Raw genomic sequence first — 144179 nt, 5'->3', positions numbered from 1 at the left:
ACATGCAGGTTGAAATATTCATTTCTAGTCATCTCTCCTCCTTCCTTAAGGCTTATTATTATTATTTTGGACTTTATGTGGTGGTTGGCAACCAACTTTAGGTGTATTGCCGCAACCGACGAGTGTGGACCTAAGTTCATCTTTCAATCACCCACGTGGGTATATGCTCCTAAAAAACCAATGAGGAGTTGGCACGTGGGTATACGTTCCTAAAAACCATATAGGAGATGGGAGAGGCCAAACTTGCAGCACGTTGAGCGTCACAAAGAGAACCAATTTCTAGTTTAGTGCCTGGCCACACAGATGCTCGAGAGCAGTGTGGGTGCAATGATTGAATAACATGTGTACATTTATTTTGCAATGCGCAAGCGACGTGTCCTGTCTTGGCAGCATGTAACATGGTAGGCTGGTTACTACTGAAGTACATTACCACTCATATACCAGTAGGTGTCACTGTTCAGTTAGAAATTGTTGGACTGGAGCTTCACATTGTATTTAAATTTGTCGCATGCTTTGTAAACAAAAGGTATAGACTAACAGAGAAATGCTTACTTAATATAACAATTACAACACAATGAATAAATACACAATGAGTAACGATAACTTGGCTATATACACAGGGTACCAGTACTGAGTCGATGTGCAGGGGTATGTGGTAATTGAGGTAGATATATAGTGTATGTGGACACCCTTTTCAAATTAGTGGATTCAACTATTTCAGCCACACCTGTTGCAGGCAGTAGAAGGGCCTTACTGAAGAGCTCAGTGACTTTCAACGTGGCACCGTCATAGGATACCACCTTTCCAACAAGTCAGTTAGTCAAATGTCTACCCTGCTAGAGCTGCCCCAGTCAACTTTAAGAACTGTTATTGTGAAGCAGAAATGTATCGGATCAACAATGTCTCAGCCGCAAAGTGGTATGCTCCACAAGCTCACAGAACAGGGCCGGCGAGCGCTGAAGCACGTAAAGATCATCTGTCCTCGGTTGTAACACTCACTACCAAGTTCCAAACTGCCTCTGTTCGTTGGGAGCTTCATGAAATGGGTTTCCATGTCCGAGCAGCCGCACACAAGCCTAAAATCACCATACGCACCAAGCGTCGGCTCGAGTGGTGTAAAGCTCGCTGCCATTGGACTCTTGAGCAGTGGAAACGCATTCTTTTTTTGTATTCTTTTTTATTGAACCTTTATTTAACCAGACAAGTCAGTTAAGACTTGCACAGAGCCCTGACCTCAACCCCACCGAACACCTTTAGAATGAATTGGAATGCCGACTGCAAGCCAGGCCTAATCGCCCCCAAAATCAGTGCCCGACGATGTAAGTCCCCTCCAGCAATGTTCCAACATCTATTGGAAAAAGTCTTCCCAGAATAGTAGAGTCTGTTAAAACAGCAAAGAGGGGACCAACTCCATATTAATGCCCATGATTTTGGAATGATGTGTTCGACAAGCAGGTGTCCACATACTTTTGGTAATGTAGTGTATGTACATATAGGTAGGGGTAAATGGACTTGGCAACAGGATAAATAATAAACAGTAAGGGAGTGAACTTTATTTATAATAAGGGTTACATGGAGAAAATCAGACTGCTCTAAAATGAAAATGAATGGCACTGCATTCATCAAAATATATTTGACCTAAACCCTTCCTAAATGCTTGACAAAAAACAAATAAAACAACTAACCCTCCCCTAAACCCAAAATAATAATTAAAACAAAGTTTATAGCAGAGAACATGACTACTGTTTAAACTCACTTCTTCAACAGACCAGAGCCTTAGATTTGCAGTTTTAGAAACTGGTCTTTGATCTGTTAGCATTACATGGCAATGCAGGGATTTTGACAGAGCACAAGGCTGCGGGCCAGAAGGTTGTGGGTTCATGGACAAGATTAGGGGGGATCTCCTTTATTGTAAAACCATTATATGAGTCTATCATTTTATAAAAATGTCATAAAATTCTACATTATTTTGCATATTAGCAGAGTATTTTATAATACTACACAAATTACCAAAATTCCAGGCTAAGGAAGGACAGAGATAGGCCAATGTGTTCATCTTATCATATTTCTCCAATGCCAAATCAGTGTGTCTTGTTTGCAAATAATTACATCTGAGGTGTCATTAGGAATCCTTACATGGTACTTTCAAAATTTAGGCCTACCTTTCCACCCCAGACAGTCGGCCTAACGACTCAGAAAAATGTAAGCTTTAACTGCTGGCTACTCTTCTGTTAACCCAACGAGAGAAGGTCACATGTGTTTCCCTAAAAGCTGTCTGGTTTTAAACATGTGATATTGTACAGAAAGTTAATAGCTTAAATCAAGTGATAGTGACAGAATTAGATTACTTCCTAAGCAAAGTCATTTTTTTGTCTACAAAACAATGATATTCCCATAGATATCGGAGTCACATCTTTCTCTGGTATTTTACAGCTTGTTTCTAGCCTAAAGCATCGCGGACCAAAGCACTGTTATAGATCACTTTATATAGTCAGATCCGTTTTATTTTCTTCAAAATCTTGAGCTAAGAAGGAACAGGCCTGTGCTTTTTGCCATTATCTTTAATACAAAGTAGGCCTTCACTATTTAAAGAGTGCATGGTGGGTGGACGAATGGACAGACAAGTCTATGGATAGCAGTCTACACTATTAGAATTAGTGGTGACTCAAGAAACCCTGGAGATCCTCAAATAACCTGTGGAGTTCCTCAAGGAACCATTGCTAGTCACTGGTTCATATTTGCACCTTCGGTTAGTTGAGGGGTTCATGGAGGAACCTTAAATGGTTCAATGAAGCAGCAGGTTCCTGGAAGAACCCTGGAGTAGAGGTGCACTTTGTAGGGGCTTGACTTTAAGCTCAATCTTTTTTGGGCCACCCGTTAGAGTAAATGTCATTCCTGTTCATCTGTTCTGTTGTATTGTCATCACATGTTAAACTTGAACACTGACAGTTTTGTAGCTACAATGAGGCTAATAGAGGTGTCTTAGCTCCTCAAGAGCCTATGCATATCCCACATTTGGAATAGTTACAGCTTTATATATTCAGCAATGTTAATGTTATTAATATTATTAGAATGATGCAATCTGCATAAATATTCAAGGAAACAAACAAAATTGCAACGTACAAACAGGAATTACATTTACGCTGACATGTGGCCAAAAAAACGTTTGAAGTTTTGTGAGGATCTGCCTTACAACAGGCCTACAAGCCCTCAGTCGAGCCTTTCTCAGCCTATTGTGGACAGTCTGAGCACTGATGGAGGGATTGTGCGTTCCTGGTGTTACTCGGGCAGTTTTTGTTGCCATCCTGTACCTGTCCCGTAGGTGTGATGTTCGGATGTACCGATCCTGTGCAGGTGTTACACGTGGTCTGCCACTGCAAGGACGATCAGCTGCCCGTCCTGTCTCCCTGTAGCGCTGTCTTAGGCGTCTCACAGTATGGACATTGTAATTTATTGCCCTGGCCACATCTGCAGTCCTCATGCCTCCTTGCAGCATGCCTAAGGCACGTTCATGCAGATGAGCAGGGACCCTGGGCATCTTTCTTTTGGTGTTTTTCAGGGTCAGTACAAAGGCCTCTTTAGTGTCCTAAGTTTTCATAACTGTGACCTTAATTGCCTACCGTCTGTAAGCTGTAGGCAGTGGGGATTTGGGTGCAGAGTTCAACATAGGTTCTGCTTGTCGAAAGCTGCAATAGCCCCGTGTGACACTTCCTCAATCAAGACATTTGACACCTCTTGTTCTGTCTTCATGAAAGGAAAGAGTTTACTTATTATTTTACTCACCACTCAGCTTCTAAAACTGCAGAAACAGAATGGGTTCAACTGAGCCAAGTCTGGAGTTCAGACTGAGAAGGCACATGATTAGAGACATGTATTCTTAGATACATTGATTCAGCCATAGCCTATATATAGATTCAGTATTTCTTTTAACAACAATATTTGAATGCTCTAATCCAACATATTTCATGTGGTAGGAGATACACTCTCTCCAGCTGCATAGAGAATGTGAAAAATTGGTCGATGTGCCCTTGAGCAAGGCACTTAACCATACTTTTCTCCAGGGGCGCCGTACTACTATGACTGACCCTATAAATCAACACATTTCACTGGCCCTAGGTGCATTGAAAAAATGTATAAGTTCAAGTCCACCTGAGCGAGTCTGACCACAAGTCAGAGACCACTATGACACATCAAATGTGTTTGATTGATCCTTTTCGTGTTATCAGGCAATGCAGCTTCATGGAAGAGACTGTCTACATGCAAATGCAGATGAACTGAAAATGCACAGTAAGTCCATAATAATTTAGCATAACGCGTATTCCATCATAAATCAAAAACAGATCATGGCCATTGTAGGCTATATTGGCTCTACAATAACAGCGCACATTTCTTGTCTGACGTGTGGGCTACAATGTTGCACATTTGTGCTGCAACAGATGGCCACATGCAAAAACCTTATGGGTTCAACAAGGATTCTTCTAAGATCCTCATAGTTCTTCGAAGAACCTTAGAGTTCTTGGAACTGAAAAATGTCCCCAAAAGGTTATTCCAAGAGCTGCTTAAGAGGTTGGGTTTATCAGGAGAACCTCCTTCGTTCTTGGGGGTTCTTGCAGGAACCTAACTGCCCAACTGAGAAATGTGATTTGAATTTGAGAAAACAGCAGGTGCAGGCACTTCATGGAATTTTTTTATGATCTCCTCAATTTAAGGTAAGGTTCTCCCTTGTATAATCTAAATTGATATTGTTTTATAATCTTTTCATATTTGTGCAAATTACAAATTAATTCTTACATGTATTTTTTTTTACCCCTTTTTCTTGTGGTATCCAATTGTTAGTAGTTACTGTCTTGTCTCATCACTGCAACTCCCGTACGGACTCGGGTAGGAATGCATCCTCCGAAACACAACCCAACCAAGCCGCACTGCTTTTTAACACAACGCGCATTCAACCCGGAAGCCAGCCGCACCAATGTGTCGGAGGAAACACTGTACACCTAGCGACCTGGTCAGCGTGCACTGCGCCCAGCCCGCCACAGGAGTCACTAGTGCGCGATGAGACAAGGATATCCCTGCCGGCCAAGCCCTCTCTAACCCGGACGACGCTGGGCCAATTGTGCTTCGCCCCATGGGCCTCCCGGTCGCAGTCGGCTCGAACCCAGAGTCTCTGGTGGAACAGCTAGCACTGCTTTAGACCACTGCGCCACCCGGTACCGTCTGCAGGTATTCTGACGCCAATGTCCAGTCTCTTGACAACAAGGTAGACGAAATCCGAGCAAGGGTTGCCTTCCACAGAGACATCAGAGACTGTAACGTTCTTTGTTTAACGGAAACATGGCTCACTCGACACAAGCTTTCTGAGTCGGTACAGCCACCTGGTTTCTTCACGCATCGCGCCTTCAGAAACAAGCATCTCTCTGGTAAGAAGAAGGGCGGGGCTGTATATGCCTTATGATTAACGAGACGTGGTGTGATCATAACAACATACAGGAACTCAAGTCATTTTGTTCACCTGACTTAGAGTTCCTCACAATCAAATGTCGACCGCATTATCTACCAAGAGAATTATCTTCGATCATAATCACAGTCGTGTATATTCCCCCCCAAGCAGACACATCGACGGCCCTGAAAGAACTTCATTTGTCTCTATGTAAACTGGAAACCACATCCTGAGGCTGCATTTATTGTAGCTGGGGATTTTAACAAGGCTAATCTGAACACAAGGCTCCCCAAATTCTATCAGCATATCGATTGCGCTACCCGTGCTGGCAAAACCCTGGATCATTGTTATTCTAACTTCATTGATGTATATAAGGCCCTCCCGCCCTCCTTTCGGGAAAAGCTGACCACAACTCCATTTTGTTGCTCCTAGCCTATAGACAGAAACTAAAACACGAAGCACCTGCGCTCAGGTCTGTTCAACGCTGGTCTGACCAATCGGATTCCACGCTTCAAGATTGCTTCGATCACGTGGACTGGGATATGTTCCGCATAGCGTTGAACAATAACATTGATGAATATGCTGATTCGGTGAGCGAGTTTATTAGCAAGTGCATCAGTGATGTTGCACCCACAGCGTCTATTAAAACATTCCCCAACCAGAAACTGTGGATTGATGGCAGCATTCGCGCAAACTGAAAGTGCGAACCACTGCTTTTAATCAGGGCAAGGTGACCGGAAACATGACCGAATACATACAGTGTGGCTATTCCCTCCGCAAGGCAATCAAACAAGCTAAGCGTCAGTATAGAGACAAAGTAGAGTCGCAATTCAACGGCTCAGAAACAAGAGGTATGTGGCAGGGTCTACAGTCAATCACGGACTACAAAAAAACAGACAGCCCCGTCGCGGACCACGATGTCTTGCTCCCAGACAGACTAAACATCTCCTTTGCTCGCTTTGAGGACAATACAGTGCCACTGACACGGCCCGCTACCAAAACCTGCGGGCTCTGCTTAACTGCAGCCAACGTGAGTAAACCATTTAAACGTGTTAGCCCTCGCAAGGCTGCAGGCCCAGACGGCATCCCCAACCGCGTCCTCAGAGCACGCGCAGACCAGCTGGCTGGTGTGTTTATGGAGATATTCAATCAATCCTTATCCCAGTCTGCTGTTACCACATGCTTCAAGAGGGGCACCATTGTTTCTGTTCGCAAGAAAGCTAAGGTAACTGAGCTAAATGACTACCGCCCGTAGCACTCACTTCCGTCATCATGAAGTGCCACCCTGGGTCTCGACCCCGCCCTGTGCAACTGGGTCCTGGACGTCCTGACGGGCCGCCCCCAGATGGTGAGGGTAGGTAACAACATCTCCAGCCCGCTGATCCTCAACACTGGGGCCCCACAAGGGTGCGTTCTCATCCCTCTCCTGTACTCCCTGTTCACCCACAACTGTGTGGCCATGCACGCCTCCAACTCAATCATCAAGTTTGCAGACGACACTACAGTGGTAGGCTTAATTACCAACAACGACGAGACGGCCTACAGAGAGGAGGTGAGGGCCCTCGGAGTGTGGTGTCAGGAAAATAACCTCACATTCAATGTCAACAAAACAAAGGAGATGATTGTGGACTTCAGGAAACAGCAGCCTCTTATCCACATTGACGGGACAGTAGTGGAGAAGGTTGGGAGTTTTAAGTTCCTCGGCGTACACATCACAGACAAACTGAAATGGTCCACCCAAAGCGCAGCAGCGCCTCTTTAAACTCAGGAGGCTGAAGAAATTTGGCTTGTCACCTAAAACTTTTACAGATGCACAATCGAGAGCATCCTGTCGGGCTGTATCACCGCCTGGTATGGCAACTGCACAGCCCAGAATCGTATGTATTAATTAATTAATAATGTTTACATATCTTGCATTACTCATCTCATCTTGCCTACGCTGCTCTGCCATTCTTATTCCATTCCTTTACTTAGATTTGTATGTATTAGGTAGTTGTTGTGGAATTGTTAGATTACATGTTAGATATTGCTGTACTGTCAGAACTAGAAGCACAAGCATTTCGCTACACTCGCAATAACATCTGCTAACCATGTGTATGTGGCCAATACAATTTGATTTGATTCCCAGAAGGCATGGACTATTGAGCCATTGTTAGTTTTAAAATTAAGACATGACTCTGCCGTTTGTGCTGTAGAATCTGTGAATTTTGTCTCTTGTGTAATACAATTTTATACATCAGTTTATACTGGATTCAGCGTACATTTTCATTAACTGTAATTTTGTAAGTTCCAACATTACTTTCATCTTGTGCCAAAATCAGTTCTTAAGTCTTGGTTGCAATAGTTTATATTTTTCTAAAAGAATTTCAGTTGGATAGGCTCTCTACAAGGTTTTATATATCTTACCTATCATTTGAATGTATTTTTCTGACTCAAGTAGGATTCCCTCAAGATTGCTCTGATGTCCAAAAGATTTCAAATCGAAAATTCTTGCTAAGAAACTTTTACATTGCATGTATTGGAAAATATCTACATTGGTCAGTCCAACATTTATATTTCATTCTGTCATGAAATATAAATGACTATTACCATGTAATTTACATTTTCTATATCTTTAGTTTTCCATGTGGACCAATATATCAGTGAATTCTGAAAAGCTATCCAAGGATCGTTCCATTTTTAGGGAGTGAAATTGGTTCTTGTAGAATCTGTTTCATTGTTTTTACCTTCATTTAACTAGGCAAGTCAGTTAAGAACACATTTTTATTTTCAATGACGGCCTAGTGGGTTAACTGCCTGTTCAGGGGCAGAACGACAGATTTGTACCTTGTCAGCTTGGGGATTTGAACTTGCAACCTTCCGGTTACTAGTCCAATGCTCTAACCACTAGGCTACCCTGCCTCCCCTTGTCTTCCGTATTGTTATAGTGTTGTTAACTTTGAAATTGTTAATGTTCTTAACTTTATCATTTGAAAATAGCACGTTAAAAGATTCTGGTTATGAGGATACAGATCTTCAATATGAACCCATTGTTCCTCTTTAGCTACAGTGCATTCAGAAAGTATTTAGACCCCTTTACTTTTTCCACATTCTGTTACGTTACAGCCTTATTCTAAAATTGATGAAATTGTTTTTTCATAATCAATCTACACACAATAACCCATAATGACAAAGCAAAAACAGGTTTTTAGAAGAAAAAAAACAAGCCATGAGGTCGAAGGAATTGTCCGTAGAGCTCAGAGAGAGGATTGTGTCGAGGCGGAGATCTGGGGAAGGGTACCAAAACATGTCTTCTACATTGAAGATCCCCAAGAACACAGTGGCCTCCATCATTCTTAAATGGAAGAAGTTTGTAACCACCAAAACTCTTCCAAGAGCTGGCCGCCCGGCCAAACTCTGACAGAGTACCAGAGTTCCTTTGTGGAGATGGGAGAACCTTCCAGAAGTACAATCATCACTGCAGCACTCCACCAATCAGGTCTTTATGGTAGAGTGGCCAGATGGAATCCACTCCTCAGTAAAAGGCACATGACAGCCCGCTTGGAGTTTACCAAAAGGCACCTAAAGGCTTCTCAGACCATGAGAAACAAGATTTTCTGGTCTGATGAAACCAAGACTGAACTTTTTGTCTTGAATGCCAAGAGTCACGTCTGGAGGAAACCTGGCAACATCCCTACGGTGAAGAATTGTGGTGTCAGCATCATGCTCTGTGATGCTTTTCAGCAGCAGGGACTTGGAGACTAGTCAGGAAAGGGAAAGATGAATGGAGCAAAGTACAGAAAGATTCTTAATGAAAACCTGCTCCAGAGTGAAGGTTCAGCTTCCAACAGGACAACGACCCGAAGCACACAGCCAAGACAACACAGGAGTGGCTTCCGGACAAGTCTCTGAATGTCCTTGAGTGGCCCAGCCAGAGCCCGGACTTGAACCCGATCTAACTTCTCTGGAAAGACCTGAAAATAGCTGTGCATCGACACTCCCCATCCAACCTGACAGTGCTTGAGAGGATCTGCAGAGAAGAGTGGGAGAAACTCTCCAAATACAGATGTGCCAAGCTTGTAGTATCATACCCAAGAAGACTCAAGGCTGTAATCGCTGCCAAAGGTGCTTCAACAAAGTACTGAGTAAAGGGTCTGAATACTTATGTAAATGTGAATGGACTCCATTCAAGTTGTATAAACATTAGTCAAGGGTTCCGAATACTTTCCTAATGCATTGTACATACGTTTTCACACCTCTGAGTCAATACTTTGTAGAAGCACCTGTGGCAGCAATTACAGCTGTGAGTATTTATGGATAAGTCTCTAAGGGCTTTCCTGGATTTTGCAAAATTGTTTATAAATGTTTCAAGCTCTGTCAAATTGGTTGTTGATCATTGCTAGACAACCCCTTTCATGTCTTGCCTTAGATTTTCAAGTAGATTTAAGTCAAAACTGTAACTCTGCCACTCAGCAAAATTCACTGTCTTCTTGGTAAACAACTACAGTGTAGATTTGGCCATGTGTTTTAGGTTATTTGCCAAATGGAGGGCGAAGGACCTTGTGTTCTGTTTCCTTGTGTTCTTGAAAGTAGCCCTGTCTTTCATTTTTGTTAATTGATTTCACCTGTTAGTTACTCACCTGGTCTCATCAGCTCCTTATTTAGTTCAGTTCATCCTGTTTGTGCCTTTGTGAGGTATTGTTTGTTTTGACTCTCTAAGCCTTTTCCTAGCTTGTTTGTCAGAACCAGTTTTAGCCTTCAGTCCTAGTTTTGATTCACCTGCCTGTTTGCCTACCTATGTATGACCATTGCCTGCCTGTGATGACGATTCCTGCCTTCTGAGAAGGCAAATTAAACACCTGCCGCGCTCTGCACGTGAATCTACACATTTTTCTCCCTGCATATACATTACAGTTATCTAGAGTTGTTTTTCCTCTAGTTGCACCTGTGACATGCTGGTAGGAATGAGCTAAAAACGTGTTTAAATTTTCCTGCATTAAAGTCCCAAACAACTGGATGAGCATTTTCTTATTTTCTTTTGGCCTTATACAACTCGTTGAGTGCAGTCTTAGTTGCCAGCATTGGTTTGTGGTGGTAAATAGACAGCTATGAAGAATATAGATGACAACTCTCTAGGTAAATAGTGTGGTCTACATCTAATCATGAGGTAATCTAACTCAGGTGAGCAAAACCTTGAGACGTCCTTATATTAGAGATTGTGCACTAGCTGTTGTTGACATAGATACACACACCACTAACACCCCCACCCCCTAATCTAACCAGTGGCTGCTATTCTGTCTTGCCGATGAACAGAAAACCCAGCTAACTGTATATTATCCATGTCATTGATCAGCCAAGACTCATTGAAACATAGGATTTTGCAGTTATTAATGCCCCGTTGATAGGATCATCTCAAACAGAGCTCCAGTTTATTCACCAATGACTACATGTTCGCCAGTAAAATGTAGGGTAAAGGCGAATTATCCACTTGACAACGCAGTCTCGCCAGGCACTCGGCTCATAGACCTCTGTAATGGCATCTCTTCTTCATATGAATGGAGGCTCTGACAATTGTCGGATGTGGCAGGGCTTGCAAACTAACACGGATTATAAAGGGAAACCCAGCCACAAGCTGCCCAGCGACGCAAGCCAACCAAATTACCTAAATGCCTTCTATGTAAGCAACACTGAACCATGCATGAGAGCACAAGCTGTTCCAGAAGACTGTGTGATCATGCTCTCCATAGCTGATGTGAGTAAGACTAAACAGGTTAACATTCAGATTACCAGGACTTGTACTCAGAGCATTTTCTGACCGACTGGCAAGTGTCTTCACTGATATTTTCAACTTCTCCCTGACTCAGTCTGTAATACCTACATGTTTCAAGCAGACCACCATAGTCCTGGTGCCCAAGAATGCCAAGGTAACATGTCTAAATGCTTTGAAAGGCCGGTGTGGTAAACCATGGGGTGTTGGGTTGAGCGTGCAGAGATTAACACAGAGACAGAGGTTTTAGACCACAAACACAACTTTACTAGGCCATAAAATAAACTTAACAAAGAAAATCACGTAGGTTTGGCTCGGTCTTTCTTCTCAGCTTTGGCTATGTGTCGGTCTCTCCTGGTTCTCGCGGTGTCACAGTGCTCCTTTTATGTGGCCTCCACGGCTGGTTGGCACTTTCCCCTAATTACCTCCACTTGGAGCCATCCATGTCAGGGTGCCCAGCTCATGTACTCCTAGCAGAGGGAGCCAACGTCGCATCATGTACCTCCCCTATATTACCACCCCCCGGGGTAGACCTCCTGGGATACCACACTGTTCATGGATCACATCAACACCATCAACCCAGAAACTCTGCACCTACTCCAATTCACATACCGCCCCAACAGATCCACCGATGACGCAATCTCTATTGCCCTCCACACTGCCCTTTCCCACCTGGACAAAAGGAACACCTTAGAGTTAACTCTCGTTCCATTGCTTTTCTACAGACAATGGAATTCTCCGGTTGGAACATTATTGAAGATTTATGTTAAAAACATCCTAAAGATTGATTCTCTACTTAGTTTGGCATGTTTCTACGACCTGTAATATAACTTTTTGAACTTTTCGTCCGACGTTCGGCTGGATCTGAACGCGCGTTTGGATTTGTTTACCAAACGCCCTAACAAAAGAGGCTATTTGGACATAAATTATGGACATTATCGAACAAATCAAACATTTATGGTGGAACTGGGATTCCTGGGAGTGCATTCTGATGAAGATCATCAAAGATAAGTAAATATTTATAATGCTATTTCTGACTAATGTTGACTACCCAATATGGCAGATATCTTTTGGGCTGCTTTGTTGTCTGAACGCTGTACTCAGATTATTGCATGGTTTGCTTTTTCTGTAAAGCTTTTTTGAAATCTGACACAGCGGTTGCATTAACCTGTTGCGACGAGCAAACCCGTATCCGGGAGCGTAATTATAGCCTCAAGCTCATTACCATAACGCAACGTTAACTATTCATGAAAATCGCAAATGAAATGAAATAAATATATTAGCTCACAAGCTTAGCCTTTTGTTAACAACACTGTCATCTCAGATTTTCAAAAAATGCTTTTCAACCAGCGCTACACAAGCATTTGTGTAAGAGTATTGATAGCTAGCATAGCATTAAGCCTAGCATTCAGCAGGCAACATTTTCACAAAAACAAGAAAAGCATTCAAATAAAATAATTTACCTTTGAAGAACTTCGGATGTTTTCAATGAGGAGACTCTCAGTTAGATAGCAAATGTTCAGTTTTTCCAAAAATATTATTTGTTTAGGAGAAATCGCTCCGTTTTGTTCATCACGTTTGGCTGAGAAAAAAAACTGAAAATTCAGTCATTACAACGCCAAACTTTTTTCCAAATTAACTCCATAATATCGACAGAAACATAGCAAACGTTGTTTAGAATCAATCCTCAAGGTGTTTTCACATATCTATTCGATGATAAATCACTCGAGGCAGTTTGGTTTCTCCTCTGAACCAAATTGAAAAATGCACGCACCTGGAGATTACGCAATAGTTTCGACGGAGGACACCGAGCGGACACCTGGTAAATGTAGTCTCTTATGGTCAATTTTCCAATGATATGCCTACAAATACGTCACAATGTTGCAGACACCTTGGGGAAACGACAGAAAGTGTAGGCTCATTCCTTGCGCATTCACAGCCTTATAAGGAGACATTGGAACACAGCGCATTCAAAATCTGGCTCATTTCTCAATTATATGCATAGTCGAGCATCTTTTCGTGACAAAATATCTTGTTTAAAATGGGAACGTTTTTCATCCAAAAACGAAATACTGCCCCCAGAGGTTCAAGAGGTTAAGGAGAAGTATATCTCTAATTCCATGTGTAACACTTGAGTTTTTATCAACATTTATGATGAGTATTTCTGTAACTTGATGTGGCTCTCTGCAAAATCAATGCATGTTTCAGAACTACTGAACATAAAAGCGACAATGTAAAATTAGATTTTTTTATATAAATATGCACTTTAGCGAACAAAACATACATGTATTGTATAACATGAAGTCCTATGAGTGTCATCTGATGAAGATCATCAAAGGTTAGTGAATCATTTTATCTCTATTTGTGCTTTTTGCGACTCTTTGGCTGGAAAAATGGCTGTTTTGTTCGATAATGTCCATCATCTATGTCCAGATAACTCATTTTTGTAACTAGCAGCAGACAAAAAGTTCCGTTACAGTCCATAGAAACATGTCAAACGATAAATAGAATCATTCTTTATGATGTTTTTAACATAAATCTTCAATAATGTTCCAACCGGAGAATTCCTTTGTCTGTAGAAAAGCAATGGAACAGAGCTCACTCTCACGTGAACGCGCGAGACTGAGCTTGTGGCTGCTGGCAGACTTCTGACTCATTCCCCTCTAATTCGGCCCCACTTCACAGCAGATGCATAAAACAAGGTTCTAAAGACTGTTGACATCTAGTGGAAGCCTTAGGAAGTGCAACATGACCCCATAGACACTGTGTATTTGATAGTGCAAGAGTTGAAAAACGACAAACCTCAGATTTCCCACTTCCTGGTTGGATTTTCTCTCGGGTTTTTGCCTGCCATATGAGTTCTGTTATACTCACAGACACCATTCAAACAGTTTTAGAAACTTCAGAGTGTTTTCTATCCAAATCGACTAATTATATGCATATTCTAGCTTTTATGGCTAAGTAGCAGGCAGTTTAATTTGGGCACGCTTTTCATCCAAAATTCCCAATGCTTCCCCCTACCCTAGAGAAGTTAAGGCACAGTCAACTTAGTGTATGTAAACTTCTGATCCACTGGAATTGTGATACAGTGAGTTATAAGTGAAATAATCTGTCTGTAAACAATTGTTGGAAAAATTACTTGTGTAATGCACAAAGTAAATGTCCTAACCGACTTGCAAAACTATAGTTTGTTAACAGTAAATTTGTGGAGTGGCTGAAAAACTAGTTTTAATGATTCAAACCTAAGTGTATGTAAACTTCCGACTTCAACTGTAGATGAGAATGCTTTTCACTGACTACAGCTCAGTGTTCAACACCATACTGCCCTCCAAGCTCATCACTAAGCTAAGGACCCTGGGACTGAACACCTCCCCCTGAAACTGATCCCTGGACTTCCTGACGGGCCGCCCCCAGGTGGTGAGGGTAGGCAACAACACATCTGCAATGCTGACCCTCAGGGGTGCGTGCTTGTTCCCCTCCTGTACTCCCTGTTCACCCATGACTGCGTGGCTGCACACGACTCCAACACCATCATTAAGTTGGCAGATGACCACCAACGACTATGAAACAGCGTGTGGTGCCAGGACAATAACCTCTCCCTCAATGTGAAAAAGACAAAGGATCTGATTGTGGACTACAGGAAAAGGAGGGCCGAGCACGCCCTCCATTCACATCAACAGGGCTGCAGTGGAGCAAGTTCCTTGGTGTCCACATCACTAAGGAAGGACCTGTTATGGTCCAAACACACCAACACAGTCATGAAGAGGGCACAACAATGCCTACTCCCCCTCAGGAGGCTGAAAAGATTTGGCATGGGACCTCAGATCATCAAAAAGTTATACAGCTGCACAATCGAGGGCATCCTAACTGGTTGCATCACCGCTTGGTATGGCAACGTCTTGGCATCCAGGTGGCATCAGAGGAAGGCCATAAAACTGGTCAAAGACTCCAGCCACCCAAGTCCTAGACTGTTCTCTCTATGACCACGCGGTAAGCTGTACCGGAGCGCCTAGTCTGGGACCAAAAGGCTCCAACCTCTTAGCGCACAAATCCCGTTATCGGGATCAAACTCGACAACATCCGATGAAGCTGAAGCGTGCCAAATTCAAACTACAAAATCATAACATTAACTCTTCATCCTACCCCCTCCTTTTTCGAACATTCTGTTAAAAATCGCGCAACATTTCAGCGTCCTGCTACTCATGCCAGGAATATAGTATATGCATATGATTAGTATGTGTGGATAGAAAACACTCTGAAGTTTCTAAAACTGGTTAAATCACGGCTGTGACTATAACAGAGCGTGTGTTTCATCGAAAAGCGCAAGAAAAACTGGTCACTGAAAGCTGAAAAAAGTATCCATGCGCCACTTTCATGTATTGTTTAAAGGACACCAAATTTAATATGGACACGGATGCAATTCCTACAGCTTCCACACGATGTCGCCAAAAACGTCATTTTCATTGACAAAAATCCTTAGAGACGTGACCAATAGATCCCTCATTCCATCCAGCCTACAACAATCGATTTTGGAAGATTGAAAAATGGACATTGTTTTCTTGAGTAGCTGCTATTGAATACAGATCGCCCAGTGATCAATTTGATCGCTTATTAACGTTTACAAATACCTAAAGTTGGGTTACAAAAGTAGGTTGAAGTGTTTTGTCAAAGAATATAGGCAACTTATATAATTTTAAAAAATGACGTTGCTTGTTGGAAGAGAGCTTTTTTCCTGAAGCAGACAGGCTTTACAAATGGATATTTTGGGCATACATGGACGGATTTAATCGGGAAAAAGACCAATTTGTGATGTTTATGGGACATATAGGAGTGCCAACAAAGAATATCATCAAAGGTAATGAATGTTTTATATTTTATTTCTGCGTTTTTGTGTAGCGCCGGCTACGCTAATTCTTTTGTTTATGTCCCCTTCAGGTATATTGGGGTGTTGCATGCTATCAGATAATAGCTTCTCATGCTTTTGCCGAAAAGCATTTTAAAAATCTGACTTGTTGGCTAGATTCACAACGAGTGTAGCTTTAATTCAATACCCTGCATGTGTATTTTAATGAACGTTTGAGTTTTAACGAGTACATTTAGCATTTAGCGTAGCGCATTTGCATTTCCAGGTGCCTAGTTGAGACGTCTGCTTCTCAAGTAGGATCAAGAGGTTTTTAAACATTCATGAGCATACAAGTGTCCTACATCATTTAAAAGCTTAACTTCTTGTTAATCCAGCCACTTTGTCAGATTTCAAAAACGCTTTACGGCAAAAGCATACCATGCGATTATCTGACGACAGTGCCCCACACACAAAAGTATTAAAAACATTTTCCAAACCAGCACAGGTGTCACAAAAGTCAGAAATAGCGATAAAATAAATCACTTACCTTTGAAGATGTTTGCAATCCCAAGGGTCCCAGCTACACATAAAATGGTTGTTTTGTTCGATAAAGTCCTTCTTTATAGCCTAAAGAAGTCAGTTTAGTTGCCGTGTTTGATTCAGTAATCCACCCGTTCCACTAGTTCAACATGCATACAAAGGAATCCCAAAAGTTACCAATAAACCTCGTCCAAACAAGTCAAACAACGTTTCTAATCAATCCTCAGGTACCCTAATATGTAAATAAACTATAAAATTTAAGACGGAGAATAGTGTGTTCATTACCGGAGATAAATAATGATGTGCACGCCCTCATCCACGCGCGCCACAAGACTACAGTCCAAATGACAGCCACTTTGAAAAACTACAAAAAAATAAAATAAAATTTCAAAAAACAAGCCTGAAACCCTTTCGAAAGACTGTTGACATCTAGTGGAAGCCATAGGAACTGCAATCTGGGAGGTATTCCTTTGAATCTCCCATAAACAAGGATCTCAATGGGTGGTCACCTAAAAAACAAACATTCTGGATGGATATCCCTCGGGTTTATGCCTGCCATATCAGTTCTGTTATACTCACAGACATTATTGTAACAGTTTTAGAAACTTCAGAGTGTGTTCTACCAAGTAGCATATCCTAGCTTCTGGGCCTGAGTAACAGGCAGTTTACTTTGAGCACATCAGTCATCCGAATTTCCGAACACAGCCCCCAGCCCTTAAGAAGTTAACTGCTTCTACCTCCAAGCCATAAGACTGCTGAACAGTTAATCAAATGGCTTCCTGGACTATTTGCATTGACCCCCCTATTATATTTTATCTTATTTCTTGCACAGGCTCAATGTACACTCATCACACACTCACACATACTACACGGACACTCTAACACACACACACGCAGGCACGCACAAAAACACATACATGCCTATTGACACCACACTCACAGAGATTCACATTCCTTCACACTCTTTGCTCTCTGTTTATTATCTATGCATAGTCACTTTACCCCTATCTACATGTACTGTACATATTACCTCAATTACCTTGACTAACCTGTAATCCTGCAAATTGACTCGGTACCTGTACCCCTTATATATAGCCTTGTTATTGTTATTTTATCGCGATACAATTTTTCCTTTCAGTTTATTTAGCAAAGTTCTTACCTACTTTTTTAAACTCCATTTTAGCAAATGTTTACTTTAAAAAAAATGTATTGTTGGTTAAAGGCTTGTATTAAGCATTTCACAGTAAGGTCTACACCTGTATTCGGTGTATGTGAAAAATACAATTTGATTATCCTGCTGAAAGGTGAATTCACCTCCCCGTGTCTGGTGGAAAGCAGACTCAAATCAGGTTTTCCTCTAGGATTTTGCCTGTGATTAGCTCCATTCCATTTATTTTTTATCCTAGAAAACTCCCCAGTACTTATCAATTACAAGCATACCTATAACATGATGCAGCCACCACTATGCTTGGAAATATGGAGAATGGTACTCAGTAATGTGTTGTGTTAGACTTGAATTGTATTCAGGACAAAAAGTGAATTGCTTTGCCAAATTTTGTTGCAGTTGCAATATTTGTGAAGAGGCGACTCCGGGGTGCTGGCCTTCTAGGCAGAGTTGCAAAGAAAAATACAAATGATCAGACTGGCCAATAAAAATAAAAGATAAAGATGGGAAAAAGAACACAGACACTGGGCAGAGGAACTCTGCCTAGAAGGCCAGCATCCCGGAGTCGCCTCTTCACTGTTAACTTCTTGGTGACAGGGGGCAGTATTTTCACATCCGGATGAAATGCATGCCCAAATTCAACTGCCTGCTGCTCAATCCCAGAAGATAAGATTAGCATATTATTAGTATTTGGATAGAAAACACTCTGAAGTTTCTAACACTGTTTGAATCATGTCTGTGAGTATAACAGAACTTATTTAGCAGGCGAAACCCAGAGGACAAACTTTTCAGATTTTTTTTTCTGAGGTCACTGTCATTTCAAGGGGTTTCATTGAGAATCCAGATTTCTAAGGAATCCAGATTTCCTATCGCTTCCACTGGATGTCAGCAGTCTTTAGAAATTGGTTGAGGTTTTTCCTTTGTGTAATGAAGAAGTACGGCCATCTTGAACGAGGGTCACTTGAAGTGTACTGTTAGTTAGAGGCGCGTGACCAGAAAGCTAGCTACAGTTTGTTTTCCTCCTGTATTGAACACAGATCATCCCGTCTTCAATTTGATCGATTATTTACGTAAAAAAATACCTAAAGTTGTATTACAAAATTAGTTTGAAATGTTTTGGCAAAGTATACAGGTAACTTTTGAGATATTTTGTAGTCACGTTGCACAAGTTGGAACCTGTGTTTTTCTGGATCAAATGCGCCAAATAAATGGACATTTTGGATATATATCGACGGAATTAATCGAACAAAAGGACCATTTGTGATATTTATGGGACATATTGGAGTGCCAACAAAAGAAGCTTGTCAAAGGTAAGGCATGAATTATACTTTTATTTCTGCGTTTTGTGTCGCGCCTGCAGGTTTGAAATATGCCTAACAGATAATTGTGTGTGGGGTACAGAGGTAGTAATTAAAAAATCATGTTCAACACAGAGTGAGTCCATGCAACTTATTATCTAACTTGTTAAGAATATTTTTACTGCTGAACATATTTAGGGTTGCCATAACAAAGGGGTTGAATACTTATTTATTCAAGACATTTCAGCTTTTCATTTTAATACATTTTCATAATTTATTTGGGAAAACATTATGGGGTATTGTGTGTTGGCGAGTGACGAAACATCTCAATTGAATACATTTTAAATTCAGGCTGTAACACAAGAAAATGTTTTTGAATACTTTCTGAAGGCATACAGGATGAAAAAGATTGGACTTTTATATGTGGAATTTTCAATGCAATCTCCACGTATCCATAGTTCTGATGATTATGTTTCAATTAGATTGATGTATCAACCTGTCAGTTTAACTCAAGGTATTTAAGTTGAAGTTTTACCCTATTTTCAATGTTTATAACGCTGGTGTAACGGTTGTCGTCGGGAGAAAGAGAGGACCAAGGTGCAGCGTGGTAAGTATTCATTGTAATTTAATAAAGAATGAATACTGAAACAAAAACAATACACGACAAACGGTGCAAAACACAGAACAGAAAATAAACACCCACAACTCAAAAGTGAAACCAGGCAACCTAAGTATGATTCTCAATCAGGGACAACGATTGACAGCTGCCTCTGATTGAGAACCATACCAGGCCGAACACAGAACATCCCAAATTATAGAAAAAATAACATAGACAACCCACCCAACTCACGCCCTGACCATACTAAAACAAAGACAAAACAAATAAACTAAGGTCAGAACGTGACAGATGGTTAAAATGAGATAAACAGTACTGGTTGATGACCTTTTTTAAATTGAATGTCACAATACGTTGACAAAATAATGTTGAAAAAACGTTGATTCAACCAGCGTGCGCCCAGTGGGCACTGTTTATCCAGTCGTGACTCATGTGTGCCTATATCTCTGAATGAGTAGACATGGCCTATGACAACATTTCTCATTTAGGCTAATTTACAAAATCTACATTCTTATATCATTATTTCCTTTGGTTGTGTAATTGTATTATACAAACGATATGAAATATGTTTTAAAATGCTTGTAGCCAATTAAACCCCATGGAATTCCCAAGCCAGTCCAAGTCCATACTATGCCTCTCTTTGAGTGAACGATTGAACTCTGGAGAGGAGCTCTCTCACAGTTTGTCCACCACCTCACATAAAATATAGTTCACTCTGAGCACTTCATGGGTAGTCATTGAAGTCTGTTATGCAGGTGCACGACACAAACGGATTGGCCATTGGGCAGTACAGCTTTTCGGGCGAATGTCAGGTGAGCTGTTACATCTTTAGCCCAGTGGAACAGGTTGCTAGACAGATGAGTGACATAGGGACATGTTGCGATGGACCAGTGGTTTATATTTGAGTAATAGTAAGTACATGTTCTACTGCAGCTCTTATAAAATGATGATGGAATAATACTATTGTATCCATGTTTGGTACCTACAGTTCCAGTTAAATGTTTGGACACACCTAGGTTTGACTATTTTCTACATTGTAGAATAACAGTGAAGACATCAAAACTATGAAATAACACATGTAATAATCAAAAAATTGTTAAACAAATCAAAATATATTTGATATTAATAGACTCTTCAAAGTAGCCACCCTTTGCCTTGATGACAGTTTTGCACACTCTTACATGTGTGTGTGTATATCATGTCAGGTTTGGTACCGTATTCACTGAGGATAACTCTGATGCTATCTATGTATATGGATGTATTATCTCTGTGGTTACATTTATCTCTATAGGTTGAACTCCAAATTACTAAATACAAAAATATGTTATGGTTCTCTCAGGAATTAAGTCGTATTTATACTGGTCTCATCCCCCACACAAGCATTTAAATGCTGTGACACCCTGTTTAGATTGGGCCTTGTGGTCAGGTTACACTGTAAACTTGGTGTTGCTTGATTGGTCAAAGGTGGTATGTTTTGCGTTAAAAGGTTACACCTTCAGATGTTCTCTCTCTTATCCTGCTTCATTCTATAGCTAAAGGACTCCTGATATCGCCAGGAGTAAGAAGTATACTTCTTTTGTCTTAATCTGTTGTCGTCTAGTACTGTCTTTCTGCTAGCTAGGGAAATCTACTTTAGGTGCTGCCTGCCTTCCAAGTAGCCTACTTGGTGGGTGAACTGCTGACTGCTCATAATTTGCAGATAGTTGACACATTAATTAACCAGGATCAAGGAGGAGAGCAACTTGTGACTTGTGTTGGTAATCAGTGGCTGTATTAGAGGGGGAGTGGTTTCACCTCTCCTAGGCAATCAGCAATTAGTACAGGGAGGTGTGCTCTCCACCTCTGTTTGGCAATTAGAAATTCGTGTTAGTTCTTCAGTCTCCACTCGTTTCTTAGTCTCAGCTGTAAGCGAAGGTCTTGTTCGTTGGCGGTTTTGTTGCAAAACGAAGACTGTCGCCGAAACAGACGGTTCTGCGCAGTTGTTCGAGGAAGGGTCCACACCACTCTCTCACTTGAGTAACTTACCTAGTAATTTACAGATTCTCATTTTGCAGGTTTGTCAACTATGTCTGTGTTTTCTATACCTGTCCGCACCTCTCCCTGTACCCTTTACAGATGCTCCCCACCCCCTTCGCTGCAACCCTTCCAATTTAGTGTACCCTGCAGGCACAACCCATGTGGAATTCCAGGTCTCTGGCAGCGTTTGAATCTGCCGACCTGTGGTCAAGAACGGCGTGTTCATTTCAGCCTATGCTGTCCTTCAATCCCTTGACTTTTTCGACTTGACGGAGACATGAATCACCCCAGAGAACACCGCTACTCCAGCGGCTCTTTCTTCATCTGACTGTTTTCTCTCATAGTCTGAAAGCATCTGTTTGTTGTAATCACACCCTTTCCCAATCCCCTTCAAATCACAAGGCAGTCAATATGCTTGACCTCATCTTTATCTCATCTCCAAGTCTCTGACCACTACTTTGCTTCCCTTTCCTCCAACCCTAACCACTCAGCCCCTACCCAGATGGTCATGTGCCGTCGCAATATTCTCTCCTCTTCTATCCTATCATCTCTCCCTTCTTCTAAATCCCTCTCTCTCCTGATTCTTCCTCTTCAACCCTACTCTCCTCCCTTTCCGCATCCTATTGGGGCAGCAGGTAGCGTAGTGCTTAGAGCGTTGGGCCAGTAACCGAATCCCCGAGCTGACAAAGTAAACATCTGTCATTCTGCCCCTGAACAAGGCTGTTAACCCACTGTTCCCCACTAGGCCGTAATTGTAAATAAGAATTTGTTCTTAACTTCATTACGGTAGGGGGCACTATTTTCACCTCCGGATGAAAAGTGTGCCCAAAAGTAAACTGCCTGCTACGCAGGCCCAGAAGCTAGGTTATGCATATAATTGTAAATTTGGATAGAAAACACTCTGAAGTTTCTAAAACTGTTACAATAATGTCTGAGTATAACAGAACTGATTTGGAAGGTGAAAGCCTGTCCATCCAGAAAGTGGGATTTTCTTATGTTTGTAGTTTTCTATTCAATGCCATTACAGTATCCATTGAGTTAGGACTCAAATTACACTTCCTATGGCTTGCACTAGATGTCAACAGTCTTTAGAAATTGTTTCAGGCTTGTATTCTGAAAAATGAGGGAGTAAGGGCACTCAATGAGTGGACACTGCAGTGTCCCAGAGCTTTTTCATGCGCACGACCGAGAGCGGCGCCTTTCTTGTTTACCTTTTATATTGACAACGTTATTGTCCGGTTGAAATATTATTGATTATTTAGACTGAAAACAACCTGAGGATTGATTATAAACATTGTTTGACATGTTTCTACGAACTTTACGGATACTATTTGGATTTTTCGTCTGCCTGTTTTGACTGCGTTTGAGCCTGTGGATTACTGAACAGAACGCGTGAACAAAACGGAGGTTTTTGGATGTAAAAAGGGGCTTTATCGAACAAAACAAACATTTATTGAGTAAATGGGAGTCTTGTGAGTGCAACAATATGAAGATCATCAAAGGTAAGTGATTCATTTTATTGCTATTTCTAACTTGTGTAACTCCTCTACTTGGCTGGTTACTGTTTGTAATGATTTGTCTGCTGGGCGTTGTTCTCAGATAATCGCATGGTATGCTTTCACCATAAAGCCTTTTTGAAATCTGACACCGTGGTTGGATTAACAAGAAGTTAATCCATGAAACCGATGTATAACACTTGTATGTTTTATTAATTTTTATGAGTATTTCTGTTTTTGAATTTGGCGCTCTGCAATTTCACTGGATGTTGGCCAGGTGGGACGCTAGCGTACCACGTACCCTAGTGAGGTTTTAACTGACTTGCCTAGTTAAATAAAATCCTATGACTTGCACTGAGCTGGCCGGGAGGAAAGGGGACAATCTTCCCCTCCTGCTGCAGACTCTTTCTCCTCTTATCATCCTCCTAGATTTGCTGCCTTTGACACCGTGAACCATCAGATCCTCCACTCCACCCTCCCAGGGCTGGACATCTCAGGCTAAGCACACTCTTGGATTGCATCCTACCTGGCAGGCCGCTCCTACCAGGTGACGTCTGTCTGTTCCATGTACTTGCACTACTGGTGTCCCCCAAGGCTCGGTTCAAGGCCCTCTTCTCACTATACTATCACTTGGGTTTGTCATATCCTCACATGTTCTCTCCTATCATTGCTATGCAGATGACCCTCAACTAGTTCTCCCCCCCCTTCTGACACCCAGGTGTTGACACGTATCACGGGGTGCCTGGCAGATATCTCAACTTGGATGTCGGCCCACCACCTCAAGCTAAACAAGTCGGAACTGCTCTTCCTCCTGGGGAAGGCCTGCCCACTCAAAGATCTTTCCATCACTGTTGACGACTCCAGTGTCGCCCTCCCAGAGTACAAAGAACCTTGCCATGACCCTGGACAACACCCTGTTCTCTGCAAACATCAAAGCATTGTCCCACTCCTGCAGGTTCATGCTCTACAACATCCGTAGAGTACGACCCTACCTCACAGGAAGTGGCACAGTTCCTAATCCGGGAACTTGTTCTCTCCTGTCTGGACTACTGCAACTCACAGTTGGCTGGGCTCCCTGCTTGTGCCTTCAAACCCCTACAACTTATCCAGAACGCAGCAGCAGCCTGGTTTTCAACCTTCCCAAGCTCTCTCGTCACCGACTCCTCCGCACACTCCACTGGCTTCCAGTTTAAGCTCGCATCCACTACATGACCATGGTGCTTACCTACTGAACAGCAAGAGGAACTGCCCCTTCCTACTTCAGGCTATGCTCAAACCCTACACCTCAACCCGAGCACTCTTATATCACTTTAGGTCTCTTGGCACTCCCACCTCTACCATTGTTCCTGTCCCAATAAAGCTAAGGAAACTGAGCTAAATTATCTATCGCCCCGAAGCACTCCTGTCATCATGAAGTGCTTTGAGAGACTAGTCAAGGATCATATCACCTCCACCCTACCTGATACCCTAGACCCACTTTGCCTACCACCCCAATAGGTCCACAGACGACGCAATCACAATCCCACTGCACACTGCCCTAACCCATCTGGACAAGAGGAATAGCTATGTAAGAATGCTGTTCATTGACTACAGCTCAGCATTTAACACCATAGATCCCCCCAAACTCGTCATTACCCCGCCCTGTGAAATTGGGTTCTGGACATTCTGATAGGCCGCCCCCAGGTGGTGAGGGTAGGAAACAACATCTCCAGCCCGCTGATCCTCAACACTGGGGCCCCACAAGGGTGCGTTCTCAGCCCTCTCCTGTACTCCCTGTTCACCCATGACTGAGTGGCCATGCACGCCTCCAACTCAATTATCATGTTTGCAGACGACACTACAGTGGTAGGCTTGATTACCAACAACGATGAGACTGTCTACAGGGAGGAGGTGAGGGCCCTAGGAGTGTGGTGTCGGGAAAATAACCTCTCCCTCAACGTCACCTAGACAAAGGAGATGAGTGGACTTCAGGAAACAGCAGAGGGAGCAATCCCCTATCCACATCGACGGGACATTGGTGGAGAAGGTGGAAAGCTACTCGGCGTACACATCACGGACAAACTGAAATGGTCCAACCACACAGACAGCGTGGTGAAGAAGGCGCAACAGCAACTCTTCAACCTTAGGAGGCTGAAGAAATTAGGCTTGTTACCAAAAACACTCACAAACTTTCACAGATGTACAATCGAGAGCATCCTGTCGGGCTGTATTACCGCCTGGTACGGCAACTGCTCCGCTCTCCAGAGGGTAGTGCGGTCTGCGTCCATGACACCTACAGCACCCAATGTTACAGGAAGGCCAAAAAGATCATCAAGGACAACAACCACCCGAGCCACTGCCTGTTCACCCCGCTATCATCCAGAAGGCGCGGTCAGTACAGGTGCATCAGAGCTGGGACCGAGAGACTGAAAAACAGCTTCTATCTCAAGGCCATCAGACTGTTAAACAGCCATCACTAACTTTGAGTGGCTGCTGCCAACATACTGACTAAAATCTCTAGCCACTTTAATAGTTAATAATTGGATGTAATACAGTGCCTTGCGAAAGTATTCGGCCCCCTTGAACTTTGCGACCTTTTGCCACATTTCAGGCTTCAAACATAAAGATATAAAACTGTATTTTTTTTGTGAAGAATCAACAACAAGTGGGACACAATCATGAAGTGGAACAACATTTATTGGATATTTCAAACTTTTTTAACATATCAAAAACTGAAAAATTGGGCGTGCAAAATTATTCAGCCCCCTTAAGTTAATACTTTGTAGCGCCACCTTTTGCTGCGATTACAGCTGTAAGTCGCTTGGGGTATGTCTCTATCAGTTTTGCACATCGAGAGACTGACATTTTTTCCCATTCCTCCTTGCAAAACAGCTCGAGCTCAGTGAGGTTGGATGGAGAGCATTTGTGAACAGCAGTTTTCAGTTCTTTCCACAGATTCTCGATTGGATTCAGGTCTGGACTTTGACTTGGCCATTCTAACACCTGGATATGTTTATTTTTGAACCATTCCATTGTAGATTTTGCTTTATGTTTTGGATCATTGTCTTGTTGGAAGACAAATCTCCGTCCCAGTCTCAGGTCTTTTGCAGACTCCATCAGGTTTTCTTCCAGAATGGTCCTGTATCCTCCATCCATCTTCCCATCAATTTTAACCATCTTCCCTGTCCCTGCTGAAGAAAAGCAGGCCCAAACCATGATGCTGCCACCACCATGTTTGACAGTGGGGATGGTGTGTTCAGGGTGATGAGCTGTGTTGCTTTTACGCCAAACATAACGTTTTGCATTGTTGCCAAAAAGTTCAATTTTGGTTTCATCTGACCAGAGCACCTTCTTCCACATGTTTGGTGTGTCTCCCAGGTGGCTTGTGGCAAACTTTAAACAACACTTTTTATGGATATCTTTAAGAAATGGCTTTCTTCTTGCCACTCTTCCATAAAGGCCAGATTTGTGCAATATACGACTGATTGTTGTCCTATGGACAGAGTCTCCCACCTCAGCTGTAGATCTCTGCAGTTCATCCAGAGTGATCATGGGCATCTTGGCTGCATCTCTGATCAGTCTTCTCCTTGTATGAGCTGAAAGTTTAGAGGGACGGCCAGGTCTTGGTAGATTTGCAGTGGTCTGATACTCCTTCCATTTCAATATTATCGCTTGCACAGTGCTCCTTGGGATGTTTAAAGCTTGGGAAATCTTTTTGTATCCAAATCCGGCTTTAAACTTCTTCACAACAGTATCTCGGACCTGCCTGGTGTGTTCCTTGTTCTTCATGATGCTCTCTGCGCTTTTGACGGACCTCTGAGACTATCACAGTGCAGGTGCATTTATACGGAGACTTGATTACACACAGGTGGATTGTATTTATCATCATTAGTCATTTAGGTCAACATTGGATCATTCAGAGATCCTCACTGAACTTCTGGAGAGAGTTTGCTGCACTGAAAGTAAAGGGGCTGAATAATTTTGCACGCCCAATTTTTCAGTTTTTGATTTGTTAAAAAAGTTTGAAATATCCAATAAATGTCGTTCCACTTCATGATTGTGTGGTTGATTTTTCACAAAAAAATACAGTTTTATATCTTTATGTTTGAAGCCTGAAATGTGGCAAAAGGTCGCAAAGTTCAAGGGGGCCGAATACTTTCGCAAGGCACTGTATTCTTATTCATCCCTTTACACTTTGTGTGTGTATGTATAAGGTAATTGTTGTGAAATTGTTAGATATTACCGCACTGTAGGAACTAGAAGAACAAGCATTTTGCTAACCATGTGTATGTGACCATTAACATTTGATTTGAAGCTCTTCTCTATCCTGGCACCCCAATGGTGGAATCAGCTTCCCCCTGAAGCTAGGACAGCAGCCCTTGCTCATCTTCTGAAAACATCTGAAACCCTACCTTTTCAAACAGTATTTTAAATAATCCTCCTCAACCCCCCCCCCCCCCCCCCAAAAAAAAAGTTTCATAATGACTATAAAAATAACAGTTAAACAACACTTGCACTAAATTTGAACCAGCAACCCTCCAGTTATTCGCCCACCTCTCTCTCAGGCTACTGCCACCAAAATAGAAAAGACAGGGCAGGTGGCAGGCCCACATAACCTCAACCAAACGTTTTCTGTAGTGGATCAGACCTTCACCGCTATCAGGAGGAAGTTTGGACCATTCCCCTTGTAGCGGTATTTATTTGAGAGGGGTAAAGATAAAGATTTTGTTCGGGCGCCAGGCAGGTATTAAACATGCTGAAAGGAAAAGAGTAGAATAGAGAGAGTACCACTACCAGACCCACACACATCAGCAGAAGAGACTGCCTAGAGTGTAGCCTGTTTACCAGATAGCCAGTGTAGAGAAAAGAGAATACACACATCACAGCACAGGGGTAACCCCACCAAGAATACTACCTCATACAATAATAATAATAAATGGCAGTGCAATTGAACAGCAAATTCATACAAGAAAGAACCCAGTCAACAACAGAGGATTTACAATAATATGTATTATCTTCCAGTGGAGGAGTGCAGAGGGTATGAATGTGGGGGGTGTTCATAGCCACAACAAAGGCCTTAAAAATGTCCACAATCTTCTCGGCCACATGTCATTAGTACACCCCACCTAAATACAGTTCAAATAACAATACACAACTTACAAGCAACCTCACTTTTAACTAAAATGTCCACCCAAGTACTTCTGGCAGGGCAATAATAGTCCCGCTCTAATGAACTTCAATGGGAAGTGCATTTGAAAAATAGAAAGTCTGGTTGCAGGGTAAAGCCTTCCCCAGGAGAACAAGAGAGATCTTCAGGCGTGCAGGTGTACTGTCTGACCATCCGATGGTTTGTTGGTTTGTATGTCAAAGCTTCGCAACAATGTTGCTACTAATCCATGCGATCCATAACCGGCGCGGTCCCAAACGATAACCACCACGACCTAGAACTGTCACACCGATGATTGAGTTAAATACTTCATAAACTACACATGCTGAAAATAAACCAAACTTCTGCAGCATAGCACACACAATCAAACTGTCACGCCAACCAAGAGCTCCTCCCCAAAGAGCTGAAAAAGCGGTCTTTATTTCCTCCTTACTTAGTGCCAATGCTCTCTTAAAGTGGCAGCGCACGGTGAAGGCTCCGTGCAGGATTTCGCCACACCCTTAGCAAAACTGTTTCAGTTCCACAATATTCCTGGGATGTTGAGGTTATGCAACAGCATCTCAATCGGGTTGAGGTCAGGACTGACTGGGCCACTCCAGAAGGCGTATTTTCTTTTGAAGCCATTCTGTTGATTTACTTCTGTCTTTTGGGTTGTTGTCCTGTTGCATCACCTAACTTCTGTTGAGCTTCAATTGGCGGACACAGCCTTACATTCTCCTGCAAAATGTCTTGATAAACTTGGGAATTCATTTTTCTGTTGACGATAGCAAGCTGTCCAAGCCCTGAGGCAGCAAAGCAACCCCAAACCATGATGCTCCCTCCACCTGTCAACCCTGCTCTTTCCCCCCCTGGCGCTTGAGGGCGCCAGGCTGCCCTGCATTACGCACTCCTGCCACCATCATTTACACACATCTGCCTTCCCTCGTCACGCATGTCAGCGATATTGGACTCACCTGGACTCACCAAATCACCTGTTTACCTCCCCTATATTTGTCTGTTCTCCGCTGCTGCATTGTTTGTCGTTTGTCTTTATGTTTCCCGGTTCTGACATTGTTCCTGTCCTGTTGCATGTCCTTTACTAATTAATGTCAACTCCCCATACCTAATTCTCTTCTCCAGCGTCATTCCTTACACCACCTTAGTTTATAGTTGGGATGAGGTTTTGTTGATGGTGTGCTGTGACTTCTGTTTCTCCACACATAGTGTTGTGTGTTCCTTCCAAACAACAGAACTAGAGTTTCATCTTGCCAGAAGCGCTGTGGAACATCCAGATGCTATTTTTGCGAACTTCAGATGTGCAGCAATGTTTTTTTTTGGACAGCAGTGGCTTCTTCCATGGTGTCCTCCCATTGAACACCATTCTTGTTTAGTGTTTTACGTATCGTAGACTCGTCAACAGAGATGTTAGCATCTTACAGAAATTTCTGGAAGTCTTTAGCTGACACTCTAGGACTCTTCTTAACCTCATTGAGCATTCTGCGCTGTGCTCTTGCAGTCATCTTTGCAGGACGGCCAGTCCTAGGGAGAGTAGCAACAGTGCTGAAATTTTCTCCATTTATAGACAATTTGTCTTACCTTGGACTGACTTTTAGCGATACTTTTGTAACCCTTTCCAGCTTTATGCAAGGCAAAAAAATCTTAGGACTGCTGAGATCTCTTTTGTTCGAGGCATAGTTCACATCAGGCAATGCTTCTTGTGAATAGCACTCAAAAGCTCCAACCAACATCTCCAATCTCGTCTCAATGATTATCCTCCAGGTTAGCTGACTCCTGAAACCAATTAGCTTTTGGAGAAGTCATTAGCCTTGGGGTTCACATACTTTTTCTAACATAATGATGTATTCAATATAGAGAAATACAATGTGTTATTAGAATAGTGTGTTTGTCTATGTAAAATGTATGCAGGAATACAGGTAATTCCAAAGGGTTCACATACTTGCCACTGTAGATGAATGACATCCACAAATTGACAGGTTTCATTAAAAGGAGGGTTTGAAAAGGATTCTGAGAATTTATTCCAAGGCCAATTATGTGCTTTACACTAGGCCATCTTCTCTGTTGACAGCTTAAAGAGCACAGGCTGTAACTTCTGTCTGCATGTCTGTCCAGGTCAAGGAACATTGTGTTCACACACAAGCACGCTTGCACACACTTAAGCCCCAGAGAATAGGGCAATTATCCTGCTGTCAAACAATGGAAGTGCTAATGAATTTACCTGCAAAAAAGCAGAGAACCATTCACACATTTTGGTTACAGGGTCTGTGAAAATGCAGGAATCATGACTAGGTGTTTTGTATGAAAGGGGTATTTAATTTCCCTGGATGCCCTCTTGAGTACAATGGATGCTGCACTAAAGTGTCGCAGAGGAAAAAGACCCTCCATTTCTAACAATGTTAAACAGGCAGTGTTTAATTTCTGTGACCCTTTTCCTTAGTATTTTCTCAGTAGCCACTATATTATTGACAAAGGACAGAAATAATTATGAGCATCTAATTAGGTAAATATGAGATATTAATATGAATGTCATGGTTAATAGTTCTGGAAAAGTACTATGAAATAAAACAAACAGCTTGTATTCCCATAATTACAACACCATCCTATTCAATAAATGAAAAATGTAGGCTACAGAGAAGTAGGCTACTTCTTAATCAGTAGCATACTATAACCATTCGAGAGGTAATTACCTAACTATACTCCCTCATCTTCTAGCTATTAAACCATAATAGCAATAGTGTGATATAGAAGGATAATGAATAAGATGCATTTTTGTACTTGTCAGCTGGCTCCACTCAGCGGTAGTGTTTTCCGTCATTAATCTTTTACCTGGAGGCAGCGCTGCAGAGTGGTCACTTGCTGGCACACACTTTGGCATTTGTTGTCATGAATCTTGTCCTGGACACAGAACCGAGCGATTTCCCCTTAGATAGGCCAGCTGCAAAGTCAAAATTGGCTATAATGTAACAATTAATGAAAACAAATTAGCTTTATTGTCTTAATTTAAGGTTACGGTTAGGCATTAGTGTTAGCAATGTGGTTAAGATTAGCTAAGGTTTCTAAAATCAGATGTGCCAGCTAGTGACCATTCTGCAAAGCTGCCTCCAGAAGAAGATTGATTTACAGGATAAATCTAAATGTGTGGAAAATCTTCTATCTGCCCATGGATCAACTATTACACACACACAGCCCTGGGGGTCCTCCAAACAGGATTTACTAAGAATAACATTAATCGTTCTAAGAATAAATTGATTCTGCACTAATTATTTATACTTAATCATCGGCGGTGGGCGTATTTGACTAATCATTTGGATGAAAACTGTCACACCCTGATCTGTTTCACCTGTCTTTGTGCTTTTCTCCACCCTCCTCCAGGTGTTGTCCATTATCCCCAGTGTACTTTAACCTGTGTTCTCTGTCTGTTGCCAGTTCGGTTTGTTTCGTCAAGCCTTCAAGCAGTTTCCCCGTGCTCCTGTTTTGTCTCTTTCTTGTTTTTTAGTTTTTGACCATTCTGCCTGCCTTGACCCTGAGCCTGCCTGTCGTTCAGTACCTTGTTATACCACCCTGGACTACTGATCTCTGCCTGCCCTTGACCTGTCGTTTGCCTGCCACCTTGTTTTTGTAATAAACTTTTGTTACTTTGAAACTGCATCTGGGTCTTCTCCTGAGCCTTGACAGTACGACCTGGCAATGACAGAACCAGCAGACTCGGACCAGCTCCGCAACGACGTATCCTCCCAAGGAGCCACGCCAAGTTGCCTCGTGGTCTTATGAAAGTGTTCCAGACCTTGGCTGAATGCTATGACCGAATTGCTGGAGCAATTCCGTGGGTTGTCTGTCAGACAGCCTACCACGACGGTAACCTCCCAGCCCCTCAGTAACCCAGCTGTTAGCAGTGCGGCCTCCCCGGCCACCCTGGTTTCCCAAGAGCCTGCTTCGCTGGAGAGTCGAGAACCTGTCGGAAGTTTCTCGAGCAGTATTTTCTCATCAATGAGCTGCAACCCTCTCCCTTCCCCTCGGACCGCTCGACGATAGCGTACCTCATCACGATGATGTCTGGGGGGGGGGGGGCTTTCGCCTGGGCTACGGCCGTGTGGGAACAACAGTCGGTTGTATGCTTCAGGCTGGAGGAGTTTGTGGAGGCGAAGCCCGGAAGCCCGGAAGTTACTACAGCTTCGGCAAGCTTTCTGCACGTTGGCAGCCGAGTGCCTGGAACCCGGAATCACTGTTTCGACACGTTCCAAGTATTGGAGGTTAAGGACGAACTAGCAGCCCAGGAACTCCGGACGGATCTCGCTCATTCATTGCCTTGACCACCCAGATCGATGGGCGGCTACGGGAACGTAGGAAGGAAAGGTTCGATTCCACTCGCCCTACCAAGGATTCCATTTCATCTCTGAGGAATCCCGGAAGCCCCCGACCTCTCCATTGCCAAGAGGACCCAAGGCTACCCGAAGTCTGCCGATTCACTTCAGCCGATGCAGCTAGGCAGAGCTAGGCTATCCCTAGCTAAACATCTACACCAGCTTCACATGAAGAGTTAGCTGTATTCCGGGACTACTGGTCATTTTGTGTCCTCCTGTCCACTAAAAGACCATGCTCACCAGTAGGGCCGAGTACTCTGGTAGGCCATACAGAGAACTTTTCCTCTCCTCTTACTCGCACCCCTTTTATATGCCATCCTGCTGTGGGGAAACCAGTCAATCTCTCCGAGTAGTCATCGACTCTGGTACCGATGAGAGCTTTATGGACGCTACCCTGCCGCCCGAACTGGGCATCCCCACTCAGCCCCTCTCCATTCCCATGGATGTTAGAGCGCTAGATGCGCGCTTTATAGGCTGGGTCACCCACAATACCACTCCCATCAACCTACGTGTGTCAAGAAACCACAGCTAGGCTATCCAATTCATGCTGATTAAGTCTCCTCAGTTTCCCGTGGTATTGGGATTCTCTTGGCTGCGTCGACATAATCCCCTTATTGGCTGGACTGCTGGTGCCCGTTCTGCCACGCACATTGCCTGAAGTCAGCGCAGCCTGCCCCGAGAATGTCGGAAGTTGCCCCGGACCTCTCCGCCATTCCCGTGGAGTACCAGGACCTCCGGGAGGATTTCAGTAAGGACCGGGCCACTTCACTTAATTTCTGGACCGGGCCACTTCACTGCGGGACCGACCTTCTCCCAAGTACCACACCGCTCTGGGGACCACTGTACTATCTGTCGGGTCCGGAGACCAAGGCTATGGAGACCTACATAGAGGACTCCCTAGCTGCAGGGCGTATCCGTACTTTCGCCGGCGCAGGGTTCTTCTTTGTGGAGAAAAACAAAACCATGTGCCCGTGTATCAACTACTGGGGCCTCAATGACATCCCTGTGAAAACCGCTACCTGTCATCACCTCAGCATTTGAGCCGCTCCAGGGGGCCACCGTTTTTCTCCAAGTTGGAGATGATGAACGCCTACCACCTGGTGTGGATACAGGACGGGGATGAGTAGAAGACTGCCTTCAACATGACCAGCGGTCACTTCAAATATCTGGTCATGCCTCGGCAAGCTCCGTTTGGTCTCCTTCAACCACTGCCTGTCCCTCACCGTCCCTGGTCTCACATATCCCTGGACTTTGTCACGGGTCTTCCCCTGTCTGATGGCAACACCGCCATCCTGACACTAGTGGACAGATTTTTTTTCTAAAGCCGCCCACTTTATTCTTCTCCCCAAGTTACCATCTGCCAAAGAGCTGGCCCAGCTCATGGTGCAGTATGTCTTCCGGATCCATGGACTCCCGGTCGACATGGTCTCCGACTGGGGTCTTCAGTTCTCGTTCTGGAAGGCGTTTGCACTCTTTGGGTCATCGGCCAGCTTGTCCTACGGGATCCACCCTCGGTCCAACGGTCAGTCGAAGAGAGCCAATCAAGACCTGGAGACGACTCTTTGCTGCCTTGTCTCTGCCAACCCCACCACCTGGAGCCATCTTCCCCATGATCTGTCTTTGCCGGTTTTTTTCGTCAGCATTTTATTTTATTTATTTCAAAAATAATGTTGCTCCTGCGTGTATATAGTTCCTGTTTTCCTGCTTTCCCGGTTTTTGACCATTCTGTCTGCCTTGACCCTGAGTCTGCCTGTCGTTCTATACCTTGTTATACCACCCTGGAATACTGACCTCTGCTTGCCCTTGACCTGTCATTTGCCTGCCTCCCTGTTTTTGTAATAAACTTTTGTTACTTCGAAACTGTCCCCATCCAGGTCTTCTCCTGGGCCTTGACAGAACTGTATGTACAACCCTGTAATTGAAAAGGCAATCATTTGACTTACCATGTCCACAGTACTATAGGCCCTCTCTCCCATTCACATTTGTGCTCTGCCAAAATTGGACAGTCTTATGAGAGTTGGCCCTACCATACATTTTCAAATGACTGTTTAAACCTTTTACTGCAGTGAGCTAAATCAGGGTAACACAGTGTTTCTTGGTAGTCTTAAACAAATCTACTTTGGAACAAAAGCATACACCACAAACACATGATTATGGGCTTTAAAAACCTGTACCATGTTGAGTTGGTCTTCCAATAATACACTTTATATTTAACACATCAACACAGAAGACTGAAATATAACAAAACCGTTTGACATAGAAACAACAGATTTTCTGCAATAAAAGTTTATTAATGATGAAAAATATGAATAACATTCCACTAATGAGGCCACTAGAGGGCATGTTGGTCATTCGATTGCAGGAAAGGGGAACAGGAAGGATAGCAGATTTAGCTTTGATTCTTCAAACTAAAAGTACTATTAACCTCTCTGATCTCCCCATCCCGGATCCGGTATCAGGAATACAGACTCAAGCTCATTACCATAACGCAACGTTAACTATTCATGAAAATCGCAAATGAAATGAAATAAATATGCCATCTCTCAAGCTTAGCCTTTTGTAAACAACACTGTCATCTCAGATTTTCAAAATATGCTTCTCAACCATAGGAAAACAATAATTTGTGTAAAAGTAGCTAGCTAGCGTAGCATTTAGCGTTAGCATTAGCGTTAGCATCCAGCACGCAACATTTCAACAAAAACATAAAAGCCTTCAAATAAAATAATTTCCCTTTGAAGAACTTCTGATGTTTTCAATGAGGATACTCTCAGTTAGATAGCAGATGCTCAGTTTTTCCAAAAAGATTCTTTGTGTATTAGAAATAGCTCCGTTTTATACATCACATTTGGCTACCAAAAAAACGAAAATTCAGTCCTCAAAACGCGAACTTTTTTCCAAATTAACTCCATAATATCGACTGAAAACATGGCAAATGTTGTTTAGAATCAATCCTCAAGGTGTTTTTCACATATCTCTTCATTGATATATCGTTCTTGGACGCATGGTTTCTCCCCTCAATCAAATGGAAAAGTACAAGCAGCTGGCAATTGCGCACCGAATTCCACGCAGGACACCAGGCGGACACTTGGAAAATGTAGTCTCTTATGGTCAATCTTCCAATGATATGCCTACAAATACGTCACAATGCTGCTAAGACCTTGGGGGAACGACAGAAAGTGTAGGCTCATTCCTTGCGCAATCACAGCCATATAAGGAGACAATGGAAAACAGAGCTTCAGAAATTCTGCTAATTTCCTGGTTGACGCATCATCTTGGTTTCACCTGTAGAATGAGTTCTGGGGCACTTACAGACAATATCTTTGCAGATTCTGAAACTTCAGAGTGTTTTCTTTCAAAAACTATGCATAGTCGAGCATCTTTTCGTGACAAAATATCGCGCTTAAAACGGGAACGTTTTTTATCCAAAAATGAAATAGCGCCCCTAGAGATCCAACAGGTTAAGTAAGACATGTTTGTATTTTAGGATTTTAAATTCTGATGGAAAAGCGTTCGTAAAAGTGACAAAGAGGAGCACTACACGAGCAGGAGTGAAGCCATTGGCCACATAAAGGATATTTTTTCAGAAGAATCTACCAAAATGGATACCATTGCTACAAAGGGAGGAAGATTGAAATTCAACAAGCACACCAAATCTAGGGTGGCAATAATAACCAAGGCCATCCCTGCACCCTTATATTCTGCCTGTTAAGATACGAGGACCGAGTGGATATTCTGCGGGGAACCAGAGCCCTCGAGAACCTACCGAGACATGGGAGATCCAATCTGGCATTCTACCCAGACTACAGCAACGAAACCAGACTGAAGAGGAAATCCTTCGAACAAGTCAAACGACAGCAAGAGGACTTCCCACGTTCCTGATATACCCAGCCATCTTGAAGATCGGGAAAAATGGAACAGTCCAAGAATTCCATACTGTGGAGGAAGCAAAGGCATGCCTTGCAGCTGAGGACAACTACAAGAGATGCCCAGTCATCGCCCCCCATTCCTCCAGAGTCTCCCCACTGCAGACGGAAGAAACAGACAACTACGGCCCCCTTCTTTCCTTGGATACCCCATCGCATGAAGGCCCATCTTAACTAACTAGTAAGATGGACACAAATAATGCTAAGCTAACTAGCAAACGTCACACATGGATATTTGTTATTCAGCGACATAATGTAGTTAATTTGGTACGAGGGGCATGGTGAATGTGTTAACTTGGCGGTTAGCATTCTGGCTATATGACTAATATGCAGCTGGCTGGCACGTGGCTAGCTAGCCGATTTGGCTGGCTGGTTAGGTTAGCTGGCTGGATAAGTATTTGGGTCAGGCTGCAAATGTTAGCTGGCTAAAATATTTAGCTGTCAGTAAAGCAGTCCTGTGATAGGGCAAACACTATGATGATTTACATACAGAGAGCTCAGCTTGCTATGAACGTGTTCTGTCAAAAGTAATGTTGCCACCTATTCATGTCATGTTGGATAAAAACAAGTGGGACTTGACGTGGGACGTGCGTCGCTGTTTGGGAGCCTCCTGATGTCAGTGAATTTGAGGTCCTACCAGCCAAAGAGAGCGGTTGAAGCTATAGACTTCCTCTCTTGCGGGTGGTTACTGTTTTTGTTTCTATTGTTAAAACCCACCTGTCAGAGTTTGTTCACAAATACGGTTGTAAATCACACTAAGATGTGTTTAGCCTCAATCTACTGTCTAAACCTACCTGATTCTAATTTCCTTAGTTCTATCTCAAAAAGACTATTAGATCATTCAGAATACCAACTTGTTGTGGGAGGAGATTTTAAATCAGGTAAGTAATTCTCAGATAGGTCTCATGTTTCATCGCACTCTCAAACTGATCAGGCCTCTGGTGATCTCATTTGCTGCAGAGCTTAATATTTTAGACGCCTGGAAGGAATTTGACCGTCAAAGACAATACTTTATTTTCTTCAAGACATAATACATTTTCACGGATAGACTACATATTTGTCTCTCCATATATAAACAGGTGTATTCACACAACCGAGCTGCTCCCCATAGTCATATCTGACCATGGAGCGGTCATTTATAGTATCTGGCTTGACAGCTTCAAACAGAAAGGTGCCAGAAGATGGCGCTTTAACACAACATTGCTACTGAATATGGATTTTTTGACACAACTTTCATCAAATTTGAAATAATTTTAGTTTAATACAAAGACAGCTACATTCCCTCAGTCACTGTGGGAGGTGGCAAACTGTTTTTTTGAGGGGAAACTGTGCCTCGTTTGCCTCACATCTTAATTCAACTTGCAGTAAAAAAAGTAGTAGACCTGGAAAAACAGATTGCTCTTGTTGAAAATGAGCAGAAACAAAAATGTACAGAGCAAAAGGGGAAGATTTTAACAGCATTAAAACATGAGTTTAACACTTTACTACAATATAAAGCAGAATTCATAATGCATCGCACAAGAGTAACATACCATTCTGAAGGGTAGACTTTTGGCTGCAAGGCTTAAGCAAAATGAGGCCTTTTCTTGTATCAATACAATTCAAACACCATCTGGTAAGATATCACATGACCTGTCAGACATTAAAGATATGTTTAGGCAGTTTTATTCTCAATTACATACGACAGAGGCGGACCCTGGTCATAGTAAGATGACACACTTCTTATCATCATTGGACCTTCCAACATGACAAGAGAGCAATCTGGATTCCTTGGCTCCCAACTTACTTTTGAAAAACTCAGGAGTACATTAATAACATCTATGAAAGAGGTAAATCACCAGGACTTGGTGGTTTCCCTCCTGAGCTGTTTCTTGAAATACGGGATATTGTCGTGCCACTAATTCTTGGTTCTATCAATCATGCATTAAAACATGGAGAATTCCATAGAGACCAAAACACCTCACTGATTACAGTTTTGTTAAAGGGCAAATCTCCCCTGGAATGTAAAAGTCATAGGCCCTTAAGCCTTATTACAACAGAGCTCAAGCTGTTTGCAAAGGTACTTACCATCAAACTGGAACTGCTTGTCCGAAATCTATTTAGCGATGATCAAACTGGGTTTATAAAGGGTCGTTTAGCCTCAGACAATTTTAGATTGTCTATTCCATATCATAAATGAGTCCGAAAACAACTCAGACAGTTTACAATCCAAGTTAACACCAACTAACTTAGTCTCCTCAACTTGTTCAACAGCCACACTATTCATTACCAGATTCAGCTGAGGTCTAGAACTTAGGGAATGATCTGTACCAAATACAATGCTCTTAGTTTTAGAGATGTTCAGGACCAGTTTATTACTGGCCACCCAATCCAAAACAGACTGCAACTCTTTTTTAAGGATTTCAGTGACTTCATTAGATGTGGTTGCTGATGCATATATGGTTTAATCATCAACATACATGGACACATATGCTTTGTTTAATGCCAGTGGCAAGTCATTGGTAAAAATAGAAAAGAGTAGAGGGCTTATAGAGTTGCCCTGTGGTACACCACACTTTACATGTTTGACATTAGAGAAGCTTCCATTAAAGAAAACCCTTTGAGTTCTATTAGATAGATAGCTCTGAATCCACAATATGGCAGAGGTTGGAAAGCCATAACACACAGGTTTTTTCAACAACAGGTTATGGTCAATAATATCAAAGCTGCACTAAAATCTAGCACTACCGCTCCCGCAATCTTCTCATTATCAATTTCTTTCAACCAATCAGTCATTTGTGTCAGTACAGCACATGTTGAGTGCCCTTCTCTAGAAGCATGCTGAAAGTCTGTTGTTTACAGGAAAGTAGCAATGTATTTGGTCAAACACAATTTTTTCCAACAGTTTGCTAAGAGCTGGCAGCAAGTTTATAGGTCTGCTGTTAGAACCAGTAAAGGCCGCTTTACCACTCTTGGGTAGCGGAATTACTTTGGCTTCCCTCCAGGCCCGAGGACAAAGACTTTCCTCTAGGCTCAGATTAAAAAATATGACAGGAGTGGCTACAGAGTCAGCCACCATCCTCAGTAGCTTTCCATCTAAGTTGTCAATGCCAGGAGGTTTGTCATTATTGATCGATAACAATAATTATTCCACCTCTCCTACACTAGCTTTAAAAAATTCTAACTTGTAATGCTTTTCTTTCATTATTAGTTTTGTAATGCATGAATACAATTGCTCACTGTTCATTGTTGGCATTTCCTGTCTAAGTTCGTCCAATTTGCCAATGAAATAATTGGCAACCTCAAATGGTTTTGCAATGAATAAGCCATCTGATTAGATGAAAGATGGAGTTGAATTCTTCTTTCTGCTCATAATGTCACTTAAAGTACTCAAGTTTTTTTGCCATCATTATTTATATCATTGATCTTGGCTTCATAATACAGTTTCTTCCTCTTTTTGTTGAGTTTAGTCACATAATTTCTCAATTTGCAGAAAGTCAGATGTGCAGCCAGACTTATTAGCCACTCCTTTTGCCCCATCTCTTTCAACCATAGAGTTTTTCAATTCCTGTCACGCCCTGACCATAGTTTGCTTTGTATGTTTATATGTTTTGTTAGGTCAGGGTGTGATCTGAGTGGGCATTCTATGTTGTATGTCTAGTTTGTCTGTTTCTGTGTTTGGCCTGATATGGTTCTCAATCAGAGGCAGGTGTTAGTCATTGTCTCTGATTGGGAACCATATTTAGGTAGCCTGTTTTGTCATTGTGGGTGGTGGGTGATTGTCTATGTCTAGTTGCTTGTATGCACAGTGGTTCATTAGCTTGACGGTTGTCACTGGCTCTGCGTGCTGTGTCTCCGGGGCGCTGGGAGGGTGCAGTGCGTCCTATGCCTGCGCTCCGCTCGTGCTGGGCAAATGTGGGAGTGGAGCCTAAGGGAGAGGTGCGCGTAGTAGGCACTAGATCTCCAGTGCTTACCCACAGCCCGGTTCAACCTGTGCCTGCACTCTGGAGGGTCCGGGCTAGAGTAGTTATCCAGCCTGGGGGAGTGGTGCCAAGGCTGCGCTCCAGTGCTCCCCCACAGCCCGGTCCTTCAGGTGCCTCCTAACACCAAGCATCCTGGAGGTCTCCCCAGCCTGGTGGGTCCTGTGGCAGCCCCACGTACCAGGTTGTCTCTCTGTCTCCTCCCTACAGGTGCTCCCGTCTGTCCAGCGCCGCCTGAGCAGCCCGTCTGTCCAGCGCCGCCTGAGCAGCCCGTCTGTCCAGCGCCGCCAGAGCCGCCCGTCTGTCCAGCGCCGCCAGAGCCGCCCGTCTGTCCAGAGCCGTCAGCCAGTCCGGAGCTGCCCCACAGTCCGGAGCTGCCCCTCAGTCCGAAGCTGCCCCTCAGTCCAGTGGGGCCCTTTAGGGTTGCCAGTACTAGGTTGGCAGCGAGGGTCGCCGTTCCTAGGAGGCCACAGAAGCGGACTAAGACTATGGTGGAGTGGGGTCCACGTCCAGCGCCAGAGCCGCCACCGCGGACAGATGCCCACCCAGACCCTCCCCTATAGGTTCAGGTTTTGTGGCCGGAGTCCACACCTTGGGGGGGAGGGGGGGTTACTGTTTTGTCATTGTGGGTGATTGTCTATGTCTAGTTGCATGTTAGCTCTGTTTCATTAGCAGTCACGTTCGTTTGTTTTGTTAGTTTGTTCAGTTTACTTCGTGTTTTTCGTCATCCATTTAAAATTATGCATTCACACCACGCTGCGCTTTGGTCCGCTTCTTACGACGATCGTGACAATTCCTCATCAATCCATGGAGCCTTAACAGTTCTAACAGTCAGTTTCTTAACAGGTGCATGTTTATCAATAATTGGAAGAAGCAATTTCATAAATTCATTAAGTGCAGCGTCTGGATGCTCCTCATTAATCACATCAGACCAACAAATATTTTTAACATCATCCACATAAGAGTCACAGCAAAATCCTTTGTATGATCTCTTATACACTATTTTAGGCCCAGCTGTTGGAACTTTGGCTTTCCTGAATATAGCCACTATATTGTGAACACTGAATCCAATGGGTCCAGTATACAGCTTCAGAACAAAGTTCAACAGTATTAGTAAATATGTGATCGATACATGTGGCTGGTCTTGTTCCTGTAGTGTTTGTAACATCCTGGTAGGTTGATTAATAACTTGAACCAGATTACAGGCACTGAGAAGCTTTGTCTTGAGCGGACATCTTGATGAAAACCAGTCAATATTCAGGTACCCAAGAAAGTAGACCTCTCTGTTTACATCACATACACAATCAAGCATTTCACACATATTATTTAGATTCTGACTGTTAGCACTTGGTGGCCTATAGCAACACCCCAAAAGAAAAGGCTTTAGATGTGCAAAGTGAACCTTCAACCACAACACTTCAATAACACTTGACATAAGATCTTCTCTAAGCATTACAGGGATATGGCTCTGAATATATATACAGCAACACCTCCCCCATAAGCATTTCTGTCTCTTCTATAGATGTTATATCCTTGTATTATTACTGCTGTATCATCAAATTAATTATCTAAGTGAGTCTCAGAAATGGCTAATATATGAATGTTATCTGATGTTAGCAAGTTATTGATTTCATTAACCTTGTTTCTAAGGCTACTTATATTAATATGGGCTATTTCCAGCCCTTTGCTGGGTAGCTGATCAGAGATAGACATAATACTGAAAAGAGCAAACAAAGCCAGATTAAAAAAATATACATTCAGCAGTCCATTAATCAATTGTTCCTCCAGACAGGTCAGGTCACAGGGAAGATTGAAAACAACAAACAGCAGGGATCTAGACAGCCACAAACCCGGGATAATCCGGGGTCCCAGCCACAATGGCTAACCGCGTCACAGGCGTGCGCGTCACTCAAGAAAACCCAGCTAGCTTGATATGGGAGGGCCAAGCACAGGAAGTAGCTCTTTCAGTAGTTTAGTTGGAATAGGGTCCAGTATGCAGCTTGACGGTTCAGAGGCCATGACTCTTTTCATGAATGTGTCAAAAGATACAGGATTTCAAAACTTGAGTGTCTCTGTTGATCCTGAAGTGAAAACTATCCTTCCTTGTTGAATGGGTGCTTTTAGTTAGCTTTGTAACAGTATAAAAAAAAGTGGATTGTTCTTATTCTCCTCAGTTAGGTTGGAAAAATAGGATGATCGAGCAGCAGTGAGGGCTCTTTGATATTGCACGGTACTGTCTGTCCAAGCTAGTCGGAAGATTTCCAGTTTGGTGGAAGCTTACAATACTTTTTGTTTTTAGGGATGCGACTGCATCTAGAGTATTACGCAAGGGAAAATGTATATCCTGAGTTAGGTGGTTAACTGATTTTTGTGCTCTGACGTCCTTGGGTTGGTAGAGGGAGTCTGGAAGGGCATCTAGGAATCTTTGGGTTGCCCGAGAATTTATATTGCGGCTTTTAATGATCCTTGGTAGGGGTCTGAGCAGATTCTTTTTTGTGATTGCCAACGTAATAAAATGGTGGTCCGATAGTCCAGGATTATGAGGAAAACCATTTTGATCCACAATATTTATTCCACGAGACAAAACTAGATCCAGGGTATGACTGTGGCAATGAGTAGGTCCAGAGACATGTTGGAGAAAACCCACTGAGTCAATGATGGCTCCGAAAGACTTCTGTGCTTTTCCATCACCATCTGCCATGACTACAAGGTCCGATAGGAATTCAGGGTACTCCGTGAAGAAGGCTGTAGAGCTCATCACTCCCCCTAACTGAGAGGGCGCCAGATAATATTACTCGATGCCGACATCTTTTTAGCTGATTTACATGCTAGATTTACATGCGCTTGGTGACCTCTGACTGCTCATCCTAACATCATTGGTGCCGATGTGGATAACAACATCCCTGTACTCTCTACACTCGCTAGTTTTAGCCTTAGCCAGCACCATCTTCAGATTAGCCTATACGTCGGTAGCCCTGCCCCGTGGTAAAACAGTGTATGGTCGCTGGATGATTATTTTTAAGTATAATATTGAGGGTAATGGAGTCGCCAATGACTAGGGTTCTCAATTTGTCAGAGCTAATGGTGGGAGGCTTCGGCGGCTCAGACCCAGGCAACAGCTCTGGTGGACATTTCTGCAGTCAGCATGCCAATTGCACGTTCCCTCAAAACTTGAGAATTCCATGGAATGTGTTGTGTGACAAAACTGCACATTTTAGAGTGGTCTTTTATTGCCCCCAGCACAAGGTGCACCTTTGTAATGATCATGCTATTTAATCAGCTTCTTGATATGCCACACCTGTCAGGTAGATGGATTATCTTGGCAAAGGAGAAATGCTCACTAACAGGAATGTAAACAAATTTGTGCATTTTTTGAGAGTTAACCATTTTGTGCCTATGGAACATTTCAGGGATTAGTTTTTTCAGCTCATGAAACATTTTACACATTGCGTTTATTTTTTTTCATTATATGAAATTGTACCAAAACGTCCTTTTTCCATCACAGCTGTCATTATTTTTTTTTATGGGGTATGACTTTACTCGCACAAAAACGGTGGAAGGAAACATGTTAAGTGACATAGTTTAAATTGTGATGGTGTGAAAAAAATGTTTTTGGATTCAACCTAATTTTAATATTCTGTCATAAAGAGCACATGTTGAAGTTCATACAAAACCTATTTTCCCATCTCAATATATATTTTTTACCTCTCTTCAGAAATCGGGCACTACGCTGTTCATTATTATATTTTATTTTGTATCGATTAAAACAAAAACATTGTTCAAAGCTCCCAATATGTCAAAGTGTAGGTCCATGTCTTGTGCTTCCATTGAGTGGTATTATACGGCAGATGGTTAGCGGTGTTATGGTGCATTCGTAAGCAAGTGGTAATTTACCACATATGGGAGAAAAATTCACTTGAATGGGCCTCCAACTGATAATTACTTGTCATCTATGAATCCCATTGTGAAAGGGTGAATGGAAGCTTGTTGTGTGCAACAGGGAGGGGCAATTGAATGCAAGATTCACAAAAAATTGAAATTCTTAAAATATTTCTAGCCTGCTTAGTTTCTCACCACAAAACATCAGAAAATGTCCAAAAAGAGTAGAACCAGCTCACCCACGTTTACACTATGGTTTGACTATTAGATGTTCAATGTTTCTTTTGAAATGAATATGTAAAGGAAGAGTTTCACCACATTAAAACGAGTGTTCAGTTCACGTAACAGGGATGACCTTAAAATGAGTGACAGACGTAAATTAATCACAAAACATTTTGGGGTATTTTTGGGGGTTAGTGAATTAAAATCAGATGTATTGAATTCTCCATGTTGTCTATATTAAAAGGCACAGGCGTTAAAATTCTGTATTGAAGCATAATTTCTACTTTTCTACATATAATTTTGTGGAATGACCCAGTACACACAAGTTCTGCCCGTTGGATGTTGGTTGCAATGCTCTTGTCAAGTTCGTTTATATATTTGTCATATGCACATGAAAGACATGGAGTCACTTGACCGATAATGCATTGTTTGTAGTTAAAAAAAAATATGCATGTGTCACGCCCTGACCTGAGTATTCTTTGTTTTCTTTATATATTTTGGTTAGGTCAGGGTGTGACATGGGTGATGTATGTGTTTTTGTACTGTCTATGGGTTTTATAGGTTTATGGGGTTGTTTACCTACTAGGTATTTATGTATGTCTATGGTGGCCTAGATTGGTTCTCAATTAGAGGCAGCTGTTTATCGTTGTCTCTGATTGGGAACCATATTTAGGCAGCCATCTTCTTTGGGTATTTCGTTGGGATATTGTCTATGTGATGTTGCATGTTAGCACTCTGTTTCTATAGCGGTCACGTTCGTCTGGTTAGTTTGTTTGCTTGTTTTAGTGTATTTAGTGTTTTTTCCATCTTTCATTAAATAATGCATTCACACCACGCTGTGCTTTGGTCCGCTTCTTACGACGATCGTGACAGCATGTTAGTAATTTTGGTATGTGTCAAGTACAATAAAACATTATTTTGATAAAATATATTGTAGTGGCGGCTGCCTATTAGAAGACTTGGAGGCGTGGCTTGTTGGGGCATGGCTTTGTTTCAGTGCTTTATGGCCTCATGAGAAGGCTTGTCATGCCAGTTCATTTGTTCTGATGTGTTCTGTAATTAAACCAAAGAGTTAATTTGAACAAATGATCAAATAAAAATGTATATTTAAATATATATTTTACATGAATTGTTTTCCTGTATTGGTTCTGCGATACAGTTTGAGTCGAGCCCTTAGAGTAAATTAAATGGCAAAATGGAGTGAGTTGGGATGAAAACCTACTGTACATGGGGTTTTGAGTTGCCTTTGGGAGCCTTTGCTTAAAAACGATAGTCACTGAATCTTTTCCCAAAGTTGACAAAGTAGATGCAGCATAACACTTAGGGTTAAATTAGTTCCTAAATATCACTAATTAAGACGTGGGTGCCTTAGATAGCAAATGAAGCGGTGTGGGCATATTTCAAATGTAATCGTCATTGTTTTGTCTCCCTCATTAGATTGTAAACTAATTCAGGAAAATAACTACGTACAGGCAACACGTGCTATTTTAATAGACCTGCCATATCAAAAGAGGGTTCCCATTACTTAGGAATAAATAATATGGCTCCATTAAGCTCCATTTTGCAAAGGGCATGTTTTTTTCTCCATGAACAGCAGTTCAGAAATCAATTGGGGAAGTCTGGTGTTTTCAACAAACATTACAGACATTTTTCTGTTAAAGCTACAATCTGGGATTCAAACAATAACAAAACCGTCAACCCCGCTACTTGTTTTGGTAAACAGTTGCGGGTTGGGGATGGAGAAATATAACCACTCTCAAATTTAAAGACGGTGCTATAGATGCAAGGAATGAAATCTAAATTATAGTTATAACCATGTTTCTAAGCTAGACAGTGTTTGTTCACAACTACATTGTTTTATAGAATGGAGTAAAATAAGATTCTAATAGGGGTTCTGATAGAATAGTTGTATTCTTCAAGAATCAGTGGCTGAAATTCTAAAATGTTTACCCAATTTCAGTTTGACATTTAAAACCTTCAAAACCAATGAAATATATTTTCAATAACCAAAAAGATTGTATTTTCAGGAGTTTGATACTGGTATACATAACTGAAAGTAAACTTGTAACGTGTAAACTTGTAAATATAACGTGTGCGCTGGAAGTCGAGAAGCAAGTTCAGAGAGTGAAGAATTTAATAAATAAACAAAACATAATATGAAACACGAACAACGCACAGACATGAAACAGAAACATCTGGAGAAGGAACCAAAGGGAGTGACATATAGGGAAGGTAATCAGGCAGGTGATGGAGTTCAGGTGAGTCTGATGAGGCACTGGTGCGCATAACGATGGTGACAGGTGTGTGTAATAATGAGCAGCCTGGTGACCTAGAGCGCCAGAGGGAGTACGTGACACTTAAGGATAGGAAGAATAGAGCTACCATGTATCACACTTGTATTTCATGAGAATGACCGACCTATAACTCATATTTATTTCTATATCGTATCAGACTCGCTTTTGATAAGATTGAGAGATCTATAACTCATATTTCTATCTGAATTATGTCAGGTCGCGTAAAACATAATTCAGCTTTAACAGTACAAAAATTAATGTACCAATTGAAGTAAAATAAAAGAGGGACTTTATTGGGGTTACAGAGGAACAAAATAAATCCCCCGAAAATCTTTATTTAGTTTGGACAGCATTCACTGTGAAGAAAAATGTGCTTTGGTAGGCAACTGAGGGATGGATCACATGAAACAATACTATAGTGCAGTGCATTCGGAAAAGTATTCCGACCCCTTGACTTGTTCCACATTTTGTTACGTTACAGCCTTATTCTAAAATTGATTAAATTGTTTTACCCCCTCATCAATCTACACACAACACCCCATTATGACAAAGCAAAAACAGGTTTCTATACATTTTTACTCAGTACTTTGTTGAAGCACCTTTGGCATCGATTACAGCTGCCAAAGGTGTAACACTATAAGCTTGGCACACCTGTATTTGGGGAGTTTCTCCCATTCTTCTCTGCAGATCCTCTCAAGCTCTGTCAGGTTGGATGGAGAGCGTTAATGCACAGCTATTTTCAGGTGTCTCCAGAGATGATCGATCAGGTTGAAGTCTGGGCTCTGGCTGGGCCACTCAAGGACATTCAGAGACTTGTCCCGAAGCCACTCCTGCATTGTCTTGGCTGTGTGCTTAGGGTTGTTGTACTGCTGGAAGGTGAACATTCGCCCCAGTCCGAGGTCCTGAATACTATGGAGCAGGTTTTCATCAAGGATCTCTCTGTACTTTGCTCCATTCATCTTTCCCTCGATCCTGACTAGTCTCCCATTCCCTGCCGCTGAAAAACATCCTCACAGCATGATGCTGCCACCACCATGCTTCCCGGTAGGGATGTTGCCAGGTTTCCTCCAGACATGATGCTTGGAATTCAATCTTGATTTCGTCAAAACCAGAGAAGCTTGTTTCTCATGGTCTGAGAGTCCTTTAGGTGCCTTTTGGCTAACTCTAAGCGGGCTGTCATATGCATTTTAGTTGCTTCCGTCTAACCACTACCAAAAAGGCCTGATTGGTGGAGTGCTGCAGAGATGGTTGTCCTTCTGGAAGATTCTCCCATCTCCACAGAGAAATTCTGAAACTCTGTCAGAATGACCATCGGGTTCTTGGTCACCTCCGTGACCAAGGCCCTTATCCCTCGATTGCTCAGTTTTGGCCAGGCGGCCAGCTCTAGGAAGAGTCTTGGTGGTTCCAATCTTCTTCCATTAAAGAATGATGGAGGTTACTGTGTTCTTGGGGACCTTCAATGCTGCAGAATTTTTTGGTACCCTTCTCCAGATCTGTGCCTTGACACAATACTATCTTGGAGCTCTACGGACAATTCCTTTGACCTCATGGCTTGGTTTTTGCTCTGACAAACTGTCAACGGTGGGACCTTTATATAGACAGGTGTGTGCCTTTTCCAAATAGAGTCCAATCAATTTAATTTACCACAGGTGGACTCAAATCAAGTTGTAGAAACAAGGATGATCAATGGATACAGGATGCACCTGATCTCAATTTCGAGTCTCATAGCAAAGGGCTTGAATACTTATGTAAATAAGGTATTTCTGATTTTATTTTTTATGGGGTATTGTGTGCAGACTGATGAGTTTTTAGAATAAGGCTTAAAAATGTTTTTTTTTTAATGTAAAAAGTGAAGGGGTCTGAATACTTTTCCGAATGCACTGTGTACTATAGTATACTATGGTATAAATAATATAGTATTTACTATAGTGTTTTTGCTGACTTTACTGTAGTTTTCTATAGTATTTTCAGTTAACTATAGTATAAATACTGTAGTAAAATAAAACTGTAGTATATACTATAGTAATTAATGTCATATTTTTGCAGATTGTAGTATACTGTAGTATTTACTGTAGTGTTTGTAAGGACTGTACTATTTACTGAAGTGTTTTTGTTTCATCTTTAACATACTGTAGAAGTAGAGGCTTTCTCCTTTAGAAAACCTACTGGAGAAATAATAAAAACACATTTTTGATAACATGTAACCTGTAAGTAAGACTGGACTCTGAACAGCACTTCTGCTCTTTTCTACAACCTGTCTGGAACACAATACTTGGTGTGTAGGTTTCTTACTCATGGGTGGCACAAATTGCAATATGGGGGACGGGAATGGGCAGGGTATATACACAAACTAAATAATGTAGTATTTACTATAGTGTTTTTTTGTATGCAGATAATACTGTAGTATTTAATAAAGTATTCTACAGTATACAACACTATTCTATAGTAAGTACTACAAATAAATCGAGAGATACTACAGTGTGTACTAAACTATATAATTTTTTTATGTGGGGAACATCACCAATGTAAACAGGAAAGGATATAACTCAGTTCAAATAAAAATGGACTACAGAGTAACTAAACACACGTTCAGGAGGGTTTCTTGTACAACCATCATAACAATACACAATGATATACTGTACTGACATCTATGAGAATCTCTCACTTGCACAACATTCAAAAAGATCTGCTGGATAGACAAATCTTGCATTTACTGTATTCAATATTTTTTACATTGATGTCAGATGATATGAAGATTTGTGTGTTCATAAATTTGTCAGACCGATTTTTGATTTTCACTCTCACATCAAAGGGGGAACGTCTGGGTCGTCCACAAAGTTATCATAAAAGATGGTCTGCTCTCCAGCCCTGTTCTCTCGTGGGACAATGTTGGCCAAGTCGACCCCCGAGTGTTTACTGGGATCCACCTCCAACCTCTGCCGGTTGTTACCTTTTCTATAATGGGAACAAATACCAAGTTAACCAAGCCATATGGAAAGGATTTATACAAATTGTATGTCACTTATATGATTATGGCTGGCTTCCTTAAAATAAATATTTCCTTCCTTCCAAATGAGTACATCAAATACTTTCATTATACTGCTGCTCTTGACTGGTACCAGGGAACCAAATGTAATAATCAGGGAAAGTGCTAAATAATGCATGTGTGTTATTTATAAAGTATGCACAGTTTATAATACTACACATAATGCATATTACAAACACAAAGACTACATTACACACACAGAAATACTCCACGGCAGGACACACATCACTTTATGGACAGCAGATAGCCTCAAGTTATTTGTATTTATTAAGGATCTCCATGGGGTCCACCAACATTAAGGCAGTTATATAAAATTACAAATATTACATTTCATAACACATTTCACAACACACTAAGTTGTGTTTTCCCTGAGGCCACTACCCTACTACCACATATCTACAATACAAAATCCATGTGTGTAGAGTGTGTGTGTTTAGCATGTGCATTTGTATGTGTGTCTGTGCCTTTGTGTGTGTCTCTTCACAGTCCCTGCTGTTCCATAAGTTGTATTTTTATTATTATTATTTGTGTATCTTTTTTTGTTGTTGCATCAGTTACCTGATGTGGAATATAGTTCCATGTAGTCATAGATCTATGTAGTACTATGCGCCTCCCATAGTCTGTTCTGGACTTGGGGACTGTGAAGAGACCTCTGGTGGCATGTCTAATGGGGTGCATATGCATGGGTGCTAGTAGTTTAAAAACAGACAGCTCGGTGCATTCAGCATGTCACTACTTCTTACAAAAACAAGTGGTGGTGATGAATTCAATCTCTCCTCTACTTTGAGCCATGAGAGATTGACATGCATACATTTAAGGGCCACCCTTACTGCCCTGCAATGTTCTGAGCAAATTGTTATTTGCCTTGATCCTTCTTTGTGGCACCTGACCAAATGACTGGACAGTAGTCCAATTGCGACAAAACTAGGGCCTGTAATGTCATGTACTGTCATGTTGTCTTGTCTCTGTCCTTTCCCTTCACCCTGTCTCCCTCTGCTGGTCGTGTTAGGTTACCTTTTCTCCCCCGCTTTCCCCCAGCTGTCCCTTGTCTCCTCTAACTACCCATTCACCCCGTTCCCCACCTGTTCCCTTTTTCCCTCTGATTAGGTCCCTATATCTCTCTCTGTTTCTGCTCCTGTCCTTGTCGGATTCTTGTTTGTTTGTGTCATTCATGCCTGAACCAGACTGTCGTCATGTTTGCTGTAACCTTGTCCTGTCCTGTCGGAATCTGCCGGTCCATCTGAGCCTACCTATGTTTGGTAATTAAAGAAGCTCTGTTTAAGTTGATTCGCTTTTGGGTCCTCATTCACGCACCGTAACAGAAGAATCCGACCAAGAATGGACCCAGCGACTTCGGATCCTCTCCACTCAGCCGTCGAGATCCAGGGAGCGATGCTAGGCAGACACAAGCAGGAATTGTCTGCTGCTCGACATGCCGTTGAGACCCTGGCCACCCAAGTCTCCAACCTCACAGAACAGGTTCACCATCTCCGCCTCGATCCACCGGCCACTTCCAGGGCTTTCGAATCTCCGGAGCCCAGAATCAATAACCCGCCGTGTTACTCTGGGGAGCCCACTGAATGCCGCTCGTTCCTCACCCAGTGTGATATTGTGTTTTCTCTCCAGCCCAACACTTACTCCAGGAGCACTGCTCGTGTCGCCTACGTCATATCTCTCCTTATTGGACGGGCTCGTGAGTGGGGCACGGCAATCTGGGAGGCAAGGGCTGAGTGTACTAACCAGTATCAAGACTTTAAGGAGGAGATGATACGGGTTTTTGATCGATCTGTTTTTGGGGAGGAGGCTTCCAGGGCCCTGTCTTCCCTATGTCAAGGCAATCGATCCATAACAGACTACTCTATTGAGTTTCGCACTCTTGCTGTCTCCAGTGGCTGGAACGAGCCGGCCTTGCTCGCTCGTCTTCTGGAGGGTTTCCGCGCAGAGGTAAAGGATGAGATTCTCTCCCGGGAGGTTCCTTCCAGCGTGGATTCCTTGATTGAACTCGCTATTCGCATTGAGCGACGGGTTGATCTTCGTCACCGAGCTCGTGGAAAGGAGCTCGCGCTCTCCGTCGCCTCCCTCTCCGCATCACTACCATCTTCCTCTGCCGGCTCGGGTGCTGAGTCCATGCAGCTGGGAGGTATCCGCATCTCGACTGAGGAGAGGGAACGGAGAATCACCAACCGCCTCTGTCTCTATTGCGGTTCCGCTGGTCATTTTGTCACTTCATGTCCAGTAAAAGGCCAGAGCTCGTCAGTAAGCGGAGGGCTACTGGTGAGCGCTACTACTCCTGTCTCTCCTTCAAGATCCTGCACTACCTTGTCGGTCCATCTACGCTGGACCGGTTCGTCAGCTTCCTGCAGTGCCTTAATAGACTCTGGGGCGGAGGGCTGTTTTATGGACGAGACCTGGGCTCGGGAACATGACATTCCTCTCAGACAGTTAAAGGAGCCCACGGCCTTGTTCGCCCTGGATGGTAGTCCTCTCCCCAGGATTCAGCGTGAGACGCTACCTTTAACCCTCACTGTTTCTGGTAATCATAGTGAAACCATTTCTTTTTTAATTTTTCGTTCACCTTTTACACCTGTTGTTTTGGGCCATCCCTGGCTAGTTTGTCATAATCCTTCCATTAATTGGTCTAGTAATTCTATCCTCTCCTGGAACGTCTCTTGTCATGTGAAATGTTTAATGTCTGCTATCCCTCCTGTTTCCTCTGTCTCTTCTTCACAGGAGGAGCCTGGTGATTTGACAGGGGTGCCGGAGGAATATCACGATCTGCGCACGGTGTTCAGTCGGTCCAGGGCCACCTCTCTTCCTCCACACCGGTCGTATGATTGTAGTATTGATCTCCTTCCGGGAACCACCCCCCCCCGGGGTAGACTATACTCTCTGTCGGCTCCCGAACGTAAGGCTCTCGAAGATTATTTGTCTGTAGCTCTTGACGCCGGTACCATAGTCCCCTCCTCCTCTCCCGCCGGAGCGGGGTTTTTTTTTGTCAAGAAGAAGGACGGGTCTCTGCGCCCCTGCATAGATTATCGAGGGCTGAATGACATAACAGTGAAGAATCGTTATCCGCTTCCTCTTATGTCTTCAGCCTTCGAGATCCTGCAGGGAGCCAGGTTTTTCACTAAGTTGGACCTTCGTAACGCTTACCATCTCGTGCGCATCAGGGAGGGGGACGAGTGGAAGACGGCGTTTAACACTCCGTTAGGGCACTTTGAATACCGGGTTCTTCCTTTCGGCCTCGCTAACGCTCCAGCTGTCTTTCAGGCATTAGTCAATGATGTCCTGAGAGACATGCTGAACATCTTTGTTTTCGTTTACCTTGACGATATCCTGATTTTTTCACCGTCACTCCAGATTCATGTTCAGCACGTTCGACGTGTCCTCCAGCGCCTTTTAGAGAATTGTCTTTTTGTGAAGGCTGAGAAGTGCACTTTTCATGCCTCCTCCGTCACATTTCTCGGTTCTGTTATTTCCGCTGAAGGCATTAAGATGGATCCCGCTAAGGTCCAAGCTGTCATTGATTGGCCCGTCCCTAAGTCACGCGTCGAGCTGCAGCGCTTTCTCGGCTTCGCGAACTTCTATCGTCGTTTCATCCGTAATTTCGGTCAGGTGGCAGCTCCTCTCACAGCCCTTACTTCTGTCAAGACGTGCTTTAAGTGGTCCGTTTCCGCCCAGGGAGCTTTTGATCTCCTCAAGAATCGTTTTACATCCGCTCCTATCCTTGTTACACCTGACGTCTCTAGACAGTTCGTTGTCGAGGTTGACGCGTCAGAGGTGGGAGTGGGAGCCATCCTTTCTCAGCGCTCCCTCTCTGACGACAAGGTCCACCCATGCGCGTATTTTTCTCATCGCCTGTCGCCGTCGGAACGTAACTATGATGTGGGTAACCGCGAACTGCTCGCCATCCGGTTAGCCCTAGGCGAATGGCGACAGTGGTTGGAGGGGGCGACCGTTCCTTTTGTCGTTTGGACTGACCATAGGAACCTTGAGTACATCCGTTCTGCCAAACGACTTAATGCGCGTCAGGCGCGTTGGGCGCTGTTTTTCGCTCGTTTCGAGTTCGTGATTTCTTATCGTCCGGGCTCTAAGAACACCAAGCCTGATGCTTTGTCTCGTCTCTTCAGTTCTTCAGTAGCCTCCACTGACCCCGAGGGGATTCTCCCTGAGGGGCGTGTTGTCGGGTTGACTGTCTGGGGAATTGAGAGGCAGGTAAAGCAAGCACTCACTCAAACTCCGTCGCCGCGCGCTTGTCCTAGGAACCTTCTTTTCGTTCCCGTTCCTACTCGTCTGGCCGTTCTTCAGTGGGCTCACTCTGCCAAGTTAGCCGGCCACCCTGGCGTTCGGGGTACGCTTGCTTCCATTCGCCAGCGTTTCTGGTGGCCCACCCGGGAGCATGACACGCGTCGTTTCGTGGCTGCTTGTTCGGTCTGCGCGCAGACTAAGTCCGGTAACTCTCCTCCTGCCGGCCGTCTCAGGCCGCTTCCTATTCCCTCTCGACCGTGGTCTCACATCGCCTTAGATTTTGTCACCGGACTGCCTTCGTCAGCGGGGAAGACTGTTATTCTTACGGTTGTCGATAGGTTCTCTAAGGCGGCTCATTTCATTCCCCTTGCTAAGCTTCCTTCTGCTAAAGAGACGGCACAAATCATCATCGAGAATGTTTTCAGAATTCATGGCCTTCCGTCAGACGTCGTTTCGGACAGAGGTCCGCAATTCACGTCTCAATTTTGGAGGGAGTTTTGCCGTTTGATTGGGGCTTCCGTCAGTCTCTCTTCCGGCTTTCACCCCCAGTCTAACGGTCAAGCAGAACGGGCCAATCAGACTATTGGTCGCATCTTACGCAGTCTTTCTTTTCGCAACCCTGCGTCTTGGTCAGAACAGCTCCCCTGGGCAGAATACGCCCACAACTCGCTTCCTTCGTCTGCGACCGGGCTATCTCCTTTTCAGAGTAGCCTCGGGTACCAGCCTCCGTTGTTCTCATCTCAGTTCGCCGAGTCCAGCGTCCCCTCCGCTCAGGCTTTTGTCCAACGTTGCGAGCGCACCTGGAAGAGGGTCAGGTCTGCACTTTGCCGTTATAGGGCGCAGACTGTGAGAGCTGCTAATAAGCGTAGAACTAAGAGCCCTAGATATTGTCGCGGTCAGAGAGTTTGGCTCTCCACTCAGAACCTTCCCCTTAAGACGGCTTCTCGCAAGTTGACCCCGCGGTTCATTGGTCCATTCCGTATCTCTCAGGTCATTAATCCTGTCGCAGTGCGACTTCTTCTTCCGCGATATCTTCGTCGCGTCCACCCGGTCTTCCATGTCTCCTGTGTTAAGCCCGTTCTTCGCGCCCCCGCTCGTCTTCCCCCCCCCCCCCCATCCTTGTCGAGGGCGCACCTATCTACAGGGTCCGTAAAATCTTGGACATGCGTCCTCGGGGCCGTGGTCATCAGTACCTAGTTGACTGGGAGGGGTACGGTCCTGAGGAGAGGAGTTGGGTTCCCTCTCGGGACGTGCTGGACCGTGCGCTGATTGATGATTTCCTCCGTTGCCGCCAGGTTTCCTCCTCGAGTGCGCCAGGAGGCGCTCGGTGAGTGGGGGGGTACTGTCATGTACTGTCATGTTGTCTTGTCTCTGTCCTTTCCCTTCACCCTGTCTCCCTCTGCTGGTCGTGTTAGGTTACCTTTTCTCCCCCGCTTTCCCCCAGCTGTCCCTTGTCTCCTCTAACTACCCATTCACCCCGTTCCCCACCTGTTCCCTTTTTCCCTCTGATTAGGTCCCTATATCTCTCTCTGTTTCTGCTCCTGTCCTTGTCGGATTCTTGTTTGTTTGTGTCATTCATGCCTGAACCAGACTGTCGTCATGTTTGCTGTAACCTTGTCCTGTCCTGTCGGAATCTGCCGGTCCATCTGAGCCTACCTATGTTTGGTAATTAAAGAAGCTCTGTTTAAGTTGATTCGCTTTTGGGTCCTCATTCACGCACCGTAACATGTAAGACCTGCCTTGTTGATAATGTTGCTAAGAAGGCAGAGGACGGCTTTATTATGGACAGACTTTTCCCCATCTTAGCTACTACTGCATCGACATGTTTTTACCATGACAGTTTACAATCCAGGGTTACTCCAGCAGTTTAGTCACCACAACTTGCTCTATTCATTACAATATTTAGTTGAGGTTCAGGGTTTAGTGAATGATTTGTCCCAAAAACAATGCATTTAGTTTTTAAAATATTTAGTACTAATTTATTCCTTGCCACCCATTCTGAAACTAACTGCAGCTCTTTGTTAAGTGTTGCAGTAATTTCACTCACTGTAGTAGCTGACATGTATAGTGTTGAGTCATCCTCATACATAGACACACTGGCTTTACTCAAAGCTAGTGCCATGACATTAGTAAAGATTATTTTTTTCAAAGGGCCTAGACAGCTGCTCTGGGGAATTCCTGATTCTACCTGGAATTTGTTGGCGAGGCTTCCATTAAAGTACACCCTCTGTGTTCTGTTAGACAGGTAACTCTTGTCATGATGTGCCCCGGGGGGCAGTTTTATGGTTTTCCGACGGGTCATACATACCTGGTAGAAACTTCCATGCCGTTTTGAGGGAGAGAGTCTAACAGAACAAAGAGCTTCTCTTAGTTCAAAACTCCTAATCCCATTTTGGGAGAACTAAACAATATTTCAACTTTTGAGAATGTGTGAATGGTCCGTGGACACTTAAGTGACAGTAATGTTGAGTGTGTTTCATTTGGTGATTTCATGAAAGACAGGAATAACACATAACTGTATCTCTTCAAGTGTACATTTCCCAGCTGTCAGGTTTACATGTAAATATTGTGAAACGTACAGTGCCTTGCGAAAGTATTCGGCCCCCTTGAACTTTGCGACCTTTTGCCACATTTCAGGCTTCAAACATAAAGATATAAAACTGTATTTTTTTGTGAAGAATCAACAACAAGTGGGACACAATCATTTATTGGATATTTCAAACTTTTTTAACAAATCAAAAACTGAAAAATTGGGCGTGCAAAATTATTCAGCCCCTTTACTTTCAGTGCAGCAAACTCTCTCCAGAAGTTCAGTGAAGATCTCTGAATGATCCAATGTTGACCTAAATGACTAATGATGATAAATACAATCCACCTGTGTGTAATCAAGTCTCCGTATAAATGCACCTGCACTGTGATAGTCTCAGAGGTCCGTTAAAAGCGCAAAAAGCTTCATGAAGAACAAGGAACACACCAGGCAGGTCCGAGATACTGTTGTGAAGAAGTTTAAAGCCGGATTTGGATACAAAAAGATTTCCCAAGCTTTAAACATGCCAAGGAGCACTGTGCAAGCGATAATATTGAAATGGAAGGAGTATCAGACCACTGCAAATCTACCAAGACCTGGCCGTCCCTCTAAACTTTCAGCTCATACAAGGAGAAGACTGATCAGAGATGCAGCCAAGAGGCCCATGATCACTCTGGATGAACTGCAGAGATCTACAGCTAAGGTGGGAGACTCTGTCCATAGGACAACAATCAGTCGTATATTGCACAAATCTGGCCTTTATGGAAGAGTGGCAAGAAGAAAGCCATTTCTTAAAGATATCCATAAAAAGTGTTGTTTAAAGTTTGCCACAAGCCACCTGGGAGACACACCAAACATGTGGAAGAAGGTGCTCTGGTCAGATGAAACCAAAATTGAACTTTTTGGCAACAATGCAAAACGTTATGTTTGGCGTAAAAGCAAAACAGCTCATCACCCTGAACACACCATACCCACTGTCAAACATGGTGGTGGCAGCATCATGGTTTGGGCCTGCTTTTCTTCAGCAGGGACAGGGAAGATGGTTAAAATTGATGGGAAGATGGATGGAGCCAAATACAGGACCATTCTGGAAGAAAACCTGATGGAGTCTGCAAAAGACCTGAGACTGGGACGGAGATTTGTCTTCCAACAAGACAATGATCCAAAACATAAAGCAAAATCTACAATGGAATGGTTCAAAAATAAACATATCCAGGTGTTAGAATGGCCAAGTCAAAGTCCAGACCTGAATCCAATCGAGAATCTGTGGAAAGAACTGAAAACTGCTGTTCACAAATGCTCACCATCCAACCTCACTGAGCTCGAGCTGTTTTGCAAAGAGGAATGGGAAAAAATGTCAGTCTCTCGATGTGCAAAACTGATAGAGACATACCCCAAGCGACTTACAGCTGTAATCGCAGCAAAAGGTGGCGCTACAAAGTATTAACTTAAGGGGGCTGAATAATTTTGCACACCCAATTTTTCAGCTTTTGATTTGTTAAAAAAGTTTGAAATATCCAATAAATGTCGTTCCACTTCATGATTGTGTCCCACTTGTTGTTGATTCTTCACAAAAAAATACAGTTTTATATCTTTATGTTTGAAGCCTGAAATGTGGCAAAAGGTCGCAAAGTTCAAGGGGGCCGAATACTTTCGCAAGGCACTGTACGTGATTAAATATGAAACTGTTCGTGAAAAGATGCCATGTGATGTTAACCTTCTAAATGAGAGTATGGATTTTCAAATAAAGATGACCTAGTCAGTGGCCACGCCCATGTGAGCATAGACATTACGTTGGGGTCATGTAACCCCCTTTTTTACTCCAGAGTATATAACCTCCCGTTACGAAATGTACATTTCATGCCAAAGAGACCCACGGTAAGCCAGACATCTCGAATGGTTAAGAAGTCAGAGAATGATGGGACAGGAGTCCCCACATTGGAATGGCAACAATTCTATAGGCCACGGAGACCATACAGCTGTAGTTTTGGCTACATGGCTGGAAATGGTTAAACTCTGAGACTAATCAATCACTACAGAATAAGGGCAAATTCTAGACGACACAAATTAGTGCAGCTAGAAATTACATAAACCTAGAACAAGAATACCAACAACTGCCGAAGCATCTATTCTATTAGAACATTTCCGAATGGTACTCTGAAGTACAACCACGAAAGACATTGTGACTTCTGGGAAAGTTAACCAGAGACTCTGATGAAATCTACAGGAAGATCGAGGATTCCAACAGAGAAGACAATAACGACAAACAGGCGTAAATATATAAATTGCAATTATTCTCGAATGAGCGGTCATTCATGTGCAAAGGATTAGCAATTCAATGAATATAATTATAGACTATGTGTAGTGAATCCATTTAGTCTTTCCCGCTCTTTCTCAGTCCCCACCCCTTTTCTTTGTCTACCAAACAATCATATCGGCTTAGACCACTTAGGGACTTTTCTATCATTGTTAGTAACCAACATCTACTATTTGTTTTATGCATTTCTGTGATTATTTAGTTAGTTAGGAAATAAATAATTAAGCCAATTTGTATATTGTTGATTCATTATGGAAACTAGGGTTCGTGCAGATAACCAATAATTTTATGACGTTTGGAATGAGACTAATGAGGTAACACATTAAGAATTCGTTAATAGATAGAGTTATATTTGGAAAATTATAACTTTGTAATCAACATTTTCCGTGGTGCCCCGACTTCTTAGTTAATTAATGTTTACATGATTAGTTTAATCATGTAATAATTAAACCTAGAGAAATTATTTTATATAAATAAGTCTTCACATTTAACGATAGTCCAGACAAAACACTCTTTATCCACACTATAGCAGGTGTGTAAAGCCATAGCACATACGTTTTTCCAGAAGCAGACTATGATCAATGATGTCAAAGGCCGCACTGAAGTTTAACCTGTTGAATCTATGGGGGCGCTATTTCATTATTGGATAAAAAAACGTGCCCGTTTTAAGCGCAATATTTTGTCACGAAAAGATGCTCGACTATGCATATAATTGACAGCTTTGGAAAGAAAACAGTCTAACGTTTCCAAAACTGCAAAGATATTATCTGTGAGTGCCACAGAACTCATGCTACAGGCGAAACCAAGATGAAACTTCAAACAGGAAATGAGCAGAATTTCTGAAGCTCTGTTTTCCAATGTCTCCTTATATGGCTGTGAATGCAGCAGGAACGAGCCTGCGCTTTCTGTCGTTTCTTCAAGATGTCTGCAGCATTGTGACGTATTTGTAGGCATATCATTGGAAGATTGGCCATAAGAGACTACATTTTCCAGGGGTCCGCCCGGTGTCCTTTGTCTAAATTGGTGCGTAATCTTCAATTGCGGGCATTTTCTCCTGGGATTCAGGACAGAAAGCACACTTCCACGAAGGATATATCATCGAAGAGATATGTGAAAAACACCTTGAGGATTGGTTCTAAACAACGTTTGCCATGTTTCAGTCGATATTATGGAGTTAATTTGGAAAAAAGTTTGGCGTATTGATGACTGGATTTTCGGATTTTTTTGGTAGCCAAACGTGACGCACCAAACGGAGCGATTTCTCCTAAACAAATAATCTTTCAGGAAAAACTGAACATTTGCTATCTAACAGAGTCTCCTCATTGAAAACATCTGAAGTTCTTCAAAGGTAAATTATTTTATTTGAATGCTTTTCTGTTTTTTTTTGTGAAAATGTTGCCTGCTAAATGCTAACACTAATGCTAATGCTACTCTAGCTAGCTACTGTTACACAAATGATTGTTTTCCTATGGTTGAGAAGCATATTTTGAAAATCTGAGATGACAGTGTTGTTAACAAAAGGCTAAGCTTGAGAGCTAGCATATTTATTTCATTTAATTTGCGATTTTCATGAATAGTTAACGTTGCGTTATGGTAATGAGCTTAGGTCTATAAATAGGATCCCGGATCCGGGTTTGCTCGCCGCAACTGGTTAACCTCTAGTGACACCCCATCCCGTGAACGGGACCATTGTCATCATCTGACACTAATTAGCATAACGCAACGGACATAAATATTACTAGAAAATATTCCTATTCATGAAAATCACAAGTGAAATACATTGAGACACAGTTTAGCCTTTTGTAAATCACCCTGTCATCTCAGATTTTCAAAATATGCTTTACAGCCAAAGCTAGACAAGCATTTGTGTAAGTTTATCGATAGCCTAGCATAGCATTTTGTTCAGCTAGCAGCAGGTAACTTGGTCACGGAAATCAGAAAAACAATCAAATTAAATTGTTTATCTTTGATGAGCTTTGGATGTTTTCACTCACAAGACTCCCAGTTAGATAGCAAATGTTCCTTTTTTCCCAAAATATTACTTTTGTAGGCGAAATAGCTCTGTTTGTTCTTCACGTTTGGCTGAGAAATCGCCCGGAAATTGCGGTTACGAAAATGGCGAAAAATATTCCAAATTAGCTTCATAATATCGACAGAAACATGGCAAACGTTGTTTATAATCAATCCTCAAGGTGTTTTTCAAATATCTATTCGATAATATATCCATCGGGACAATTAGTTTTTCTGTATTTTACGCGAGAATCTCTCTGGGAGCATCAGGTGACCACTTGCGCAATGCCTACGGGTATTCTTCAACAAATGCGTAAAACTACGTCACAATGCTGTAGACACCTTCGGAAATACGGAGAAAGAGTAATCTGGTTGATAGCCCATTCACTGCTCAATAGGGACACATTGGAACGCAGCACTATTCAAAACATGAGGCACTTCCGGATTGGATTTTTCTCAGGCTTTAGCCTGCAACATAAGTTCTGTTATACTCAGACAATATTTTTACAGTTTTGGAAACTTTAGAGTGTTTTCTATCCTAAGCTTTCAATTATATGCATATTCTAGCATTTTGTCCTGACAAAATATCTTGTTTACTACGGAAATGTTTTTTTTCCAAAAATGAAAATACTGCCCCCTAGTCACAAAAGGTTAACAAAACAGCTCCAACAATCTTTTTATCATCAATTTCTCAGTCATTTATCTAAGTGTCGTGCATGTTGAATGTTCTTCCCTATAAGCGTGCTAAAAGTCTGTCAATTTGCTTACTGTGAAATAGCATTGTATCTGGTCAAACCATTTTTTCACAGAAATGTACTAAGGATTGCTAACGGGCTGATTGGTCGCCCATTTGAGCCAGTAAAGGAGGCTTTACTATTTTTGGGTAGCATAATGACTTTTCCTTTCCTCCAGGCCTGAGGGCACACACTTTCTAGTAGGCTTTGATTGAAGATTTGGCAAATAGGAGTGGCAATATAGTCTGCTATTATCCTCAGTAATTTTCCATCCAAGTTGTCTGACCCATGTGGCTTGTCATTGTTGATAGACAACAATAATAATAATGACCTCTTATACACTATATTAGGCCCAGCCTTTTGAACTCTGGTTTTCCTAGATATGGCTACTATATTATGATCACTACAACCGATGGATTTGGATACTGCTTTCAAGCACATTTCTGCAGCATTAGTAAATATGTGATCAAAACATGTTGATGATTTCATTCCTGTGCTGTTTGTAACTACCATGGTAGGTGACTGATAACCTGAACCAGGTTCCAGGCACTGGTTACAGTTTGAAGCTTTTTCTTGATTAGGCAGCTTGATGAAAGCCAGTCAATTAAGTCCTCCAGAAAATATACCTCTCTGTTGATATCACATACATTATCAATATTTTCACACATATTATACAGATACTGATTGTTAGGACTTTGTGGTTTATAGCAGTTTCCCACAATAATGAGCGTTAGGTGAGGCAGGTGAACCTGTAGCCATATTACTTCAACAGTATTTAACATGGCATCCTCTCAAAGCTTTACAGGAATGTGGCTCTAAATATAGACCGCAACACTGCCCCCATTGGCTTTTCTGTAGATGTTATAACCATGTTTTGCTACCACTGTATCATTAAAGATATTATCTAAGTGAGTTTCAGAGTCAGAATATGAATGTAATTTGTCACTAGCAAGTTATTGATTTCATGAACTTTGTTTCTTAATAAGCTGATAATTTGTAGACAAGAGGTTCTTGGTCACCTCTCTGACCAAGGCCCTTCTCCCCCAATTGCTCAGTTTGGCCAGAAAGCCAGCTCTAGTAAGAGTATTGGTGCTTCTAAACTTCTTCCAATTAAGAATGATGGAGGCCACCGTGTTCTTGGGGAACTTCAATGCTGAAGACATGTTTTGGTAACCTTCCCCAGATCTGTGCCTTGACACAATCCTGTCTCGGACCTCTTCGCACAATCCTTTCGATCTCATAGCTTGGTTTTTGCTCTGACATACATTGTCAACTGTGGGACCTTATATAGACAGCTGTGTGCCTTTCCAAATCATGTCCAATCAATTGACTTTACCACAGGTGGACTCCAATCAAGTTGTAGAAACATCTCAAGGATGATCAATGGAAACAGGATGCACCTGAGCTCAATTTCGAGTCTCATAGCAAAGGGTCTCAATACATATGTAAATAAGGTACTTCTGTGTCAATTTTGGGATGCTTAAAAGGTAACATAGGTCCTTCAAAGTCTGCACAAAGAGTTAACCAAAGCATTTAAATAAAAAAGTAGCTTAGATATCATTGTTTTCCATCATAAAATAAATAACTTTACTTTTTCAAATTCAAATGAGCGCCTGCTTACATGAGACCGTATGATTGGTTTAAGAAAATACAGGTACTAGCATTATTTGCAACTCCCCTTAAAAACAGGGGTTATTATCAGAGATAGGAGAGCTTACGACACATAATTTTAATAATATTTTAACACACAAGGCTACCCATCGATAAACAACACACAAAACAGCTCTCAGAAACTAAAACAGGAAACGCCCGTGCTTAGGTCTGTTCAACGCTGGTCCGACCAATCTGATTCCACGCTTCAATTATGCTTCGATCACGAATATGATATGTTCCGGATAGCCTCAGACAACAACATTGATGTATATGCTGATTCGGTGAGCGAGTTTATTAGCAAGTGCATCGGTGATGTTGTACCCACGGGGACTATTAAAACCATCCCCAACCAGAAACCGTGGATTGATGGCAGCATTCGCGCGAAACTGAACCACTGCTTTTAATCACGGCAAGGAGACCGGAACAATGACCGAATACAAACAATCAGTCACAATTCAACGTCTCAGACATGAGACGTATGTGGCAGAGTCTACAGTCAATCACGGATTACAAAAAGAAAAGCATCCCCATCGCAGACACCAACGTCTTGCTCCCAGACAAACTAAATAACTTTGAGGACAATACAGTGCCACCTTCACCGCAGCCAATGTGAGTAAAACATTTAAACGTGTTAACCCTCGCAAGGCTTCTGGCCCAGATGGCATCCCTAGCCAAGTCCTCAAAGCAAGTGCAAACCAGCTGGCTGGTGTGTTTACGGACATATTCAATCAATCCCTATCCCAGTCTGCAATTCCCACATGCTTCAAGAGGGCCACCATTGTTCCTGTTCCCAAGAAAGCTAAGATGACTATCGCCCTGTAGCATTCACTTCCGTCATCATGAAGTGCTTTGAGAAACTAGTCAAGGATCATATCACCTCCACCCTACCTGACACCCTAGACCCACTCCAATTTGCTTACCGCCCCAATAGGTCCACAGTCGACGCAATCGCAATCACACTGTCCTAACCCATCTGGACAAGAGGAATACCTACGTAAGAATGCTGTTCAACGATTACAGCTCAGCATTTAACACCATAGTACCCTCCAAACTTGTCATGAAGCTCAAGACCCTGGGTCTCAACCCCGCCCTGTGCAACTGGGTCCTGGACTTTCTGACGGGCCGCCCCCAGGTGGTGAGGGTAGGAAACAACCTCTCAGCCCTCTCCTGTACTCCCTGTTCACCCATGACTGCGTGGCTATGCACACCTCCAACGTTTGCAGACGACACTACAGTGGTAGGCTTGATTACCAAAAACAACAAGACGGCCTACAGGGAGGAGATGAGGGCCCTCGGAGTGTGGTGTCAGGAAAATAACCTCACACTCAACGTAAACAAAACAAAGAATATGACCGTGGACTTCAGGAAACAGCAGAGGGAGCACCCCCCTATCCACATTGACGGGACAGTGGTGGAGAAGGTAGAAAGTTTTAAGTTCCTCGGTGTACACATCACGGACAAACTGAGATGGTCCACTCACACAGACAGCGTGGTGAAGAAGGCGCAACAGCACCTCTTCAACCTCAGGAGGCTTAAGAAATTTGGCTTGTCACCTAAAACACTCTCAAACTTTTACAGATGCACAATCGAGAGCATCCTGTCGGGCTGTATCACTGCTTGGTACAGCAACTGCTCCGCCCACAACCGTAAGGCTCTCCAGAGGGTAGTGAGGTCTGCACAACGCATCACCGGGGGCAAACTACCTGCCCTCCAGGACACCTACACCACACGATGTCACAGGAAGGCCAAAGAGATCATCAAGGACAACAACCACCTGAGCCACTGCCTGTTCACCCCGCTATCATCCAGAAGGCGAGGTCAGTACAGGTGCATCAGAGCTGGGACAGAGAGACTGAAAAACAGCTTCTATCTCAAGGCCATCAGACTGTTAAACAGCCATCACTAACATTGAGTGGCTGCTGCCAACATACTGACTCAAATCTCTAGCCACTTTAATAATTAAAAAATGGATGTTATAAATATATCACTAGTCACTTTAAACAATGCCACTTTAAATAATGTTTACATGCCCTACATTACTCATCTCATATGTACAGTGGAGCAAAAAAGTATTTAGTAAGCCATCAATTGTGCAAGTTCTCCCACTTAAAAAGATGAGAGAGGCCTGTAAATTTCATCATAGGTACACTTCAACTATGACAGACAAAATGAGAAAAAAAATCCAGAAAATCACATTGTAGAATTTTTAATGAATTTATTTGCAAATTATGTTGGAAGATAAGTATTTGGTCACCTACAAACAAGCAAGATTTCTGGCTCTCATAGACCTGTAACTTCTTCTTTAAGAGGCTCCTCTGTCCTCCACTCGTTACCTGTATTAATGGCACCTGTTTGAACTTGTTATCAGTATAAAAGTACCTGTCCACAACCTAAAACAGTCACAATCCAAACTCCACTATAGCCAAGACCAAAGAGCTGTCAAAGGACACCAGAAACAAAATTGTAGACCTGCACCAGGCTGGGAAGACTGAATCTGCAATAGGTAAGCAGCTTGGTTTGAAGAAATCAACTGTGGGAGCAATTATTAGGAAATGGAAGACATACAAGACCACTGATAATCTCCCTCGATCTGGGGCTCCACGCAAGATCTCACCCCGTGGGGTCAAAATGATCACAAGAACGGTGAGCAAAAATCCCAGAACCACACGGGGGGACCTAGTGAATGACCTGCAGAGAGCTGGGACCAAAGTAACAAAGCCCACCATCAGTAACACACTACGCCGCCAGGGACTCAAATCCTGCAGTGCCAGACGTGTCCCCCTTCTGAAGTCAGTACATGTCCAGGCCCGTCTGAAGTTTGCTAGAGAGCATTTGGATCATCCAGAAGAAGATTGGGAGAATGTCATATGTTCAGATGAAACCAAAATATAACTTTTTGGTAAAAACTCAACTCGTCGTGTTTGGAGGACAAAGAATGCTGAGTTGCATCCAAAGAACACCATACCTACTGTGAAGCATGGGGGTGGAAACATCATGCTTTGGGGCTGTTTTTCTGCAAAGGGACCAGGACGACTGATCCGTGTAAAGGAAAGAATGAATGGGGCCATGTATCGTGAGATTTTGAGTGAAAACCTCCTTCCATCAGCAAGGACATTGAAGATGAAACGTGGCTGGGTCTTTCAGCATGACAATGATCCCAAACACACCGCCCGGGCAACGAAGGAATGGCTTCGTAAGAGGCATTTCAAGGTCCTGGAGTGGCCTAGCCAGTCTCCAGATCTCAACCCCATAGAAAATCTTTGGAAGGAGTTGAAAGTCCGTGTTGCCCAGCAACAGCCCCAAAACATCACTGCTCTAGAGGAGATCTGCATGGAGGAATGGGCCAAAATACCAGCAACAGTGTGTGAAAACCTTGTGAAGACTTACAGAAAACGTTTGACCTCTGCAATTGCCAACAAAGGGTATATAACAAAGTATTGAGATAAACTTTTGTCATTGACTAAATACTTATTTTCCACCATAATTTGCAAATAAATTCATAAAAATATCCTACAATGTGATTTTCTGGATTTTTTTTCTCATTTTGTCTGTCATAGTTGAAGTGTACCTATTATGAAAATTACAGTGCCTTGCGAAAGTATTCGGCCCCCTTGAACTTTGCGACCTTTTGCCACATTTCAGGCTTCAAACATAAAGATATAAAACTGTATTTTTTTGTGAAGAATCAACAACAAGTGGGACACAATCATGAAGTGGAACGACATTTATTGGATATTTCAAACTTTTTTAACAAATCAAAAACTGAAAAATTGGGCGTGCAAAATTATTCAGCCCCTTTACTTTCAGTGCAGCAAACTCTCTCCAGAAGTTCAGTGAGGATCTCTGAATGATCCAATGTTGACCTAAATGACTAATGATGATAAATACAATCCACCTGTGTGTAATCAAGTCTCCGTATAAATGCACCTGCACTGTGATAGTCTCAGAGGTCCGTTAAAAGCGCAGAGAGCATCATGAAGAACAAGGAACACACCAGGCAGGTCCGAGATACTGTTGTGAAGAAGTTTAAAGCCGGATTTGGATACAAAAAGATTTCCCAAGCTTTAAACATCCCAAGGAGCACTGTGCAAGCGATAATATTGAAATGGAAGGAGTATCAGACCACTGCAAATCTACCAAGACCTGGCCGTCCCTCTAAACTTTCAGCTCATACAAGGAGAAGACTGATCAGAGATGCAGCCAAGAGGCCCATGATCACTCTAGATGAACTGCAGAGATCTACAGCTGAGGTGGGAGACTCTGTCCATAGGACAACAATCAGTCGTATATTGCACAAATCTGGCCTTTATGGAAGAGTGGCAAGAAGAAAGCCATTTCTTAAAGATATCCATAAAAAGTGTTGTTTAAAGTTTGCCACAAGCCACCTGGGAGACACACCAAACATGTGGAAGAAGGTGCTCTGGTCAGATGAAACCAAAATTGAACTTTTTGGCAACAATGCAAAACGTTATGTTTGGCGTAAAAGCAACACAGCTGAACACACCATCCCCACTGTCAAACATGGTGGTGGCAGCATCATGGTTTGGGCCTGCTTTTCTTCAGCAGGGACAGGGAAGATGGTTAAAATTGATGGGAAGATGGATGGAACCAAATACAGGACCATTCTGGAAGAAAACCTGATGGAGTCTGCAAAAGACCTGAGACTGGGACGGAGATTTGTCTTCCAACAAGACAATGATCCAAAACATAAAGCAAAATCTACAATGGAATGGTTCAAAAATAAACATATCCAGGTGTTAGAATGGCCAAGTCCAGACCTGAATCCAATCGAGAATCTGTGGAAAGAACTGAAAACTGCTGTTCACAAATGCTCTCCATCCAACCTCACTGAGCTCGAGCTGTTTTGCAAGGAGGAATGGGAAAAAATGTCAGTCTCTCGATGTGCAAAACTGATAGAGACATACCCCAAGCGACTTACAGCTGTAATCGCAGCAAAAGGTGGCGCTACAAAGTATTAACTTAAGGGGGCTGAATAATTTTGCACGCCCAATTTTTCAGTTTTTGATTTGTTAAAAAAGTTTGAAATATCCAATAAATGTCGTTCCACTTCATGATTGTGTCCCACTTGTTGATTTTTCACAAAAAAATACAGTTTTATATCTTTACGTTTGAAGCCTGAAATGTGGCAAAAGGTCGCAAAGTTCAAGGGGGCCGAATACTTTCGCAAGGCACTGTACATCATCATCTTTTTAAGTGGGAGAACTTGCACAATTGGTGGCTGACTAAATACTTTTTTGCCCCACTGTATATACTGTACTCTATATCATCTACTGCATCTTGCCTATGCCGCACAGCCATCGCTCATCCATATATTTATATGTACATATTCTTATTCCTCTACACTTGTGTGTATAAGGTAGTTGTTGTGAAATTGTTAGATTACTTGTTAGATATAACTGCACGGTCGGAACTAGAAGCACAAGCATTTCGCTACACTCGCATTAACATCTGCTAACCATGTGTATGTGACCAATAACATTTGATTTGATTCACTGTGGTGCATGTACTTTCTTCCAAAACCAGCAGTAGAAATCTTCTAGCCTGGAATCCAACATCTGCCCTTATCCTCTCCCCATTTACACTTAATATTCATTTAACCCCCCCCCCCCCCCTGATATATCAAATTAAATGCCAAGGCGGCATTTTGATTGGCCAGCTCAATACCGTGATAACAATGCAGACAGGACTTGACCTTTTCCTCCTCTGACAAAATTAAGCTGCTTTAAAGAAAGCCCCACCACATTCACTTACAACACATAATTGACCAATGTAGCAAGGGGTGGCAGTTAGGGTGGCCAATGCCAGTGGGACGCAGAGGAATGAAGGGGGAAAGATTTACCAGGAAGAGCGAGGCAATTATAATTTAATCTCGCTGTGCAGCCGATGACATAAACGCCCCGGTGCTACGGTGGAGGAGGGGCCCCGTCACCACTTCATTACACCTTGCATTTCACAACTCAATTAATTGGCAGGCGAATGAAGCCAGTGGATAACAAAACCGGACCATGAGTTTCTAATTGCCTCTGCGCTCTCTGATATGAATGGCTGGTTTGTGGGTGCAGGAAAAGCACCAGGGTCACAATGTCGCTTAGGGTGAAGAAGGAATATGTGGCTTGAATGAGGACTTCGGAAGGTATCAATCTCTGCTTCGGTGATTGGCCGGCAAAATTGCATTGTCATCAAAATGGGGCTTGGTAATAGCATCACAAAGTTCTGGTTAGCCTCAGTACCTGCCAGGAATCTATACCGAATTGGATTTGAAGTAGATGTGGTTGCATGTGGGCCTGTTTGCGTGCTCTCAATCTCTTAAAATAATCCAATCAAATTACATCTAGATAAAAGAAGCCGAGAACAGAGAGGATCAAATGGAGTTACACCTGCATCAAAAAGGTGGTTGCGGTGCTCTTCCTCACTTTTAGATTTCCTTAACTGACAGTTTACTTATTGGAAGAGTGTGAGCTAATCCGTGGTAAATTAATTATGAGGGATCAAGGCAAGATTAATGACACCTGTGAGCCTGGTCTAAGTTTAGCCAACACTTGTCTTTGTAACGCACAGGTAAACCCAGACGTCAGCCCTTTCCTGTGGGAGACGGATGGCGCCATTAGTTTGAGAGTGGTCTAATAATGCACTCCTAGTTAGGGAGAGTTCAAAATGGCTTCCTGTAATGGGCTGTGTAATAGGTAAACGCCGACGCTCATTATATGAGTCTAAAGTCTGAAGAATCGTCAACAGTGGAATACGGCCACTGCTGTTTACCCTTCTAATCAGAATGAGGAAGTATTGAAATGTTATGATGTCCGCTGACTAAGACTAATGGTTTGAGAAACGCACGCTATTGGCAAAGAAATTAGATTAAACTTTCAACTGCTTGGGTTGTGATGATTGGGGTTAGGAGTTAGAGGAAAAGTAAACACTGTGAAAGAAACCAATCAAATGCACAGCACTTCAAGGTACAAAAAATGATAAATGTATGCACTCACTACTGTAGTCGCTCTGGATAAGAGACTAAAATGTAAAATGTAAGCTCTGGGGTCACGTTTCAATAAATTACCTCTATAGTCCTTTACCTCTATAATTCTAAATGGCCAACTGATCAAAATGGTATATTCTTACAAGTACCTAGGCATCTGGTTAGATGAAATGCTAAATTTTAAACAGCACTGTGAAAATTTGACTAAGAAACTGAAGTTGAAATTTGACTTCTATTTTAGTGTCACGAACCTCGCCGAAGATGGTGCCTCTTCCTGTTCGGGCGGTGCTCGGCGGTCGTCGGCCGCCGGCCTATTAGCTGCCATCGATTCCCTTTCCATTTGTTTTTGGTTATTGGGTAATTGGGTACACCTGTTTTGTGTTAGGGTTTGTTTGTAGGCTATTTAAGGGCACTAGGCCCGCTGGGTATTTGTGCAGGCTTGTTTCTTGTTACTCTGTTGGATGGTGTTATTTTGTTCGTGTCTTTATTCTCCGGACTATTTTTGTCCTGTTGTTTGGACTGGTAACTTGTATACGCCCTGTGTGTTGGCGTGACCGTTTTTGTTGCGCCGGTGAATAAATTTGACAAACGACTGAACCCTGCTCTCTGCGCCTGATTCCACCCACCACTCCTAGTTTATCGTAACATTTAGGAACAAATCTTATATTTCTATGTCAGTTAGGATCTTGTGCAAGGGGCATTTTGATCCGTATTGGATTGTGGTAACATTTTAATTACATGCGATCCTCCGCCAGTAACCTTAAGGTGCTGGATGCTGTGTATCACAGAGCACTTCGGTTCATAACTAATGCAAGACCACTCACCCATCACTGTGCACTATACAACATGGTGAAGTGGCCCTCCTTTCATACTAGAAGACTTAAAGGGTAGGTAGCATAAACGTTAACCACATGTAACATATGGATTTGCATAAGAATCCACATCAAAAGTCACAATGCAAAGTTACACCTCACTTTTAAATTTTTCTAGTTATTACATAAAACTGATCAGAATTCGGAAGAATGCCAAAGTCATGCCGGAAAAACATTTGTGGGGTGTGATGTAATATGGAGGACCTAGCAAGCCAGCCTATTCCCTATAATGTAAACTCCAACAGAAATAACTTAAAATGTATAACTTGAACTCATGACTACTGGTTTCAATACAATATTCAGCCAACTTACAAGCAAATCATTTATGAATGTATTGTTACAAATCAGCTTGCAAGGTTGCTAGCCAACTAGCTTGCTAACGTTAGCTTCAGTCCTTGCTTGCAACACTCACTGCCGAGGAAAACGCTACCTGCCTGAATGCATAGTGCCAACTGTAAAGTCTGGTGGAAGAGGAATAATGGTCTGGGGCTGTTTTTCATGGTTCGGGCTAGGCCCCTTAGTTCAAGTGAAGAGAAATCTTAACGCTACAGCATACAATGACATTCTACAAGATTCTGTGCTTCCAACTTCGTGGCAAAAGTTTGGGGAAGGACCTTTCCTGTTTCAAAATGATAATGCCCCGTGCTAAAAGGCGAAGCATGTAGTGTATAAAGTAGAGAGAGCGGAGACTCACCGTTTGACGGCTGAGTTAGCTACCAAAGTCAAAGAAGAGATTTTAGAGGGAGAGGCCAATTCACTGGCAGAGGGAGTCAGATAATCCAATACCAATATAGTGAGGTAAATCCACATTGAATTTACCAGGTTTATCTCCATCACTGCTGACACTTGTGATGTACCAGCAGGTCGGTAGGAAATAAAGGTTGCAGGCTTGACATTCACGCTCGACACATCACCTGATTTCAGTCGGAGTGTCATTCTGAATCCTGCCTTCCACTTGTTATTCTAAGCCATCAAAGTCTTCTGGGCTGGAATAAGCACTGCATACAGTAGACATGCGCACAATCCAATACTCCAAACCACACACTTCAACCGGAAAAAAAACATCCCACTTCAAAGCTAGAGTCTTGTTTTTGGGCCACAAATGAGTCGTAACCCTGTCCTTGTGGGTATTACTGCACTAGCGACAAACAACCGAAAACATTCACTCACTCGCTCGACTACCACTAACAAACACACAAAGCTTTTTGCATGAATTTATATGGTTTCTCATTTGTGGATGTACATAGTAGCTCACCATCGCCCACACGTGGTTTGGAATGTAATTACATACTAGCATGGCTACTAGTGAATTTTAGTCGGTTGGAACTAGCTAGGTAGCATATTTCGTTGAGAAATAGTGCATTGTGGATAGGGCTCTGGTGGTCATAAAATTGGGTCAGCTGGTTATTGGTTATTGTCATGCAAAAGACTGCCGGTCTCACAGTAACTGAACGTTAATTAACATAAACACATTTAGCATCTCCAGGCCTCCATGCATACAAGCAACATATAAAGAAAATGTATTTCAGAAGAACAGAATATGAATTGACCTACTGTACGTTACCTGGCGATGCGCCATGCCATAGGCTGTAGGTTTGTTCATTTAACAGACACAATATGTTCATAAGTCCTGTGCCATTATTTTATATTATATGATTTTATAGTAAGAAGAATATAAGTAAGAAGAATATAAGAATATAATTAAACTTGGCTAAATCAAATAGAAAAATTGCTCCCATTCCGGAGCAAGTGCGCATATGAAGTGGCTATGCTGAGCGTAAAAGTGATCATTTGAAACAGGTACTATAGTTATTTGGCAACTTTAGTTGTGAATGATACAAACCTTAGAAATCAAATACAGTATGGGCTGCATGATGCATGATGATAGGCTATTGATTTGAAAAGGTTGCGAAAAAAGCTTGCGCCTTGCCTCAGGCTGCACACTCTGTTCACCCTTCAAATTATCATATTTTCACCCATCAGACTATTCTCAATTTAATCTCGTCTGTACTAATATGTACAATTTGTTTCGATTTAGAATGGCACATTATCAAAGGGGCAGGGGAAAAAATAATATGCAATCTGTATGCACTCGAATAGGAAGCAAATGGAGGCCTCTTACCCGCCTGTTTGTTTTTCACTAAGTAGGCTACTCCAGTTATTTCACCCCACACATCAACCGCTGTTAAAAGAGCATGCAGCTGCTTACTGAGCGACAGGTGATATTCCACACAAACTCTGTATGCCACGGGCTCTCCAATCCTATTCCTGAAGCTACCCAGTGCTTCATTTGGGAAACCAAGTCAAATCTGTCCAGGAACATTGATAGTAACATGTTTTCACAACGAAAACATATTTAATAAAACTGTTGACAGCCCAGCACTCTGCGAGCTCGAGAAAGGAATGAAGGAGAGAGGGTAGGAGATGGAAACGCACGGTGGTGAGATACTGTAGCTAAAGGTAATGTGTCAGCTTATTAATTATGAAAATATAAAATTCCCTATTACTAGGCTATTCAAAATCAAAAACAAATTCACTGTAATTGTAGACTACCTCTGTAAGCCGCCCTGCACAATCAATGAACCAACAGCATCACCTAGGCCTATACATTCTCTCCCAGACTCATGGATAGAACGTTTGGAACGTAGCATAAGGTAACCCGTCCATCTAGTATGCATAATAATACAGTCCACACTCAAAGGCGATTACTATAAATTGTTTAACTTTGGAGTATACTGTAGGCTATACCAATTATCTTAATTATTCTATATTTTCTTAAAATGTTATTCTGCCATGCATAAAATGTGGTAGGCTATGTATTGTACACAATACACAATCATTATTTTAAATAAATTACTTTTTTTCTTGTCTTGGGCTCATATATACAGTAGGCCTATTCATAAGCTCTAATATGCATGAGTGTTTGAAATTAATCATCACCTTAGAAAACACTGTCCAATTCATTGTGTCAGGCTTTGAAAATACATGTTTTCCACTCAGTTTCAACCTGTTGTTTAACTTCTTTCTTCAAATTGATCAAGGTGAGTTTTAAAAGCACATACTCTTTTGATTGGAATTTTTGATTGCATTTGCATTGATGTCAGAGTGGTTAGAAGGACAATAGAACCACTTATAAAGGCAGACTAACTAAACGGAGCACAGAGATATATACACACCTGACTTATAAAGGCAGACTAACTAAACGGAGCACAGAGATATATACACACCTGACGATCATTAGCGAGTTGGGTGATACGTTGGTATGTCCAGTGCATAAGAGAATATTACTTGTGAGTCAACGGTCTTGCGGAATTTTACTGCGGTTAGGGCTGTTACGGTGACCATATTACCGACACACCTGTGGTCACGAGTCATGATGGCAGTCAATTAGGGTTCTCCCAGCTCTGATGCTGCTGATGGTCATTAGCAGCCTACCAAGCTTGCTAACTGCCTGGTACTCAGCACTCTATTGTCCCTCTAATCACTCTGACATCAAATGTAAATATAATAGAATATCTAATCAAACACTTCATATGAGCTCATGTTGTGCAACATTTCTATAGGCTATGTATTTGCGTGAGAAAACAAGAGTGATGGCCTCTATTAAAAAGAAGAGGTTCCCACCAGCTTTCTATAGGCTAGGCCTACTTGATTTATTTCTCAACTTTCCTAATATTAAGCAAATTGCTTTTCTTTACAACAAGAGTATAGCCTACCTGGCTGGCATGAAAATGAACCACAGGAAAAGCTTCCTCCATTTGCTATTTAGGTGCATAGACGACATGTCTTTTTTCCCCTGCCCCTGTTGAGACAGGTGCATGATAATGGTGCACTCTAAATCAAAACACATTTCACACATTTATTATTTAGTATATGTAAAGGAAAGATTAAATCAAGAATAATCTGATGATCAAACATGATCAACGGCTCAGGCAAGAGACGTAACATTACCGGTCAAAAGTTTTAGAACACCTACCTACTCATTCAAGGGTTTTTCATTATTTTTTACTATGTTCTACTTTGTAGAATAATAGTGAAGACATCAAAACTATGAAATACCACATTTGGAATCATGTAGTAACCAAAAAAGTGTTAAACAAATCAAAGTATATTTTCTATTTGAGACTCTTCAAATAGCCACCCTTTGCCTTGATGACAGCTTTGCACCTCTTGGCATTCTCTCAACCAGCTTCACCTGGAATGCTTTTCCAACAGTCTTGAAGGAGTTCCCACATATGCTGAGCACTTGTTGGCTGCTTTTCCTTCACTTTGCGGTCCGACTCATCCCAAACTATCTCAATTGGGTTTAGGTTGGGTGATTGTGGAGGCCAGGTCATCTGATGCAGCACTGCATCACACTCCTCTTTTGGTCAAATACCCCTTACACAGCCTGGAGCTGTGTCCTGTTGAAAAACAAATGATAGTCCCACTAAGCCCAAACCAGATGGGATGGTGTATCGCTGCAGAATGCTGTGGTAGCCATGCTGGTTAAGTGTGCCTTGAATTCTAAATAAATCACAGACAATGTCACCAGCAAAGCACCCCAACACTTCTTCCTCCATTCTTTACAGTGGGAAATACACATGCCGAGATCATCCGTTCACCCACACCGCGTCCCACAAAGACATGGAGGTTAGAACCAACATTTTAAAATTTAGACTCCAGACCAAAGGACATATTTCCACCGGTCTAATGTCCATTGCTCATGTTTCTTGGCCCAAGCAAGTCTCTTCTTCTTATTGGTGTCCTTTAGTAGTGGTTTCTTTGCAGCAATCCGACCATGAAGGCCTGACTCAACAGTTTCCTCTGAACAGTTGATGTTGAGATGTGTCTGTTACTTGAACTCTGTGAAGCATTTATCTGGGCTGCAATTGCTGAGGGTGGTAACTCTAATGAACTTCTCCTCCGCAGCAGAGGTAACTCTGGGTCTTCTTTCCCTGTGGCCGTCCTCATGAGAGCCAGTTTCATCATAGCGCTTGATGGTTTCTGCGACTGCACTTGAAGAAACATTCAAAGTTCTTGAAATGTTCCATATTGACTGACCACCAGGTCTTGAAGTAATGATGGACTGTCGTTTCTTTTTGCTTATTTGAGCTGTTCTTGCCATAATATGGACTTGGTCTTTTACCAAATAGGCTATCTTCTGTACCCCCCCCCCCCCCTTTTTTTAGTTACTACATGATTCCATATGTGTTATGTCATAGTTTTGATGTCTTCACTGTTTATTCTACAATGTAGAACATTTTACAAATTAAGAAAAACCCTTGAATGAGTAGGTGTTTGAAAACTTTTGACCGGTACTGTATGTGGCAGGGTCTACAGACAATCACGGATTACAAAAGGAAAACCAGCCACTTCGGAAACCGACGTCTTGCTTCCGGACAAGCTAAACACCTTCTTCGCCCGTTTTGAGGATAGCACAGTGTGACTGACGCAGCCCGCTACCAAGGACTGTGGGCTCTCCTTCCCCGTGGCCGACGTGAGTAAGACATTTAAGCATGTTAACACTCGCATGGCTGCCGACCCAGACGTCATCCCTTGCCGCGTCCTGTGAGCATGCACAGACCAGCTGGCTGGAGTGTTTACAAACATATTCAATCTCTCCCTATCCCAGTCTGCTGTCCCCACTTGCTTCAAGATGTCCACCATTGTTCCTGTACCTAAGAAAGCCAAGGTAACTGAACTAAATAAACTATCGCCCCGTAGCACTTACTTCTGTCATCATGAAGTGCTTTGGGAGGCTAGATAAGGATCTAGCACCTCCACCTTACCTGACACCCACTTCAATTTGCCTACCGCCCCAATAGATCCACAGACGATGCAATCGCCATCGCACTGCCCTATCCTATCTGGACAAGAGGAATACCTATGTAAGAATGTTGTTCATTGACTACAGCTCAGCATTTAACACCATAGTACCCTCCAAACTCCTCATTAAACTTGGGCCCTGGGTCTTAACCCCGCCCTGTGCAACTGGGTCCTGGACTTCCTGATGGGCCGCCCCCAGGTGGTGATGGTAGGAAACAACACCTACACTTCGCTGATCCTCAACAAAGGGTCCCCACAAGAGTGCGTGCTCTGCCCCCTCATATGTACTCCCTGTTCACCCACGACTGCGTAGCCATGCACGCCTTCAACTCAATCATCAATTTTGCAGACGACACAACAGTAGTAGGCCTGATTACCAACAATGACGAGACAGCCTACAGGGAGGAGGTGAGGGCCCTGGTGTAGTGGTGCCAGGAAAATAATCTCTCACTCAACGTCAACAAAAGAAAGGAGCTGATTGTGGACTTCAGGAAACAGCAGAGGGAGCACGCCCCTATCCACATCGACGGGACCGCAGTGGAGAAGGTGTAAAGCTTGAAGTTCCTCGGCGTACGCATCACTGACGATCTTAAACGGTCCACCCACTCAGCGCCTCTTCAATCAAAGTATCCTGTCGGGCTGTTTCACCGCCTGGTATGGCAACTGCACCGGCCATCAGACTGGTCTGCCCAACCCATCACCGCAGGCAAACTACCTGCCGTCCAGGTCACCTACAGCACCCGATGTCACAGGAAGGGCAAGATTCCAAGAACACAGGATGAGATGTTACTATCCTTTGTGCAAGCACTTCCAAGAGTTAATGAACAGTGAGCCTGGTGAAATTTGGGGAGCGCATCGTCAGTAGTATACCTTTGGTTCCTAGGGTGTTTCGGCCTTTCACACTATACACCCTCCCCAAAGGCGGCCAGCGACAGGGTGATCAATCCTACGCTTGCGTCCCATTCCCAATTAGTCATAGGAGTTGCCTTGTTGTTGATAGCCAACATCCCATGGGACTATGCATGACAGGGGCGTCCTCCTCCCTGAGTCAAGCATTGTTGACCGCATACCTCCTGGCCCTCTGACTTCGGGACCCAGCTGGGGTCTTTCCTCTTCATCCAGAGCCACTGACTGCTGCCTTCTGCCGCCTCCGATACAGCTTTGATTGCCGAACGCTGGCTCTGGCCCTTAATTCCAAGGTCTCTAAGCAGTCTGGTTGTAGATGTTGCCACAAAACCTCTGCAGCCCACCTCCACTGGTCGGACTTCTGTGTTCCAGCCATGAAGCCGTGCTTCGGCAGCTAGATCGGCATAGCGCAGACGCTTTCGCTCATAAGCCTCATCTACTGAGTCCTCCCAGGGTACTGTGAGCTCAATGATGAAGACCTTCTTGAGCGAATGGGACCAGAGCACCATGTCAGGTCTCAGGGTGGTGGTTGCGATCTCCGGAGGAAACACAAGTTGCCGGCCAATGTCAGCTAGCATTTTCCAGTCGCGGGCCAAGCGCAGCTGGTCTCGCTCTAATGGTGTCGAGCTGCTCTTCGGTGGTTTAGCCCCTTCGCGGACAAAGTTAGTCCGTAAGGGGTGTGATGCTGCTGGGGGTGGTAGGGAGTTGGTGGCAGCTCGCTTGTCCTCCAGGGCGGACGCAAGGTTTTTAAGGACTTGGTTGTGACGCCAAGTGTAGCGTCCTTGGGTGAGGCTTGTTTTACACCCTGTGAGAATGTGCCTAAGGTTGGCTGGCATGGAACAGAGGGCACAGTCCGGATTCACCATACCATTGGTGAAGATTAACTGGAGTTGGAAGGACGTCATATGTTGCTCTGATGGAAAAGCTCAACCGCCTCGCTTCCATGGCCCACAGATCCTTCCAGCTGATCTTCCTCTTCTCCACACTGTCCCATCGGGTCCACTGTCCCTGTTTGGAAAGAGAGACTGCCTTGGCCCACCTTGCAACCTCCTCCTGATGGCGTACTTCCTGCACTACCATCTTCAGCCGCTCTGGTGCAGTGGCCTTACTCCAAGCAGCACGGCTAGTTAGCCCAAGGCCTCCTCTCCCTTGCTGAACATGACCCACAATGCCAGCATGTCTGAGGGCTGCTGTTGCCTCCTGGACTGCTTTTCCTGGCCTCCATTTGCGCCCAGTTGCCAAGGTCGGCGCGTTGTTGCTCACCACTGGGTCTCGAGATTCATTCAGTGTCATCTGGAGCCTGGTTTTTGAACACTTGAATTCCTCTGTTAGACTGGTGAGGGGCAGCTTGAGGACACCATCTCCATAGAGGCCTATGGTGGTAAGGCATCGTGGAACTCCAAGCCACTTCTTTAAGTAGCCTGTGACTCCTCTTTCCACCTTCTCCACTGTTGAGATTGGAACCTCATACACTGCTAAGGGCCACAACACCCGGGGTTGGAGACCAAACTGCAGACACCAGGCCTTTAACTTTCCAGGTAGCTGGGTGTTGTCGATGGACTGTAGGCTACTACTGATGTCTTTGCGCAGCTGTTGCACCTGGTCTTTGTCCTTCAGGCTTGCATCATACCACCTTCCAAGGCTTTTTACCGGCTGCTCAGACACTGTTGGGATTTGGTCATCTCCGATGAAGAATTTCAGGTCAGAGAGTACTCCCTTCACAATCGAGATGCTGCGTGACTTGGATGGTTTAATCTTCATACGGGCCCAGCTGATGTTCTCCTCAAGTTTTCTGAGCAGTCTCCTGGTGCATGGGACAGTGGTGGTCAATGTTGCAATGTCGTCCATGTAGGCTCTGAGTGGAGGGAGGCGGAAACCAGAGTCGACTCGCTGTCCACCAGCAACCCATTTTGAGGATCTGATGATAACCTCCATTGCCATTATGAATGCCAACGGAGAAATGGTACATCCCGCCATTATACCTACATTCAGGCACTGCCATGAGGTGGTGAACTCTGAGGTGGTGAAGCAGAACTGCAGATCCTGGAAGTACGACTTCACCAGGGTTGTGATGGTGTCCGGTATGTGGAAAAATCTGAAGGCAGACCACAGGAGTTCCTGGGGCACAGAGCCAAATGCATTGGCGAGGTCGAGAAAGACTACATGGAGGTCCCTTTTCTCCACCTTGGCCATTTGGATCTGGTGCCAGATCATGCTGGAATGTTCCAAGCAGCCAGAGCCTGCCCTACGCCACACTTTGGGTATTATCTTATTTTGCCAAGCTGTTCTCATAAGCCTCCAGAGGAACCTCAGGACGTCTGGTGCGTTCTTATACACTTTGTACGGGACTCCATTTGGCCCCGGGGCTGATGCTGTTCTTGCCCGTCGAACTGTGTTTTCCACCTCTTTCCATGTCGGAGGGCTGGTCTCAATATGATGTTCCGGGTGTTCAATGGGTGGGATATCTGATGGGATGGCCAGATGTTCATGTCGCTTTGAGTCAAAGTTTGTTGTTCTCAGGTGCTCCTCTAGGTCTTTCTTTGTTGTTTTTAGAGCTCCACTTTTTTCCTTTGTGAAGAGACTTTTAAGGAACTTGAAGGGATCTTTATAGAATCGAGTTCTAGTTTGTTCTTTCTTCCTCTGTTCTCTGCTCTACGGAGGGATGCCAACCGGGTTTTGATATCAGCCTGAAGTGCCTCTATGCCCTCCTTTTCCACTTCCGAGGCCTTCTTCTACTGTTTCTTAAGCTGTCGCCTTTCTTGAACGAGGCGCTTGATTTCTTGTTGCCTCCTGGAAACTGGTGGGGTTGGAACCTTTCTCCCGCCTTTTGCCTCTTCCACTCCAAATCTTTCTGTCCCGTACTCATAGATGATGTCCCCCATCCTCTCCAACTTCTTCTCCACTGTGCCTCAAAGTTTCTCGAGGGTCAAGGTAAGATCAGTATTCACTGTTTCCCACACCTTCTTGTCACTGGCGCCAGGCCACTTCACATACGGTCTGTGCCCTGGTAGTCTCCTCTCGACTGCAGGTCTGGGAGGCTGGGTGAGTTCCACTCATGTTGTTGGTTCCACCTCAGTTGTTACTTCGGTGCTTGAGTTTACGTCCTCCATGACAGTGGTACTGATGCACTGCAAACTATGGTTTGCGTCCAGTTGCTGTGCTTCATTCGACTGATTTGATCGCTTTCGCAGAAAGTAATCAATGCGAGGCCTCTGTCTCTCTTTACCCAAACACCCCTTCTTCCCCTGGTGGATCCTCAACCCATGGTGTGATGTAACTTTCCTCCAACCACAGACACATACCTGCATCTGTTTGTGGCCCGCTGTTGCAGCAGAACTTGTGACAGTTGCTGTGGTGTTCTCTTGTGCTGTGCTCTCATTACTCGTAGTCGCAAAAAGATAATCAAGGACATCAACCACCTGAGCCACTGCCTGCTCACCCCACTATATTCCAGAAGGCAAGGTCAGTAATGGTGCATCAAAGCTGGGACCGAGAGACTGAAAACCAGCTTCTACTGTATCTCAAGGCCATCAGACTGTTAAATTGCCATGACTAGGCGGCTTCCACCCAGTTACACAACCCTGCACCCTAGAGGTTGCTGTCCTATAAACATAGACTTGGAATCACTGGCTACTTTAATAATGGAACACTAGTCACTTTAATAATGTTTACATACTGCTTTACTCATCTCATATGTATATACTGTCTTATTTTCTACTGTATTTTAGTCAATACCACTCCAACACTGCTCAATCTAATATTTATATATTTCTTAACTCCATTATTTTACTTTTGTGTGTATTGTTGTGAATTGTTATATACTACTGCACTGTTGGAGCTAGGAACACAAGCATTTCACTACACACCACAATAACATCTGGGAAATATGTGTATGTGACCAATAAAATTATATTTGATGTTTGTTGTAATAGGTAACCAGACCGTGACTACAAATAATTTACTAGTGTGGTCTTTGACCACACTGTGTTGTTACTTTGGTGAGTAAAAACTCATGCTTCCTAACCTTCAAGTACGGGTACATATTTTTGTACAAGGCAGTGCTTGGACTACTCCCTACATAACTTTGCTCCCAACTACTGCAACAACATCACAATCCTACAGCCTCCGCTCTCAGTCAGTGCTCTCATTCACAGTTCCTAGGGCAAGGACTACAATGGGGAAATAATCCTTCTCCTACAATGATCCTGGGTCTTGGAACAAACTTTAATAAATACTTCAAACTGGAGGATAGGGTGTCGCTGTCTGAGTTTAAAGCTGTAATAGAAGAAAATGTCATTGTATTCTTGTGCTATGTGTACACGCTGACTACTTTTTGCTGACATCTTTCCAGGTCCCCCTCGAAAAAGAGGTTTCTAACGTCAAGGGTATTTTCTTGGTTAAATAAAGTTAAAATAAAACAATCATAATTAATGTAATTGACTGCAGTGACATGGTTAAACAACTCAAGTGAGTGCTAAATTGAAAGTATGTATTTTTGGGTGGACATTTACTATTTTTCTCTAAATTCATACACAATCAAACTTGTGTTTCGATGGAAAGTGCTGTTCATCGCTTTTTAAGGTAACATCCTCACATACCTACTTTTTCCATTGCTGACTATTACCTTTAATGTGAATTAGAATCTTGCCTTGCCCTGCTTAGTGAAACCAAAGCTATTGCAACACAATCATGGCCCTCAGTTCCTCTCGAGCTGACTGTCTCCTTTGCTGCCTCAACCTCAGTGTGGGTCAAATGTCAGATATAATCAGGTCCAAATAGGGCAATAACTCAGTGCCAAGCAGCACTCATTCACCTATCACCCTGCAATGTTAGTGCCTAAGTCACTTACACATTCAACAAAATGTTAATTTAAACGTATGGAATTAGCCCGCACTCCCGTGGCTTCTGATGGGACCAGCTGAAGGTCAAGGACTGGGGAACCAGTTGTAAAATGGAAATGTGGCAGTTAGCCAGTTAAAGAGGCAGCACACCTCAAGGCACGGTGAGGAAGCCAAACTAGTCGTTGACTGCAGATCAGCCAAGGACAATTGACGTTTTTGGTTTCAACCAATTATGTATATAAACCCTGAATTGTTGATGCTATGTATTGGCCATTGTGAGGCTTTAAAGCCACTGGTCGGCCATACATTACATGTATTTAAGTATTTTTGTTGTTGTAGTGGGGACAGTAGGAGGTTAAAAAGGTTTGGCATGGGCCCTGAAATCCTCAAAAAGTTCTACAGCTGTACCATTGAGAGCATCTTGACTGGCTGCATCACTGCTTGGTATGGCAGTAGAACCGCCCTCAATCATATGGCGCTACAGAGGCTGGTGCGGACAGCCCAGTTCATCACTGGGGCCGAGCTCCCTGCTATCCAGGACCTCTATATCAGGCGGTGTGAAAGGAAGGCCCGGAAAATTGTTAAAAACTCCAGCCACCCAAGCCATAGACTGTTCTCTCTACTTCCGCACGACAAGTGGAACTGGTGCATCAAGTCTGACACCAACATTCTCCTGAACAGCTTCTATCCACAAGCCATAAGATTGCTAAATAGCTAACAAAATGGCTACACAAACTATCTGATTTGACCTTTGTATTTTATTTTTGCACTGTCACAAGGGGCCTACACACTCACACACACACAAACACTCACTTCATAATTTGCTGATAACGCACATAATATGCACATACATTTATATACTGACTTTACACACATCCACATACCTACTTCTATCCCTCCAGTATCCCTGCACATTGTAAATATGCTACTGGAACTGACTGACCCTGTATATAGTATGCTTATTTACTTTATCGTGTTCTTCTTATTTCTTATTTTAATTTCTCGTGTTTTTGTTCTACCTTACATTTGTTTTTGTATTAAATTATTGATTACTGCATTGTTGGGTTTATAGCTAGCAAGAAAGGCTGTAAAGAAAAATGAATTTCACACTACACACTACTGCACTGGCCTGGATAAGCATTCATCATAGTTGCTGGAACCGTGCTGGGTTCAAATACTGTCTTAAATCATTTCAAACCATCTGTTACAATGGAACCATTAGAAAAGTCCAAGAAGTGCAAACACCGCCCAAACACTTTCAAACATTTCAAATAGTATTTGTACCCAGGTCTGGACAGCTCCTGTGTCAGTTTTCCGAACCCGCATCCAAACTTCAACCCTTTTGGAGTTGAGAAATAAAACTGTCCTTGGACCAGAGCTTAGGGGCAATTTCGAACCACTCTGTATAAAGTGTATAAAAGTATAAAGCCTACCCTTATGACAGGCTAACCTGGTCAAGGTAACCTGTGCCTGTAGGAAATGCACTCAATAATATGAAGCCCAGGGCTCTGAAAGTAATATGGTGCCATTTGGTTGGCGCACCCCCTTGGGTTGTGCCGTGGCGGAGATCTTTGTGGGCTATACTCGGCCTTGTCTCAGGATGGTAAGTTGATGGTTGAAGATATCCCTCTAGTGGTGTGGGGGCTGTGCTTTGACAAAGTGGGTGGGGTTATATCCTTCCTGTTTGGCCCTGTCCGGGGGTGTCATCGGATGGGGCCACAGTGTCTTGGCCATGTTCTGTTATAATCTCCACCCGGCACAGCCAGAAGAGGACTGGCCACCCCACATAGCCTGGTTCCTCTCTAGGTTTCTTCCTAGGTTTTGGCCTTTCTAGGGAGTTTTTCCTAGCCACCGTGCTTCTACACCTGCATTGCTTGCTGTTTGGGGTTTTAGGCTGGGTTTCTGTACAGCACTTTGAGATATCAGCTGATGTACGAAGGGCTATATTAATACATTTGATTTTATTTGATTTAATCTTAACAGTGGCTCAGGCGAAGCTTTGTGGGTGTTTAATATACAGCTAGCTGGCATCAACAAGGGGGAAAATGGCACCTTATTCCTTATATAACTACTTTGGACCAGAATCCAATGGACTCTGGTCAAAAGTAGTGCACCATAAAGAGAATAGGGTGCCATTTAGGACACAGTAAATGTGGAAGATTGAGAGCCATAACACTAGCAGATGTGTGCATTCTAAATGCGGGGTGAAGACAGTGGTCATGAAAAGTATGCTTACTTTTAGCATAGCATTGCTGGATTGTTTGGTGCTTATTCAATACCAGAGTAGTGGGAATTTGAGTCAATGCTTTGGCAAGGTCAGTCTTTACATCAGCTATTTCACATCCAATGGATTAACCCTGTAAATTCTTCCCCTTATGGGATTTTTTGCTCTCACTTTGCAGTATTTGCACAAAAAGCCGCCTACACTTACTAATCAGAAAATTATATTTTAATACATATGCCATTTAACAGACACTTTTATACAAAGCAACCTAACAGTAGCAGGTGGCAAGCCCCATGCTCTACCAACTGAGCTACACAGGACCATAGTGTACACTGTTACAAGTTTAAACAATGGTATTTATTAATTACCCTGGCATAATGTCACCTTTAAAGGGTAACATCTGGCATTAAAACAAAGGAAGATCATCTAAATAAATGGGAGTGATTACCTTGTCTTCTCTTCAGGTGTGTTGCTGCTTTGAGAAACTTTGGGAGGGTGAGGGGTTGTCATTTTGATTTCACCCTGAGCCTACAAAAATATGTATTTCCATCAGAACATATCATAGATGCAGAAATCGTGCTTGACTTCTGCAAATAAGGGCAGAGTTTCCAAAAACATTAAGACCCTCTTCAGCGTTAAGGTCATTGTTCGTTCATTGCTTACCAATGGACTTAAAATTATTTTAGTGCTAAAGATGATCTTTGGGATACTCACCTCTTATTTGCAGAAGATCCTTTGCTAATTCCATTGATACTGGTGAAAGACTACATTGTGATCTGTCCTCTAGCTTTGTATAGTGCAAGTTAACTGTATGGGGATTTATAGAAAGGGAGAGATGCTCAACAACAACAACACCTGCCCTCTTTATTTGGATGTAATTTAATCAAGATCCTAACCTCAACAATGCAGAACAAGTTGTTTTTACTGAAAAAGGTCAGTGCTTTTCAAAGACCTTAAGTGTATTTACAATGCATGTTCTCTTAAGGTGATATATTAACTTATATTAGTCTCTATCTGGCCTCCCGAGTGGCACAGAGGTCTAAGGCACTGCATCGCAGTGCATGATGCGTCACTACAGACCCTGGATCAATCCCAGGCTGTGTCGTAGCAGGCCGCAAAACGGGAGACCCATGAGGCAGCGCACAATTGGCCCAGCGTCGTCCGGGCTGGGATGTCCTTGTCCCATCGTGCTCTAGCGACTCCTACTAGTCCAACTCTCTAACCACTAGGCTACCCTGCCGCTACCCAGAAGCTGGTGTATGTTTCAAACTAACCACGACACACGAGGGTGATGGATGTCTATCAGTGAAGGGTATCTATCTTTGTATCAATATGCACTCTCATTTAACTCCTGCACATATTCATGCACAAAACATGAATTGAAGTAACTGTATAAGGAATTTAAAAGTCTCCATGTGGATGCATTGGGTTCAAATTGAGGTCAATGCCACTTCACATTTGAGGTGTACGTGATTAAAATGCTGGGTTAATAATACACATGCTGTTTCCAAAGAGATTACTTCATCGGTGTACTGTATCTCTTAAATATATTATAGTATCATGCACACATACGAGGAATACAGAACCTACTTTTGGCATTGTGAGGACCAGAATAAGTTTGACTACATACTTTAGGCATTGTGAGGAGCAGGATAGGTGTGACGACATTTATTTATTTTTTATCCTTATTTTACCAGGTAAATTGACTGAGAACACATTCTCATTTAAAGCAACGACATGGGGAATAGTTACAGGGGAGAGGAGGCGGAAGGAATGAGCCAATTGTAAACTGGGGATGATTAGGTGGCCATGATGGTATCAAGGCCAGATTGGGAATGTAGCCAGGACACCGGGGTTAACACCCCTACTCTTACAATGAGTGTCATGGGATCTTTAGTGACCACAGAGTCAGGACACTCGTTTAATGTCCCATCCGAAAGACAGCACCCTACTGTACATACCTTTAGCTTTGTGAGGACCAGGATAGGTTTTACTACATACCCTAGGAATTGTGAGGACCAGGATAGGTTTTACTACATACCTTTGGCATTGTGAGGACCAGGATAGGTTTTACTACATACCCATGGCATTGTGAGGACCAGGATAGGTTTTACTACATACCCTTGGCATTGTGAGGACCAGGATAGGTTTTACTACATACCCTTGGCATTGTGAGGACCAGGATAGGTTTTACTACATACCCTTGGCATTGTGAGGACCAGGATAGGTTTTACTACATACCCTTGGCATTGTGAGGACCGGGATAGGTTTTACTACATACCCTTGGCATTGTGAGGACCAGGATAGGTTTTACTACATAACCTTGGCATTGTGAGGACCAGGATAGGTTTTACTACATACCCTAGGAATTGTGAGGACCAGGATAGGTTTTACTACATACCCTTGGCATTGTGAGGACCAGGATAGGTTTTACTACATACCCATGGCATTGTGAGGACCAGGATAGGTTTTACTACATACCCTTGGCATTGTGAGGACCAGGATAGGTTTTACTACATACCCTTGGCATTGTGAGGACCAGGATAGGTTTTACTACATACCCTTGGCATTGTGAGGACCAGGATAGGTTTTACTACATACCCTTGGCATTGTGAGGACCGGGATAGGTTTTACTACATACCCTTGGCATTGTGAGGACCAGGATAGGTTTTACTACATAACCTTGGCATTGTGAGGACCAGGATAGGTTTTACTACATACCCTTGGCATTGTGAGGACCAGGATAGGTTTTACTACATACCCTTGGCATTGTGAGGACCAGGATAGGTTTTACTACATACAGTACCTTTGGCATTGTGAGGACCAAGTGGCCGGTGATTTGGGACCTCTTCGCTGTCGAGCTGTCAGGCCTCACTTCTGCGGGCAGCACCAGCTGAAAAATCTGTGGTGTAAATTATTCACAAGTTTAATTACTAAGATTAATGCCCTGTTCCTACACCGACAAAGTTACAGTATGTCAAATGACTTTAATCATTAGTTGGGCTTTTTATAGACAGAGTTACTGGAAGAGTTGAAAAAGTTTGCTGAATATATCACTGTGCAACACTTGAATTCATCAATCAAAAAAATGTCTAACTTAAAACTAGAGTCCCTGTAACAGACAGAGAGTAACAGGTCGTCGAAATGTAAAGTGGACTTGATATACACACTCCGAATGACTCTTCAGATACATTTCCTCCGATCCTTAAATGAGTTAATTTTAATAACAGATTTTAAAGGCCTCCGTCATTCGGTGATGTGATGTGTCATCGGATAAATCCCCTGGGGTCCAATCAGACCAACAATACTTGGCATAAAACATTGATCCATAAATAGGCTAACAGCTTGAAGTGCACCTGAGCTGGAGAGCAAGAACCCCAAACTCAGGAAAACTGCCAACATTTCATCACCCTCATTTGTATCCTCCAAGATTTAAAAAGAAATCTAACAAAAACAAAATTACAGTCCTGGAATTTATTGATCACCAAACAGCTGTTTAATCAGGCTTAAAGTTCACTCTGGCCTGGTTGCGTGAGATTTTCTGACTGCACCTCTCCGAATGTGCTGAAAGCAATTATGACCATGACCGGACACAAAGATAAACATTCACTCCCTGTGATGGCACACTACTCCCCCTTATGGAAATTAGATGTCAGTCCGATGTATGGCAAAAATGGCAGTTCGCTAACTAACATTGGATGGATGATGTTTCTAAAAACGTAAAAGTTCATAGGCAGAAAATGACCTCACGCTGAGGTGCCATAACTTACTTTCCTCTTAAAGGTACACTACTTAATCTCTATTTCCGCCCACAGTGAGGCACGTAAAATGTAAAAAGGAGGGTAGTTTGTGGCAAATGTAACGGCCGCTGAGTTACACTGTGGCTGTTTTAGTGGCGGTTACCACAATATTCAAATAACTCAGTGGCATTTACATTTGCCAAAGCCGACCCATTTGTTTACAATCAGACTCTTTAGGACCTCACTGCACCTTTAAAAGTTTGCAGTGCTCTAACAGAGACTATCAGATACTGGGTCATACAAAATTAGTGCCTTTTGCATCCCTTTAATATTTTAAGTAGAAATTGTACACCAATATTGAATATTAAAAGCCTGTTATATTAAATCAAGTGCCCTGTAATATAGGGACTTCATGGACAATTCAATACATCTGGATGTTCTATATGAATAATGGCTTGATAAAGTGCCAAAATGTAGCATTTTGACATGTCCGTCCATGCACCCTCTATGACTTCTAGGAAGATTTTAACCCACTTAATCCCAACATTTCTCCAAGTTTCAACATGTGCTCTCTGATAGAATGTTAATTATTATGAACTTAAAGATGTGCTCTTTCTGATAGAATGTTAATTAGATGAAATCAAATTTTTGGGGTGGAACGACCCTACTGACCATAGTTGAACAAATGTTTGGAGATCCAATATCTTCCGAACGCATTGATTTGCGGTTCCTTTCATCATCATTTTAGTGGCATGTTTAACATTTTGATGAATTAACTAATCACGCATTTGTGATTTAGTGTGATTATGTCGTACAAGCATGAGGTAACGAGAGACCAGAATGACACTGGAGGGACTTCACACGTGTTTTTACACTTCTAGAATTAAGAGAGTGAGGGGAAAAAAGCCTGTTGCATCTCACAAATGTACCGCCTGCGAAAAATACTGCCAGGCTGCCATAACTCAGAGTGTAATCGCAGCACTGGAACGGCTGCCTGCAGTTTGCCTGGCGACTTTCCCACTGTTACCCAATGCAGTGTGTAGGAGGACTAGCTGTTGGAATCGTAGGCGCCCATCAACACTCTTTGTAAAAAGTGCGAATTCTACCCTGCATATTTCCGTGTGCTTCCACTAAAAGAGCATGCGTTATTATGCCACATATGTAAACATATGACATGAAGATGCGCTAAGCAACACAGTCTGTGGAACGGCAAATGAAGAACAACAGCCTATGTTATAGCAGCAAAGAAAGTAAAAGGGGAATAGCTTTGACATACACAGATTGGTGAGGAAGAACGGAGCAGTTTAGAAAGTATTTAGGTCAATTGAACTACGATACTAAATCCTTATCTGTGACATACATTTGTCATTTGAAAAGTGTATCAATAGTCATGTTAGATGGGCCACAGGTCGATCCCCCAGTTCACCTCTTCACCATTCATCCCTCTCAACAGTCTCCCCATCTCAAATCCTGTCAATAGGCCCTTTCACTTGATTTATGCAACCCACAGTGCTTGCTGGGTTCGCTCTCACTCCGTTGAAAGACAATGGCTTCCCCTGCACAAAGTTATTCTTGCACGAGTCATGTGAATGTGCCTTACGCCTGTACAACAATGAAATAGGAAAGGACAGCAGAATTCCATTCTCCTAAAAACACATCTTCATGATATACAGAAGTTAGCTAGCTGATTACAACTCAGACTTTGCAACATACAATATCCAACATGTGAGGGCGTACCTTTCCTTTGACAGTCACACGGGCGTACGTTGGTTGAACATCAACATCCATCAGGGAAGTGTCCATATGCCTGCATACAAAACCGTGGGAAAGGGAATTCCATTTTGACACGGGGATACTGTATATAAGGTAAGTCTATTTGGACATGAAAATTGTTCATGTTTTGTTTCAAACAATTTTAACCAACCTGTAGACTTCCAGATCCAAGACAATGGTGTTATTGTCCCCATCTTCTGTGAGATTGAAATCCAGCCTACGGATCATATTATTATTAGATAGACCATTGATGTATTACTTACCAAAGTGACTCGTGTGGGCCAAGTCACAAACATCTCTTTGAAACAAATGCCACTACACCATGTTATCTGATCTGCATTGGTCTCAATGCTTAGACCAAATGTTACTGTACATGCTACTGACCCATCAGTGTGGAGCTCATATCACTCATCATGAAGACTCAGGTCAACTCAAGTACATATACAAACTCCAGAGCACTCTGATCCAGTAAGGAGACAATTACAAATCTTTATTAACTTGGTATATCCTTATCTCAGCAACCCAAAACCAAATCTCGCCTGAGTGCTGGTCTCCGACCAGCTTTCAATTTGGTTTTAGGGGGAGAGGTTGAGATGTTTGGCCTAGTGTGAGTGGCGGAACCAAGGCGGATACTCTTTGGCAGCAGACCAAAGTCCACAAACCCTCCCCTCTGAATGCCTCCAAGTCTATGGGTCAAATAAACTCTTCCCCTTCCAAAATGTTAAAGATGCCAGGTGTAGGTGCACCCACACAGATTGTGATTAAGTGGTAAGACCAGAGACATACACTTTATTAGGTACACCCATCTAGTACTGAGTTGGACCCCCCTTTGCCTACAGAACAGCCTGAATTTTCAGGGGCATGGGAACGTTACTCAATTGATGTTGCCGGAAAAATTTCCCCCATACCATTACACCACCACCACCAGCCTGTACCGTTGACATCAGGTATAACGGGGGATTTAGCTGATAGGAGAGGAACCCGGTGTGGTTGTTTGCTGCAATAGCCCATCCGTGACAAGGACCGACGAGTTGTGTGTTCCGAGATGCCGTTCTGCACACCACTGTTGTACTGTGACATTATTTGCCTGTTTGTGGCCCGCCCATTAGCTTGCCATTCTCCTTGGACCTCTCATTAACGAGCTGTTATCGCCCACAGGACTGCCGCTGACTGGATGTATTTTGTTTGACGCACCATTCTCGATAAAGCCCAGGAGGCTGGCCGTTCTGAGATACTGGAACCGGCAAGCCTGGAACCGACGATCATACCACACTCAAAGTCGCTTAGGTAACTAATTTTTTCCATTCTAACGTTCATTTAAACAGTAACTGAATGCCTTGCTGCTTGTCTGCCTGCTTTATTTGGCAAGCCACGGCCACGTGACTCACTGTCTGTAGGCGTAAACCATTTTTGTGAACAGGGTGGTGGACCTAATAAACTGGCCACTGAGTGAATAATATGCATGGATCTGAATAATATACCTGGATCTACCACCCACATCACCATAAACTACACTGCCCATCTCACAACATCATACCATAGCTAAATGTATAAAGACAAATTAGAAATAAAATCAGCTACGTTTTAGAACCTTGACCTCTTGCATTCCCCATCCGCCACCCCCATCCACCTAGATAAACTCAAAGCTAATGGAAGCAACCAGCGCGTTCTGTGAAAGACAGAGTCGGCCCAAATGATCAACAACCAGCAGTTTTCGACTGGTTAATGACCAAGCAGTTCCTCGTCGGAGGTGGTCAAGAGTTACACAAAGCAATCGAGGTACTCAAATAAAAACACAACGCATTTTATGAGATATAAGGTATGGTGTAAGGAAACTGAGGAGGGTAGACCCTGTGACTCTTTTTTTGAACATGATGGATCTACTGATGGGTTATGTTTGAATTTTTTGGGGTGGCGCTGCTCTCATGTGGCAGAGTCAATTACATTATATTACAGCGCACGCTCAGCTACAGCTGGACAGAATGCTCCTTTGTCCTTAATGCCTATTATGGTCACAAACACCATTGCAGTATCCCCTTGGGGTGACAGAGGTTGAGACTCGGGTCCAATGTGTGAGGTGGAATACAGAGCGGAAGATAACCTGCCTTCATCGATGGCCTTGGTCTGTACAATAGTCGTAGGCTGTAGTTAGTCCTGCTTAGTCAACTCTACAAGCAACACTAAACTCTATTATTATTATAGCGGGAGGATTTTAATATGGTTTTACACACCTCTATGGACCGTAAAGGAAATCACACTACAAACTTTCACCCTCAGGCACTTAAGGAAATAATGAATTTCATGGAATATTGGAATTCGTGGATATATGCAGGCTTAAATTCCCTTACCTAGTGAGATATACATGGCGGAGGCTTAATCAAGTTAGTCGTCTTGATTACTTTCTTATGTAAATCTCTCTGGCACCAAAAGTTTAAAAAGTGTTGATTGGGGACAGAATGCCGTCGGATCATCACATACTTCGCATATACTGTACATTACTCTTACAGAACTTCCACGTGGGCGAGGATATTGGAAATTGAATCAAAGCCTAGTGGATGATAATTTGTTTTTAACTAGAGCAGAATAATTTATAACATACTATTTTTTAGGACACATTTAAATGTGCCTTTAGAGGCCACACAATTCAGTACTCATCTATAAAACAAAAGCAATTTAGGTCAAAAGAGTTCATATTAACAAAGGAAATAGGGGCACAGAATAAGTTACAGGAAAAACAAAAATAAATGGAGGAACTTAAGAAAGATTGCCCCAAATTCTTTAACATAGAAATGCTACCAATTTATTTGATTGAAACTGGTTACAAATGAATGGGCAAAATTGATTCACTCATGATTCACCAAACTATATTTTAAAATAGGAAGTAAAGTACTTTATGAATATGTTTTTATTTCAGTCTCCTCCATCTCCACTAACCAAAGCTAGTTGTATGGATTGTTTTACTATTAATAATATAAAATGAACATCTGTACAGAAAGACTCATGTGAAGGCCAAATTACAGAGGAGGAACTTCCTGATGCAATTTAAGCCTTTAAGTCTGGGAAAACTCCAGGGCTGAATGACCAGTGGATGTATACCAACGGTAGATTATAATGGTAGATTATCGGACACGCAACAAGAAGGTCTGATTTCATTATTACTGAAACAGGGTCCAAGTGGTAAATATAAAGATCCAGTCCTTTACTCTTCAGTGTTGTGATGCAAAAATTATAGCTAAATGCTTGGCGCATAGAATTAGAGACTTGTCCCGAAGCCACTCCTGCGTTGTCTTGGCTGTGTGCTTAGGGACGTTGTCCTGTTGGAAGGTGAACCTTCACCCCAGTCTGAGGTCCTGAGCGCTCTAGAGGTTTTCATCAAAGAGCTCTCTGTACTTTGCTCCGTTCATCTATCCATCGATCCTGACTAGCCTGCCTGTCCCTGCCCCTGAAAAATATCCCCACAGCATGCCACCATGCTTGACTGTAGGGATGGTGCCAGGTTTCCTCCAGTTGTGACGCTTTGCATTCACATGACCGTCTGGTCATAAAGGCCTGATTGGGGAGTGCTGCAGAGACGGTTGTCCTTCTGGATGGTCATCCCTTCTCCACAGAAGAACTCTGGAGCTCTGTCAGAGTGACCATCGGGTCTTGGTCACCTCCCTGACCAAGGCCCTTCTCACTCGATTGCTCAGTTTGGCTGGGTGGACAGCTCTAGGAAGAGTCTTGGTAGTTACAAACTTCTTCCATTTAAAAATAATGGAGGCCACTGTGTTCTTGGGGACCTTCAATGCTGCATACATTTTTTGGGACCCTTTCCCAGATCTGTGCTTTGACCCAATTCTGCCTCAGAGATCTATGGACAATTCCTTTGACCTGGCTTGGCTTTTGCTCTGACATGCACTGTCAACTGTGTGACCTTATATAGACAGGTGTGTGCCTTTCCAAATCATGTCCAATCAATTGAATTTTACCACAGTTGGACTCCAATCAAGTTGTAGAAAGGATGATCAATGGAAACAGGATGCACCGGAGCTCAATTTCGAGTCCTATAGCAAAGGGTCTGAATACTTAAATAAATAAATAAGGTATCTGTTTTTTATTTTTAATAAATTAGCAAAAATGTCTAAAAACCTGTTTTCGCTTTGTCATTATGGAGTATTGTGCGTAGATTGATAAAGTTATTCTAATATTGATAAAAATAAAAAAAGACTAACGTAACAAAATGTGGAAAAAGGGAAGTGGTCTGAATACTTTCCGAATGCACTGTACATGCAATGACTTGTTCAACTACAGATCTGTCTATTTATTGAGGATACCAGACAACCCCTTTCATTATTTTGTCTACAAAACATTTTGATTGTAAAATAGGAACCTTGTAGCAGTCTGTAAGGGCAGGAAATCAGCAGAAGGCAAGGCAGGTTAACATGCTCAGAGTGTACATTTATTTACAGATCTTGGTGATCCAATGGTGAAAGCACCATATAATACAAAATATACAAGTAGATTTACCAAATATACACAGGCAATAGCCCAAAAGAACTAGCCTCTGCATCAGCCTTTAACTTGTCCTATTTGAAAGGAGACAGGTAGCGGGCCAGATTGCACAGTCTTCCCTTGAGAAACCAAATCGGTTTAACAGGACCTGAAACAAGTACATATAAGCACATGCGCCCACTCAGAGGGTAAGAAATGGTTGGCTAAATTAAAATGTATCGTATCAAACATGAAACAGAAATAGAGTTGTAATAAACGTTGTGGGGATGGAATGTTGAAATGTTAGCAATTATTGTAGGATTAGAAGGAATATAGATTTACCACATATGCATTTAAACATGTGAAAGAAAGCAAGAGCAAGCATTTCAACAAGAGAACAAAGTGCTCTCCACTGGCGGGAGTTTGGAGAGTGCACAGTAATAATACATTTTAACAACAAATTCCAAATGCTAACTTCATATACTTTGTAAATGATCAATTGTAAGCAAATTTGACATACCAAAAGACCAGTAGCCTAGTAATTGTTGCTTGATGCCCCATTGCTAGTGAGCTTGCAAAGTAAACAGTTAGTTTTCTTGATCACTGAACTATTTTTTGGAGTTACATATTTATCCATTATGGCAATCCTCTCTCCCTACAATTTGACATTTGTCGTACACAGCAAATTGGCAATCTGTTCGCTAGCTCACCCGACCTGTGTTGTTTGATAGTTAGCTGGCCCAATCAGAGGGCTGAGTGTGTGTGTTTCACTAGCCAATCTGTTGAAATTTGTTTGCAAGGGCGATGTTGCGGCTACTGTCTCTGGCTGCGTGGAGAGTAATCCACGGACTCAAAATTTGTGACAAAACATGGCCAGATAATTTAAAGTCATCAGTTTCAAAGTTGAGTCCCGAGGCTCAAGTCCGAGTTAAGTCTCAAGTGATTTTATTTTCTATCAAGCCAAGTCTCAAGTCCAACTCATGTGACTCGAGTCCACAACTCTGCTAACTTGATTATAAAGGCAACAATGTCAACACTGACCTGAACAGGGGAACCATTTATTTATGACTGTCACTTGTCAGTGCATGTTGGCTATGTCTGCTGTGTTTGACTTTAGTTGCAGTAGTAGCAGCTAGAGAGGCTTCCTCTCACTCCACTGGCTCCCAGAGCGAGGCACGATGAAGGTCATTTAAGTGGGTGGGATTTAGTGCAAAGACACACCTTTCCCCAAGGCCAGCCCAGCAGCTATGGCTGAGCCAAACCCCCATGTTTTCGTTCAAACTATATTTTCTCTCTTTTTCAAGCAACTGCGGATCCAGGCATTAACGCCAGCCGAAAATAGAGCCCTTTGTGTGTTAATGCATCTGTGCGTGTGTATGTGTGTGTACTGTATCCCCCTGCCATTCCCCACATACGTACTTGGGTTCATTGACATTCATCACCCGTCCATGGGGTGTGATCAGAGTCCTCGGGGCCTTGGGCGTCTTCACAGCCTTCCTGCAGGGAGAAGCAAAGCATGAACCAGGGTGGGAGGGAGCTCTCTGGGCTGACTGAATACAAATGACACCTTCAGAGTTATGGAGCCGTCGAGATGAAGGTGAGACCCAATATCCGAGAACTAGGAATGGGACATTCATGAAGTGAGTTGTGGAGACAGATGTTTCAAAAAGCATTACTGGCGAACACACTCTATGCAGACACGCACAGTACAGATGGAAGGCAAGCAAACTCTGCAGTGGGCAGACATTTGGCATGGTTGTAAACTGGCTTTCTGCTGGTGATGTCAAATCACAACCAGGTAAAGACGTCTTATTTTCATGGCCGACACATCATTGAAACATCTTGCAAATGTGTCATATTTTCCTGTGGTGTGCCTGAGTAAAAAAACAAGAAACATCAACCTTTTACCAGGTCATTTCAGAGGTCATTTCAGAGGTCATCCAGTTCTGCCCGCTGGACCCAGCTGTAACTGATAATATCACTGATGAAATTACCTGCTACCCTATACTGTGGCAGATCTGTTTGTATAACCAATCATCGAATGAACAGAATATACAGTGTCAAAACCCTAGGTAGAAAAGCAACCCCCCTGGCTCTATTAGACAAACATCAGCACGCACGCACACACACACACACACACACACACACACACACACACACACACACACAAACCCATTAGGCTAGCCCAGCAGCGGTTTATTCATGAGAGTTGCTGGTCAAGGAGAGCTAGCTCTGGTCCTTTAGCACCCTGCGGGGAGTTGACCGTTAAGGGGCATTACTGCAGTATATCACCGTGCAGAAGAACTGCAGGATACACACAGCTGACAGCTTCGTCAGCCGGGGACATCCTCTGCCCTCTCGGTTCTCAAACTGACAACTCAGGTCTTCATCAGAACACCGGGTTTGTGGATGACCCAGGGTCACAACTTTTTTTTTTAGGGAGAAATGTTGAGGCGTGGGGAGGGGAGGGAGGGAGGGAGGGAGGGGGGGAGGGAGGGGAGAGAGAGAGAGAGAGAGAGAGAGAGAGAGAGAGAGAGAGAGAGAGAGAGAGAGAGAGAGAGAGAGAGAGAGAGAGAGAGAGAGAGAGAGAGAGAGAGAGAGAGAGAGAGAGAGAGAGAGAGAGAGAGAGAGAGAGAGAGAGAGAGAGAGAGAGAGAGAGAGAGAGAGAGAGAGAGAGAGAGAGAGAGCAGAACAGAAAGGGGGAAGAGAAAGGGGGAAGAAGGAGTGTACAGTTGGAAAGATTCAAAGACTGAACTATGAAAGACACATAAAGAGCACTTTGTCAAGACAGCAGTGGAGGAGCTCTAACTCAAAATGCCCTTTATCGTTACATTCCACCATCATATTTATCTTTCTTTCTCCCTTTTCTGTCTTCCTGTTTTTCACAGCATGTTGACTTCTCAAAGTTAAAGGATGAGGTCCTGTTGTCCTCGCTATAAAACTTTGGGCCAGAGAATCAGTCAAACAGCTGAGTCAGCAGCACATCAGTGTTGACAGCTCCACTGGCAGGTTATGTGACCACAATGTGTTCAGACAGCTACTTAGCATGCGCCTTTGCATTCAGCCATGCACACACCAAACACTATACTGACTAAGCATGCAATTGTTTCTTCGCTAAGTGGAAAAAAATCTACATCTAGATAATTTATATTTGACTCCTTGTCTGGGGTGTTTCCTGAGCGGTACTGTTCAGTTTATATGTTATCCCTTGGCAGCATTATCAGAAAGCACAGCATTGATTTTCACTGCTACCCAGATGATACACAACTTTACATTTCTGTGTCACCAGAGGATTTTAGCTCTACGGATAAATTATTACATTGTATTAGTGATTTCAATAATTGGATGGCTCACAACTTCCTCCAGCTAAATCAAGACAAGACTGAATAACTTATTCAAGCATTGGAAAATGTACAAAGCCAGGGAACACCAGATAAGAGGTTGGGACAGTAATTGGTAGCAATGTTGATACAAAAAAAGGTGATTGAAATTAAAGTCATTTGTGGTTTCTACAGCGTGTAAAAGCACTACCTATTGATACATTACGTTTAACATTTTACACTGTCTCTTTAAGTTTGAAGTTTCACAGTGATTACATGCAATATATAATTTATTCATTGCTATGATCATTGACCTTCTGAAGAAGTTATCCCTTTTCTTTTTGTGCCCCCAAATGTTTGGATATACTGTAAAGTAACCAAAACTAGCAAACGAGGTAACATGACTGAACAAGGTGCAAACAAAATGTCAGAGAGTGATTTTGGAAAGGCCCATGGCACCAATACACAGTATAAAAAATATAAATAAATAATATATATGTGCAGTAAAAAAGTATTTGCCCCCTTTCTGATTTTCTCTATTTTTACATATTTTTGATAGTGAATGTTATCAGATCTTGTAAGAACCTCATACCAACGGTCAAGCATGGTGGTGGTAGTGTGATGGTTTGGGAAAGCTTTGCTGCCTCAGGACCTGGACGACTTGCCTTAATAGAAAGAACCATGAATTCTGCTCTGCATCAGAGAATTCTACAGGAGAATGCCAGGCCATGTCTGTAAGCTGAAGCACAGCAAGACAAATTATCCAAAACACACAATCAAGTGTATATGAAAATAGCTAAAAAGCAACAAATTTGAAGTTTTGGAATGGCCTAGTCAAAGTCCAGACCTAATCCCAATTGAGATGTTGTGGCAAGACTTGAAATGAGCAGTTCATGCTTGAAAACCCACAAATGTCGCTGAGTTACAGCAGTTCTGCATGGAAGACTGGGCCAAAATTCCTCCACAGCTACACTGATCAACAACTACAGGAAGTTTTTTGACATTTTATTTAACCAGGTAAGTCAATTAAGAACAAATTCTTATTTACAATGACGCCCTACCGGGAAACAATGGGTTAACTTCCTTGTTCAGATGCAGAACAACATATTTCGTTAGATCTAGTGCTCAATCGTAGCCTTGATTGTTAAGAGTATATTCTGTCCTCTTACTCGTGCTGCGTTTGTGGGGTTGCGACTATCTTAGATCACGCTGCGGTCCGTTTTTGTCTGATATGTAAATTCTTAACTCAAATGTTTTATACCCACGTGTCACAAAGGGGCGTTTCCGTCTTTATGGTAAGTTCTCTGGGGCGTATCTAGTTACGAGGCAAGTTATCACAATGTACTATGATCTTTAGACAACTAAAATCATAGTTAATTGTTACAAAAACATTATTTTTGATCTGGATATTTTCTACACAACACACAGCATGAAAACAGGTACATATTATGAAAACTGTTCAAGTTACAATGTTTTTGTTATAACATCGTCATTGAACTTTTAATAACATAACAAAAACGACATTCATTTTCATATTCCATCGATCATTGTAAGCACCATTTTAGCTGATGAAATATGATGTCTCAAAGTCCATTTATTACATGTTACCGTTCTGAGGTAGATTCTCCATAGGCCCACCATACATTCCAATCCTCCACACTGAGAGGACAAAGGATCCCCCCAATCAATCCCTCTCCCCCTCTGCGGGAGTGAGAGATGTCTATGTAGGCCTGTGATCCATGGTAAGCTGACCATAGCAGGCCAGTCATGACAGGGGCATTGGGTGTTGCATAACTTTATGAAATAAATACATTTAGTATGTAATTGTTGTGTTATTTGTTCACTCAAGTTCCCTTTATCTAATATTAGGTATAGGTTGAAGATCATTCAGTATAAACATTTTGAAAGGGGCAAATACTTTTTCATGGTATATACTGTAAATATATTATTTTGTGTTATTGTTAATACATTTTTGGGGGCGCACAGCATAATATTTAGGAGCATATGTGACCAAAATGGTCAGAATGTAGAGCCCTGCTTAGGCCTATATTTTGATCTTTTAAAATCTACAAATGAACATATGATGCAAGAAAATGGCATGATTACAAACATCATCAAATACCAAGTCTCATCAGCAAAAGCGTATCACACCTGCAACTCAACAAGTCCTGACAAAGTAAACATGTATGCTATCTATGATCTTCCCTCAGCCTTTCAGATAGTGATTTTTGAGTGCTATCTTTTAAATACCTTCCGTGTAATTAAATGAGTACATGTAAAACTTAAATTAATAGCTTGGGCATTTATTTACTTTAAATCACTGAACACAACAGCTGCTTATTAGAGACAGGCTTCTGTTTGAGCCAGGTGTCTATTTCCTTAACGCACACAGCCTTTGCTCAATAAAATGTTGAAAAGACATTGTTTATAATAAAATATTGGAAAAAAAACTACCAGACTGTTTATACCAGTATAAACATTATAATATCAAATCCATCACAGATCAGACTAGGCTGCCTATCATACACCCTTCTTCAGCACCTTGGAGAGCGGTACAAGTAGCTTGAATTTGATATTGTGTTTTCCTTTTGGCGACGCCATGGCTGGGAACGATGACAGATTTTTTTTTAAATACATTAAAACACGTGTCCATGGTAACCTCGTAAACAATGCATTTACACTCACCGTTTATTTGAAACATGCGTTTATTTCCTGAAATGTATGCCAATGCCCGGCTATCTAAAAAAGGGACAGGCTGTCACGCCCTGACCTTAGTATTCTTTGTTTTCTTTATTGTTTTGGTTAGGTCAAGGTGTGACATGGGTGATGTATGTGTTTTTTACTGTCTAGGGGTTTTGTAGGTTTATGGGGTTGTTTACTATCGAGGTGTTTATGTATGTCTATGGCTGCCTAGATTGGTTCTCAATTAGAGGCAGCTGTTTATCATTGTCTCTGATTGGGAACCATATTTAGGCAGCCATCTTCTTTGGGTATTTCGTGGGTTATTATCTATGTCTAGTTGCATGTGTCTGCACTTTTGTATGATAGCTTCACGTTCGTTTTGTTAATTTGTATAGTTTGTTTAGTGTCTATCTTTATTAAAAGTAATATGTATTCACATCACGCTGCGCCTTGGTCTCCTCCATTCGACGAACGTGACAGAATAACCCACCATAAAAGGACCAAGCAGCGTGATAAGGAGGAACAGCGCTTTGTGGAATCAAGGACTCGGGACGAAATACTGGGCGGTAAAACATCCTGGACCTGGGAGGAGGTAATGGCAGGGGACAAGACCCTGCCATGGAAGCAGGTGGAGAGAGCACAGGAAGAACGGCGACGATATATATGGATACAAGGCTAGCATGGAAGCCCGAGAGGCAGCCCCAATAAAAATAATTGGGTGGACACACGAGGAGTTTGGCTAAGTCAGGTAGGAGACCTGAGCCAACTCCTTGTGCTTACCGTGGCGGGCGTTGTACTGGTCAGGCACCGTGTTATGCGGTGGAGCGCACGGTGGCCCCAGTACGCGTGCTTAGCCCGGTGTGCTACATCCCAGCTCCCCGCATCTGCCGGGCTAGGGTAAGGATCCAGCCAGGGCAGATGGTGCCAGCCCTGCTCTCCAGACAGCCAGTGTGTCTCCTCGGGCCAGAATATCCTGCGCTGGCGTTGCGCACTGTGTCTCCCGTATGTCTGCACAGCCCAGTGCGTCCTGTGCCTGCGCCCCGCACGTGCCGGGCTAGAGTCACCATCCAGCCAGGACGGGTTGTGCAGGCCATTAGCTTGAGACCTCCAGTGCGTCTTCACGGTCAGGGTCTATCCAGTACCACCAGTGCCAACACCACGCACCAGATCTCCAGTACGCCTCCACAGCCCAATACATCCTGTTCCTCCTCCCCGCACTCGACCTGAGGTGCGTGTCTCCAGCCCGGTACCACCAGTGCCGGCACCACGCACCAGGCCTATAGTGCACCTCGGCAGTCCAGTATGCCCTGTTCCTCCTCCCCGCACTCACCCTGAGGTGCGTGTCCTCGACCCAGTACCACCAGTACCGGCCCCACGCACCAGGCATACAGTGCGCCTCGTCAGTCCAGAGCGTCCGGCAACAGTACCCAGTCCAGAGCGTCCGGCAACAGTACCCAGTCCAGAGCGTCCGGCTACAGTACCCAGTCCAGAGCGTCCGGCTACAGTACCCAGTCCAGAGCGTCCGGCTACAGTACCCAGTCCAGAGCGTCCGGCAACAGTACCCAGTCCAGAGCGTCCGGCTACAGTACCCAGTCCAGAGCGTCCGGCTACAAATCAAATCAAATCAAATTTTATTTGTCACATACACATGGTTAGCAGATGTTAATGCGAGTGTAGCGAAATGCTTGTGCTTCTAGTTCCGACAATGCAGTAATAACCAACAAGTAATCTAACTAACAATTCCAAAACTACTGTCTTGTACACAGTGTAAGGGGATAAAGAATATGTACATAAGGATATATGAATGAGTGATGGTACAGAGCAGCATAGGCAAGATACAGTAGATGGTATCGAGTACAGTATATACATATGAGATGAGTATGTAAACAAAGTGGCATAGTTAAAGTGGCTAGTGATACATGTATTACATAAGGATACAGTCGATGATATAGAGTACAGTATATACGTATGCATATGGGATGAATAATGTAGGGTAAGTAACATTATATAAGGTAGCATTGTTTAAAGTGGCTAGTGATATATTTACATCATTTCCCATCAATTCCCATTATTAAAGTGGCTGGAGTTGAGTCAGTGTCAGTGTGTTGGCAGCAGCCACTCAATGTTAGTGGTGGCTGTTTAACAGTCTGATGGCCTTGAGATAGAAGCTGTTTTTCAGTCTCTCGGTCCCAGCTTTGATGCACCTGTACTGACCTCGCCTTCTGGATGATAGCGGGGTGAACAGGCAGTGGCTCGGGTGGTTGATGTCCTTGATGATCTTTATGGCCTTCCTGTGACATCGGGTGGTGTAGGTGTCCTGGAGGGCAGGTAGTTTGCCCCCGGTGATGCGTTGTGCAGACCTCACCACCCTCTGGAGAGCCTTACGGTTGAGGGCGGAGCAGTTGCCGTACCAGGCGGTGATACAGCCCGCCAGGATGCTCTCGATTGTGCATCTGTAGAAGTTTGTGAGTGCTTTTGGTGACAAGCCGAATTTCTTCAGCCTCCTGAGGTTGAAGAGGCGCTGCTGCGCCTTCTTCACAATGCTGTCTGTGTGAGTGGACCAATTCAGTTTGTCTGTGATGTGTATGCCGAGGAACTTAAAACTTGCTACCCTCTCCACTACTGTTCCATCGATGTGGATAGGGGGGTGTTCCCTCTGCTGTTTCCTGAAGTCCACAATCATCTCCTTAGTTTTGTTGACGTTGAGTGTGAGGTTATTTTCCTGACACCACACTCCGAGGGCCCTCACCTCCTCCCTGTAGGCCGTCTCGTCGTTGTTGGTAATCAAGCCTACCACTGTTGTGTCGTCCGCAAACTTGATGATTGAGTTGGAGGCGTGCGTGGCCACGCAGTCGTGGGTGAACAGGGAGTACAGGAGAGGGCTCAGAACGCACCCTTGTGGGGCCCCAGTGTTGAGGATCAGCGGGGAGGAGATGTTGTTGCCTACCCTCACCACCTGGGGGCGGCCCGTCAGGAAGTCCAGTACCCAGTTGCACAGGGCGGGGTCGAGACCCAGGGTCTCGAGCTTGATGACGAGCTTGGAGGGTACTATGGTGTTGAATGCCGAGCTGTAGTCAATGAACAGCATTCTCACATAGGTATTCCTCTTGTCCAGATGGGTTAGGGCGGTGTGCAGTGTGGTTGAGATTGCATCGTCTGTGGACCTATTTGGGCGGTAAGCAAATTGGAGTGGGTCTAGGGTGTCAGGTAGGGTGGAGGTGATATGGTCCTTGACTAGTCTCTCAAAGCACTTCATGATGACGGAAGTGAGTGCTACGGGGCGGTAGTCGTTTAGCTCAGTTACCTTAGCTTTCTTGGGAACAGGAACAATGGTGGCCCTCTTGAAGCATGTGGGAACAGCAGACTGGTATAGGGATTGATTGAATATGTCCGTAAACACACCGGCCAGCTGGTCTGCGCATGCTCTGAGGGCGCGGCTGGGGATGCCGTCTGGGCCTGCAGCCTTGCGAGGGTTAACACGTTTAAATGTCTTACTCACCTCGGCTGCAGTGAAGGAGAGACCGCATGTTTTCGTTGCAGGCCGTGTCAGTGGCACTGTATTGTCCTCAAAGCGGGCAAAAAAGTTATTTAGTCTGCCTGGGAGCAGGACATCCTGGTTCTTCTTGTAGTCCGTGATTGACTGTAGACCCTGCCACATGCCTCTTGTGTCTGAGCCGTTGAATTGAGATTCTACTTTGTCTCTGTACTGACGCTTAGCTTGTTTGATAGCCTTGCGGAGGGAATAGCTGCACTGTTTGTATTCGGTCATGTTACCAGACACCTTGCCCTGATTAAAAGCAGTGGTTCGCGCTTTCAGTTTCACGCGAATGCTGCCATCAATCCACGGTTTCTGGTTAGGGAATGTTTTAATCGTTGCTATGGGAACGACATCTTCAACGCACGTTCTAATGAACTCACACACCGAATCAGCGTATTCGTCAATGTTGTTGTCTGACGCAATACGAAACATGTCCCAGTCCACGTGGTGGAAGCAGTCTTGGAGTGTGGAGTCAGCTTGGTCGGACCAGCGTTGGACAGACCTCAGCGTGGAAGCCTCTTGTTTTAGTTTCTGTCTGTAGGCAGGGATCAACAAAATGGAGTCGTGGTCAGCTTTTCCGAAAGGGGGGCGGGGCAGGGCCTTATATGCGTCGCGGAAGTTAGAGTAACAATGATCCAAGGTCTTTCCACCCCTGGTTGCGCAATCGATATGCTGATAAAATTTAGGGAGTCTTGTTTTCAGATTAGCCTTGTTAAAATCCCCAGCTACAATGAATGCAGCCTCCGGATGAATGGTTTCCAGTTTGCAAAGAGTTAAATAAAGTTCGTTCAGAGCCATCAATGTTTCTGCTTGGGGGGGATATATACGGCTGTGATTATAATCGAAGAGAATTCTCTTGGTAGATAATGCGGTCTACATTTGATTGTGAGGAATTCTAAATCAGGTGAACAGAAGGATTTGAGTTCCTGTATGTTTCTTTCATCACACCATGTCACGTTAGTCATAAGGCATACGCCCCCGCCCCTCTTCTTACCAGAAAGATGTTTGTTTCTGTCTGTGCGATGCGTGGAGAAACCCGTTGGCTGCACCGCTTCGGATAGAGTCTCTCCAGTGAGCCACGTTTCCGTGAAGCAAAGAACGTTACAGTCTCTGATGTCCCTCTGGAATGCTACCCTTGCTCGGATTTCATCAACCTTGTTGTCAAGAGACTGGACATTGGCAAGAAGAATGCTAGGGAGTGGTGCACGGTGTGCCCGTCTCCGGAGTCTGACCAGAAGACCGCCTCGTTTCCCTCTTTTTCGGAGTTGTTTTTTTTTGGGTCGCTGCATGGAATCCACTCCGTTGTCCTGTTTGTAAGGCAGAACACAGGATCCGCGTCGCGAAAAACATATTCTTGGTAGTACTGATGGTGAGTTGATGCTGATCTTATATTCAGTAGTTCTTCTCGACTGTATGTAATGAAACCTAAGATGACCTGGGGTACTAATGTAAGAAATAACACATAAAAAAACAAAAAACTGCATAGTTTCCTAGGAACGCGAAGCGAGGCGGCCATCTCTGTCGGCGCCGGAAGTCAATCCGGCGCAGTACCCAGTCCAGAGCGTCCGGCAACAGTACCCAGTCCAGAGCGTCCGGCAACAGTACCCAGTCCAGAGCGTACGGCAACAGTAACCAGTCCAGAGCGTACGGCAACAGTACCCAGTCCAGAGCGTACGGCAACAGTCTACAGACCGGAACCTCCTACGACGGGCCGCAGACCGGAACCTCCTACGACGGGCCGCAGTCCTGAACATACCACGACGGGTCGCAGTCTGGAACCTACCACGACGGGTCACATTCCGGAACCTACAGTCCGGATCCGCCAGAGTCGCCCTCCAGTCCGGATCCGCCAGTCGCCCTCCAGTCCGGATCCGGCAGAGTCTCCCTCCAGTCCGGATCCGCCAGAATCTCCCTCCAATCCAGAGGCGCCACTCACTCCAGACTCGACCATCAGTCCAGTGGCGTCCTCTAGTCCGTGGTCGGCGGTGAGGGTTCCCGCTCCAGAGACATTAAGTAAGGGTGAAGTGGAGCGGGGTCCACGTCCTGAGCCAGAACCGCCACCTCGGAGTCATGCCCACCCACACCCCCCATATAGGTTTAGGTGTGCGGCCGGGAGTCCACGTCCTTTTTGGGGGGGGGGTCACGCCCTGACCTTAGTATTCTTTGTTTTCTTTATTGATTTGTCAGGGTGTGACATGGGTGATGTATGTGTTTTTGTACTGTCTAGGGGTTTTGTAGGTTTATGGGGTTGTTTACTATCGAGGTGTTTATGTATGTCTATGGTTGCCTAGATTGGTTCTCAATTAGAGGCAGCTGTTTATTGTTGTCTCTGATTTGGAACCATATTTAGGCAGCCATCTTCTTTGGGTATTTCGTGGGTTATTATCTATGTCTAGTTGCATGTGTCTGCACTTTTGTATGATAGCTTCACGTTCGTTTTGTTATTTTGTATAGTTTGTTTAGTGTCTATCTTTATTAAAAGTAATATGTATTCACATCACGCTGCGCCTTGGTCTCCTCCATTCGACGAATGTGACACAGGCGGCTACTTGAGACTGTGTTTAATTTAAGGTAAGGTAACTCAACAAATTTCTTGACTCTGCCCTATTAAATAAAGCTAGGCTGACTGTAGGCCTGACTCTGTTGTGTGTTTTGGGCCTATGGTTGTGGCAGCAGCCTGTGGCAAGGTTAGAGGTTGCATCCCAAATGGCACCCTATTCCCTATATGGTGAACTACTTTTGAACAGAGCTCTATAGGCCCTGGTCAAAAGTAGTGCACTATAAAGGAAATAAGGTGCCATTTGGGACACTGTCAAAGCAATTAAAATATGCTGTAATAACATTAGAGAGAGAGAGCAGCAGGGATAAATACAGACCTACAGCACACACACCCAATTAAAACCACAGCAAATGGGTCACCTGTAGGGTGAGTGGGCCACCATTAATTAACAACATGGCGGGCAAATTAATTAAGCTTGATTTAACCCGTACACGAGAAACAGGAAGTTATGAGGGCTTATCATGATGCTACCTCTGTGTGAAGAGTCTGAATAACACACGCAGTAGGTCAGGGTCATCAACTAGATTCAGCCGCAAGCCACTTTTTTTCTTGCGCGAATGGTCAGGGGGAAGAAAAACACACTTCACAACCAAAGTATGTGCACACCTGCTCATCGAACATCTCATTCCAAAATCATAGGCATTAATGGAGTTGGTTCCCCCCTTTGCAGCTATAACAGCCTCCATTCTTCTGGGAAGGCTTTCCACTAGATGTTGGAACATTGCTGTGGGGACTTGCTTCCATTCAGCCACAAAAGCAGTGGTGAGGTCGGGCACGGATGTTGGGCGATTAGGCCTTGCTCGCAGTCGGCGTTCCAATTCGTCCCAAAGGGCTCTGTGCAGGCAGATCAAGTTATTCTACACCGATCTCAACAATCCATTTCTTGATGGACCTCACTTTGTGCATGGGGGCATTGTCAGGGTGAAACAGGAAAGGGCCTAACCCCAAACTGTTGCTACAATGTTGGAAGCACAGAATAGTTTGGAATGACACTGTATGCTGCAGCATTAAGATTTCCCTTCACTGGATCTAAGGGGCCTAGCCCAAACCATGAAAAACAGCCCAAGACCATTATTCCTCTCCCACCAAAATGTACAGTTGGCACTATGCATTCACGCAGGTAGTGTTCACCTGGCATCCGCCTAACCCAGATTTGTCCGTCGGACTGCCAGACGGTGAAGCATGATTCGTCACTCCAGAGAACGAGTTTCCATAGTTTCAGAGTCCAATGGCGGTGAGCTTTACACCAATCCAGCCGACGCTTGGCATTGCGCATGGTGATCTTAGGCTTTTGTGAGGCTGTTCGGTCATGGAAACTAATTTCATGAAGTTCTCAACGAACAGTTATTGTACAGTTATTGCTTCCCAGAGGCAGTTCAGAACTCGGTAGTGAGTGTTGCAACCGAGGACAGACGATTTTTACTCGCTATACGCTTCAGCACTCGGCGGTCCCGTTCTGTGAGCTTGTGTGGCCTACCACTTTATGGCTGACGTTTCCACTTCACAATAATATCACTTACAGTTGACTAGGTCAGCTCGAGCAGGGCAGAAATTTGACTAGCTGAATTGTTGGAAAGCTGGCACATTGAAAGCTGAGCTCTTCAGTAAGGCCATTCTACTGCCAATGTTTGTCTAAGGAGATTGCATGGATGTGTGATTGATTTTATACACCTATCAGAAACAGGTGTGGCTGAAATAGCCTAATCCACTCATTTGAAGATTCCACATACACACACACACACATACACTGCTCAAAAAAATAAAGGGAACACTTAAACAAAACAATGTAACTCCAAGTCAATTCCACTTCTGTGAAATCAAACTGTCCACTTAGGAAGCAACACTGATTGACAATACATTTCACATGCTGTTGTGCAAATGGAATAGACAACAGGTGGAAATTATAGGCAATTAGCAAGACACCCCCAATAAAGGAGTGGTTCTGCAGGTGGGGACCACAGACCACTTCTCAGTTCCTATGCTTCCTGGCTGATGTTTTGGTCACTTTTGAATGCTGGCGGTGCTTTCACTCTATTGGTAGCATGAGATGGAGTCTACAACCCACACAAGTGGCTCAGGTAGTGCAGCTCATCCAGGATGGCACATCAATGCGAGGTGTGGCAAGAAGGTTTGCTGTGTCTGTCAGGGTAGTGTCCAGAGCATGGAGGCGCTACCAGGAGACAGGCCAGTACATCAGGAGACGTGGAGGAGGCCGTAGGAGGGCAAACCCAGCAGCAGGACCGCTACCTCCGCCTTTGTGCAAGGAGGAACAGGAGGAACACTGCCAGAGCCCTGCAAAATGACCTCCAGCAGGCCACAAATGTGCATGTGTCTGCTCAAACGGTCAGAAAAAGACTCCATCAGGGTGGTATGAGGGCCTGACGTCCAAAGGTGGGGGTTGTGCTTACAGCCCAACACCGTGCAGGACGTTTTTCATTTGCCAGAGAATACCAAGATTGGCAAATTCGCCACTGGCGCCCTGTGCTCTTCATAGATGAAAGCAGGTTCACACTGAGCACATGTGACAGACGTGACAGTCTGGAGACGCCGTGAAGAACGTTCTGCTGCCTGCAACATCCTCCAGCATGACCGGTTTGGCGGTGGGTCAGTCATGGTGTGGGGTGGCATTTTTTTAGGGGGCCACACCTCCATGTGCTCGCCAGAGGTAGCCTGACTGCCATTAGGTACCGAGATGAGCTCCTCAGACCCCTTGTGAGACCATATGCTGGTGCGGCTGGCCCTGGGTTCCTCCTAATGCAAGACAATGCTAGACCTCAAGTGGCTGGAGTGTGTCAGCAGTTCCTGCAAGAGGAAGGCATTGATGCTATGGACTGGCCCGCCCGTTCCCCAGACCTGAATCCAATTGAGCACATCTGGGACATCATGTCTCGCTCCATCCACCAACGCCATGTTGCACGACAGACTGTCCAGGAGTTGGCGGATGCTTTAGTCCAGGTCTGGGAGGAGATCCCTCAGGAGACCATCCGCCACCTCATCAGGAGCATGCCCAGGCGTTGTAGGGAGGTCATACAGGCACGTGGAGGCCACACACACTACTGAGCCTCATTTTGAATTGTTTTAAGGACATTACATCAAAGTTGGATCAGCCTGTAGTGTGGTTTTCCACTTTAATTTTGAGTGTGACTCCAAATCCAGACCTCCATGGGTTGATAAATTTGATTTCCATTGATACTTTTTGTGTGATTTTGTTGTCAGCACATTCAACTATGTGAAGAAAAAAGTATTTAATAATAATATTTCATTCATTCAGATCTAGGATGTGTTATTTTAGTGTTCCCTTTATTTTTTTGAGCAGTGTATATATAAATATACAGTTGAAGTTGGAAGTTTACATACACCTTAGCCAAATACATTGAAACTCATTTTTTCCACAATTCCTGACATTTAATCCTAGTAAAAATTCCCTGTCTTAGGTCAGTTACAATCACAGCTTAATCTTAAGAATGTGAAATGTCAGAATAGATTGTAGAGAGAATTATTTCTTTCAGCTTTTATTTCTTTCATCACATTCCCAGTGGGTCAGAAGTTTACATACACTCAATTAGTATTTGGTAGCATTGCCTTTAAATTGTTTAACTTGGGTCAAACGTTTCGGGTAGCCTTCCACAAGCTTCCCACAATAAGTTGGGTGAATTCTGGCCCATTCCTCCTGACAGAGCTGGTGTAACTCAGTCAGGTTTGTAGACCTCCTTGCTCGCACACACTTTTTCAGTTCTGCCCACAAATTGTCTATAGGTTTAAGGTCAGGGCTTTGTGATGGCCACTCCAATACCTTGACTTTGTTGTCCTTAAGCCATTTTGCCACAACTTTGAAAGTATGCTTGGGGTCTTGGTCCATTTGGAAGACCCATTTGTGACCAAGCTTTAACTTCCTGACTGATGTCTTCATATCTTGCTTCAATATATACACACTTTTCATACCTCATGATGCCATCTGTTTTGTGAAGTGCACCAGTGCACCTCCTGCAGCAAAGCACCCCCACAACATGATGCTGCCACCCCCATGCTTCATGGTTGGGATGGTGTTCTTCAGCTTACAAGCCTACCCCTTTTCCCTCCAAACATAACGATGGCCATTATGGCCAAACAGTTCTATTTTTGTTTCATCAGACCAGAGGACATTTCTCCAAAAAGTACTATCTTTGTCCCCATGTGCAGTTGCAAACCGTAGTCTGGCTTTTTTGTGGCGGTTTCCGAGCAGTGGCTTCTTTCTTGCTGAGCAGCCTTTCAGGTTATGTCGATATAGGACTCATTTTACTGTGGATATAGATACTTTTGTACCTGTTTCCTCCAGCATCTTCACAAGGTCCTTTGCTGTTGTTCTGGGATTGATTTGCACTTTTCAGACCAAAGTACGTTCATCTCTAGGAGACAGAACGCGTCTCCTTCCTGAGCTGTATTACGGCTTCGTGGTCCCATGGTGTTTATACTTGCGTACTATTGTTTGTACAGATGAACGTGGTACCTTCAGGCGTTTGGAAATTGCTTCCAAGGATGAACCTGAGGTCTTGGCTGATTTCTTTTGATTTTCTCATGATGTCAGGCAAAGAGGCACTGATTTTGAAGGTAGACCTTGAAATACATCCACAGGTACACCTCCAATTGACTCAAATTATGTAAATTAGCCTATCAGAAGCTTCTAAAGCCATGACATAATTTTCTGGAATTTTCCAAGCTGTTTAAAGGCACAGTCAACTTAGTGTATGTAAACTTCTGACCCAATGGAATTGTGATACAGTTTTTCTCATTATTTTATTAACGTAAGCATAAAGATGTTGTAGAAATACTGTAACACTTTAGAGTACTTAAGCATCGAATACAATGCAAGTTGAGGGATTTTCACAACAGTAGCCGGGCTATAAAAAGTCTATTGTCCTGCTAATAGGAAACACTTGCATGATGGGCTACACCTGCTGCAGTTGTGAAGACACAGCATCTTGTTTACATCTAGTTTACATTCTTTATTGTAACCAATGTCACACATATTTTGTATCTACCTTTCCAATTACTTTTAAGAGTTTGGGATTTACAAATGTGCGCTTTTCATTATTAGTTATTTTAGTTTGAACGTACAGACTTCTTTTCTTTAAATGATTGATTTATGTAGGATGCTACATTTTTAACCAGTTGCAATTGTAAGTAGGCCTAATAAAACAATCATACTTGTATTAGGTTGTCAAGCCTTCTTGTCACGCCCTGACCTTATTTATCTTTGTTTTCTTTATTATTTTGGTTAGGTCAGGGTGTGACGAGGGTGGTTTGTGTAGTTTTTGTATTGTCTAGGGGTTTTGCATGTCTAGGGGTTGTTGTATATCTAGGTGTTTATATGTCTGTTTGCCTGAATTGGTTCCCAATCAGAGGCAGCTGTTTTTCGTTGTCTCTGATTGGGGACCATATTTAGGTAGCCATATTCCTTGGGTATTTTGTGGGTTATTGTCTGTCAGCATTCGTGTATATTAGCGTCACGTTCGTTTTGTTACTTTTTTTGTTAAGTGTTCTTCGTTTATTAAAAGAAGAATGTATTCTTATCACGCTGCGCTTTGGTCTCCTCGTTACAACGAACATGACACTTATAGCCTACCTCAGCCAGTTAAGTTATTTTATATAGGTCTAGGCTCCGAAGAAATAGACTCCAAGTAAGCCCCCTTGTTGTTTGTAAAGTCAAATTAAAATGAAGATTATTGTTGAAATGAATTGCTCGACTGGTGTAGGTTCTCTCCATCTGTTCGTGTGCAACACTTGCATAACAAGTTAGCTATATTTTCAGCACCAGCCACTGTACACCTTCTATTGTTGCGCTGCGGTTGCCGCCAGTTGATTTTTAAATTTAACCTTTATTTAACTAAGCAAGTCAGGTAAGAACTCATTATTTTTTACAATGACAGCCTACCCTGGCCAAACCCGGAAGAAGCTGGGCCAATTGTGTGCCGCCCTATGGCACTCTCAATCGGATCTGATACAGCCTGAACTCGAACCAGGGACTGTAGTAATGCCTCTTGCAAAGAGATGCAGTGCCTTAGACTGCTGCACCACTCGGGAGCCATGACAAACACATATGTATTGTTTTTTTCAGAACATTAACTATATGTAGGTAGATGTGGAAAGATGGATACAAATGATTTGCTGCAAGCTGGGGGGGGGGGGGGGGGGGCTTTTAGACAATTCTGTAGTAAAGGTTGAATAGTCTATTGTTCAGCTAAAAGCCCATCCTGCTACTCTGGTGAAAAACTAATAATACTTTTTCCCCTTTCCACATGTTAAAGATTCCAAATGATAGTGTTTTCAGCCACAATCGGCCAAAACCCCTATTAATACATTTGGGCACAGTCAATAGCTGTGTTGAGAATGTTAGAATGTTGAGGGTTCGAAACCTGCTCCCTGCTTGTTTCATTACATTATTATGCCGGTCTCAGAGCAAATAGCCTGGATTGTTACTCTCATCTCATTCCTCGCTCTCTTTCATGCGTCATTTTCCACCTGAGTGGCTCGCTTGTGGGCGTGCTGGCAGGATGTACTGTTTTTTTATTCTGTATATATGAATTACAAATCAGCCTTTACTTAAAATGTGTAATCATTGATGTCCCAGGAGCAAGAGTGGTAAACACTGTTGAAGTGTATAATTGTAATAAATGTATGCAGACACAGCATCATTCAAAGAATGGATTTTTTTATACACCTGGTATTGGATATGACTGCTAAATAGCGATTCTCGTAAATTAACTTTATGACCAAAAAATATGCACAATCGATTGTCTACACTAACTAACATATTCCTCTCAATTGTACATTTTTTTTGCTTGACTCGTTATGATGTTATAATTACTTACATTTGCTTCCACCGTAATGTTTTGTTAGCCATCTTTGCTGAAGAAAGTCACCAGGGATGGGTGGCTCGCATCACATCCGTCATTGGAACCACTCTATATGATTGGTCGTATAAATACCTTGGGACCCAAATGTATAATGACTGCTCTAACTCCCCCTTGTGGTGGTCTGGAGCAATGAAGCCATGACATATGGTGACTATATCAAAAGTAGTTACATCTGACTGCATCAATACGGTTAAAACCCTCTTAGCTAACCTCCAGACTAGCTTCAATGCCATACAACTCTCCTTCTGTCGCCTCCAACTGCTCTTAAACGCAAGTAAAACTAAATGCATGCTATTCAACCTATCACTGCCCGCACCTGCTCGCCCGTCCAGCATCACTACTCTGGATGGCTCTGACTTAGAATATGTGGACAACTACAAATACCTAGGTGTCTGGTTAGACTGTAAACTCTCCTTCCAGACTCACATTAAGCATCTCCAATCCAAAATGTACATCTAGAATCGGCTTCCTATATCGCAACAAAGCATCCTTCACTCATGCTGCCAAACATACCTTTGTAAAACTGACCATCCTACCGATCCTCGACTTCTGTGATGTCATCTATAAAATAGCCTCCAACACTCTACTCAACAAACTGGATGCAATCTATCAAAGTGCCATCCGTTTTGTCACCAAAACCCCATACACTACCCACCATCAAAATGAGGTAAAGTTGATTTAGGCCACCGCACATGTATATCGGGTGGCCATTGAGGAAGGAGATGGGGAGCGAAGTGAAAATTATACGGCATTAGAGCACCTTTTGTAACCTGTGGTCGAACGGGGGAAGACTAGGTGAAAGCATGAGGAGGCTTTTTAGGACCTTAGTTTTTGTGGAGTCCAGTAGAAAAGTATCCTGGAGGCATAGAGTCAGGTGAAGAGAGAGTAGGGATTTTCATGCTATCAAACTTTGTTTTTCTTTGCATATATAATTATGCATAACTTTTCGCATTATTAATAATTGGTATGTTTTGTGTTTCTTTTTGCTTTCAAGTCTTGTGTTGTCACTCTCTTAGGAACCCGGAGGAAGCAAGGGAGGAAGTCAAAAGCTCCAGCCGAAATGTCTATCAGTTGTACGACGACAGGGGGGAAATAAGAGTGTGCATAGTGTGATTATAGATCAGAGGCCATAAGTCTGAGGTGTAAACATACAAATCAACTGAGCATGTTAATCATATTTTGTTTTCTGTTCATTGTCAATGGAGGTTGGATAAGAGATGGGTCTGGAAAGTTACTAAGTGAAGGATAAGTCAATCACTTGGTTGCGGTCACTGATAAGGTTGGGTAGCTGTGGATTAGTGAGGAATGTGGGCCAAGGTCAGATGAAGTGAGAAGGAATAGTTTTATTACACACACCACTTAACTTCCTGACTAGCAACAAATATGTATTGGCTGTCTAGATGTGCAAGGAGGACACGCCGCCTAATAGGAGGGTATAAATACTTGTGCTGGTGGAAACATGTCTTTGTCTTTTCAGCTTTTTGACCCATTGGGTGAATAAACTTAGTTTGAGCTTTGACTAGTTGTCTGTTAGTTTTTTTTACTGTTTGTCAGAACCTAACAAAAAGGGAAAAACATACGTTTTAAAATGTTAGAGGGAACAGACGACTCGCGGTCAAACAATATATGATCCATGATATTGAGTAAGAAAAATTAGATAGATACAGTGCATAAGGAAAGTGTTCAGACTAGTGTTGCACCGATATGACATTTTTGGCCGATACCCGATATTTTCCTTGCCAAAAAAAGATATTTAAAATTTTAGCGGCCTTAAGCATTCTAGTACAGTTAAATAGGTAACACACACATGCAGCGGTCTAAGGCTCAGTGCAAGAGGCATCACTACAGTCCCTGGTTCGAATCCAGGCTATATCACATCCGGTCGTGATTGGGAGTCCCATAGGGCGGCGCACAATTGGCCCAGCCTCATCCGGATTTGGCCAGGGTAGGCCGTCATTGTAAATAAGAATTTGTTCTTAACTGACTTGCCAAGATAAATAAAGGTTACACACACACACACTGACCAAAAAGCTATTTTGTTGACATTTACATATGTCCCCATTACCAGTAAAACATAAACAAAACCTATTTGTTTCACTTACTTGCTGTGCGGTTTCATTTGTTCAGTTGATTCATTCTCAACCAGGATTTCTCATACTATGGAACGCCGTTTGGTCTTTTGTCTTTGCGTGTCAAATAACTTATTTTGACGTGTCCAATAAGCTTGTTGACCAATCAGGACCTGAATATGACTGCACGTCACATAATAATTTAACGCGTTAATTAATACATTTTTTACGTAGTCATTGGAAATTGATTACAGTATCACTTGTATTTCATATGTCACAACGATTAATCGATATCTATGCTATGATGCTGGTAAAGTTGTCTCGCGCACCTACAACGCTGGTCTTTTTTTTTTTGTTTTAAAGCTAGCCGTTTGGATACAAACAATGTTCTTCCCCAAAAACATAGCAAAATGACAATCTGTTTCAGTAGCTATAGTTAGCTAGCCTTTTTGGGATAGGGGGCAGCATTTTTACTTTTGGATGAATAGCGTGCCCAGAGTGAACTGCCTCCTACTCTGTCCCAGATGCTAATGTATGCCTATTGGATAGAAAACACTCTGAAGTTTCTAAAACTGTTTGAATGATGTCTGTGAGTATAACAGAACTCATATGGCAGGCGAAAACCTGAGAAAAATCCAACCAGGAAGTGGCATATCTGAGGTCTGTAGTTTTTCAAAGCTTGGCCTACCAAATACACCGTGTCTATGGAGTCAAGTTGCACTTCCTACTGCTTCCACTAGATGTCAACTGTCTATAGAAACTTGTTTCAGGTTTCTGCTATAAAGGAGGGGGGAATGGGAGCTGAATGAGTCATGGGTCTGGCAGAGTGTCTCAGACTCATGACGCGCACTCCCGACAGAGTTAGCTCTCGTTCCAGTGCTTTTCTTCAGACAATGAAATTCTCCGGTTGGAACCTTATTGATGATTTATGTTAAAAACATCCTAAAGATTGATTCCATACATCGTTTGACTTGTTTCTACGACCTGTAACGGAACTTTCCGAGTTTCTGTCTGGATGAAGTGCTCGCGCCTCATGAAGATGGATTACTGGGCTGAACACCCTAACAACAAGTGGCTATTTGGACATAAATTATGGACTTTATGGAACAAATCAGTCATTTATTGTCGAACAGGGATTTCTGGGAGTGCCTTCTGATGAAGATCAAAGGTAAGTGAATATTTATAGTGTTTTTTCTAACTTCTGTTGACTCCAACATGGCGGATATTTCTCTGGCTGGATTGGGCTCTGAGCGCCGTTCTGAGATTATGCTTTTTCCGTAAAGTTTTTTTGAAATCTGACACAGCGGTTGCATTAAGGAGAAGTCTATCTTTAATTCTGTGAATAACACTTGTATCTTTTATCAATGTGTATTATGAGTATTTCTGCAAAATCACCGGATGTTTTGGAATCATAACATTACTGCACGTAACGCGCCAATGTAAACTGAGATTTTTGGATATAAATATACACTTTATCGGACAAAACATACATTTATTGTGTAGCATGATGTCCTATGAGTGTCATCTGATGAAGATCATCAAAGGTTAGTGATTAATTTTATCTATATTTCTGCTTTTTGTGACTCCTATCTTTGTCTGGAAAAACAATCATATGTTGTGCTTTCACTGTAAAGCATTTTTGAAATCGGACATGATGGGTAGATTAACATAAAGTGTATCTTTCATTTGTTGTATTGGACTTGTTAATGTGTGAAAGTTACATATTTCAAAAAAATATTTTTGAATTTCAGCTGAATGTTGTCGAGGGGTTCCGCTAGTGGAACGCCTGCCCTAGAACGGCTATCTAACTATATAGCTAGGTGTCATCATCTAAAATAACCCTAATTTATAAGACCGTTCTTATTTGAATAATGGTGGTCAGACCCATCTATGTGAAGCTAGCCACAATAAGGATTAGCCACAATAGTGGACTTTGAGGTTAGCCTTCAAAATAAAAGTATGGCCTAATTCTACTATTTGAATTAATTTGCATCACTGTCAATGACATACTTTTATTTTGAAGGCAAACAGCAAATTCCACTATTGTGCCTAATCCTTATTGTGTCTCGCTTCACAACACATAACCCGGTCCGGTCGAGCTAGCCAGATGACGCTAGCTGGCTGCTTATAACGTTAGCTTTGGGCAACAGGGTTAAGTAGCTGGCTAGCTATTTATTTTCATGAAGTTCAATTTCAGTAGGTGAACAACAAATGGCAACCTAGCTAATACTTACTCACAAGGATTCCTAAATCTTTGCTAAGAATAATGAAAATGACTGCAGTTTCTACTGGACATTGCTTTCAGACTGGTTGTATTGGTGCTAGCTAGGTACCAAGCTAAAGCTAGCTACCCCAGAAGTTGCGGTTGAACAAATTATGCTTTATTACCAACGCGGTATTGTAAACACATCGTTCGTGGCCGGTGTTTGCTTTTTTGTACAGCTTTGACAGTGCTACTGTATATTTTTTGACACGTAAAGACCCAAATGGCGTTCAATAGTATGTATATCGTGAAGCTAACAGCAGTGACGCTATTACTGTGTAACTCCGGTAGGGCAACATCTAAAAAAATAGCGCACTTGGTAGTGTGTACCGGTGCTCGACCAGTAGGTGAAAGCCAACATCACCCACGACAGAGAACAGTTGATTGTCAAGGGTAATGAATTCCATTATCTTGGCTTTAATGGATTTCCCTTTTGAGTGGTCTCGCTGAAATGTTCTTACTCTATCAAATGACTGCTGGACTTGTTGACTGCTCGATCCACACAGCAGACATTGTGGGCTAGGTTAAGAATGCTGTGTTGCACGTGTAGCGCAAAATGTTACGTGGCGTCATTACCTCATGTACCTACGTTATATAGGTATGCACGTCAGCTTTGACATCGGTTTTGCACAACTAGACATCGGGTCCGATATGTTCATCGATATATCGTGCATCCCCTATTCAGACCCCTTCCCCTTTTCCATATTTTGTTAAGTTATGGCCTTATTGTAAAATATTTTTTTAATCCATCTACACACAATACCCCAAAATGACAAAGCGAAAACAGGTTTTGAGAAATGTTTGCAAATGTATTAAAATAAAAACAGAAATACCTTATTTACATACAGTGGGGAGAACAAGTATTTGATACACTGCCGATTTTGCAGGTTTTCCTACTTACAAAGCATGTAGAGGTCTGTAATTTTTTATCATAGGTACACTTCAACTGTGAGAGACGGAATCTAAAACAAAAATCCAGAAAATCACATTGTATGATTTTTAAGTAATTAATTAGCATTTTACTGCATGACATAAGTATTTGATCACCTACCAACCAGTAAGAATTCCGGCTTTCACAGACCTGTTAGTTTTCCTTTAAGAAGCCCTCCTGTTCTCCACTCATTACCTGTATTAACTGCACCTGTTTGAACTCGTTACCTGTATAAAAGACACCTGTCCACACACTCAATCAAACAGACTCCAACCTCTCCACAATGGCCAAGACCAGAGAGCTGTGTAAGGACATCAGGGATAAAATTGTAGACCTGCACAAGGCTGGGATGGGCTACAGTACAATAGGCAAGCAGCTTGGTGAGAAGGCAACAACTGTTGGCGCAATTATTAGAAAATGGAAGAAGTTCAAGATGACGGTCAATAACCCTCGGTCTGGGGCTCCATGCAAGATCTCACCTCGTGGGGCATCAATGATCATGAGGAAGGTGAGGGATCAGCCCAGAACTACACGGCAGGACCTGGTCAATGACCTGAAGAGAGCTGGGACCACAGTCTCAAAGAAAACCATTAGTAACACACTATGCCGTCATGGATTAAAATCCTGCAGCACACGCAAGGTCCCTCTGCTCAAGCCAGCGCATGTCCAGGCCCGTCTGAAGTTTGCCAATGACCATCTGGATGATCCAGAGGAGGAATGGGAGAAGGTCATGTGTTCTGATGTGACAAAAATATATATTTTTGGTCTAAACTCCACTCACCGTGTTTGGAGGAAGAAGAAGGATGAGTACAACCCCAAGAACACCATCCCAACTATGAAGCATGGAGGTGGAAACATCATTCTTTGGGGATGCTTTTCTGCAAAGGGGACAGGACGACTGCACCGTATTGAGGGGAGGATGGATGGGGCCATGTATCGCGAGATCTTGGCCAACAACCTCCTTCCCTCAGTAAGAGCATTGAAGATGGGTTGTGGCTGGGTCCTCCAGAATGACAACGACCCGAAACACACAACCAGGGCAACTAAGGAGTGACTCCGTAAGAAGCATCTCAAGGTCCTGGAGTGGCCTAGCCAGTCTCCAGACCTGAACCCAATAGAAAATCTTTGGAGGGAGCTGAAAGTCCGTATTGCCCAGCGACAGCCCCGAAACCTGAAGGATCTGGAGAAGGTCTGTATGGAGGAGTGGGCCAAAATCCCTGCAGCAGTGTGTGCAAACCTGGTCAAGAACTACAGGAAACGTATATGCTCTCTGTAATTGCAAACAAAGGTTTCTGTACCAAATATTAAGTTCTGCTTTTCTGATGTATCAAATACTTACAGTGCCTTGAGAAAGTATTCGGCCCCCTTGAACTTTGCGACCTTTTGCCACATTTCAGGCTTCAAACATAAATATATAAAACTGTATTTTTTTGTGAAGAATCAACAACAAGTGGGACACAATCATGAAGTGGAACGACATTTATTGGGTATTTCAAACTTTTTTAACAAATCAAAAACTGAAAAATTGGCCGTGCAAAATTATTCAGCCCCTTTACTTTCAGTGCAGCAAACTCTCTCCAGAAGTTCAGTGAGGATCTCTGAATGATCCAATGTTGACCTAAATGACTAATGATGATAAATACAATCCACCTGTGTGTAATCAAGTCTCCGTATAAATGCACCTGCACTGTGATAGTCTCAGAGGTCCGTTAAAAGTGCAGAGAGCATCATGAAGAACAAGGAACACACCAGGCAGGTCCGAGATACTGTTGTGAAGAAGTTTAAAGCTGGATTTGGATACAAAAAGATTTCCCAAACTTTAAACATCCCAAGGAGCACTGTGCAAGCGATAATATTGAAATGGAAGGAGTATCAGACCACTGCAAATCTACCAAGACCTGGCCGTCCCTCTAAACTTTCAGCTCATACAAGGAGAAGACTGATCAGAGATGCAGCCAAGAGGCCCTCTGGATGAACTGCAGAGATCTACAGCTGAGGTGGGAGACTCTGTCCATAGGACAACAATCAGTCGTATATTGCACAAATCTGGCCTTTATGGAAGAGTGGCAAGAAGAAAGCCATTTCTTAAAGATATCCATAAAAAGTGTTGTTTAAAGTTTGCCACAAGCCACCTGGGAGACACACCAAACATGTGGAAGAAGGTGCTCTGGTCAGATGAAACCAAAATTGAACTTTTTGGCAACAATGCAAAACGTTATGTTTGGCGTAAAAGCAACACAGCTGAACACACCATCCCCACTGTCAAACATGGTGGTGGCAGCATCATGGTTTGGGCCTGCTTTTCTTCAGCAGGGACAGGGAAGATGGTTAAAATTGATGGGAAGATGGATGGAGCCAAATACAGGACCATTCTGGAAGAAAACCTGATGGAGTCTGCAAAAGACCTGAGACTGGGACGGAGATTTGTCTTCCAACAAGACAATGATCCAAAACATAAAACAAAATCTACAATGGAATGGTTCAAAAATAAACATATCCAGGTGTTAGAATGGCCAAGTCAAAGTCCAGACCTGAATCCAATTGAGAATCTGTGGAAAGAACTGAAAACTGCTGTTCACAAATGCTCTCCATCCAACCTCGCTGAGCTCGAGCTGTTTTGCAAGGAGGAATGGGAAAAAAATTCAGTCTCTCGATGTGCAAAACTGATAGAGACTTACCCCAAGCGACTTACAGCTGTAATCGCAGCAAAAGGTGGCGCTACAAAGTATTAACTTAAGGGGGCTGAATAATTTTGCACACCCAATTTTTCAGTTTTTGATTTGTTAAAAAAGTTTGAAATATCCAATAAATGTCGTTCCACTTCATGATTGTGTCCCACTTGTTGTTGATTCTTCACAAAAAAATACAGTTTTATATCTTTATGTTTGAAGCCTGAAATGTGGCAAAAGGTCGCAAAGTTCAAGGGGGCCGAATACTTTCGCAAGGCACTGTATGTCATGCAATAAAATGCAAATTAATTACTTAAAAATCATACAATGTGATTTTCTGGATTTTTGTTTTAGATTCCGTCGCTCACAGTTGAAGTGTACCTATGATAACAATTACAGACCTCTACATGCTTTGTAAGTAGGAAAACCTGCAAAATCGGCAGTGTATCAAATACTTGTTCTCCCCACTGTAAGTATTCAGACCCTTTGCTATGAGACTCAAATTGAGCTCAGGTGCATCCTGATCATCCTTGAGATGGTTCTACAACTTGATTGGAGTCCACCTGTGGTTAATTCAATTTGACTGTTCTTGATTTGGAAAGCCACACACCTGTCTACATAAGATCACACAGTTGACACCACATGTCAGAACAAAAACCAAGCCATGAGGTCCAAAGAATTGTCAATTGAGCTCCGAGACCAAAACATTTCTGCAACATTGAAGGTCCCTGAGAACACAGTGGCCACCATCATTCTAAAATGGAAGAAGTTTGGAACCACCAAGGCTCTTCCCAGAGCTGGCTGCCTGGCCAAACTGAGCAATTGGTGGAAAAGGGCCTTGGTCAGGGAGGTGACCAAAGAACCTGATGGTCACTCTGACAGAGTTCCTCTGTGGAGATGGGAGAACCTTCCAGAAGGACAACCATCTCTGCAGCACTCCACCAATTAGGCCTTTACGGTAGAGTGGCCAGACGGAAGCCACTCCTCAGTAAAAGGCACATGACTGCGCACTTGGAGTTTGCCAAACAGCACCTAAAGGACTCTCAGACCATGATAAACAAGATTATCTGGTCTGATAAAACCAAAGATTTAACTCTTTGGCCTGAATGCTAAGCGACACGTAAAAAGAAAACCTTGGACCATCCCTACAGTGAAGCATGCTGGTGACAGCATCATGCTTTGGGATGTTATTCAGCGGCAGGGACTGGGAAACTAGTCAGGGTTGAAGGAAAGATGAACAGAGCAAAGTACAGAGAGATCCTTGATGAAAACTTGCTCCAGGACCTCAGACTGGGGTGAAAGTCCACCTTCCAACAGGACAATGACCCTAAGCACACAGCCAAGACAATGCAGGATTGGCTTCGGGACAAGTCTCTGAGTGTCCTTGAGTGGCCCAGCCAGAGCCCGGAGTTGAACCCGATCGATCGAACATCTCCGGAGAGACCTGAAAATATCTGTGCAGAGACGCTACACATGCAAACTGACAGAGCTTGAGAGGATCTGCAGAGAAGAATGGGACAAACTTCTCAAATACTGGTGTGGCAAGCTTGTAGTGTCATACCCAAGAAGACTAGAGGTTGTAATCGCTGCCAAAGGTGCTTCAACAAAGTACTGAGTAAAGTGTCTGAATAATTAGGTAAATGTAATATTTCAGTTTTGTATGGTTTTTAAATAATTTTGCAGACATTTCTAAAAACCTGGATTTGCTTTGTCATTATTGGGTATTGTGTGTATTTAGATTTTTTTTAAATGAAAACAAATGTAATCCATTTTAGAATAAGACTAACGTAACAAAATATGGAAAAAGTCAAGGGGTCTGAATACTTTCCGAATGCACTGTATATGATAGACGGACGGACAGAGAGACAGAGCCATAGAAAGCGGCGGCCTATAACATATTGGATTATTTGTAGATGAGTGTACCCAGCTATCAACAAACGTCCCCACAACTTCAGAGAATGTTCCGTTAAGAGTCTCATTAGGTCTTTAGGAGAATATTCCATCAACGTTCTGCCAAACATTCACATTACATGGTTGCCATGTTCTCAGAATATAAGATATTAATGTTCTAGACACGCTTCATGGGACGTTGCAGGAACATTTCTGTTTATCAGTTGTGAGGATGTCGCCTGATGGTCCCAAAGACCACAAAGAAAATGTAAAATCAATACACATCAGACCTTGTCACTGCTGCCGAGCCCATCAAGGCCCTGATTAGTGAACCACTGATCCATTCACAACTCTTTGTCTGTTGGCAAAGTTAGGGACACACAAAAACAGCACTTTCAATTGACATATGATTAAATTGTGAAGGTTAATTTATATAGTAATTATTACTCACCTGGGATTTGAACACACAACCTCTTGGTTCACAGTACTCTGATCTTCCTGCTATGCCACCACATCCTTGGCAGGTATCAGTTTATCTTAATATACTCATTATTGATCTTAGTTACGTATTTCAGCAAATTTAAGGGCTTTCTGTATTGTTGTCTAATGTTGGTGGGGCATGTTAACCTGTTTTAATGATACTCCTGAATCACTATGATCAATAAACATTTTCTTGAGTGTACTTTTAATAAAGCTGAGATTTACTTCAAAGTGCATTCCCCCTATGGAGAGTTCTCTTTGAGATGCTCAGCTATAGCCTTTAGGATTAATAAATAATTTGAATTTATTACGTAGTGGAAATATGTTCATAATTCATGCTCAAGAGAAATCCTACAGATTCCCATCTTTCAATGATAAACTCATTTTAATTCGATCAGATAGGTGTGTTGTGGTGCTGCATTCACATGATAGTTAGAACTGGGAAACTCAGAAATGTACAACTTGTTAATTTGTTGAACGCGGCACATGTATAACTAGAACTAGTTATCAAGTCGAACATTTCTGAGTTTCCTAGTTCCAACTAGCAGGTGAACGTGGCATAACTGTAACATATATTGCGAAGAATGTGAGAGTAGGGTGACTCCCCTAGCGGGTCTCGAACCCAGGCAGGCCAACATCACCAATGACAAAAGCTCTCGCCACTGTACCAATAAGGGATATCTCTAGGGCAGCGTTTCCCAATCCCAGCCCTCAGGACCCCAAGGGGTGCACAATTTGGTTTTTGCTAACACTACATAGCTGTTTCAAATGATCAAAGCTTGATGATTAGTTTTTATTTGACTCAGCTGCGTAGCGAAAAAAACTAAAACTCCTTGGGGTCCAGAGGACCGAGTTTGGGAAACCCTGCTCTGGGGCATGTGCTTATTGGGCAATTATAGTTAGGCCCTATCCAGAAGCAAACTCTAAACCCTCCTCCCTAGGCACTTGTGTAGATCTGAAACAACTTGATAGGTGTAAGGCTGTAAGCAATAGGGGGAAAGCACTTCGAAGTAAATCTGAGCTCTGTTAAAAGTACACTCAACAAAAACTTGTATTGATCATTGTGATTCAGGAGTATCATTAAAACAGGTTACTGTGTCCCAACCAACATTAGACAACTGTACAGAAATCCCTCAAATTTTGTGTAACCCATGTTGAATAATAATTAGTGTATAAATGAACATGCACAATGTAATCATGTATATCAAAGTGTGTAAAATATTTAAGTTGAAAACACTGTGTTGAAAGCACTGTGTGTGAGAGTATCCCAAACCTTCCCAACAGACAAAAAGCTATCAGTGGTTCACCAATCAGGGCCTTGACTGGCTCAGCAACAGTAACAAGGTGTGATGTAAAATGAATATTTTTTTGTGGGGGAGAACGACTCTTTGGGACTGTCGACATCCTGACAACTGATACAGACACATTTTCCTACGTTCTCATGAAACGTGTCTAGAACATGAATATCTTATATTCTGAGAATATGTCAACCATGTTCTGTACATGTTTGGTGGGATGTTGATGGAATATTCTCCTAACCCTCAGAAAACTGGACACATGCTACAAACCCATAAAACGCATCTAGAACATTAATGTTGTATATTCTGAGTACATTGTAACCACATTGTAACCACATTCTAGATAAGTTCTGCTTGATATGAAGGGAATGGTCTCCTAACTTTAACAGCAAAACATTCTAAAGTTTTTGATAATATAGATAGGGGAACATTCTAAGCGAAAACTGTACACTCAAACAGTAGGGGAGCATTACGAGTAACATTACAAAAACATTCGCTCTCCCTAGAATTGTTGGCTGTTTACCTACCTTTCTTTTGCCTTTTTCTTCTCGTCAAGGTGGCAGTGAGCCTCCAGGCGTGACTCTGGAGTATAGGCACAAGGTTTCTCCCAAAACTCCCTCTCCTGGTCTTCTGAAGAAAGGCAGCTTGTCTTCTCTTTCTCCTCTCTCCCTTGGGTCTCCTTGTTTTCTTCATGCACAGGGCTATAGATCAATAAACAAAAAAAACTCTTCAGAGTTATTAAAAACATTTCATTAAACGGAGTGATTGATAGCGAACTGAAATACAGTATCGGGCCAACTGAATTCAATAACTTCAGATGAGGTTAGGGTTACTCCACAGATACACCAGTTATCCTTGCTGTTCTACATAAAATAAAATCAAGGTGGAAAGCTTGAACATACATGATGTTGTTGATGTCAGTGTACCAGCGAGCATCAAAGCCAGGATTCTTCGCTTTAACAGAGGAGCGGCTTTCCCTTTTCGGCCCCCGCTGCACTTCTCCTCCCTCTCTCTGGGCCTCCTCTTTCTCACTCGCTCTCTTCTGCAGGTAATCCTGCTCCTGCTGCCGAATCCGCCTCCTTACCTCATCTAGGCCTTGTCTGGCTCGGATCCTTTCCGACCTGCCAATCTCTTTCCCATCCAGATACTGCAAAAAATGTAAAAAATATTTCCCCTACCATGCTAGGCTATCTCCAGGAGAGCAAGTACATGCTAGACTAGCGATTGTGTGTGTGTGTTTTTGCGCATATCTTTTAAGAAAATGCATGGACACTACTGTGAGTCGCTTTGGATAAAAGTATCTGTTAAAGGCATACACCGAGTGTACTAAACGTTTTATAAAAACATTTATTTCACCTTTATTTAACCAGGTAGGCAAGTTGAGAACAAGTTCTCATTTACAATTACAACTTTAAGGACATCTGCTTTTTCCATGACAGACTTACCAGATGAATCCAGGTTTCAATGTCACATGCACAAGTACAGTGAAATGCCTTTCTTGCAAGTGCTAACCCCAACAGCACAGTAATCAATAACATTGTAATACAACAAAAATGTTAAAGGTAGAACAAAAACACACAAGATGTAAAAATAAGAAGATGATGAACAGGATAAAGTAAGTAAGCATACTATATACTGGGTCAGTTCAAGTACCATATATACAATGTGCAGGGATACTATGACGTCACTTGCTAAATCCACTTCAATCAGTGTAGATGAAGGGGAAGAGACAGGTTAAAACATTATTTTTAAGCCTTGAGACAACTGAGACATTGATTGTGCATGTGAGTCATTCATAGGGTGAATGGACAAGACAAAATATGTAAGTGCCTTTGAACGGGGTATGGTAGTAGGTGCCAGAACTGCAACGCTCATGGGTTCTTCCACTTCAATATTTTCCCGTGTATATCAAGGATGGTCCATCCCCCAAAGGCCATCCAGCCAACTTGACAACTGTGGGAAGCATTGGAGTGAACATGGGCCAGCATCCCTGTGTAATGCTTTCAACACCTTGTAGAGTCCACACCCCAACGAATTGAGGCTATTCTGAGGGCAAAAGGGGGGGGGGTAACTCAAATTTAGTAAGGTGTTCCTAATGTTTAGTGTACTCAGTGTATATTTGAAGCCCAGTTAGCACATTTGCTTCCTTGGAAGTTGTTGGTTTCCAATTGGTTCTGGGAACGAAGCCATAAGTTTCCTGACTTGTAAAACTGAATGTTTTTTTTAAGAGAAAGGAAGTGAACATTTCACCTGTTCTGGAAATGTTACTTTTTAGGTTGTTGGGAGGTTCTGAGAACATTTTACGATGGTTACTGGAAAATTGTCCTGAGAGTTTTTATTAACGTTCTGAGTACGGAAATGATAGGTTATTTGAAGGTAATTAAATAAAGTACTGAGAACTTGTTTTAATAACACTGCTAGCTTAGTTTGGGTTAATTGTTTTGAACTCCAAGCATAGATAGGACACGTGGAAATGTATTTGCTTAGGCATTAATAATGCAAGCATCTATTTTTTTATTGTGGCACGGCATCAGTGAGATTTGAACTTATGATCTTAATTTCACTGTACTTGTGCAAAGTGACATTAAAACTTGACATTTCTGTTTTATATCCCTCCTGATACCTTCAGTTGGGGCAGTGAAGCCACAACGTATTGCCTGTAGCCCTCAAACTCAGTGCAGGGGTTCCCCACCAGGAAAAGCTCTCGGAGATGGAGGTTGTTCTTCAATGACTCCACACTGCTCAACCGGCCCACAAAATTCACTGTCAGGTCCAGCTTCTGGAGACTCTCACATCCTGTTGTAACGGGTTGAGAAGGCAAGAATAGTATGAGTAAAGCTCTATTTGGCCTATTTCATTCTCTAAAGCCAGAATGGAATTGCTATTTTTAGTCAAAACACAGGTGGATTTGTTTTATGTCAATTTAAACTATGGTTGAGGGGAAATACTATTAAAAACAGACTTTTGGTCATTTCCTTAGCCTACATTAATACAAACAGATGGGACAATGTTGTAAAATAGTAGAAGTGGCTATGTGCACAAAATACTAACCTTCCAGGTTTTCGATCAGTTCAACGTTGTTCAAAGCAAGGTTTAGATACTCCAACTTTTTCAATCTATATACATTTTCTGTGGAGAGCAAATTAATACATATTTCTAAATATTTAAATTGCATTTATGGTTAACGAAATACAAATATAAAATATAGGGTAGTTAGATTAGGCCCAAATTAAATGAAACAATGTCAAGTTAATTTAATTGCAATTCTATAAAAAGAGGAAGGGTAAAGAAATTAGAATCACCTATTCTGGGAATGAGATTGTTTTGAAGATACAGAATTTTGAGGTCCCTGCACCACTTATCAATGTGTTCTATTTTCTCAATATCTTGTTGATGCAAAGACACCTCCTCTAAGGAAAGGATCTCGCAGTTGTTATGCTCTGCCCGACGTCGTACCATGTCTTCTGTGACTGTAGATTATGGAAAAAGGATGTGAGGCAAATGGTATAGCTACGTTACTGTAGTAGACCAAAGTAGAAACAACAAGTGACACGTTGATGCTATCTAGGCTACCTATCTAGCTAGCTAGCTTATTCGGTTGCTTGTATCACTGAAGTGAACAAGTTAAGTAGCTAACTTAGCTAGTTGAAGAATACCAAATAAGACAGCACCATAATGTCATTCCATTTTGTCTAATAACGACTCGCTAGCCATATTTATTTTGTGCATTGGTGACAAAATGGTTAAATTATCGGGATTAGCCAACCAACTTTGTACTTACTCAGGACCATCTTTCTTCTCTTCTGTTTGGCAGGCGTTGCTACTAGAAACCAACACTGTTTGGAAGATGTCAGCGGGTGCGCTCGGTATGCACAGTCAGGGAATTCCTTTCAATTGGCCCGCGGTCAGCCCCCTTCAATTGTAGTCCGAATGCAGCAAGGGTCCAGGGGCGTTCCCTGATAAGTGGGCGGTCCATGACAAGGTTAATTCCTAGACAAGCCCTTCTTTCTTCTCATTGGCATCTCGCTAGCTGTCGTGTCTTTGCCGCGTTCTTCTTAAATCCACACTATGCCCCCATTACAGACCATCCTCATAAGTGTTTGACTTTTTTTGTAGTCCTAAAAAACGGAAATTGAGTTACGTCTCGTTCGTTCAGCCATTGCTATGGGGAAAATGTATGTGGAAAGAATAGGGTTTTGGGATTAACATCGAAAATAAGGTCTGAGGTTAACAGAGGTTTAAGATATTTTATACGTTTTGTTCTATGAGATAATATCAGTCAGTTAACACAACCCTTATGAATTATCAAGCCTTTTATGTGCTTTTAAAAATTGCATAAATTGTTCAAAATTCACATAGTGACATTAGCTGATTAATATTATCTCATAGAACAAAACGTATAAGAGCAACTAAGCCTGTGTTTACCACGGCCTTATTAAAAAAATATATATGTTAACTATTTTCTGGCCCATAGGCTTTACCCAACGAAAAATGGCGGAGTTAGTGCCTACAAAAAGACGCCATTACTATTTCTCTCTATCAGCGGGAGCTTGAGTACATAATTGTCACTAGTTACCACAAACGCAAAGTCGTATTTTTTTTTTTTGTGTGGGGGGGTGTCCAAAATAGGGGAGGATTCTCAAACTTTTTTTTTTGTTGCTTTGGGGAGGGTTGTGTTAGGGTTGCGCAAATTCAAATCTGGTATCAGGATAAATATAATAATGAGTCACCGATTTTATACTATGTATTTTTTATTAGCTAAGTAATAAATGGCAAATGCAACTTTCGTATATACGGGCTCACTGTAATACCACGCAGGGCAGAACAGAGAACTGACAGGATGTATGTAAACAGTATTCTTTATACTGTGATAGACATATTTCCAACCCGTCTGTTGGCCTATCACAGTAGAGACTGGGCGTGGTTTAAACTTGCCCAGCCTATTGCAGGCGCTCAGGCGGGTCCCCGCCTCTTGGCGCTTCTTGGAGTTCTCCCTCCTCGATGTATAGATCCTTACTGTTCTGGTATCGCAGCCTAGTTAGAACAGTTGCTCAGTTCCTGCTATTGTGTTGTTCAGTATTTTTCCATCTCAGTTAAACCTCGTGATGACCACCCCTCCCTATCACAACTTTGTAAGATACAGCAAAGTCACACCATGTGCTCAATATTGTTACATACAAACACAAGGACAAAGCATCTGCTGGGCTGTTATCTACAGTTTTGCAACATCCAGGTCACACCATGTTACTCAGTTCTTGTCACACACAAACAGGCAAGTAGCAAGCAGTTGTTTAATCTCGTAATGATGCTCCAGTGCACAAATGCAGACACCTCACACAACCAACATCAGATGATATTTAATCATATATATACTAATGGCTATAATGTAAAACACAGGATCCAACAGTTGTATGGTTTATTATTGGGAACAGGGGAGGGTAATGTGTTTTTTTCCTTGAATTGCTTCTAATATTACCCTAATAAAGATTAGAAAGGTTTGTGAAGGTTTGGTATGGTGGGGCTATTATTAAGCTTTACCTACTGCAGGCCTATGATAAGGCATTGCGCTCCGGTGCTCCCACTGACTCCGACAGTTGAACTTGAGGTGAGGAAGTCTGTTTCAGGCCTACCAGAGTTCCTGCTATAATCTATCAAGATAACGCTGATCTTAAAACAAAATATTCTGATTGAACATTTATGAATTTAGCCTCCTTCTGTATGTCTATATCTGTATAATAGCCATCTGACATAAATAAACGCATGTCGGTGTCGCAGCATGCCACTGGCATATTTCTATCAATCTCTCTGGAGTTAGGCCTAAGCTTCTCTTCCTTTATATATATCAAACCAAATTTCATTTGTCACACGCGCCAAATAAAACATGTGTAGAACTTACAGTGAAATGCTTACTTACAAGACCTTAACCAACAATGCATTTTTTTTTAAATACATTAAGAAATAAAAGTAACAAATAATTAAAGAGCAGCAGTAAAATAAAAATAGCGAGGTTATATACAGGGTCAATGTAATATGTACATGTAGGTAGAGTTATTAAAGGGACTATGCATAGATAATAACAGAGAGTAGCAGCAGCGTAAAAGAGAGAGAGGGGGGGGGGTCAATGCAAATAGTCTGGGTAGCCATTTGATTAAACGTTCAGGAGTGGGGGTAGAAGCTGTTTAGAAGCCTCTTGGACCTAGACTTGGCACTCCGGTACCGCTTACCATGTGGTAGCAGAGAGAACAGTGCCTGGGGTCTTTGACTATTTTTATATATACAGTGGGGCAAAAAAGTATTTAGTCAGCCACCAATTGTGCAGGTTCTCCCACGTAAAAAGATGAGAGGCCTGTAATTTTCATCATAGGTACACTTCAACTATGACAGACAAAATGAGAAAATAAAATCCAGAAAATCACATTGTAGGATTTTTAATGAATTTATTTGCAAATTATGATGGAAAATAAGTATTTGGTCACCTACAAACAAGCAAGATTTCTGGCTCTCACAGACCTGTAACTTCTTCTTTAAGAGGCTCCTCTGTCCTCCAATCGTTACCTGTATTCATGATACCTGTTTGAACTTGTTATCAGTATAAAAGACACCTGTCCACAACCTAAAACAGTCACACTCCAAACTCCACTATGGCCAAGACCAAAGTGCTGTCAAAGGACACCAGAAACAAAATTGTAGAGCTGCACCAGGCTGGGAAGACTGAATCTGCAATAGGTAAGCAGCTTGGTTTGAAGAAATCAACTGTGGGAGCAATTATTAGGAAATGGAAGACATACAAGACTACTGATAATCTCCCTCGGTCTGGGGCTCCACGCAAGATCTCACCCCGTGGCGTCAAAATGATCACAAGAACGGTGAGCAAAAATCCCAGAACCACACGGAGGGACCTAGTGAATGACCTGCAGAGAGCTGGGACCAAAGTAACAAAGCCTACCATCAGTAACACACTACGCCGCCAGGGACTCAAATCATGCAGTGCCAGACGTGTCCCCCTGCTTAAGCCAGTACATGTCCAGGCCCATCTGAAGGTTGCTAGAGAGCATTTGGATGATCCAGAGGAATATTGGGAGAATGTCATATGGTCAGATGAAACCAAAATATAACTTCTTGGTAAAAACTCAACTCGTCGTGTTTGGAGGACAAAGAATGCTGAGTTGCATCCAAAGAACACCATACCTACTGTGAAGCATGGGGGTGGAAACATCATGCTTTGGGGCTGATTTTCTGCAAAGGGACCAGGACGACTGATCCGTGTAAAGGAAAGAATGAATGGGGCCATGTATCGTGAGATTTTGAGTGAAAACCTCCTTCCATCAGCAAGGGCATTGAAGATGAAACGTGGCTGGGTCTTTCAGCATGACAATGATCCCAAACACACCGCCCGGGCAACGAAGGAGTGGCTTCGTAAGAAGCATTTCAAGGTCCTGGAGTGGCCTAGCCAGTCTCCAGATCTCAACCCCCATAGAAAATCTTTGGAGGGAGTTGAAAGTCTGTGTTGCCCAGCAACAGCCCCAAAACATCACTGCTCTAGAGGAGATCTGCATGGAGGAATCGGCCAAAATACCAGCAATAGTGTGTGAAAACCTTGTGAAGACTTACAGAAAACGTTTGACCTCTGTCATTGCCAACAAAGGGTATATAACAAAGTATTGAGATAAACTTTTGTTACTGACCAAATACTTATTTTCCACCATAATTTGCAAATAAATTCATTAAAAATCTTCTGGATTTTTTTTCTTCTCATTTTGTCTGTTATAGTTGAAGTGTACCTATGATGAAAATTAAAGGCCTCGCTCATCTTTTTAAGTGGGAGAACTTGCACAATTGGTGTCTGACTAAATACTTTTTTGCGGTTGAATCTGAATACATATGGATGTCCATTACTTTTCTCAAATATCCAATAAATTAAAAACCTTCCCTTTCATGTTGTCCGGCAACAAATTTTCCTAAATGAAACATTGAAATGGCATATTGTTTTTATGAAGAATTTAGTATATTCGCATGAAAATCTGTCACCAATTGGATGGACATGCTAAAGACTCGTTAGTCTAGTGTCACGTTGATTATGCCTGCACATTATGGTTTACCAGCAGCTCCAAACGTCTAAAGAATAAGCTACCAGCTAAACAAGCCTGTAAGAATTGTACGTTAACTCCCCCCTCATACTCATCTGGAGGTTGAGCATTTTTTACAGTTTGTACAGTATGTTATTGTATATGTATTTATGTAAAACAATAGGGAACACAATGGAAATAAGTCCCACACTTTATTGTGCAATCACTACACACAATACACCATAATGATAAATTGTTGGTAAAGTAGGGGTATAGCTTTAAAACACTAAAGTGCATTATGGGTAACTTAGTAAATTAACTTTTGGTTTTGAATGCAATTGTGTGTGATGGGGATGGAGCTGGACTGTGAGCCATACTCTTTTTACTCGGTTAGCCCACCACCACGTGCTTCTACACCTGCATTGCTTGCTGTTTGGGGTTTTAGGCTGGGTTTCTGTACAGCACTTTGAGATATCAGCTGATGTACGAAGGGCTATATAAAATAAATTTGATTTGATTTGATATTTTATTTTGTCATTCGGACTACTTCAAATGATGTACAAGTTTTAACCTCTTACTTCTACCCCCTCCTTTTTCGAACATTCTGTTAAAAATCGCGCAACTTTTCAGCGTCCTGCTACTCATGCCAGGAATATAGTATATGCATATGATTAGTATGTGTGGATAGAAAACACTCTGAAGTTTCTAAAACTGGTTAAATCACGGCTGTGACTATAACAGATCGTGTGTTTCATTGAAAAACGCAAGAAAAACTGCTCTCTGAAAGCTAAAAATAATTTCCACGAGTTGTTAAAAGAGAACAGAATTTAATATCGACCTGCCTGAAATTCATACAAATTCCACACGATGGCGCCATTGTCCTCATTTTCAATTGAATTAATTGTTGGAAAATCCATCTATCTGACCTCCATTTTCCCAGTCTTCACATGGATGTAGTTGATGAAGACATTAGCAGCCATTCATTTGCAAGCGAAGACCTATTGAAAATACATCGCCCTGTAATCATTTTGATAGATTATAAACGTTTACTAATACCTAAAGTTGGATTACAAAAGGATTTCGAAGTGTTTTGTGAAAGTTTATCGTCAACTTTTTTAATTTAAAAAAATTACGCAGCGTTTAAAAACGATGTTTTTTTCTGAATGACACAGCTTCCATACAAAGCTATTTTGGGTATATATGGACCGATTTAAACGAAAAAAAGACCCAATAGTGATGTTTATGGGGCATATAGGAGTGCCAAGAAAGAAGCTCGTCAAAGGTAATGAATGTTTTATATTTTATTTCTGCGTTTTGGGTAGCGCCGGCTACCGCAAAATCTGTTGTTTACGTGTCGTGCTGGCATTTTGGGGGGTGCATGCTATCAGATAATAGCTTCTCATGCTTTCGCCGAAAAGCATTTTAAAAATCTGACTTGCTGGCTAGGTTCACAACGAGTGTAGCTTTAATTCAATACCCTGCTTGTGAATTTTGATCAAAGATTGAGTTGTAACGAGTACATTTAGCATTTAGCGTAGCGCATTTGCATTTCCAGGGGCATACTTGAGACGTCTGCTAACTACTTCAGTGGAATTCCAGACTAGCTCGTCATTAGCAGCGGATAAGATCCCCAAATGTGGGAATTACCCCAGAGCATCTGTACAATTCTCTGGCCCTGGAGCCAGCAAGTCAAGGCTCCCCTGAGCCGTGCGAAGACGGTCTGGAGGGGAGGCAAGAAATGTAACATTGTGGACTCGTCCGGGATTTATCGTGCCCTCATCAGTGAGTTATTCACATTCTACCTGGAATATCAAAGAGAAAAGAAATAAGAGAATTGGACTTTCACAAGCTAAGGGCTAACGAAGTTAATCATCATTGTCTGAGTAGTGTCTGACATTCTAGCTAAAGCAGTGAATTGGCAGCTACACACAGGAAATATGTTATTACGAGAAATAATTTGCCTGAGGATTCGACATGCTACTCAAACCCATTCATGCAGCTAAATACAGTGAATGAAGAAAGGTAATCACAAATCTCATTTGCCGACTGGATGAACAAATTTGATGTTGCAAATGCTAACAGTAACTGCAATCCATTTATGCCAAGTTCAGAGGTAGCTAATATGCAGGCCACCGCAGCTAATATGGCTGACTCATGTCGTGAGGCAAAGACGTCTCCTCAACGGCCAAAGGGAGAAACAAATCCATTTAAGTACGTAGTGAAAAATGGAAATGTGGGTGACAGTGGGATCGAATCACAGCTAAGTCACAACCAAAACTATGCCAGCTGGCATGATAGATGCTCACCTAAAAATGCTATCACTGGAAATGTGTTTCAACCAACTACTGAAATGCTGCATACTCCATGCACTAACCCTTTCAACTCTGCCAACCACAGACTCTATGCAGCGAGTACCCCTGTAGATGCTGTTTACTCCTATCACCCACACAGGATCACAGCAGCTCTGCCCTCCCCTCCAGTTATGCCGCTCACAGTCACCGCTCACAGTCGCAAGACAGGCATGGATGTATTCGGAGTGATGCTCTGCCCAGTGAAGGTAATGAAATGTACTGTTCTGAAAACATACAGTCTCACCCCAGACGAGCAAGATCCAGTTCCCATGGCAGGCAGCCCTGGCGTGTACATTATGATATCTCATCTGACAGTGAGGACGAATACACTACTCAGAAGGAGAGGATCCCCACACTATGACCAGGTCAATTTGATGGTTTGGGCTCATGGAGAGAGTTCTTACATCGCTTTGAGAGCTGTGCTAGAGCTAATCACTGGTCAGAAAGGACAATATTAGTCCAGCTGAGATTCTGTTTAGTGGGTGCTGCGGTCCACAAGAACCCTAAGTCTTCCCTTTGGGACTACTCACGCATAATGGGGGAGGTGGACTCGGCCTACGGGCCAGCATCGGAGCATGCAGCTAACATTGGCATTGAGTTGAGGCAGAGAGTGCATAAACCAGGTGAATCACTGCATGTATTGAGAGGTGACATTTATGAGAAAGTATCCATTGTGTATGCAGATCGCCCCGAGCCAGAACAGGATTCTATCAGTGTGGAGGTATTCACTAATGCCATGGGAGACGCCGGCATTGTGCAGAAGCTACTGGAGAAGGGCACACCCTCATTGGCACGAGCATACGAGGTTGCCCACAGGTACAAAACCACCATGCGAGCAGCTAACAGTGTTACAACTAATGCAGTCTGGTGTGCAGACTACAGAGCGGAGAGCCAGAGCAGCTACCTTATGGGAATTAATCGACCACAGTGAAGATTAAGGCAAGAGTTGGAATACACCACCTGTAGAGTGGAGTCAGAAACCTCCAAAGTCCAGCTTCAAGCCACACAAACCAAAGACTGGTGAGTGCAAAAATACAAATTGGAACGAAATCAGATGCCACAACTTCCAAGGCATTGGACACATGAAACGGAGCTGTCGATCACCAAGGACGCCAGCTGTTACGCACGCCTCTATGAAGAGGGAACGCAACACCCTGCTACAACTAAACTCTCCGTGAAGTGAAAGAGGTATGGACTGTAGGTGTGAGTAAGGATGACAACAGGCAGAATGTGGTACCGTTTTACAAGGACTTTATTCCTGTACACAGTAATATGGGGAAAAGGGGCTGGACGGAACCAAAGCAAATAAAGTAAATCTCAAAGCCCCCCCTCTCCTATCTTACCTGCCTACCCACTACTTACCTAATTTAGCACCACCTGGTGCCCTAACCAAAATACAGGGGGTGGTCCGCCCAGGTCTTACCTAGTGTGCCTAGACAGTGAATATACTACGGGTATATGTATGCCCGCGGGCCTCTTGCCTAAGCACTCCCAAGGTGCCTTCCCCTTCCCCCCTGGGAACAAATGAAACAGAATATTAAACAATTTCACAAACAAACTAAGCAAACAAAGGACATCAACTAAGCTCTACCTGAGCAACAAACTCACAAAACATACCAACTTCCCAGCAATATCAACCTCAGCAATCCCAACCTCCAGCAAAATCTACCTCTAGCAAAATCTCTCTATCACAATCAATCGCTCTGCAATGACCTCAGCAAAATCTCTCTATCACAAACAATCGCTCTGCAATGACCTCCCAGCAAATCTCTCTATCACAAACAATCGCTCTGCAATGACCTCCCAGCAAATCTCTCTCTCCTGAACAGAACACTGGCTTTTATATAGCTTTAGAAGGAATGTATAACTGGAGACAGCTGTGTCTTGACGAGGGGGCGGGGTCAGCTCTCCAATTAGCCCTGGAGTCGACCAATCAGCTGCTTGAGGGATTTCAGGAAGCCATTTCCTGAAATAAACACATGCAAGTACACAAACTACAACACATAAACTGGGGAACGTAACACCAGCTAAGCTGCGGGCATGCCCCGAGTCGCCCAATTCCACCAAGAGCCAAAACACACCTGCTCAGTGTCAAGGGTACAGGTCCTGAAATGTGTTTCCACCTACTAATGTACAATATAGAGGTATGTGCTCTTTTGGAAAAGCGGGGCATGGATAAATGCGCTGCCTTGGTGCTGTTACGACAGGGCATTGGTCCTGTAAATGTCAAAGTCTTTGGAGAAGTGAATCTGCCCATTCAGGTTGGTACGGTCACAGTGAGTGTCAACTTCATCGTTGCAGGGCAGAGAACGCCAAAGCCATCCTCGGTCATCCATTCCTGGAGCAGTCACGGGCACGCCTTGATTTCGCCTTGATTGTGCAGTTGGTGAACAGGTGCCGTACTTCAACCTGAAGAACAGACTGAAAGTGCGTGTTGTAAGAATAGCACTCACAGCCATTCTCGAATTGGGGTGTGAGTGCATTGTGCCGTGGAACGCCTACTTCCCATGATCCTGTCAGAGGTGGTGCTAAGCGACATGGTGCTAAGCCCAACTAAAGGATTCATTGAGAAGCACCGTCTACTGGTGCCACGGGTTGTGGTTGACACACAGGCCAAGAATCAAGTCCCCAACCCAGGAACAGAGTCAGTGAAAGTAAAAAAGGGCGATATCGCCAGATTCCTCCAGGCAGCAGATGTTGTTCAGCCCACTGATACTTCTTCCATTTCACCACAAACTAGTCTCATCTCCCCAGCGGTTCCTGATCACTTACAGTTGGTGTATACGGAAAGCTCTACTGCGCTAAGTGCGGACAAACGTTGTGGGCTGGCTCAACTCCTTAGTTCCTACGGGGATGTCTTCTCTATTGGACCCACTGATCTTGCTCGCACTAGTCTTGTACAGCATGACATTCAGACGTGGGGCTCTTGTGAAGCAGCAACCACGACGGATGGCATTCGAAAAGCAGCTCAATGCAGACGAGCAGATCCAGCAAAGTCTTTAAACTGGAGTAGCCTCTCCAAGTCACAGCAGCTGGGCTCCACCGATAGGCATGGTACGCAAAAAGGACCAGACATACCGTCTATGAGTGGGCTACAGTGCTCTAAATGAGCATACTGATAAGGATGCATATCCTCTTCCTCGTATCCAAGACACTCTCGATACCCTGTCGACAGCCAAATGGTTTAGCACTTTGGACTTAGCGTCAGGCTACTGGCAGGTAGAGCTTACTCCCAGGGCCCGTAAGGCTTTCTGCAGCAGGAAGGGCCTCTTTGAGTTGAATGTGATGCCTTTTGGGCTCTGCAATGCACCTGCGACGTGTTCAATCGGCTAAACCAAGTCAACCTAAAATTGAAACCCTCCAAGTGCTGTCTCTTCCGCCGACAGGTAACCTACCTTGGGCACATCGTTTCCGAATACGGCATAGCCACAGATCACCAGAAAATTCTTAAAGTCCAAGAATGGCCCCAGCCTACCTGCGTTCCAGAAGTCCGTCAGTTCATCGGCCTAGCCTCCTACTACCGACGATTTGTCAAAGATTTCGCTACTGTAGCCAAGCCCCTTCATGAGCTTACAAAGAAGCACGCTTGTTTCCGTTGGATGCCAGAGTGCCAGGAGGCATTCAAACAAACATTCAAACAATTAAAGAAGCTACTCACCACTGCTCCCATCTTGGGATATCCACTCGACAGCGGCAACCTCATCCTCGATACAGATGCCAGCAACTTCGTCATTGGAGCCGTCTTTTCGCAAAATGCAGGATGGTGAGGAACACGTACTAGCGTATGGGAGCCGGCGGTTGTCCCCCCCCCCCCCCCCCGAGCAAAACTATTATACCACACGGAGGGAGCTAATGGCAGTAGTGGAGTTCACTACACACCTCCATCAATACCTATTCAGAAGACCCTTCATCGTGTGCACCCACCACAGCAGCCTTCGGTGGCACATAAGGATGAAGGAACCAGAAGGTCAACTGGCAAGGTGGCTCAAGAAGTTTGGGGAGTATAACTTCAAGGTCATACATCGTCCAAGACGCCACCACAAAAATGCTGACATCCTGTCCAGGAGGTCATGCCGCCAGACTTACCCCTGCACTATACAGGACTCTGACCAGAACAATGATCGTTTCAGGCACCAGGAAGTGCAGGGTGACTTCGGCTCCAGCATAGCTGATTACACTGTAGAAGCTACTTCTATGGAGCTCTGTTCAGTGAGGGTAGGGGAAGACTCCAGCCTACAGGCTGCACTCCCTGGAGCTTCTAGAGCTTTCGTCAACGTGGAGTTCGGTCATCGGGAGAGTGAAGATGACACGTCGGACGTGGAAAAGATTCGCCTCACCGACGCAAGTGACATTGTTCTGTTCCATGGATGTACTACTGAGGAATTACGTCAAGCTCAGATGGCTGACTCTGATATAGGCCCCATCAAGAGATGGCTCAAGGAAGGACAGGAAAACCCATCGTGGGGAGATGTGTTGCCTTTTGGACCAGCGTCTAAGGCCTATTCGAGCCAGTGGAAGAGACTGTATGTCAAGGACAGCATTCTCTGAGTTTTACCCACAGATACTCCGACCTCAAGTGTTCCCAAACGGACATCATGAAGCAGATGCAGGATGGCCCAGTAGCTGGTCACTTTGGCGTGGAACAGACACTTGCCTGGCTGCAGACAAGATACTACTGGTACCGAATGAGAGAGGATGTCACACTATGGTGTCGTACATGTGCGAGCTGTGCCGCTAAAGCCAGACCTTCGAGGAAGCCCCAAGCACCTTTGGGCACTGTCCGTGTGGGAGTACCCATGGAGAGGATAGCCATTGATCTCATGGGCCCCATGAATGAGACAGAACACTACAATCGCTACATATTGGTGGTTCAAGATTATTTCACAAAGTGGATGGAAGCCTACCCTCTGCCAAACGATCAAGCCGTGACAGTGGCTGAAGTTCTGACAGCTGAATGGGTATGCTGCTATTGAGCCCCACAGACACTCCACAGCGATCAAGGCTCCAAATTCGTGTCTGAAGTCTTCCAAAGAATGTATGAACTGTTAGGAATCGAACAGACTCACACAACCCATTTCAGGCCGCAATCGTCATTGGGACTGGGACCTCATGATTCCATTCACTGTGATGGCCTATAGAGCAACAAAGCACAGCTCAACAAGGTTCACTCCAAACATGATGCTCCTTGGAAGAGAAGTAACAGAACCCATCGAGCTGGTGGCTGGCTTGCCACTCGATCACGCCAAGACGCATCCACAGTGTGTGGCACAACTACGAGACATATTGGAACTTGCTCACCAGATTGCAAGGGAAGTGCTGAGTCAGTCTGTGGAGCATGCCAAAAAACAGTATGACAAGAATGTCGCAAGGACACACTACAACGTTAGTGACACAGTGTGTACTTAAATAAAGGAATAAATGTATGTACTTAAATAAAGGAAGTTCCTACCATCCTATGAGGGATCAGCTGGATGATCATCCTATCAGCTGGATGACTTGGAGTCCGAGAACAAAGGTGAAGGTTTTCATCACAACAAAGTCAACAACTCCCGCACCACTCTAGACAACAGCTGGGTGTCAACACACGCTGAATCATGGCAACCTGCCATGCCAAGAGGTCTTGTCGCCTGATCTGGATGCAGGCCTCCACGATTCTGATCTGGATCTACCCACCCTTTTCATGGACGAACAAAACAGTGACAATGGTAGTGAGAAGGACGCAGAGCTTGCTTCTGATACCATTTCTTTTGTGAGTTGGTCGGCGACACCAGATGGAGTTCAGTCTAGTGGGGGTAGCATAATGCATCAAGGCCAAGCATGGACTGTTGCACGCCATTGCTTTCGGTTAAACTCCCACAGGGAGGCCAAAGAGGAACAAAAGACCACCTAACCAGTTTGGTGATTGTGTGTTGATTTTGAACTGAACTGTTACATACGAACTGTTCTGGGACGTTAAACATTTTTATTGCTGCATTATTATAGCCCCCCCTCCCCAAAAAAAGAACAAAACACACTGATATAGGTGGGACTGTAAATTGTGACAGTTTTGCAAGTTTTAATAAAAGCTAACTACTTCAGTGGAATTCCAGACTTGCTCGTCATTAGCAGCGGATAAGATCCCCAAATGTGGGAATTACCACAGAGCATCTGTAAATTGCTCTGGCCCTGGAGCTAGCAAGTGAAGGCTCCCCTGAGCCATCCCGACTACGGTATGGAGGAAAGGCAAGAAAGGTAACAAAATCAAAAACAGGTTTTTATACATTTTAGCAAAAAAATAAAAAATATTTACATAAGTATTCAGACCCTTTGCTATGAGACTCAATATTGAGCTCAGGTGCATCCTGTTTCCATTGATCATCCCTGAGATGTTTTTACAACTTGATTGGAGTCCACCTGTGGTAAAGTCAATTGATTTGACATGATTTGGAAAGGCACACAATTGCCTATATAAGGTCCCACCAGTTGACACTGCATGTCAGAGCAAAACCCAAGCCATGAGGTCGAAGGAATTGTTCGTATAGCTCCGAGACAGGATTGAGTCAAGGCACAGATCTGGGAAAGGGTACCAAAAAATGCAGCATTGAAGGTCCCCAAGAACAGGGGCCTCCATCATTCTTAAAAGGAAGAAGTTTGGAACCACCATTACGCTTCCTAGAGCTGGTCGTCCAGCCAAACTGAGGCCGATGGTCACTCTGACAGAGCTCCAGAGTTCCTCTGCAGAGATGAGAGAACCTTCCAGATGGACAACCATCTCTGTAGCACTCCGGTCACGTTGGCATAAAGGGCCGGGAGGCAGGCACAAGAATGCGTAATAGGGGTTTTTATTTACCAAAATTACAGCGTGCCATGTACAGGCACAAAGACCAAACAACCACTATACAAAACACAACAAAAGAGCAAGGAGTACCTTGAATAAATACACAATCGCACAATGATTATCACCCGGGACGAGCCCCTTAATCATTAGAACAATACATGTGACACGTAGGGGCCAGGTGTGGGCCAGGTGTGGGGCCAGGTGTACACAAGGAAAGTTCCAGAGGGATCCGTGACAGTACCCCCAGCGCAACGACACCGGTCTCGAGGATGATCACAGGAACGCAGTGCAGGTCGATCAGGACCCGATGCAGCTGCCGAAGTTGCGTCGTTGTCGGACGGGCCAGTTGACAATGCCGAAGTAGCGGCGGCGTCGGACGGACCAGTAGCAGTGGCGTCAGACGGGTCAGTTGTGGCCTCCTGAAGTAGAGTTGTCGGACGGACACGTTGTGGCGACGTCGGAGACCCAGTTGACGGACCAGTCACAGCGTAGTCGGATGGGCCATTCCCGCTGTCTCCCTTAATGGTCGATTATTCTGTCACTCTGGCATGAAGGATTCGGGAGACAGACGCAGGAATGCGTAAATTACGGCGTGCCGTGTAAGGGCACAGGGAAGAACGCCAAACAAACACGTAACAAAAACACAGAGTTGATACCCAAACAAAAGAGCGAGGAGTACCTTGAATAAATAAACATGCACACAATGATTAAGACACGGGACGAGGCCGGTAATCATCTGCGCAATCCACAAGGGCACGAAAGCCCAAAACACACCACACAGGTATTCACACGCACCAACGGACATTGTAACAATAATCGACCCCAACAGAAACCAAAGGGCACATATATACAAATACTAATCCGTGGTAATAGGGGACAGGTGTGCGTGATGAAAGTTCCAGAGGGATCTGTGACACCACCAATCAGGCCCTTATGGTAGAGTAGCCAGACTGAAGCCACTCTTCAGTAAAAGGCACATGACAGTCCCCCTGGAGTTTTCCAAAAGTCACCCAAAGGACTCTGACCATGAGAAGCAAGATTCTCTGGTCTGATGAAACCAAGATTGAACTCTTTGACCTGAATGCCAAGCATCATGTCTGGAGGAAACCTGGCACTGTCACACCCTGGTCAAAGTATTTTGTGTTTATCTTTATTTATTTGGTCAGGCCAGGGTGTGGCATGGGTTTTTGTATGTGGTGTGTATGTATGGGGATTGTAGCTAGTGGGGTGTTCTAGTTAAGTCTATGGCTG

At 43.2% G+C, this 144179-nt stretch overlaps 1 protein-coding gene across 1 annotated transcript; it reads right to left on the bottom strand.

The window, feature by feature from the left end:
* Window positions 1-46766: 46766 nt before the first annotated feature.
* Window positions 46767-129530, bottom strand: LOC139387147 (dynein axonemal assembly factor 11). Its single transcript, XM_071133181.1, has 12 exons — window positions 129476-129530; window positions 128997-129164; window positions 128746-128823; window positions 128318-128490; window positions 126597-126841; window positions 126222-126395; window positions 96521-96598; window positions 90783-90848; window positions 90596-90665; window positions 87925-88020; window positions 85567-85646; window positions 46767-49893 (listed from the first exon to the last, which is right to left on the bottom strand). The coding sequence occupies exons 1-12, from the start codon at window positions 129483-129485 to the stop codon at window positions 49740-49742; spliced, it is 1392 nt and encodes a 463-aa protein (XP_070989282.1). The 5' UTR covers window positions 129486-129530; the 3' UTR covers window positions 46767-49739.
* Window positions 129531-144179: the final 14649 nt, after the last annotated feature.

Source organism: Oncorhynchus clarkii, chromosome 28 (assembly GCF_045791955.1).
Source record: "Oncorhynchus clarkii lewisi isolate Uvic-CL-2024 chromosome 28, UVic_Ocla_1.0, whole genome shotgun sequence".
Taxonomy (NCBI): Eukaryota; Metazoa; Chordata; class Actinopteri; order Salmoniformes; family Salmonidae; genus Oncorhynchus; species Oncorhynchus clarkii.
Note: the sequence above shows the minus strand (reverse complement) of the source record. Positions and strands in the feature narration are given on the sequence as shown.

Excerpts from the sequence above, each read along its gene's own strand:
- LOC139387147 (XM_071133181.1), bottom strand. Across the intron at positions 90,666-90,782 it reads TTGGATCTGGAAGTCTACAG|GCATATGGACACTTCCCTGA; the intron begins GTTGGTTAAAAT and ends TTTTGTATGCAG. Across the intron at positions 49,894-85,566 it reads ACACCTGAAGAGAAGACAAG|AAAAGGTAACAACCGGCAGA; the intron begins GTAATCACTCCC and ends TTCCCATTATAG.